The sequence below is a fragment of the Neolamprologus brichardi genome, chromosome 8, assembly GCF_056152115.1.
Source record: "Neolamprologus brichardi isolate AB-2024 chromosome 8, ASM5615211v1, whole genome shotgun sequence".
In the NCBI taxonomy this organism is placed as follows: domain Eukaryota; kingdom Metazoa; phylum Chordata; class Actinopteri; order Cichliformes; family Cichlidae; genus Neolamprologus; species Neolamprologus brichardi.
Window position 1 is genome coordinate 591,424 of NC_142111.1, and position 121,521 is coordinate 712,944.

The following is a 121,521-nucleotide window of genomic DNA, read 5'->3' on the forward strand; positions in this document are numbered from 1 at the left end:
AACATCCAGGAACACTAGGAAGACATAGCTATATACACAATGCAACAGAGGACAAGGGAAGAGTGACACAATATGAAGATAATGAGGGGAGAAGAAACAGGTGAGGAATGCAGTAGGAAAAGGAACAACGAGACAAAGCAAGTAAAACTACAAAGCAACAGAGAAAATGCTATCAAAATAGAAAAGCAAGTAACTAACAGAGAGAAAGAAGACTTGACAAAAAAATATAATGGAACACTAAAATAAACTGAAACACACTGAAACAGTAAAAGCGCAAGTGCAAACTAAAAAATTAAACCAAGTATACACAAAGGACACACAATGTTGTCACTGTCAACTTGGCACTCTGCCCTCTCTTACAAATAGTTATTTTCGCTCCAAAAAACAAAGATGGCTGCTGCACCAAAACTAACCTTGAGGCTTCAAGTCCACCTTTTATATGCAGTCTAAATTCTAAAAAACACACCTGTCACCACTCGGTAATGAGTCAAGGAAACACAGGGTATTACATATATTGTCATTTCTGTCCCTTGATAGACAAAAATGACAGTTATTACAAATTCTAACCAAGGCTGTAAATCATCTGGACTCTAGCTCATATTTAATATGGACATTAGGTTAAAACTATCTTTTCAACTCTTACTCAGAAAGAAATCAGCTGTACTTCTGGAGAACACTCATGTAACCCCACCTGGTTGTCTCAGGTACTGCCACCCATAGTTTGTGTTTTTTCATTTATTTAATTCATGGTCTTTATGCTCTCTCTCTCTCTCTTTTCTTTCCCCATTGCAGTGTCCAAATTGTTCATTCTTTTCCTTTCCCCCTCACTCCAAATCGGTCATGCAGATGACTAGTGCCCCACTCTGAATCTAGTTTCACCAAGTGTCACCAAGTGGACTTCCTGATTTCTGGAATGTTCTCGGTCATATTGTAGAATCATACCTCTTAATAAGGTATTTACACAGCAGCAGTGGTGAATTAGGGGTTAAAACTTATTTTGTCAGAACTGGACTGTTCTGGAGGGTTATTTTATCTGTTCTGTGAAACTCAAACGGAACCTGAATTACTGAAGAAGGCTTTGCTCAACTGCCAACACTACTTTATGAAACACCTCACTGGGGAATCATGTAGAAAGAAGTCTGTGTTCTGCTTTAAAGGATTGCTGATGAGCTTTTAAAACCTGAGTTGATATGGTGCTACAAACTATGTAATCAGTCTTTGAGAATGTGTTGTGTGTAGTTTATCATCACAGTGAAAATTGGCACATAATTCTGGCACAAAGTTTGTGCTTTGTAGCACATTGTACTTTTTGGAATCATTATCTCACAATGTGAGGGTCACACATTAGTGCAATACTTGTCAGGCCAGAGTCTGTTTGACTCTGTTTGGCAGTATAAATAAAGTGTCTCAATAAAAAACCCATAGACTTTATAAATGAATCTTCACCAAGATATTCACTAAACTCATTCTGCAAGGGTGGTCCTATAAACAGATGTAGCAAAAACACACTAAATTTCTATGTACCTACTCATGCACTGTTGCACACATGAAAACACACATGCTCACTCTGATTCATTGGGTTTCCACGTGTAAATATATTTTAAATGCAATAAGAAATATAACATTAACAAATATATAACTTTAAATTGTCCAGTGATCCAAGTATTTAAAGGTGCAATCACTGACCATTTACTGCCTTTTTGCATAATACTGTATATTGCACTTTGTTTGAAGATGTTGATGATAGCCTCTCCAAATTACAGAGTGATTCGCCTGTAAAGGATTTAGAATGGTAAGAATCTTAAAGAGCTTCTTTAATTTGGTTTTATAATAACATTTGCCCCCACAAACACGGAGGGCTTTGGCTTTCCTTATGAACTCCCCACACTGGGACTGTATTAGGCAAGCCAAGGGAAACAGCATGTTTTTTCGACTGTGGGAGAAACCCCATGCAGAATGCATGGAGATCCAGGGATTGTAACCCAGAATCTGTCTAACATTCATGCACACACTCGCACAGTTGTATAGGGGACAACTTGAAGTTCCTTATTTTGCCTATTTCAACATGCAGACAGGAGGAGCTGACGATTAAGGTACTGACCTTCTGATTGGTAGATGACCTACCCTACCTCGTGAGCCACAGCTGCTGAAGGATGTTTATAATATAAGGAATAACTTTTCTGATGGAAATTGCTGAGGACTGCGTGTGGTCCAATAGGTTAAGACTTGGGTGAATCCCAGGATTTATAAAACTGCAAACCATATTCCATCCTATAAACCTGAAATCTGTGCGTAAGAGCTGACCTGTATTAGAAGAACACTAATTCGAAGAACATTAGACAGTCTCAACAAAGTCTCAGTAACAGCTGTACTTAAAAAAACAACAACTTCTGTCTGGTATTGGATATATGAATTAGGGATGCACCGATACTGATACCGGTATCGGGTATCGGCCTCGATACCACATTTTCTAAAGTACTCGTACTCGTTAAAAGTCCCCCGATACTGAGGACCGATACCACGGTCTGAGACCTGTCTATGTTTGAGCGGCATGTAAGGGGTTAATCACAGGCGCCGAGTGCCCGTCCCCAGGCTCCAAGTGCCCGCCCCCAGGCCCCGGCTGCAGCTCAGAGCGGGGAGAAGGCGAGGCGAGACATATCAGCCGTGTGGAACTATTTCAAAGTGAACGAAGACGCGAAAACAAAGGCGGACTGCAAATTGTGCTCAGCGAAATTGTCCAGAGGAGGCTCAAAAGGTAGCGCATTTAACACAAGTAATTTAATCAAGCACCAAAATCCCAACACGACAACAAGTACAAAGAGTTTACCCACGCTTATTTACCCACGCTTATTTACCCACGCTTATTAGCACAGAGGAGCATAGCTGATGCTACAGCAGTGGGACGGACAACAGTTGGGCATTTTAAACACTCGCCTTAGCCTACTCCCGCCTCGAGGACATTCAGGGACAGCTCAACCAGCCAATAAAGAGACTGCAGCAGGACGTACAGACGCGCTGGAACAGCACGTATTACATGCTCCAGTCCCTCATTGAGCAGAAACGAGTGCTGGGCGTGTCCGAGCACGAACTCCCTGACTATCTCACCGCTCACCAACGGGCTCTTATGGAGACGACTGTCGCCATCCTCGCCCCCTTTGAGGAACTAACTAAAAAAGTGAGCAGCTACGACGCACTAGCCTCTGATGTCATCCCAGCTGTGACTGTGCTAGTGAGACTTCTAAACAGAGAAACAGACGAACAAATTTAAAATTAAATTTTGTTTTTTTATAATTATTTATTCTGTAATATGTTGCATACAACATGCTTTTCATTTTAAATAAATGTTTTTATTCCAAACTAGTCCCTTGTTTGTTTGTTTTTTGTTAAATTATAGGACTAAAGCTGTTACCTGCCAATTTAAATCATGTTTTTATTAAGTACTCGGTATCGGTATCGGCGAGTACTGAAATGCAAGTACTCGTACTCGTACTCGTTTTCAAAAAAGTGGTATCGGTGCATCCCTAATATGAATCCAAAATATCCTAATTGAAAATGAAAAAAGGGTTTTGTGCAAGCGCACTGCTGAGATTTCAGTGAAGTTATACTCTATTCCAAAGGAATGAACACTCACAGACACATTATTATTATTATTATTATTATTATTATTATTATTTCACCACATCAGTAGTGAAATACTATGTGCTGTTTTTTTATAATGAAATTAATTGAATTCTGCAAGTCAACCTTAATTCAAATAAATATTTTCTCACAACACTTTGCACTCTGAAAAACAAGCTCCTTCTAATACAATATGCACTAATATCTGTGTCCATGCAAAACTGCACATCTTTAGGCCCCAGTCACACACCACTAGTGAATGATTGGAAGCTGCCTTTCATCCCTTGGTTGTTAGACAAAATTTTCCAGTAGAGGTTATTCGCAGTCGTGTATTGCCCGACCACTTGGCAAATGCGGGAACTAACTTGCTCTCACAAGCTAAAATTGGTCAAAAAGAGGTATACAGTGCCGCACAAAAAAGCCTCCTTGCAAATGTTTATTCAGTAACAGATTGCCACAGTCGCCAAACAGCCAGACCTGTCTGACAACACTTGCTAAGTACTTGATATAAGTGGTAGTAAAACTGTGAAAAGTGCAACACACGTTGGAAATGGAGACAATTCACCTCTGATGCATGCAAACTACAGGCGACCACAGCAATCTGGTAGCAACCACAAGGAAAATATTAAAAATATTTATAAATATTTTAATAATATTAAAAACTGTAATCTGTATTGTAAGACACAACAATATAAAGTGACTTAAGCCAGCTGTTGTTGTGAATTGGCACTGTATAAATAAAGCTGAACTGTTCAAGAGCAATAGGAGGATTAGAGGCGCCTGGGAAGGGCAGGGCAACACGATAACAAGGTAACAAGATAACAAGATAACAAGATTGTTGAATTCTCAAACAGTAAAGTTACTGAGAGATGTACACCTTCCACAATTTGTTTTTTAAGAAAAGTATGTTTTTATGCTCTGAAACATTTCACAGTATCTGTTGAGTGGTAAGACTTCTAAGGATTTTCACCTTTTAAATTTTTGATTGTATCGGGTCTCTTAATCAATATCTGTGGTAAATGAACTGATCCAATAAATCGTACTATCACCGCTGTCTTGTATCAAAGTTTGGGTCTGTTTCATTCAAAAAATAACCCTTCAGTTCTTTTTTGATCACGTCTAGTCGATGCATGACTTTCACTCGCCTTTCTGAGGTTTTTTGCCTGTCTGCATATCCTTGGACTATAGGAGGAATTTGAACTTCTTTCAGTAACACTGATATGTTTTCAGGCTGCTCCTTAGGATCAATATATAATACTGATTTAAATTTCGTGGAGCAGAAAAAATATTTAACATTAACTGATTTGTTGTTTATTCAGATCTGATTTTTGAAACAATAAAATGTTAACTTTGACATAAAGAGATCTGAAATATTACTGGGATGTAAAAACTCAACCTGTGGTCTTAGGGCCTGGAAGGCAAAGGGACCCAAACAAAAAGTCATTTGCTGGACGGTTTGACTGCTCCAAGGATTTCAAGACTATACGGTGGTTTCATTCTTCCAGGGGCCTGTCCGTATGTTTCCTGTGGCATCTGAACCAAACAGGCTATCTTCCTGCAGACTCCTGTTTCGACCAATGGGTCCCCGTCGGTTCACAGTGCCATGCTGCCGAGGTAGGGTGTTCCTTGGGAAACCTTTCTGTTCCAGCTCTAGACAGATCTTTTCTTTGTCTGCCGTCTTTGACATCCAGCTCAAATGGCCAGGGTCTTGTTCATACTGCAAGGTGACGGGATCAGCTCTCTCACAACAGTTTGTGCTGGAAGAGTCATCGACTGAGCAGTACATGCGGCACTGGCTTGTGTCGACCCCATGAGAAGGCATAAGAAGGCTGTGGCAGGAAGAGATACTGTCATGCATGTTGTGGGCATGACTGTGACAGGAAGCAACCGAGTCTTGCACGCTGTGGCAGGAGGTCTGGCGTTCCAAGCTGTGACAGGACACTACAAGTTGGCTATCTAAATGAGGGCTGATGTACGGAAGCTGGAGATCTGGGTGTGGACTATTAGAAACCAGTGGTGAGGCTTCAATGTGGTGCACATTATGAGGACTGTCCAGGTGAGTACTGTGCACACTCCCATCCATACTGGTGGAAGTGATATGAGACCGGTAATCCTGGAAGCATTGGCGTGGACGGTTGAAAGAGCGTGTCTTTGTTCTATCAGCAATGCAACTCTGCAGGGGAAGAGCTGGATGAGGGAGCTCATCAGGAAGTGACTGTGGACGTGGTGAAGGCATTTGGTCAGCACGAGGTGAGATGGGGGAAGGGCTAACAGGAGTCATTACAGCCACACAGCATGGACCTGTGTGATTTAATGCTGGGCTTTGGGAAGGTGGTGTTGTTCTGTGGTGAGAACTCTGAATGGGGTAAGGAGAAAGCATCTGCTGCTTCACTGAGAGTGGAGAATTCAAATGGCAGTGTGGCTGATGGAGTTCCTGCCTCTGGCTCTGTCCTCCCCCAGGCCCATCCTCTGTCTTTGATCTGCATGGGCAACAAGCCCACCAACGGTGCCACACGTCATCACGCTTAGCACAGTGCTGGATGAGAAGGAAGAGTCCCAGAGTGACACAAAAAGCACCATAGAGACAACTGAATATCATGTCCAGGAAATGTCCCAGTGAAACAGCCAATGCTCCCAAAGTCCAGGTAGCCAGGAACAGGAAGAGGGTGAAGACTGTGGCCCGGAGTTGAGATTTAAAAGAGTGCTCATTGGCCAGAACTGACACGCCAGCAGCAAAGGGCTGGCAGTCCCCAGCAGACCCAGTGTCAGTGTGGCAGTGATGGTGCGACTCATTTGATGACAGCTGTTGCTGCTCTTCACTTAAAACCCGCAGCTCATACTTCCTTTCTGGGTGGCGCCTCAGCTGGACGTAAGTCCACAAGAAGTACACACACATGACTAAAACCAGAAGACTCATGGGAGCATAGAAACCACCCAGACTTGGTTCCCATGCCATCCAGCAACTAAAAAAATGAAAAAAGAAAGATCTTTTTTTTTTAATGTTCTATATTTAACAACAAATAATAATCTGAGTATACTTACTACAGTGCATCATCTCTGCTGCCATAGTTATCCATACCAAATGCTGCTGTAACTCCAACTATTATGATTGGGATCCCATCACTTACAAGATAAAATCTGAAAAACAAAATGTTATTACTGGAATGGTAATTTCACCATGAAGAATTAGAGCTTGTTTTAACATATGGCATAGAAACTGAACATTTCTCACTCACTATGTGTTAATAGACCTCTCTGCATTAAATCACACTTGTTATTAACCTCTGTCTCTCTTCCACAGCATGTCTTTCATCCTGTCTTCCTCTCTCACCCCAACCAATCACAGCAGATGGCCCCGCCCCTCCCTGAGCCTGGTATTGGTGGAGGTTTCTTCCTGTTAAAAGGGAGTTTTTCCTTCCCACTGTCGCCAAAGTGCTGCTCATAGGGGGTCATATGATTGTTGGGCTTTTCTCTGCATGTATTATTGTAGGATCAACAATATTTGCGCTTTGAGGCCAGTATTGTTGTGATTTAGCGCCGTATGAATAAAACTGAATGAATTGAATATGTATATGTATTCTATAAAGACAGAGCAAGAGAGAGAGATATTATATATGTTTATAATTAGGATCAGTGGGTGCACATGACTTTGAAGATAGGTCTGTTGTAAATGCCCCCTCCCCCATCTGACACATGACCAGTCACAATGCATAGGTTGCACTGCCAAGTGAGGCCCCACCCACCAAGGACCTGAAACACATGCTGAGGAACAGATTGAGAGTATAGGGCAGGGGTAATCACAAGTGGCTAAAATGGAGGTCCTGCAAAGTGTGGGTCACCCTCAGTGATAGTGAGAGGAGATCAGCCATGCAGTAGGGGCTCAAGGTAGAGCTAAAACTCCTACACAGCAAAGGGTAGTTTGGGATGAATCCTAGTCCAGGTGGCAAGGTGTTCCTCGGGAATGAGAGGAAACTCTGAGGCAGACCAAGGACACACCGGAGAGATTATGTCTCTCGGCTGGTTTGATCATTGGGATAAACATGTTCATATAAAATATGTTTGGAAACACCTGAGTGGTCCTCTGGAAGAGCTGAAGAATGTGGCTGAGAAGAGGAGGCCTGGGCATCTGTGCTTAGACTGCTGTCCACACCTGGACTAATAATAATAAACATCTTAGTTCAGAATGGCTAGCAAAGCATTTTGGGTGTTTTTGTGCTTTCCACAGGATACTGAACGTTGTAAAAATGGTAATGACTCCATCTGCTAATCACTTGCATGACAGTATTACCATGATAAGGACAGCCAAGCACTGTGTTTAGTTTAACATAGCAGTAATGTGTCTATGTACCATTGTAGAGCTGTCCCCGTAGCTTCAAAATTGCTTTAGGGTAATAAGCGGGATGTACAAACTAGGTCGCACTGAGTCAGGTTAACTGCTTCTTCTTGTTTTCCATCTCTGTGCTGAACTAGGTCAAACACATCATGACTCCAGATGTGTGTGTGTGCCAGGCCCAGGCACACACACACACACACACACACTCACTCATTCACTCACTCATACCCACCCACTAACAAAGACACAGATGCACACATATCGATCCCCTCTCCATAGTGCAGGCGAGCATGTCACATATGTGACACGAGCACCTAACTGCTGGACAAAACCCTCAGTGTCTGAGGTGCAGATAAAATTGAGGGGTAGAAAATATCATTTTCAAATATTCTGTGCTGCTGGTATGCTCAAATACTGTATGAAGCTAGATACCACTAACAACTAGAGCTTATTTAATTTTTTATTTTTTTTTTTATTTTAATCAGGTCAAAATTTCAAGAAAAATTTCAAGAAATTTTTTGAATAATGTATCATGTGAAAGAGAGCTTTTTTCAATACGACACCCTGTGATGTCACAGCGATGCCATAACAGGCAGCATGTTGTAATAAAAACATCATAAGACAGAAGTTTTAGTAAAGCCTTTGCCCTTTGGGGGGAGTTGCACTCTCTGAGTGCTCTTGCTGTCAACAGTATTCTCAAATATGCAAGAGCAGCTAAGAAGCAATTGTCTCAACACTGTAAAAATTAGTAATTCGCTATAATAAAAGTCAGAAAAATTTGAAAGTGAGAAAATGACCCAAGGACAGTCATGATTCATTCACATACTGATGACTGATGAACATTGCTCAGCCCTGCTTGTACCTGCAGGCGCCTGTTTACAGCTTACCTGAGGATGGCTGGTTTGGTACGAGTCTGGGAAGCCCTATTCCTCTCCTGTGCCTGAAGTGGGTCTTTGGAAACATCTTTACAGATGTTTCTAGCAGTGAAGGTCAGCCACAGCATGGTAGACAGAGAAGCATAGTGGAGCACAATGCCAACCTAACACAGGTTGAAATAGACATCATAAATATTGAGTGAACTGAAGTTTAAGAGTGTAGTTGGGAATCATCATAGAACAAAAATGCACTCTATTAGGTTCCAATGTCTAAGGACTGAATAAATTAAAAGCTCCAGAACCAGAATCACATTACTATGCGTGCACTGAGCTTCAGTCATATTGTGATTATAATTAATTCATGATTCACTTTGGTGATAAAACAGCAAAACGGTGCAGAAGAAGAACCGTTGAAGGTTCATGAAAACCTATGAACTAAAAATAACTTTATTTGTGTGTGCCGTTAAATGGGAGGCATTGTTATATCAGCTACAATCTTTTAAATTATGCTACTTAATCAAAAAAATTCATATTGAATGTAAAAAATATTCAGTACCAGAGGTGGAACTATAAGGCCGCCCTTTTATTGTATCTTTCAACCATAGACGTTTTGGAGAGATGATCGTAACACTTGGCAAGCTACAGCCAATGTGTCTATTTTTACATAAAACCATCCCTGAGGTTTATAGAACAGGTGTGCCTTCCTATCAGCTCCAAGTACAGTAACTTAAAACCATTACAATTATTTTCATTACAACCACGTTATACAGAAGAGCATGTCTGAACACAGGAGATTTACATTACGGTTGTGTAGCCAAGAAGTCTGCAGCAACTGTGTATTGCTGACATGTCTATGAGACCAATATTTCTGAGGAATAATTACAGTACTTTATGAAATCATGAAGAATTAAGGAAGTTCCCAGGGTAAAATGGGGATCCAAGCCAGGGCTAGCAATGTGTACCTAATAAAGTGAAGTGTTTACATTTAACCTGACTTTAACCGACTAGAGGGCTTTTCATGTTATACTCAGTCACACAATTTGGAAGCCAGTCTAATATAAAATAACCAATATTTTCAGATTAAAAAAAATAATAAAAGCCAACATTCTTTTAAGAATTAAGTGCCCTTAACAGAACTTTAAAACATCACCACAGTAAGAAACCAAGAACACAACACTTACAATCTGACACACAAAAGGTAAGTTGATTTGATTGATTCCACCAGCAAAAATACCAAATGTCAGTCCCGTGTGAAAGAGGAAGTTGAGGAGTGTGTGCCAGCCATTCCTGCTGATTCGGATCGCACTGTAAACAAGGAGAAAAGTTAAACATCAGAAAGATAGTGTTAATTCAGGCTTAGCTTAAATTAGGTAGAAGGTTGTGGGAATGAACACAGGAGTCACACTGTCACCTTTGGACTATAATTTGGAAGTATTAAAGTATTAAATCCACATATAAAAGAATATGTTACCCACCACCACATAACATCTGGTCAATAGGGGAAAATATATTTTCTTCTTTGCTGACTGTCATTAGGAGAAATAAATCACAAAACATTGTACTAAACAGCACCTTTTCATTGCTTTGGCTGCTTGCAGACTGCATCAAAGACCATTTGAGTTCTCAAGTTCTCCGTTTTATTAGTAAATCTGGTCCTTAAACATTCTGTACCAGCACAAAACCCTCTTTAGGTATTAAGAGGCTGTACTGTTGGGATTTATTGTGTTAAAGATGAACTGACTGGTGTCAGTTAGAGGGGTTTTTTTATGTATTTATTTTTTGACCTGGGACAAAATTTGGGGAGGAAAAAATAACATGTGCATAATATTAATATATAAGTAAACACATGAAACAACATAAAACGTTTTTTGATTTTTTGATATTGGTAACTGACCTGGGGACATGACATTTTAAGTAATTTAGCGCTTTAGTGCTAAAAAATAAAAATAAAAAATCAGTAATTATTGTAATGAATACATTTTTTTGACACATATAATTGCTTTCTATGGTAGAAAAATATTAATTGTGTAACACACGTTTTTAGAATTAGATAATGGCACATTTTTATATAAAATAAAGTCATTTCTGTCATGAGGACAGAATCAAATGCACCAAATACTAGTTTTATAAACCAAACGTGTTTGTAATAAATTTCTCCTTTGTAACAGGATGGGCTGTGCAGTTCCTTCATAAAATAACTCAATATCTCTAAAAGTCCACGCAGCCCCTATCAATTTCTAATGAAAAAATCCAGCCTTGTATCAGAGCAGATGGATCCTTCAGCTTCAGCTCCTTGATCTTAATTGATGTGCTGTTTTTGCAGAGCAACACAAAATTTTGGGAGGTTTAAATTGAAGTGAACTGGCCCACGATCACCACTCAGTTCTACTTTCTACTTGAAACCTGTCTGCTTCTGCACATTATTCTGGATGAAGGTGGGTGTTTTTAACAGACACAAGATGAAGATAAAGAAACATTATGAGATACACAGACACCTTTATGATATAAAGTCACAACATACATATAGGCATGTGAATAATTTTTGCAATGAAAAGTGTGAAATCATCTTGTAATAAGGTCTCACCTGTGGTGGACAATGTAAGTCATGATGGAGACAAGCAGACAGAGCAGCATAACTGCGGTGCAGGCATACACCACTGGATGCAGGTAATCCCCGGGGTATGGGGGGAAGGATAGCACTCTCTTTAGATCCTGAAAAAGAAGTAAACAATCTATGTTTTGTCAAAGATGGCAAAAAAAAGTTAAATTGCTTCTGTTTTGCACATACTAAGTGAGAGTGACGTTACATAAAAAGTATCCTTTGAATAGGAAGGCGCTGAATGTTTTATTCATATCACCCTATCAGCATATTAAAAGACCTTGAAGAAAAAGGATCTTCTACAACAGTCTTTCTCAAACGGTGGTGTCATGGTCCTGGGTCGTGTGACCCAGTGTTGAGTTTTATGTATCTTTTGTATTCATTTATGCTTTAGCTTAGTTTGTCTAGTTAATTTTAGGGTGCTGTTTAGCCCTTTGTTTCTTAGTTGTTTATGTCATCTCCCTGTACTCAGTCTCCCTGGTTCTTGCGTCATGTCTGCGTGGTTATGTTTAGTTCATGTCATGTCTAATCTCCATGTTTCCTGTTTTACTTTGAAAGTCTGTATTCAATGTCAGTGTATTTAGTTTCACTTCTCCTGTCTTTAGGTTCATGTGTGTCAGCTGTGCTCCCATGTGTGGCCACTTCCCCTGATCATCCCTCATGTGTATTTAGTCTCTGTGTTTCATGCAGTCTGTGTCGCGTCGTCTGTGTTTCCCATCCTCCATGTTTTCATGCCCGGTCTTTTGTATTCTTGGCCATAGCTTTCTGATTCTTCATAGTTTATCAGTATCCGTTCCCCAGTTTAGTTTAGTTCAGTTTTGTCACGGTATTTCTGCTTTGTTTGAGACCTGTCTTCAGCCATAATAAAGGCTCGCTTTCAGTTTTACTCTCTTGTGTTCGCACTTGGGTCCACCACACGCACCACCGCACGGTCTGTCTCCTCAGATCGTGACACGTGGTACGCATACTTGGGTCCTCTCTGGTGGTACGCAGGAAATCTCCAACTTTTTTTAAGATTAAATAATGTACCATTGTGGATATATGCAAAGACGATATAGAGTTCCCAAGGCTCGCCGGGAGCTGAAGTAAACCAGAAAACGTTTCCCTGAGTGTGAGTCCTCTATGAAGAGCAGCTTTTCCTTATCGCCAGACCACTACAGAGTGCTGGTGGTCTCGTTTCCCTGGGGCTTAAAACTGCAAAGGCACCACAGCGCTGTCAGGCTGATGGTAAAAACACAGCCCTTTTCTGCGGTGCCGCGATCCCAGCCACCATCGATGAGTCGGAGGCTCCCGGGAGAATCGGTTCGGGCGCGGGAGATACCATCGGTGAGTCTGGAACTATCGCCCGGATGCCGAAGCTCCTTGTAGCCAGGAGAATGTGATCTGCTTCTTCTGCGTGAGGGCCTTAATCCTTCACAGCCAACAGCGTGGAGTTGCCGAGGCCACCTCGCACCGGCATCTGTCGGAAGAATACGTGAGTGAAGAGGAATCCGCCGTCATCTGTTCCTAGCAAGGAAAGCGTGCTCCCCATGAGCTCGAGAGCGAGAGGAGTTTCACGGCCCGCTCTGCATCGGAGAGGGAGTAGCTCCGCAGCAGCGGTGTATTGAGAGCGGTGTATTTCCCTTGGCTGGGGGGATCCTGGAGGAGGCTCATCACTTGGCGGATGGACAAGGGTCATCACTTGGCGGATCCAGCAAGGCCACCACACTTCGTGTCGTCGGCTGAAATGCCACGAAGAGCTTCGACGTACATGAACTACGAAGGAGGGTCGTGAAGCGAAAAAATCCACAGTTTAACCACCAAAGCAAAAATTAAAACATACAGCTCTGGTATCACTTCCAACATTAATGAAGACAGAAAACTAAACAGCAGTGACGTTTGTAGAGTTACTGTCTGAAGTTGGGCTAGCTGGTATATAATGATGTTCTGTGTGGTGGCTACAAACACAGCTATGGTTAGCATAATATAAACACAGCGAAGCTGGAGAAGGAACACTAATCTTTTTCCACTTGATAAAAGTTAACGTGAGCGTTCCCGATGATTAGGGACAAATGCAATCGCATGGCAGGATGCTGTAAACGGACCAAACTTCAGTCAGGAGAACAACTGCAATATGAGCTTAGTCATGAGGCGACTTTTGTTGTGATTTGGCGCTATATAAATAAAATTGAATTGAATTAATATACTGCTGCATGCGCTGGGCTGTAGTTACATGTAAGGTTTTAAAAACTGAGCTTTAAAATGAATAGTGATGATAAAAACCGAGAGAGGTCGACAGTGATCACTGACTTTTTTTAGGGGCTTGTCCAGATACAATAGGACAAAATACAAAACATTAAAACATGGTAAAAACACAACAGCCTTATTAAATGCAGAATAGTTTGGACCCGGAAGCAGGGTTCATACATCATCTCCTTAAATTGCTGGCTGTCTGAGTGGTGTCCCAGAAACGATGTGGGCTTCATAGATAATTGGCAAACCTTCTGGAGGAAACCTGGTCTTGTTAGGAGAGATGGCATCCATCCCACTTTGGATGGAGCAGCTCTCATTTCTAGAAATATGGACAAATTTATTAAACCCCTCAAAACATGACTATCCAGAGTTGGGACCAGGAAGCAGAGTTGCAGTCTTACACGCCTCTCTGCAGCTTCTCTCCTCCTGCTACCCCCCCAAAAACCCATCTCCATAGAGACTGTGTCCGCTTCCAAAAAGACAAAAAACAAACTAAAAACCAGCAACAAACAACTTAAACATTTACAAAGAAAGAACAATACAGTATCCACATCTGAACCAAAGAGTAAAACAGTGAAATGTGGATTATTAAATATTAGGTCTCTCTCCTCCAAGTCTCTGTTAGTACATGACTTAATAATTGATCAACAAATTGATTTACTCTGCCTTACAGAAACCTGGTTGCAGCAGGATGATTATGTTAGTTTAAATGAATCAACACCCCCGAGTCATTCTAACTACCAGAAGTCTCGAAGCAAAGGTCGAGGGGGCGGTTTGGCAGCAATTTTTCACACCAGTCTATTAATTAATGAAAGACCAAGACAGACTTTTAATTCATTTGAAAGCCTGATGCTTAACATTATCCAGCCCAGCTGTGAAACTCAGAAACCAGTCTTACTTGTTATCATCTATCGTCCACCTGGGCCTTACACAGAGTTTCTGTCTGATTTCTCAGACTTTATATCTAATTTAGTTCTGAGCTCAGATAAAATAATTATTGTGGGTGATTTTAACATCCATGTTGATGCTAAAAATGACAGCCTCAACATGGCATTTAATCTGTTGTTAGACTCAATTGGTTTCTCTCAAAATGTAAAAGAACCCACCCACCACTTTAATCACACTCTAGATCTTGTTTTAACATATGGCATAGAAACTGAACATTTAACAGTGTTTCCTGAAAACCCTCTCCTGTCTGATCATTTCTTGATAACATTTACATTTACAATAATTGATTACGCAGCAGTGGAGAGTGGACTTTATCAAAGTAGATGTCTTTCTGAAAGCGCTGTAACTAAGTTTAAGAATATAATCCAGCCACTGTTATCATCGTCAATGCCCTGTACCAACACAGAGCAGAGCAGCTATCTGAACGCTACCCCAACAGAGGTCGATTATCTTGTTAATAATTTCACCTCCTCACTACGTACGACTCTGGATACTGTAGCTCCAGTGAAAACTAAGGTCTCTAATCAGAAGTACCTGACCCCGTGGTATAATTCTCAAACACGTACCCTAAAGCAGATGACTCGTAATCTGGAGAGGAAATGGCGTGTCACAAATTTAGAGGATCATCATCTAGCCTGGAGAAATAGTTTGTTGCTTTATAAGAAAGCCCTCCGCAAAGCCAGAACAGCTTACTACTCATCACTGATTGAAGAAAATAAGAACAACCCCAGGTTTCTCTTCAGCACTGTAGCCAGGCTGACAAAAAGTCAGAGCTCTTTTGAGCCAACCATCCCTTTAACGTTAACTAGTGATGACTTCATGAACTTCTTCACAAATAAAATTTTTATCATTAGAGAAAAAATTACCAATAATCATCCCACAGATGTAATATTATCTACAGCTACTCTTAGTTCCATTGATGTTAAGTTAGACTCTTTTTCTCCAATTGATCTTTCTGAGTTAACTTCAATAATTACTTCCTCCAAACCATCAACGTGTCTTTTAGACCCCATTCCTACAAAACTGCTCAAAGAAGTCCTGCCATTGATTAATTCTTCGATCTTATATATGATCAACCTATCTCTAATAATCGGCTATGTACCACAGGCCTTCAAGGTGGCTGCAGTTAAACCTTTACTCAAAAAGCCATCTCTAGACCCAGCAGTCTTAGCTAATTATAGGCCAATCTCCAACCTTCCTTTCATATCAAAAATCCTTGAAAGAGTAGTTGTCAAACAGCTAACAGATCATCTGCAGAGGAATGGTTTATTTGAAGAGTTTCAGTCAGGTTTCAGAGTTCATCACAGCACAGAAACAGCTTTAGTGAAGGTTACAAATGATCTTCTTATGGCCTCTGACAGTGGACTCATCTCTGTGCTTGTCCTTCTTGACCTTAGTGCAGCATTCGATACTGTTGACCATAATATCCTATTAGAGCGATTAGAACATGCTGTAGGTATTACAGGTATTGCACTGCAGTGGTTTGTATCATATCTATCTAATAGACTCCAATTTGTGCATGTAAATGGAGAGTCCTCTTCACACACTGAGGTTAATTATGGAGTTCCACAGGGTTCAGTGCTAGGACCAATTCTGTTTACATTATACATGCTTCCCCTAGGCAGCATCATTAGAAGACATAGCATACATTTACACTGCTATGCAGATGACACCCAGCTCTATCTGTCCATGAAGCCAGATAACACACACCAATTAGTTAAACTGCAGGAATGTCTTAAAGACATAAAGACTTGGATGGCCACTAACTTTCTGCTTCTTAACTCAGATAAAACTGAGGTCATTGTACTCGGCGCTGAAAAGCTTAGAAATATGGTATCTAACCAGATTCTTACTCTGGATGGCATTACCTTGGCCTCCAGTAACACTGTGAGGAACCTTGGAGTCATTTTTGACCAGGATATGTCCTTCAACGCACATATTAAACAAATATGTAAGACTGCGTTCTTCCATTTGCGCAACATCTCTAAAATTAGAAATATCCTGTCTCAGAGTGACGCTGAAAAACTAGTTCATGCATTTATTACTTCCAGGCTGGACTACTGCAATTCATTATTATCAGGATGTCCAAAAAACTCTCTGAAAAGCCTTCAGCTAATCCAAAATGCTGCAGCAAGAGTACTGACAGGGACTAGAAAGAGAGAGCATATTTCTCCTGTTTTGGCTTCCCTTCATTGGCTTCCTGTTAAATCCAGAATTGAATTCAAAATCCTGCTCCTCACATACAAGGTCTTAAATAATCAGGCCCCATCTTATCTTAATGACCTTGTAGTACCATATCACCCTATTAGAGCACTTCGCTCTCGCTCTGCAGGCCTACTTGTTGTTCCTAGAGTATTTAAAAGTAGAATGGGAGGGAGAGCCTTCAGTTTTCAGGCCCCTCTTCTGTGGAACCAGCTTCCAGTTTGGATTCGGGAGACAGACACTATCTCTACTTTTAAGATTAGGCTTAAAACTTTCCTTTTTGCTAAAGCATATAGTTAGGGCTGGACCAGGTGACCCTGAATCCTCCCTTAGTTATGCTGCAATAGATGTAGGCTGCCGGGGGATTCCCATGATGCATTGAGTTTTTCCTTTCCAGTCACCTTTCTCACTCACTATGTATTAACAGACCTCTCTGTGTTGAATCATATCTGTTATTAATCTCTGTCTCTCTTCCACAGCATGTCTTTTATCCTGTCTTCCTTCTCTCACCCCAACCGGTCGCAGCAGATGGCCGCCCCTCCCTGAGCCTGGTTCTGCCGGAGGTTTCTTCCTGTTAAAAGGGAGTTTTTCCTTCCCACTGTCGCCAAAGTGCTTGCTCATAGGGGGTCATATGATTGTTGGGTTTTTCTCTGTATCTATGAAGCGCCTTGAGGCGACTTTTGTTATGATTTGGCGCTATATAAATAAAATTGAATTGAATTGAATTGAATTAAGCATTGGATATCCCACCTGCTGTGAGTGTTTTAATGCAGTAAAGCTGTTATTATTATCCTTTGTCACATCCTGTTTATGACAGTTAAAATAAATAACATTCATATAAGAAATATGTATTGTGTAAACTTTATATGGTGTTAACTAGCCTTATACTACTGTACTTTAATGTTGGTAATGGTAAATGGTCTGTATTTGTATAGTGCTCTACTTGGTCCTAAGGACCCCAAAGTGCTTTTCACTATACACAATCATCCACACATTCACACGCTGGTGATGGCAGCTACATTGTAGCCACAGCCACCCTGGGGCGCACTGACAGAGGCGAGGCTGCCGGACACTGGCGCCACCGGGCCCTCTGACCACCACCAGTAGGCAACGGGTGAAGTGTCTTGCCCAAGGACACAACGACCGAGACTGTCGGAGGCGGGGCTCGAACCGGCAACCTTCCGATTACAAGACGAACGCCCAACTCTTGAGCCACGATCGCCCCATTTAATGTTGGTGATAAGGGTGGTACTTCAAGAGCCATATATTTTATGAGGTGGTACTCATTGTGAACAGTTTAAGAACCACTGTTCCAGAAGAAGGTCAGTGGATTAGATTCATCAACATAATTGAGAATTGGGGCAAAGCTAACTACAAAAATTAGCAGGCAGCAGTGTGACATTTAGGAAGCTAATTTCCAGTAATGAAGACTTGTGTCATCCTTCAGTACTATATGTAAATTGAGTAATATGTAATTTTATATCACGTTCACTCCCAGCTAATAAATGACAGTCACAAGTTAAGCTCAAGTGACCATTTTGTGACTTGTTTTCCGCCATCACCCCAATATTGAAAAAAACTGGTCTAGATCCCAATAATTTTGAGAATTTTCGGCCTATTTCCAATCTACCATTCCTTTCAAAAATTCTCGAGAAAATTGTTGCCACACAACTCCACTCACATTTAAGTAATAATAATCTGTATGAACAGTTCCAGTCTGGTTTTCGCCCCTCCCATAGCACTGAAACAGCACTTATAAAAATAACCAATGATCTTCTTATGGCAGCTGACTCCGGTTTACTTTCCATTCTTATTCTCCTTGATCTGAGTTCTGCCTTCACCACTATTTTTCGCTCTGTTCTCCTCAGTATGTTAGCCTCCATCGGTCTCTCCCATACTCCACTAGCCTGGTTTAAATCATACCTGTCTGATCGCACTCAGTTCATTCAACTCAAATCCTTTACTTCTCAGCCCTTTCCTCTGACCGCTGGCGTGCCCCAGGGATCTGTCCTCGGGCCCCCTTCTTTTCATTATCTACCTTCTACCGCTTGGACACATTTTCCGTAAATACAATATCCATTTTCACTGTTATGCCGATGACACCCAGCTTTATCTGTCCACTAAACCTGATTCTGCTCTTCCCCCCTCCTCCCTCACCCTCTGCTTAGCTGAACTAAATTCATGGTTCTCTTCTAATTTTCTCAAACTCAATAGTAATAAATCCGAGCTCCACTTGGTTGGCACTAAATCAACATTATCCAGAACCAACAGTTTCTCTATTGCTATTGATAACTCACCGGTCTTCGTTTCTTCCTTTGTGAAAAGTTTGAAACGAAGACGATGATGATGATGTCATCCTCGACAGTACTTTATCTTTCAATTCATACATTAATAATGTTACTCGGTCTACATATTTTCAATTACGCAACATTAATCGTCTCCGTCCTTTTCTCACCCCACATGCCGCTGCCATTCTTGTCCATAGCCTTGTTACTTCCCAGATTGATTATTGTAATTCACTTCTTTTTGGTCTTCATTTACATGGAATAGACTGTCTTACCCATAATTTATCTAACAGCTCAATTAACACATATCTGTGAAAAAGGACCATCTGCAGATCAAAGTTTTTTCTCTGTAGAGCTGGTTTCAATACTAAGTAAATCCAGAGTCAAGCTGTGAACATTAATTAGTCTTTAATTTAATGCTAATTCTTTTAGCCTGACCAAAACGAATTAAAAACGATTCTTTGAGTTCTAGTTTGTTTATTATTTTTTGATTCAATAAGATGTGAAACAACTATAAGTCTCTAAGTCACTGCACAGCTCCTTGCTGTAGCTGCAGTGCTGCCTGACTGCACTGACATCACTACCTTAAAATAACTCAGTGAACATCATGAAACATGTACAACATGGCAACAGTCTCTTTTGAAAAATGAAAACGCATTAACACAAAGACATCCTTTTTTCATTAATAGCAAACTGCACTTTTATTCATGTCACGTTCATGGTACATAACTATGTGCTGGTCTGTTAGGATGCAAGGCCACTCTGACTGCGTGCTTCACTGATGCAACATTGTGGTAAATATGCACATGCAGACACAAATAGACAGCAAATAGAGCAGAGTAAATATGAAGAACTTACTAGGAAGCAAGCTCTTTGCCTTGGCCATACTGTCAACCCTAAAAGCCCATTCACAGAAAACAGGTGTTACAATGATGCTTGGCAATAGGGATGGGTACCAGTATCCGGTGCCGTGATGGCACCGGTTCTGACATAAACGGTAGTAACCAGACCGAAAAGCAGCGCACATTTCGGTGCTTTTTTTTGCTGAGATGTCATACACTTTAGATTCTAGCCAATCATTTTACGTTTCTGAGGATAGTAGGCGGGTCCAGGTACGTACGTTCTTTTAGAGCAGAGCTACAGATTAAAAATGCCCAAGGCGAAGCGGTCAAAGTCTGGCTGTACTTCCCAGCAAAATATGCAAACTCAGCAGCCTGCAACAAGTGCTTTAAGCTGATACTGTGATACTGTCAAAGGAGGTAACACCTCAAATCTGATGAAACACCTGGCGACGCATAGCGTTTTTTTTTTAAAAGCCGAGAAATGCGCCGTATTTGATAGCTTGCTGCGAGACCTCACACCGAGCACATCTACTGCAGGTGTGGTGCCTGTTATCGGACCCGGAGTTAGCAACATCCCCCAAAAACCCAAAGAGGAGAGTCCTGGCCCCTAGCCCTGCCAGTGTAGCAGAAATGATGAGGATGATGATGCAGCAGCAGCCGTTCTTCTCTGCGTGAGTAGCTTAATGTTGTTCGTGTGTAATTTACGTTGAGTAGGCTAACCACGTTATTACATTAATGCATGTAAGGTGAACTAGCAAACACCATCATAGCTACATGCGGCTGTCTTCTTGTTTGATGGCAGATACTCCCTTCACCCTGGCCAAAAAGGCTAAAATGACCAAAGAAAAAGTGGAAAACAGTTAAACATGAGAGGTTTTTGGACAAAGTTTGTGTTTTTTCCATTGTTTAAGCTCTGCTTCCAGCCAAGAGTGATACCATATATGCCCCATAGCTGCAGAAAAGGCTAACATTGTTATCTTTTTACAAAAAAACAGCTGAACATGAGAGGTTTTTGGACCAATTTTTTGTTCTCCATTCTTTAAGCACCGGTTTGAGCACCGTTTAAGCACCGGCACGGTTTCAAAAGTACCGGTTTGGCACCGGTATCGGATAAAACCTAAACGATACCCATCCCTACTTGGCAATTTTCTTTGTTAACCCAGGCTCTCTGCTTCAGACTCTGTGCATGCTCACATAAATGTGTCATTTTGCACATCATTTGACTCCTTTTCCACATAAAATGGGAGCCACAGACATGAGAGGAACAGGTGACAGAGACATTTATAGAATATGATAAATAAAACAATAAAAAGCAACACTGGTGCTGCAAGTAAGACATAACTTGGTCTTGGTTATGTCTTTTCAGCATAACTTGATGATGTAGCCATCTTTAAAAAGGAAATCAACTTTGTGTCATTGAAAACTCTGACTTTAAACTGAGTGTAAATAAAAACAGAGTGCAATGATTTGATAAACTAATAAACTCATACTTTATTCACAATAGAAATAGAAATCATATCAAATGTTTAATGTTTGAATTTGAGGACAGCAACACATCTCTGAAAACAGTCGGGACAGAGCCATGTTTTCCAAGCAACATCCACCAAAAAAAGTTGGATCACAGGTTTGTCATAAAATATATATTTTATTCCAGTGTCTGCTATCATGAATTAGGCCTAGGCAAGTTGAGTTTATCATTAGATGATAAATTAGAATTTATCATTATCGTTAAATGAAGCTTGAATCCTAATTTTATTTTAAATTCATTATTTGATTTAAATAAGTATTAATTATTTAGCTGTAACCTGAAAGGGACAAAAAGTCAGTGACAGAAAGTGAAAAAATCTGGAGAAACAGTTTAGATGCAGTTACCAGTGTTGGGAAGGTTACTTTTAAAATGTATTCCATTACAGATTACAGAATACATGCCCCAAAATGTATTCTGTAATGTATTCCGTTACGTTACTCAATGAGAGTAACGTATTCTGAATACTTTGGATTACTTAATATATTATCATGCTGTTTACAACTACATGAATGTACTATTGCTGTGATTTATTACTGTTACTGAAGGTCTGCGGCTCCAAACCGTAGTAAAGGGACCTCTGGCTAATACGGTGGGTTCGTGTCGGCTCGTAGCCGAAAACTAGCTTTACTTTGTTGTCTGGGTCAACTTTGCTAGCAGAGACAGAGAGAGGCATTGAAAGGCTGCTCCAACAGAACTTATTGTTTTTGGAGGAAAACACGAACACGGTGTACAGTCGAGTCTTAATAGCTTACTTACAACTGGGCTCGTCAGGCTCTCTTCTTGGCTGCAGTGGTTATTATTATATTTACATGCTTCCAGCTCCCGTTTTTGCTTGATGACAGCTCGTACTTTTCCTTTTTCTCCCTCCCTCGCTCACAGACACATAACGTGTATGGCAGTCCATTCTCCCTGCAGCACGGACTACACTGCCTATGATGCTACATTCTTTAGAGCTATACCTGTAGCATTCTGCCTATTAGCTTAGCACAACAACAACAAAAAGGCCTCTCTCACCCAGGAAACACGCAGAGAGAGAGCGTCACCCTGTAACCATGGCAACCGTAACGCTGCCGCCTGGAACAACAGAACGTAGCTGTCAAACAAAACCCAAACAGTCCTGACCCGCCACAATATGAAACAGGGAAGTACCGCCGTGTAATCCATTTATTTCAACAAAGTAACTGTATTCTAAATACCACCTTTTTAAATGGTAACTGTAACGGAATACAGTTACTCATATTTTGTATTTTAAATACGTAACGGCGGTACATGTATTCCGTTACTCCCCAACACTGGCAGTTACAGATGGACCTCTGACATTAGTTACCCAGATAGCAACACTTTCCCTCAACTGTTTTTTATTAAATAAAAAAAACTGTTTCCTACTGCTCATTTCATTTTTTCTACAATTCCAGTAATCATAATAATAAAGAAATAAAAAATAATGAGAAAAAATGAAAAATTCCATAATTTCTGCCATTATTGGTTAAAAATGTTTAAATGTATAATGTTCCCATTGTACGCATTTATAATTATATTTAATATTAGCTTTCAGTGGTAGATAATGGCTTCCTAACAACCACAGGAAAAGGTGAATATATTACAAATGTCTCCACTTTCAGAGATTTTGGATACTTCAGTACAGTTTTGGATCTGGATATGATCCGGTCTGAATCTGTAATCTAAAATGTGATCATCTTTGGATCCATCTTGCTGTGCAAGTGGCCAACGACACAGTTTGCTGATACATTACAGAGCCTATAGATCAACCTTCACACTTTACACATCTTCAACCTACACAAAGCAAAGTAATGTAAATCGAGGATTTGAGTTTTTGCAAAAATGTAAGCTGCTGGGAATAAATATAATATAAATATAATATAATATATTTTATGTCATCCAGAGAGCACATATACATCCAGAGAGTTTAACAAACAAGGTCTATAATTCTCTGCTGTGTCTGTCTGTGTGTAGTGAGAGTGGAGTTTCTTGCACGTGACTGCATGCCTCAGGATGTTGATGGCTGCTTAGGGCCTGGACTGAATTGTTCACTGTGCCTCACACAGCCTGATGACAGATATGAGGAGCAGTGGTACCGTGTGAAAAAGATAAACTAACTGTGTAGTGTTTAATTCGGGGCACTGCATTTTCTATGATTGAGATTTAATTCCTGAAGGAACAAAAGAAGGTGCATTTCCCCTTGATAGGTCTAGTGACAGCAGGTGGAAAGACCGGGGCAGATTTGTGGACGATTGTAACAGAGCTCGCAATTGTAGAGTCACGGAGTGACACTTAAGTCTGAGTTCAGACCAAGAAAGTATCAGAAACGAATTAATAACTAATTAACTAATTAAAGCCAGGAGCAGTGAATGCAACTCTGCATGCTGCGGCACCTGAGGTTCTAATTCCCAAACAATATTGTTTCATGAGGAACTCCTGTGAGTTATCTGTTGATTTTTCTTAACAGTAGGTTGATTTTATCAGTGAGGTTTGGGTTGTTTTCTTCCTCTATGAGAGAGAGAGACGGTTTTATGCTTGGACATGTCTGGAACTGGCCCTAGTATTTGTTATTTTATTATTATTTTATGGTTTAATTTTGGTTTTGTTACAGTGCACTGAGATAAGAAATCTGAGAGGTGTGATCCACCGGTGTGCAAAGTGCTTTTCCACGATTATAATGGGCTTTGGAGAAATTCACTTATATGGGACACTGACCACATTAGATGGTAAGTCCTGAGTCTAAAAGGATTGCAGCGAGTCAATCCAGTCCAAAATGATAAAGAATTGTTTTCCTTTTAAAAATTATGACATTATCTTGCTGTTGATGGAGACTGGAATAGGGCCTGAGTCGCCCGTCCAGCTTCAAGCCAAGTCAGCTGGTGGGTCCGAGGAGCCCACCCAGCACCACGCCTCGTCTGCTGGGGTTCCTGGAGGACCCAGCAAGCACATCCTCACGTCTGCTGACGGTCCGGGGAAGTTTGTTCAGCCACCACCTGCTGAATCATCCCCTGTAACCGCGTGCAGCATCACCACTGTCTGGTTCCGCAGCCTCTGTGTCTTCATCCACGCCTGGTCTGGCTTCAGCTCCGCCTTCGCCTGGTCCGGCTTCAGCTCCGCCTTCGCCTGGCCCTGCCTCGTCTGGTCCTGCGGTTGTCACATCGTCAGGTTCCGCCTCACCTTGGCCGGAGAGAGTTTGTCGCCACTGCTGGCTTCGCGGCCGGCCTCCGGACCTGTTCAGTGGCCGCCACTGCCTTCCAAGTGGCCGGCCTCCTGATTGGTTTTGTCGGCACCGTTGCCGTGTGCACGGTCGACCCCCAGAACTGTTTGCCCGTCGCCGCCGTTGCCGTGTGCACGGTCTCTTGTTGAGCTCTAGTTTGGTTTTGGTTTTGATCTGTTTTCCTGTGTTCTTGAACTGTTCTTGTGTTTTTGGTTTAATCTGGACTCTTGTGCTCCTTGTTTTTTGTTTCGGCGCATTGTGTTCAATAAACCACCTTCACTCCTCCACTACTGCCTGCGATTGGATCCTCATTTATTATTTTTATACGGCTCATCTCACTCGCCGTGACACCAAGGTAAATGACTCAGAGTTGATGTTAATGCTCTTTATGGAACATAAAAACCTAATTTCCCCTCATCTCAAGGTTAACAAATCAGAGTTAGCTAAATCAGCATCCCAGGTTTACTGTATTATCTTGTTTTTAACTTGTTACAAGTCTCTATTTATCTATTTCTAACATTACAAAATCACAATTCAAAGAATGCAGTTTAACATATTTGTTTAAAAAAAAATAGAAAACAAAAAAGAGAGATACAATAAATCTTTTTCTGCATGTAATTCTCAATTATTATTTTTTTAATTTAAACAACCATAAAAAAGTAAAAACTTTATCCTGGTTATTGCATCCTGTGTCATCAGTATTCAAACAATTAAAATATATCACCTTACAATGAAGTTTCATTTATTTTAGCAGTACATTTTTTGTACTGCTAAAATAAATGTGTGTACTAAATGTGTGTAAATGGGTGAACATTAATTGGAGATAAAGTATCTGAATTTCAGGAGCGGGACCACGCCTCTAAGCAAGCGCCTTCTTGTTCTTATCTGTATATGTTCCCCCAGTTCTTCAGGCTGTTCGTTCTCGTTTACATGCCCCACTCTCCCTTCCATTTTCATTTTTTTTAATTCTTTCACTTCTTCATTTCTTTAGTACATGGGGATCTGCCAGGCCCGGGAGCCGCATCCAAGGCCTTCCCCAAACCGCAGCTCAATTCATGTCTAAGCCATTCACCTTTATCTACTAAAACGCTGTCAAACCTAAAATGAGGACGTGGGCCCAGCTGGTGAATCTAACGTTAATGTCACAACTAACCCTAGAACAACCAATGACCTGGAGGATGTTTAGAGATGAGTGTGTTAACACTGAGATTTTCTCACAATATCTACAGAAAGACATTCACAGAACTGACAAACAACATTACAGTTCCTGCATACGAGAAATCTAAAGTCCTCATAAAATCTGACACAAACACACATCTCCAGTGTTAAATTGACACTAGAAAGTGTCTATATGTGTCCACTCTTTTGAGTGCTAAATTAATACTTTTGACAGTGTTATATTTCTAACAGTAACCTAGTCAATGTTAAAGATTAACAATGACTAACACTGAGCAGTGCTGATTTTCTAACCCAACTGCAAATATGACCTGCAAAAAAATGCTAATCATGTCATAATCTCACTATGTGTACATGGAGGTCTTAGTTGAGCCATTAGCATGTTAGCATGCTGTTGGCAAGTTTAAACAATATTTTAGTCCAAAGAAGTTCTGTTTGATTGTTTTGTAATTGATGTGCAGTTTTCTGGGATCTGGACAGTGAATCTGGACAATAAGAAATGTGATGAGAGCACTCAGTCAAAATGATATCTGTATCATCATTTAATCTGATTGATTAAAAAACACATTTCGCGTTTAGATTACTTCAGACCAACAAATACACTGGTGTTATTTAAACCAAGCTAAGATCACTTAGTCCTGGAGGAGCAAGGAATGTGGAGGAGGCTTTGAAAAAGTGACTCACAGACAGTAAGCGATGTGCATGTCCTGGGCAGGCTTAGCACACGTCTCTGTTAGGAGGAAAAACATGGCTCCGAACATTTAAACATCTATGTTCTTTCACTGGAATACACTCCTGCATTTGTATAATTCAAACTGAAAAGTCCTTTAGAAACAGAAATCAAAAGCTAATTTGGCCCCATCTTCACGACAGTGTCAACTCGCTCTTTCTTTGCCTTCCAAACCTTTATATTTTTGAGACATTGTCATGATTCCTCTTCTCATCTCTCTTCCTCCGTCTCTCGCTCTCTCTCTCTCTCGGACAGCATGCTCTCTCATTACGCGCCACTGAACAACCCATCTATTAGACAGCGCATGACTGATAAAATCCTTTGCAGATCCCATGATATGAAAAAACGCACACACAGGCATGCTCTGCATAACACTCCACTTGTCTCGGATGACCAACTAGACACTGTGCCATTACATAAGATATTGCAATTTAGCTTTTTTTTTGCCTTTGTGCATATAAAAACAAAATTTTTCAGGGTGTCAGAGTCAAGTGTTTTTTTAGGAAAGATACAAAACATTCATCTCTTGCCAAAATGGATAAGATAATTAATGTTTTCTTATTACTTGGATTTTGCATACTGCTGTTCACATATGTAACATGTACAAGATAAATCCAGCATTCATGACAGTTTTTCATTTGAGTGTATTAGGCTATGTCCAAAACGCAGATTTTTCTATGCGTTTGCACCTTTCGTCCCCACGTAAACTGCGTTTTTGGTCACTGAAAACTGAGATTCCTAAAAACGCCTGCCAGGGTGGATATTTTCCAAAACTCAGTTTTTGCATTTACGTGTGGACGAGGAAAACGGAGAAAACGCAGCGTCAAAGGTGTGCGCCTTTTTTGATGTCACACTGTTACACACAATACTGTTACTGTTAATTGTTCTCTCTGCAGTGTTTAAATGCTTACATATACACACACAGTTACTGTCCCTCCACACATACGACTCGGTTCTGCTTCTATGCCCCAGCTTTGTTTACTTTTTCCCACCGAGGCTTCTAGACTTCTGATTGGCCAACATTTCTACACGGTTAGGAATATATCGCCACCTGCTGCTTTGGCATGTTCCTAGCAGCGTTTTCCTTCATTTCTGCCTTTACGTGTGGACGGGATTATTTTTTAAAACAAAAACGGAAAATCTCCGTTTTCAAAAATACCCGTGTACGTGTGGACGTAGCCTAAGTTAGTGTTGGGGATTAATCAAACTTTGAAGGCATTAGCTTTTGTTTCCTCTCTGTCTCGTTGTTTCTGATCAGCCCCAGCTGTGTTTCCCTCCTGTTTCCTGTCTGTGTGTGTATTTAGTTCTTCTCCTCCGTGTGTTGTTGGCGTATCTGTCTGTCTTCCCTTGTGTTTCCAAGTTTCAGGTTTTCCAGTCTTTGTGTTTTCATCGATATATCTAGTGTTTTGGTGTTTCTGCTTTTGTTTTGTTAGTTTAGTTTAGTTTATCTCCTTGCCTTTTGTTTATAGTTGTGTGTAGCCCTGAATAAAGGCTTGTTTTTTGTTAATATTCACATCCATCGCTCTCATCTCCACACACAGCTCATCTTTACCTCTAAGACTCTCTTCCCTGTCTAATATGTGTTTCTTAACTTAACCATGTTACTGACCTGCTCCCATTCATCTATTTAGTTGCAGAATTTTCCACAATATTTCTTTTTTAGTATAGCTTATTTTTTCAGCCTCTTTTTGCAACGATCTGTGAATAGACTTAAGTTCACACAGTCAGTTACAGAGTAACAGACTGGGTGAACCTAACAGACTCTGTGATACCAAAACCTAGAGTTTTTCTCTGACCTCCCTCCTGCTACACCTGAACCTTTGACTGACACTTGGATTCATTTCCTCATTCATAAAGTCCCCAATTTCAATTACTTTTATATTTTGCGTACTTGACGTGAACATTTTTACAGTCACCAGTGTAAAAGGACTGCAGACAGCAATAACATCACAGATTTATAGTCAGCTCTGAATTAAATTTATAGTCCACGCATTGACACTGTGGACAACAACACTGCCAGTGCAAACATTTACTGTATGTTACACACTGATCAATGATCAATCATTTGTCGAAAAAGGTGTGTCACAGTTGGAGCTGGGGGTGGATGTGAGTATTTGAGTGAAGATGAGGGTGAAATAACTTTAGAACTCTGATGTTGAACTAAATGTGTTTTAAATGATGTTTTAAATGCAGCCCGCAGACAGTCAGTTTCTGAACATTTTATATTAAAATGTGTTCATGTGTTCATAACATGTTGGAAATTCAGAGTGTGACCCTTGACATATTTTCCACTGAAAATCACCCAAATCAGTCTCAATGGGTCAACCCAGAAGATATGACAGGCCCTGTAACAGCTCAGTGTCCATACCCACTTGCATCCGGTTTCTGTTTCACGTTAGGGTAGGCAGGGTACCAAACTACTGTATGAGGCAGAGTCCCTTTTTGAAAACTTAAAAACATATTGTTTAGCCTTTTTAAAAAGTACAAGGCGATTCAGTGCATACTTACTTACATTCTTATTGTACTGTATAGTGTGTGATAGTGTGTTAGTGATATAAAATGGAAATATGCATGTTCAAGATGATATTACATTAGTAAAGTTACTTGGTTCATTTTTCAGTGTACTCATATTCAGTAAATAAAATAGCTTGTTTATTATTAATGCATTTAAAGGATTATTTTCTGCATCTGACATAAACACATGATCTTGCTTAGAGTATGTTTACACAATGATTAACCTATACAGTATACAGTGTACGTGTTGCACGTGTTTTATGGTAACCTGAAGCTGAAAAAAATACAAACAAAAAAACAAACTTACCATTGGCTACGTTGGTGCACCCTTAAATTGCGAAGATCTGGTCTCATCTTCCCGCTATCCTGCTCCCTCCATATCCATGTAGAAGATCGATGTGCAAACAGTGAGGTGAGTTTGCTATAATCCAGGTGTAGTTAAGGGTGTTACGATTACAGGAATTTCTCAAGCCGGCTCCTCCTTCAGCTTGGCGGACGCTCCGGGCACAGCGCTGCCCTGCAGCGGCATCGTTCACGTCAAGACTCCATCTGCGAGGCGGAGCAGATCAGAGACAAGATTCATCTGCCTTTACATCTTTTTGTAACCACGAATGTTGGCGGTGAGATATAAGACGATCATGAAAACAGTTGAGTTTTTTTTTTTTTAAATATGTAATGATTATTTAAATAAATAATGATGAATCTTAAAGCAGCAATGGCACTGGCGGCACATATTATACAGCGTCCTATTTTTTTCTTCTGCCTAAAAACGTGGCGATTACAATGACGGGACTGTACGTGTTTGCGTGCATGCGTGCTCATGCTGTGATTATTCATACACAATTTATTTGTTACCACAGCCGAAGCCTTCCATGCACATAAAAAAACAAAAACAAAAAACAGATAAGATGTAATATTTGAGGTGGTTATTTGATGAAAAGAAAATACCGGGTTTACCTGCAGTATTATCTTCTCCGCTGAGCTGGGCAGAATCGAGACCCTCCACAATCCAGGTCACTGAAGATAGCGGTTCGGCTCCATTCGCCTGCAACGATGCGCCGCATGTGACGTGGAGAGCCTAGGCGGGGAAGAGCCGGTGAAAAAACAAAAGTGCAGGCGGAGGAAGACGTTATGGTGTTATCATCCAAAAACTCATAATCAAAAGCTTCCGATACAGCTATGGTAACGGGATGGCGCATGCGGTGTCAGGTAGCCTTTATTGATATAGCAAGAAACTATTGTACACGTACAACAAAACGTGACACCACCCCCACAAATATTTAGAACAACGCACTGCCTCAGCTTCTGTTTTCTAGCGTTCCTCATAGTTTGCTTTGTTCTTTAGTCTTTCTCTCTGCACTGTCTGCTTGCTTTGGATGACTCCAAGTATTTGCATTCATCTACACTCGTAGAAAGGATGTGTTAAAATACTATATAGTGTGTTAAATTTTAACATGTGCTGCATCTGCTCAGGGACAATGCATGTTGTGTCAGTTTTTCATCTGTCTGCTCTTTTAACTTTCATCTCTTTTGTGGGATTAGATCAAATCAAATCAATTTATTTATATAGCACTTTTCACAGGATAAAAACCACAAAGTGCTTCACAGTAATATAAAACAGAAATACATAAAATACATTAATAATCAAACATACAGCACAAATCTAATTAAAAGCCAATCTAAATAAATGAGTCTTAAGTTGCTTTTTAAAAGAATAAATACAAACAAGGCAACGTAATGATGGAGGGAGAGCATTCCACAACCTGGGGGCCACCGCTCTAAAAGATCTATCACCTCTAGTCTTAAAACGAGTTCGTGGGACTACCAACAGCCTTTGATTAGATGATCTCAGGCTGCGAGAGGGAGCGTGGGGTTCTAAAAGATCAGAAATGTAGGCAAGGGCATCACAATTCAAAGCTTTAAAAGTCAGTACCAAGATTTTAAAATTAATTCTAAAATGTATTGGAATCCAGTGTAATGAACGTAACACTGGTGTAATGTGCTCTCTTTTTCGTGTCTTAGTTAAAAGCCTTGCAGCAGCATTCTGGACTAACTGGAGACGGTCAAGATTCCTTTTGCTCAAACAAAGAAAAAGGCTGTTACAGTAATCTAAGCAAGAAGAAAGAAAAGCATGAATAACCATTTCTAGGTCAGATTTAGACAGTAAAGTTCGCAGTTTGGAGATGTTTCTTAGCTGAAAAAGGCAGTTCCTAATCAACTGGCGAGAGTGTTGTTCTAGGGACATGGCAGAATCAAAGATCACACCAAGGTACCTGAGGCTCAGGTGAACAGATGAGCCAAGAGAACCAAGATGCTGTTTGATTAGAGATATCTGGTTGTCGGGGGCAATGATTAATGTTTCTGACTTCTCAGAGTTCAACTGTAAGTTGTTATCACCAAGCCACTGTTCAATGGAAGCTAAACATTTAATTAAAGAGGACAGTTTATGGACTTCCATCGGCTTAAAAGAGCAATATCATCCGCATAGAAGTGATAAGACACCTCAGGGAACTGAATAATTATAAGTTCTAGAGATAACATGTACAAAAGAAAAAGAACAGGACCCAGAACTGAACCCTGCGGTACCCCACATGTCAGATCCTTAGAATGTGACATGAACCGATTCGCAAAAACACTAAAAGATCTGTTCGAGAGGTACGACTGAAACCACTGCAGAGCCAGACCAGACACACCGACTATGTCCCGGAGCCTGTTAATCAGGATGGTATGATCAATGGTGTCAAAGGCAGATGTCAAGTCCAACAAAACCATGACTGAGGATGCTCCTGAGTCAGCTGACATCATAATGTCACTAGAGACTTTAAGTAATGTGGTTTCTGTTGAGTGACTTTTACGGAAACCTGACTGAAATTTGTCATAAATTTCATGTTTTTCTAAAAAAGTGGTAAGTTGATCTGCAACTACTTTTTCCATAATTTTCGATAATAATGGAAGCTTAGAGATAGGCCTATAATTCTTAAGCTGAGTTGGATTCAAACTGCTCTTTTTTAACACACAAAGATGTGTTATTTTGATGCAAAGATCTGATAAAATGTGTTTTAGTGTTGTTAAAACATGTAAATTTCAGTGTGTGAAAAAGCAGAAAACGTGTACATTTTTCAGTGTTAAAGTATTAAAATACATGTTATCAATTACTTAATAAACAACAGTTTTAATGATCTTCTGAAATTAATATGTATAGAATATTAATTTTCAATTTCATCCAAGTCTGAATCACTAAATTCAAGGTTAGGTGGGAAGTATAATTTTCAGGTATCTCTACTTTATTTAAGGAGTTTTTTCTGATCACTTTTTACTTTTACTCCCTCCTTTTATAAACAAACATCTGTACTTTCTACTCAACTTCAATTTTCAAAACAGGTTCATATTTTCATTTCATTTGTTTAAAATCGGTTTGATGTTTTCTATCCCTCCTTCCGCAAAGTGCAGAAGCAAGTTTGGCACTGGGATTCCAGGTTCTTCTCTATCCATCATTCGCAATATGCAGCATGCTTTTATTGGCACAGGGATGCCATGTTTTCTTCCCTATTCAATTCAATTTTATTTATATAGCACCAAATTGCAACAACAGTTGCCTCAAGGCGCTTCATATTGTAAGTTAGGCCCTACAATAATACATACAGAGGAAAAGAAAACCTGTGAGCAAGCACTTTGGCGACAGCGGGAAAGAAAAACTCCCTTTTAACAAGAAAAAACCTCCAGCAGAACCAGGCTCAGCGAGGGGCGGCCATCTGCTGTTGGGGAGAGCGAAGGAGGACAGGATAAAGACATGCTGTGGGAAGAGAGACAGAGATTAATAACAAGTATGATTCAGCAGAGAGGTATATTAAAACATGTTGAGTGAGAAAGGTGAATGAAAAGGAAATAATAAATGCATCATGGGAATCCCCGGCAGCCTACGTCTATTGCAGCATAACTAAGGGAGGATTCAGGGTCACCTGGTCCAGCCCTAACTATATGCTTTAGCAAAAAGGAAAGTTTGAAGCCTAATCTTAAAAGTAGAGATAGTGTCTGTCTCCTGAATCCAAACTGGAAGCTGGTTCCAGTGGCGGTCCTAGCCTGTTTGGCGCCCTGGGCGAATACTCCCCCTGGCGCCCCCCCCCCCCCCCCCCCCCCTCCCACACACACACACACACACACACACACACACATGAAGAGAGAGTATGCATTGTATGCAAACAGCTACTAAACAGACATCATAATTCGTCATACAATGAGAACAGGACAAATCAACAATTGACACTGACTAATTAATATTATATCATTGTATATATTGTTTGGAGTTTAGTCTGTTACTGTTACTATTTTTACCATTTCTTCTTGGAGGAACTGTAACTCACATAATTTCCTTAGGGATTAAGAAAGTATCCTGATTCTTAATGTTTTAGGATACATGACCTGCCATTATCCAATGACAAATCTGCTTACCTGTGTCTTTTGCTCGTTTCTCCTTGTAGGAGTCATAATTAAATGTATTGAATTTTAATGATCACTGGGTTTTATTTGTTTGGTTGCTATGGTGATGTGTAACGGGAGTCACGTGGGTGCTAGCGGCGACATTAAGAGGGCGTTGTCAGTCTGTCTTTCACTGGTTTGATTTTGACAGAGAGGAGGGCTGGGTAGCCGTAGTTTTTGTTGACCGCAGCACAACGAGTTTCCCCTTGTTGCATTAGAGCCTGTGATGTTTTAAGAGTTTGAATCGCGAGCCGATCACATTGCTCTGTAAACTTTTCAAGCACTTTAATAAACAAGCAAGCAATTCCACCTCTGGCATTACTGCGTAAAGTTGACAGGCAAATAGGCAGGCTCAGTCCCCGGCCTCTACTCCTCCTCTTCTTTTCTCCTTTTTTAGAGTTTAAAAACGGGTTGTGTGTGAGACTTTAAATCAACAAAACATAAAATATACATTTTAAATTGTTATTGATCCCTTTACCCCTGGTCCTAAAGTGTATATTTATTTTCTTACTCTTCTTATATATATTGTTTGTTTACTTGCACTGCTGTAACTGGAGCCTCGTCGCCTCGTCTCTCTATATACTGGACTGTATGTAGCGGAGATGACAAAGTTTACTTTGACTTCAGCAGCAAGCAGGCGCATCGAGGGCTCTCGCGCTCACTTTTCGCGTATAGAATTTTGAAAAAACATCGGTGCAAATTATAAGTCTGTATTATAATGTCTGATGTTTTCGTGTTTGTTGGTTTGTTTGTAATTTGTTTTATTTTGCGAGTTGGTAATTTTTGCTGCTCCAGCCAGCCAGAGCATCCCCCGCCGCCCCGCCCTCTCCTGCCTGTGCCGCAAGCAGCAGGCGCACCTCGCAAACGGAGGGCGCCCTTACTCCCAGCAAATGGGCGATAGAAAACCAATGCCATTCCCAATATGCGCTGGGATGATGTCGGGGTAGCATGAGAACAAGCCGTGATGCCGCCCCCACCACGATGCCGCCCCGGGCAACCGCCCATGTCGCCCGTATCTAAAACCGCTACTGGCTGGTTCCACAGAAGAGGGGCCTGAAAACTGAAGGCTCTGCCTCCCATTCTACTTTTAAATACTCTAGGAACAACAAGTAGGCCTGCAGAGCGGGAGCGAAGTGCTCTAATAGGGTGATATGGTACTACAAGGTCATTAAGATAAGATGGGGCCTGATTATTTACGACCTTGTATGTGAGGAGCAGGATTTTGAATTCAATTCTGGATTTAACAGGAAGCCAATGAAGGGAAGCCAAAACAGGAGAAATATGCTCTCTCTTTCTAGTCCCTGTCACGACTCTTGCTGCAGCATTTTGGATTAATTGAAAGCTTTTCAGGGCGTTTTTAGGACATCCTGATAATAATGAATTACAGTCGTCCAGCCTGGAAGTAATAAATGCATGAACTAGTTTTTCAGCGTCACTCTGAGACAGGATATTTCTAACTTTAGAGATGTTGCACAAATGGAAGAAAGCAGTCTTACATATTTGTTTAATATGTGCGTTGAAGGACATGTCCTGGTCAGAAATGACTCCAAGGTTCCTCACAGTGTTACTGGAGGCCAAGGTAATGCCATCCAGAGTAAGAATCTGGTTAGATACCATATTTCTAAGATTTTCAGGGCCGAGTACAATAACCTCAGTTTGATCTGAATTAAGAAGCAGAAAATTAGAGGTCATCCAGGTCTTTATGTCTTTAAGACATTCCTGCAGTTTAACTAATTGGTATGTGTTATCTGGCTTCATGGATAGAGTTGGGTGTCATCAGCATAGCAGTGAAAATGTATGCTATGCCTTCTGATGATACTGCCTAAGGGAAGCATGTATAATGTAAACAGAATTGGTCCTGTTGTTTCCGAGCTCATCCACTCCATGAGCTTGGAATCCTCAACCACCTTGTTGAGGCCATGGGCTACTTATCTTCACTAGCCTGCCTACCTAGGGCATGTCTTCCTTGGAGATCTGCCAGACCCGGGAGCTGCTGCCAGTCCCTTCCGATGCCTTTCCCAAACCGCAGCTCAATTCATGTTTAAGCTATTCACCTTTATCTACTAAAAAACGCTGTCAAACTTAAAATGAGGACGTGGGCCCAGCTAGGTTAGGGGAGATAAATGGATGGAGGGTAATGGACTCATTCTTATATAGCGCCCTTTCTACTCTCCCAGAGTACTCAAAGCGCTCTATACAACATGCCATATTCACCCAATCACACCCATTCCCGCCAGCACTGTCTTCTAAGTTTCTTAGTGCTTCCTAACTACCATTCATATGCCAATGAACGCATCGGAGAGCAATTTGGTGTTAGTATCTTGCCCAGGGATACTTGGCATGCAGACTGGAGGAGCCAGGGATCAAACCACCAACCTTCTGATCAGTACATGACCTACTCTACCTCCTGAGCTACAGCCACCCCAAGACTATCCTGTCTGTACATGTGCCATTATGTTTTTCATATGGTGACACATGCTGCAAAACAACCTGAGGTAGACTAACTGTGTGATTTAAATGTTGCATGAAAAGTTTGCTGTGCTGTGATGGATTTAAAGCAAACGTCTTGATGCATGCTCAATCATCCAGGTAAGTAAATCTCCAAACGTTGATTCTGTTTATCTCGACGTAGCGTTTTCAGTGGGAGAAACATTTCATCACTCATCCAAGTGACTTCTTCAGTCTCAGCTGACTGCAGGTTTCCCCAATCTTATAAACGGTGTATATATATATATATATATATATATATATATATATATATATAATGTCATCCAGATTAAGAATCTGGTTAGATACCATATTTCTAAGATTTTATATATATATACTATATATATATATATAGTCATTTGCATAATGACTGAAACCAGCCCACTGAAGGAACAAAGGGCTGAGAGGTCAGTTCCTTCCTCATAATTATGCAAATTCTCATGACCATTGATCAGCAACCACTGATCAAAGACCACTGATCAAGGCCCACTGATCAATGCCCACTGATCAATGGCCATGAGTACCATTCACAGAGAGTTGGGGAATGGCTGCAATCACAGCATTGTAAGATGGTGAAAGATGTACCCTTAGGCCCCCTCCTCGATTCAGAGATGGTCTTTCCTTTTTCACGTAAATGGCCTCCTTGACTCCACGCTCAAACCAGCGTTCCTCCCTGTCCAGGATGTTACATCCTCATCATTGAGTGTCCACTGGCCTGTAGGTGTAAATAGACTGCAGAGTCCTGGCCAGACGAGGTAGCTCTTCTGTGTTGTGCCATCCGCTTCGCCAGAGGTTGTTTGGTTTCCCCGATGTATAAATCCTGGCAATCCTCCTGCACTTAACAGCGTACACTATGTTACTCTGTTTGTGTCGGGGGACCCGATCCTTGGGGTGGACCAATTTTTGGCACAGCGTGTTTTGGGGTTTAAAAGCCACAGAGACACTGTGTTTTGAAAAAATGCGTCTCAACTGTTCCGATACTCCTGAAAATCTTAGAAATATGGTATCTAACCAGATTCTTAATCTGGATGGCATTACCTTGGCCTCCAGTAACACTGTGAGGAACCTTGGTGTGATTTTTGACCAGGATATGTCCTTCAACGCACATATTAAACAAATATGTAAGACTGCGTTCTTCCATTTGCGCAACATCTCTAAAATTAGAAATATCCTGTCTCAGAGTGACACTGAAAAACTAGTTCATGCATTTATTACTTCCAGGCTGGACGACTGTAATTCATTATTATCAGGATGTCCAAAAAAACTCGCTGAAAAGCCTTCAGCTAATCCAAAATGCTGCAGCAAGAGTCCTGACAGGGACTAGAAAGAGAGAGCATATTTCTTCTGTTTTGGCTTCCCTTCATTGGCTTCCTGTTAAATCCAGAATTGAATTCAAAATCCTGCTCCTCACATACAAGGTCTTAAATAATCAGGCCCCATCTTATCTTAATGACCTTGTAGTACCATATCACCCTATTAGAGCACTTCGCTCCCGCTCTGCAGGCCTACTTGTTGTTCCTAGAGTATTTAAAAGTAGAATGGGAGGGAGAGCCTTCAGTTTTCAGGCCCCTCTTCTGTGGAACCAGCTTCCAGTTTGGATTCGGGAGACAGACACTATCTCTACTTTTAAGATTAGGCTTCAAACTTTCCTTTTTGCTAAAGCATATAGTTAGGGCTGGACCAGGTGACCCTGAATCCTCCCTTAGTTATGCTGCAATAGACGTAGGCTGCCGGGGGATTCCCATGATGCATTGAGTTTTTCCTTTCCAGTCACCTTTCTCACTCACTATGTGTTAACAGACCTCTCTGTATTGAATCATATCTGTTATTAACCTCTGTCTCTCTTCCACAGCATGTCTTTTATCCTGTCTTCCTTCTCTCACCCCAACCAATCACAGCAGATTGCCCCGCCCCTCCCTGAGCCTGGTTCTGCCGGAGGTTTCTTCCTGTTAAAAGGGAGTTTTTCCTTCCCACTGTCGCCAAAGTGCTGCTCATAGGGGTCATATGATTGTTGGGTTTTTCTCTGTATCTATGAAGCGCCTTGAGGCGACTTTTGTTGTGATTTGGCGCTATATAAATAAAATTGAATTGAATTGAATTGAATACGGGATCACTACAGGTTTTCGCTTAGTCAGCGGTTGTCCTTCTCTCCTGGATCGGCTGGAGCTTTCTTTAGGTGCCTTCCCAGCATTGACAAAAGTCCAGCTGGGATAACCACATTTACTCAGGGCCTTTTTGATGTGATGTTCTTCTGCCTCCCTGGCTGCTGTGTCTGTGGGGATGGTGTTCGCTCTGTGTTGTAGCGTCCTGATGACGCCCAGTTTATGCTCCAGTGGATGATGAGAGTCAAACCTTAAATACTGATCCGTATGCGTAGGTTTTCGGTACACATCAGCTTTTAGATGTCCCCCATTACTGATGGAAATCTCACAGTCTAAGAAGGCTAACCTGCCACTTTTTATATCCTTCTTGGTAAATTTGATGTGTCGGTCCACCGAGTTAATGTGATGAGATTTGATTTTCACCCAGGTGTCATCCACATACCCGAACCAATGACTTGGTGGTGTTCCAGGGTAGGATAGCAAAGAGATATGGCAGCCTCGCTTCTGTCAGTCTGCTACAACCGTAGCTGCCTCCACCAGTGTGTGAATGTGAGAGTGAATGAATAGTGGCATTGTAAAGCGCTTTGGGTGCCTTGAAAAGCGCTATATAAATCCAATCCATTATTATTATTACGAACTACCTCCAACACTTCTGTGACTGGGATACAAGTAAAGAGAGATGTAACGTCGTACAAGACCATGAGACCATCTGCCTCCATCATGACATCTCTCACCTTCTCAACAAAATCCAGGGTGTTCTGGATGTGGTGTTCAGAGCTGCCTACCAGCGGGTTGAGGATCGAAGCCAGAAACTTAGAGATGTTATAGGTGACCGAGTTGATCATACAGACAATCTGTCTTAAAGGTGCACCCTGTTTATGTATCTTGGGTAAACCATTTAGACTTGGTGTAGATTCCCCTGGGTATAGCCTGTGGTATGAGGTCCGGTTGATAAGGAGGGGGCCTAAGGGTACATCTTTCACCATCTTACAATGCTGTGATTGCAGCCATTCCCCAACTCTCTGTGAACGGTACTCATGGCCATTGATCCGTGGTCTTTGATCAGTGGGCCTTGATCAGTGATTGTTGATCAATGGCTCTACATCGGAGAGACCAAACAGGCACTTCACAAGCGCATGGCACAACATAGAAGAGCCACCTCCACAGGACAAGACTCAGCAGTCCATCTGCATCTAAAGGTCAAAGGTCACTCTTTCGAGGATGCCAATGTTCACATTTTGGACAGAGAGGACAGATGGTTTGAAAGAGGAGTGAAAGAAGCCATCTATGTCCACTGTGAGCGACCATCTTTGAACAGAGGCGGTGGTTTACGACACCAACTGTCTGCCATCTATAATCCAGTTTTGAGATCCCTCCCCAGACGCCTTAACGCCCACTCACATCCTGGGCCATCTGACCTCAGGAATTCGCATGATAAGGTGGGGCCAGGTTTCACAATGAACTCACCTGAAACTCTGGCTGATTGGGACCCACACCCAGTTTCACACCTTGGCTCAGGTGATTAGAGGATCATCAGGGGTCCTTTTGTCCCTCTGTGGGGGGAAACTCCCACTAGGTTTATATCTGGGACTCCCCACCATTTGACCTTAGAACTGAAGAAGCTTCTCAGATGAGAGGTGAAACGTCTTCAAGCAACTTTAAGAAGTCCAGACGCTTTTCTTTGCAAGCTCCTTTGACTACGATGACCTGGATGACTGAGAACCTTCACAGACAATGGTCATGAGAATTTGCATAATTATGATGAAGGAACTGACCTCCCAGCCCTTACTGCCCGTACTGTTTATAAGATTGGGGAAACCTGCAGTCAGCTAAGGCTGAAGAAGTCACTTGGATGAGTGACAAAATGTTTCTCCCACTGAAAACGTTACGTCCAGATGAACAGAATCAACTTTTGGAGATTTAAAGCGAAGAACAGTGTGTTGGACTGATGCACAGTGGCTGTTCTGCTCATGGTCAGAGTTAGGTCACATAAGATAAGATAACTTTTTATTGTCTTTGCACAGTCATACCTAGTACAGTAGTACAATGAAATTGGAAACTGTTCTGCGGTGGCACTACACCCAACACAACACAGTAACTTACTTAAAGTGGATTTTTTAAGGTTCAAGAGAGGTATGAGCAAAGGAATGACTTAACAAATAAAAATAAAAAGAATGAGTGTATGTTTATTGCACATAGTTATTGTTATTGTTATTGCCCCCCAAAAAGTCCAGCGAGGTAGCCAATCAGGTCAGCTATTAGCACTGATTAGGGCTATTGCTCTGTTGTAAAAGCTGTCCTTGAGTCTGTTTGTCCGTGACCTCAGCAGCCTGAATTTTCTGTCAGATGGCAGCAGCTTAAACATCCGGTGTCGTGGGTGTGGTTTAAATATGTTAAACCAGAGGATTCTAAGGAGAGCTTTGAAGCTGCTGCACTGCTGTTCTATTATTTTGTTGTACAGTATTATATAACTTCTATGATTTAAACAAAACATCATACTGAGAAGCATGTACCAATCATATGGAAAGAGGTAAAATTGTTTCTTAGTCTATTGAGTAAACTTAATTTAATAAAATGTGAACAAATATAAAATGTAAAAAAAATAAAATTAAAGATTTTTTAAGTTTAATAGATTCTTTTAATCTCACACAGTGGGTGGCTGAACCTACACAAGCATGTGGACATACTGTGGACTATGTTTTATGCTATCACCTGCCTGCTTCAAACTTGATTATTTTAAATGCAGAGTCCGAAAACATTAGAGCACTTTTGCAAATATCTGATGTCTTGAAAAATCGAGCAGATATTTGAAGTTTACACAGCACCATTCTCGCATGAAAATATCTTAAAAGTTTATTTTGTGACCCAGAAAGAGTAATATTTCAAACTCCGCCACTCTGTGTTCCTCCGCCTCGTTTGCGTTTTGGACGAATTGGATTCTGAGATATTGCATTTCATCATTTTGAGCTGATTGGAGACCAAAACAGCCAATCAGATTTTTTTGCATCCAAGTCTGTGATTGGCTGGTTTTGTGGCACAAATATAACGGTGTACAGAAAGAGTTAAACGCGCACGGGCAGAAATGTTGAGAGCGCGAGCAACACATTGCGAGCAAGCGCAAATGCAAAAACTGAGCAAGAGGGGCTCCTGTTGTGTGTGTGTGGATAATAGCAAACACTGAAATACAGTTGTTTGCACGCAGCAATGAATTTAGTTCACTCAGATTTTGCTTTGCTTCGCTCAAAATAAATTTCTCCTCAAAATGCAACACTTGCACCTGCAAAATTGTTTTACGTTTGCCAAATGTTTTTTATGTGTGCTCAGAATAGTGGCACAAACATAACGCCATACCCTTTGGCTCTGCCGTCAAAGTGATCAGTGACAGCAAAATTTCGCAAGCAAATAAACTGCTGCAGCACGAGCAAAGAAGAAACTCTGTCTGGCTTATTTGTGCACGTGGCCGCTGAGTTCACTGGGATACGGATACACCTCTGCTCACTAATATTTCTGTCATGCGGTGTAGTAGGACTCAGGCGCAGAGCAGAGTTCAGGGGAAAGCAACGTTTATTTACACAACCACCAGGTGCAGATATATACAGTGAGGGGAACGGGGGTCCTAGGTCCAAAAGAGAGGTCCGGGATTGCAGTCACAAACACGCTGGCTCTTCTTCTTTACAGCAGTAGAAATAACAGGTTAGTCACGGGTCCGGGGAAAACTGTGCACAGGAGAAAATAAGGTTACACGGAGATCGCAGCAAGTCTACAAAGCTTAAGGATTCGAGGCAGAGGTTCACTAACGTGTCTAGCATAATCATCCTGCGGTGAGGCTGTCTGCATCCCGGCCTTAAGAGTCCAACCCGTAATCAGAGCCTGACGAGATGCAGGTGTGTGGCAAGGGCGGGAGCCTGCAGTGAGCTCCGCCCTGGCAGGGAGGAGAGAGGAGAATGTACACAAAACACATGTGGCCTTGTGGAGCTGGCCGGGCAGACACGGGGACCATGACAATTTCCTTGCTAAAAGTCAGTAGAGGCCTATCCCAATATAAACTTCTGATAAACTGACCTTCCCCCCCCCTTAGTCTCTGTCCACTACCCATTTTGAACAGAATATTTCTCTACATACTCTGTGCAACCGGATTCTGGGGATGGGATAGTAGTGCAACAGGCATGGACCTTCTGGCCCATGAATAAATGATAAATGATTGGTTCTTATCTAGTCTACAGGGGCACTCAAAGCGCTCAACGACAAGCTGCTTATAGATAAAAGTGACTGAGGTATTTTTCTGAGGGGTATATAAAGAAAATTCCACCTAGCCAGGATTACTTTGTGTGCTCAATGAGACTCAAATAAATACAAGTTGCTTTGCATGTACAGCTTGTGTATGTATTGTACAGCAGATGGAGCCATTCACCTTCCCTAGTTTCTGTACTCAATGTAACATAATGTTGAACACATTTTATTATTTGATCCACATAAATATTTACTGGTAAAATTACAAGTTAATAAAAGCAAGACTATTAAACACAAATTTTTTACATTTAGTGTTAAATCCTGATACCTGAGTTCAAGAAAAATACCCTGAAAAGATTCTAAAATGTAATAAATCTAATGGATGTTTTTCCAAGGCCAATTTCTGGATACTAAACTTTTCAAACAGTATTAATCAGTGATCTGTGAAGTTTGTGGGTTGCTGTGGCTGACCAGCCTACCCATTCCTGTTGTTGTGGGGTGGGAGTTTCCAGCTATACAGCTCAGGGGAAACGCCACAGGATGTCCTTTTCCTCATTCCTCAAGGACAGAACTCGGTTATGTACATGTTGAGCTGGTGTGTATGTTAAAAACATTTCCACTATGTCAGTCTTCTTTTATTCTTTTTTGTTAAAAGGAAAAAGGAATCTTATAAACCGCATTGTCGCTGTTTTTACAATACGATCTAGTCAATCACATAGTTATAATAAAACTGATCATTAAAGTACTGCTTGTCTAGAGATGCCTATACACAAAAATAATCTCTGTATACAGTGTCACATTTGTTTGTTGTTTTGTTTGTCTTAAGTTTAAAATAAAGTTAATTGTATTCAAACAGCCAACAATGTGTTGGAAGCAGATTCAACTGGGCTTGAGTGGTTGAATTTTGTTTGTTCACCCCTTGGATGGACCTATTTTAGTCTGCAACACTGAGATAATGTTGTGTTCATGGCTATAAACAGCTCCACAGTGCACTGGGAACATTTTCAAAGTAATTCTACATTTTGTCTTATTACAGCTTTGTTACAAAATGCATTAAATTCTTTTACCTCAAAATTCTGCACACTCCACAACAGCAAAAACATTTGCTTGAAATTCTTGCAACTGTATTAAAAATAAACAAAATTATAACATGTTTACAAGTATTTAGAGCCTTTGCCATTGCCCTCAAACTTGAGTTATGGTGCATCCTTCTTCTGTTAATCATCTGTCAGCTGCTTCTACAACTTTATTGCAGTCCGTCTTTGGTACATTGAGTTCAGCTGGTTTGGGAACAATTCAGTGTCCCTCTGGATGAGGTGAAAGAGGTGGTTCAAAGTGGTGTCCGTGCAACCCAAATCCAATTAAGTGGTAGAAAATTGAAGGATGGATGGACTTAGTGCTGTTTAGCTAACTTTGCCATTTAACTTTGATATTTAATTTGAAATAATGTCCAAATGCAACAGCATGAAACATTTTCTCTTAAATGAAAGAATTAATCTTTAAAAGTAAAGCTAATATTTTAATATTTAATGCATCAAATGAACATATTATGTTAAAATCCCAGCTAAACAGAAAAATTGTACTTGATATTATCTATAATTAACAGTATATTATAACTATAACTATGGGCACTTTTTAAAATAATGTAAGTCCATAATTTTGTATGAAGGGATACCAATTTTAACTTTAAAGATCTACTGAATACACAAGATATTTAGGCAAGAAAAACTGATATCACAGTTGATGTAATTGTTTCATTTTTCTCAACAGTTTTCTAAGGTAAAATATGTGTCAATATTTCTTTAAACATTGTAGACCTATCATCATCTATAAAAGATTATAGAAAAACTCAGTTCTTATTACCAAAAACTAAAAGTACGCCATTGCAATTATAAACACAGTTAGTAGTTACAACAGTATTTCAAGTTTTTTCAGTGAATACTATATAATTTAAATCGAGATTAAATTTACAAGCTGTTTCACATAAAATTACACCGATGAACATTAAAGTATAGAAAACTAAATAATCATGATACGATCCTTCTCTGTTCTTCACCTTACAGTAGGAGCGGAGCCTATTTGGTTGTCAGCATCTTGCATTTATCAATGGAAGCGCAAGATGCTAATAGTGAGGCACTGAAGGGATGAGTGCGACAGCTGCTGGGTGAATCCTACTACACTATTGGGTCATGTGGTACACACAATCACACTCTATCCCTCTGATCCTTCCAGCCCTCCCGTTTCCCTCCGTCTCTCACTAAGGCCGAGCACAGTGAGGGAGGGCAAAAATGCCTGAGCTCAGAGAGAGAGTGAAGAGCGACTAAGAGAAGGAGGAAAGGCGGTAAGCAATGTGAGTCCAGATTACCACCAAGGCAGGAGCAGAGCGGACAGAAATACAGGAATACAAGCTCTCCTATCATATTCTCTACTTGTGTCAATTTAAAAGGAGAAAAGAAGCGGATTAAAAACTCGAAAGGGTGAAAAGAGGAGGAGGGGGGAAACAAGAGCAGAGGAGCAGAAGTAATGTGCTACCAACAGCGAGCGTTTCAGAGGACAGTGTTGTCACAGATGAGGAGGTGATGCGTGTGAGCGTGTGGGTTTGCAACACAGCAGCGACAAGGGTGATGTGTGTGTAAAGTAAACCCCCCACACCTACAAATCCCCAACACCATCTACTGAGACTTGGCCTGAGGTTTTGCAAGCCATGGTGAGGACCAGGAGCTAGCTGACATCCCGCTGAACACTATGGCCCAGGTGAGGAGAGACTCCCTCATAAACACACACAAAGCTATTCATGCATTTTAAAGACATCTACTTTGTTGTATATTCACACACACAAAGTGAAGTTTTGTCCATTCTTTATTTCTCTATCACAGTAGGGTAGCGTTTTAAACACAGACAAGATCTGTACCTGTGTAAACCAAATGAAAGCTAAATTGCTCAGAGTAGAACCGTGCTGGTATATAATAACTGCAACTTTACCCTCCCTGGTAAAAGTCTATGTGTTTTTGAGTCTTTGATGTATAGATACCACTCCACAAAATTATAGAATATTTCTTGCCCACTGGGCAAAAAGGAAACTCAGGCATTCAACTCCAAAAGTGAAAAATTCTGGAAAAAATACATTGTATTTACATCTATTGGAGAGATATTTTGATTCGGTGTATTTTACATTTGGCACGCTCTGACAAAGGTGACTGACATGATGATCCCATGTGGGGTTTTTTTTTTCACATTACCTAATGTTTATTGTTGATGTTCCTACAACAGCATAATGTTCCTCCAGGATAATCATCTTTCTATTGAGGTCTAATGCTGTGACAGGGTTTATATAACCAAAATAATATTATCTCCTAAACTTACCAAACTGTGACTTTAAAGAAGAAAAAATACTTGTCGTTGACTTTCACACAGGATAGCAGCCTGAGTCTCCAGGGTGAAAGTCCTACTCCTTGTGCAATATGTTGCTCTCGTCACAGACTGAAGTGCTTTTCTGCAAACATATGTCACAACAGCATGACTGACCAGATGCAAAAATAGATCTTAACATTAGTGTTGATAATATTAAAAGAAACACTGGAAATATCAGATGAACCATTCCTTTAAAATTTAAATTCATGAATTTAATCTATCCTGTTTATTGAAAATCTTGTAACCCTGGGACTAACACAAAGTATCATGCCAGCTGCACTAACTGGCTATTAGCTATTGGTTATGTTAAGCTATTTTTTATACATGCAACATAAAAGACTGCTGGGTAAAGACTGTAGGATGTAAAGTTTTTTTGCTTTTTTGTCATTTAGACCTGGTGAACCTGTATGTTCAGTCTACATTTCTATGTGTTTTTTTCATACACATCGACTTACCTAAGGTCCGAATGCAAGACAAGATAGTACAAGACACAATTAGCAATGATGAGCCGACCATAGACAGTGAAATCTTAGCGAAATGCTAACGTTTTGTTTGTTTTTTTAAGAAAAAAAAGTGAGGATTATGTTTTTTTCCTCAATCAACTCAAGTGATTCCATTTATTCAGTGTATTCTATACATGTGTAGACATTTTTTGCCAGGGACAGAAAGCAAAGACATATAGTGCATGTGAGGACCTGACTGTCTGAAGATACAGAGACGATGTGTCCTTTAAGGTTCGAGACACATCAGCCATTTGAATCATGAGTGAGGGTGGAGCAGCTCACTCTACATGGCAACATAACGAAGAAATGATGTAGTTGGCCAAAGTGTAAGAGCTGCATTGTGGTTGTGGAGGTTGTGTGTAAACGTCAGGATATCCTGCTCTTGCTCAAACACATTTACTGGAACAAATAGGAAAAAGGTTTAAACCAATTTTCCAACACTATCATCCTCAATCATAAACAAGTTGGCTCCAACTTGTTTATGATTGATCTAACTACATTAGACTTTTATTCTAGTCCCTTTAGTTGAAAGTATATGGTTAATATATTCCCTGTCTAGGGTGAATTTATTGTTGCCTGTGGAAATGTTTAATTACACTTTTAATGGTATACAATATACTGTCCTCTGCAAGTAGAAAGTTCATTGAAGGCATAGTTCAGTTCACTTTGAGAAGTCAAAATGAACTAAACAAGTGTGAGATGAAAAAGAATAGGTACCTATTTGTCTCTGCGTAGCTCTGGTATTAAACAGTTAAATACAATACTGAATGTTAGCCAGTTCAATCCAGAATGTGAGTGCTGGTGAGACCTGCCTATTTTAATTGTTAATTTAGCTAAATTTAATTCTTATTTTAATTCATAGTGATATATACTGCTTTGTGGTGTCTGTTTTGCTTATTTGCATGCTGTGCAATTTTGTCCTGTTGGTGTTCGGCTTGTGGATGCTGCAGATGCTATAGCTATATGGTGCATAAATAGTCATAGTTTACAACTATCCAAAATTTAGTATACTAAATAATACAGATGGGAAATGCTCAGTAGAGTACACCTTTACTCGATTTCCCCAATATAATCAAGGTTCAAAAATATGTATCCTGTATTTAGCGTGAAAGATTGGAAAAAATGTCAAACTCTGGTCAACATACATGAGGTTTACTGTGTGACTCACTGTAGTCAAGCTGCTTGGCTGAAGGCCAGCTTTGGGCTTTCTGTGTGGAGTTTGTCTGTTCTCCTCATGCTTGTGTGGGGTCTCACCAGGTACTCTGGTTTCCTTTCACAGTCGAAAGACTGGGGCTAGGTTAACTGATGACTCTAAAATAACTATGGCTGTGAATGTGAGCAGGGCTGTCTGTCTGTTTGTTGACCTGTTCAGCAGAGAAGAAGCAGAGTGGTTGCAGTGGAGAGGGGGAAATGATTGGACATGGGGGAGACAAAAAAGAGAAAAGAAGAAAGTGGGAGCAACAAATTAGAATTGCAGTTCCCAGTCATGCTTAGTTCAGGCCCTGTTTGAACTCGTCTGCTCTTTATAGTCTTCATGGGGTGGTGTGATAGGACACAGTAAGTTGTGTGATTAACAGCTTTTTATGTATTATGTATGATGACCTGTGGCTTTTTATCTATGCCACTCTGAAACCATACTTCAAGAAAGGAATGCTGTGGATTCCAGGCTTTAATATTTCATCAAATAACTGAAATGTAGAATAAACATTCATCGTGTGGTTAATTATCTGGGTTTGAGAAAATACTGAGAATGTGAGGGGTTGAATGTGGCTTGTGGAGTGGTTTGTACAAACTGGTCCATTTCCAAATTCTTTATCCATCATTGTCATACTGGCAAATATTTTCCTGATCTTTATAGAAGTATTTTTAAATAGTTTTCCCCTCTGTTGCATATTTTAAATGTTTGCTGTTAGTTGAAATAAAACAAACCAAAAAAGCAGAGTGCAGTTAGATGCAGGAGAGAGACTTGCAGCACATACAGACAGGTAGCAAAATATCTGGAAATGGGATGTTTTAGTCTTGTCTATTTGTCTTGTTGGCAAATAGAACAGCTGACTGATCTGATTTTTAAAATATCTAGTTTATATACTTAGTTACTGCAGTGTATGTGGTTGTGAATGGTTCAGATTTCTCTTGAACTCTTGACTCAGATTTTTTAGTAAGTTAGTTCAGTCAGCTTGCTGGGCTTACACATGACATCATTAGCATGTTGCAGCCTGCATGTTCAGTGCTACTCTGAGCCATTACATTTGCACACCGACAGCTACGTTAAGATGGACTGTGTTATATATAGATATATAAATAAATATTATATAATATGTTGAAAGCCTATTTTTGTGGTGGCTCTGTGTGTGTGTGCCTCCATGTTTACTGCTGACCTGATAATAAGTTTCCTCTAGAGTGCTTCTCCCTGAGGTTTCTCCAGCAAGAACACAGTCAGGGAAATGTGTGATCCCCTGCTGAATATATCAGTTTGCTCACCCACAAAGAAATAAACATATCCGTTTATGATTCTTTTTATGGTTGTTTCATTTTATTGGGAGAGGTAGAACATTAACCAAAATATTATCCTCTTCTATAATTTTGGCTCTCATAGATTGGCTGTGTGTCCATGGAGTAAACAGTTTACAATCAGTCAATCAATTACAGATACTCCTGATCTCAACTCATTGTGTGTATAAGGCACAATAATCGCAGTGGAAGAGGTTAGATAAAGAGTATTTCAATTCATTTTTTTTAAACAGCATCAAATCACAACAACAGTCACCTCAAGGTGCTTTATATTGTAAGGTAGACCCTACAATAATACATACAGAGAAAAACCCAACAATCATATGACCCCCTATGAGCAGCACTTTGGCAACAGTGGGAAGGAAAAACTCCCTTTTAACAGGAAGAAACCTCCGGCAGAACCAGGCTCAGGGAGGGGCGGGGCCATCTGCTGCGGCCGGTTGGGGTGAGAGAAGGAAGACAGGATAAAAGACAAAGGATAAAAAAATATGTGGGATCTATGGATTCTTTGACACCCAACATCTACACAAACAGTGAAACAACTAGTACCTCAGTGTTTCAACATCCGGAAGAAGCAACGGCTATCACAACTAGAGATTGACAAGGTACAACACAAATACTATATCAAGGGGGAGCCAGAATATTAGGTCAGAGGGGAATTATGATCATCCTCACCCACTGAGATCCTGTACCAAACCCCAGGAACTGATGTGTTGTAGGCAATGAGTGCGAAAGCAGCTGACCTGATAGATGGGATCATGGCTCAGTTGGAAACTAGGAGCCTCCATGACTGATTACCAAGACTATGTTAAGTATCCTCTGAAGGTTTACTAGAAGATGTGAATGCAGCATTATGGCAATCCCTACTGCAAACATCAGCACAGCAGCAGTAATCACGGAGATGCGAGGCTACAAGATAAACAGCCACAAGGAGCAATTACCTCCACGGAGAAGGAGACTAAAAGCGCCTTGAGGCGATTGTTGTTGTAAAAATGAATTGAACTGAATTAAAAGAACGAACCAGCGGTAGTAGCCTGCCAACCCCAGGAACCGTCTCACCTCCCTTTTGGTCTTGGGGCATGAGCAGGACGCGATGGCCGTCGTCTTCTCCACTTGCGGGCGCACCTGCCTCCCCCCCGAGTGGTACCCCAAATACTGTACCTCCCTCCGTCCAACAGCACACTTCTTCGGGTTGGCCGTGAGCCCCGCCTGCCTCGGTGACACCAGGACTGCGGCCACCCACTGCACATGCTCCGCCCAGGTGTGACTGTAGATGATCACGTCATCCAAATAGGCAGCAGCATACACAGCGTGCGGACACAGCACCCGGTCCATGAGGCATTGAAAGGTGGCTGGGGCACCGAACAAGCCGAACGGAAGTGTGACAAATTGGTACAACCCGTACGGAGTGGAGAAGGCCGTTTTTTCCTTAGACTCTGCAGACAAGGAAATCTGCCAGTAGCTCTTGGTCAAATCCAGTGTCGTAAAGAAACGAGCAGTGCCCAACCGGTCCAGGAGTTCGCCGACCTGGGGCATCGGGTACGCATCAAACCGTGACACCTCATTCACCTTGTAGTAGTCCACACAGAACCGTATAGACCAGGGGTGGGCAACTCCAGGCCTCGAGGGCCGGTGTCCCTGCAGGTTTTAGATGTGTCCTTGAACCAACGCAGCTGATTTAAATGGCTAAATTAGCTCCTCAACGTGTCCTGAAGTTCTCCAGAGGCCTGGTAACGAACTAATCATGTGATTCAGGTGTGATGACCCAAGGTGAGATCTAAAACCTGCAAGACACCGGCCCTCGAGGCCTGGAATTGCCCACCCCTGGTATAGACCCATCTTTCTTCACTACAAGAACTATGGGGCTACACCAAGCACTGTGCAACTCTTCTATTACACCCAGCCTCAGCATCTCATTTGTCTTTTATGTCTTTTATGTTCCGGCAGCCTGTGGGGCCGTGAACACACCGTCACGCCAGGCTGCGTTTTAACATGGTGCTCTATGAGAGCTGTACAGCCGGGCAAGGGGGGAGAACACATCAGCAAAGCGCTGTTGCAAGGCAGCAACATCCGTTCTCTGGGCCTGTGTGAGATGGTCATCACAACGGAGGGAGGCGGGAATGGTAGAATTTGGCACCTCCAGCCCCAACTCATCTCACTCCTTAACCAGGCTTACCAGAGCGGCGGTTTCCACCTCCCACCATGCTTTGAGGAGGTTGAGGTGGTAAATCTGTGTTGCCCCTCCTCTGTCCAACCGGGCAACTTCATAGTCAACGTCCCTCACCCGCCGTGTGACCACGAAGGTAAAAATTGCCAGACCCTAGCCCCTCTGTTGTACAGGCTCTGCTGACGTTGCTGGGCCTGGAGCAAATTCTCCCGTGATAACCTCCCCAGCCTGTGCAGCTTTGCTCTCAGGTCCAGAACGTGTTGAATTTCCTTCTTGGCAGGGCTCAACCCTTCCTCCCAGTTTTCTTTAATCAGGTCGAGCAGCCCCCGCGGCTGTCTACCGTACAGTAATTCAAAGGGAGAAAATCCCATGGAGGCCTGGAGTACCTCCCACACTGCAAACAACAGAGGGACTAGCCAGCGATCCCAATTTGGTTCATCCTCGCAAATAAACTTACGAATCATGGATTTTAAAGTCTTATTCAGCCTCTCTACCAGCCCATCAGTCTGAGGGTGGTAGACGCTGGTCCAAATAGATTTAATGCTCAATAATCCGTACAGTTTCCACAACGTGCGCGACATGAACGACATGCCCTGGTCAGTCAGTATTTCTTTTGGAATACCGACCCAGGAGTTGACATCTGGCTTGCTCGAAACCGCCACCGGTAGTCCTCCGGGGTGAGTCTGGGCCGATCCAGCACCGCCCTGCAGACATCCACATAGACAGTCCGGGGCACCAGGGGCACACTGAGGACCACCGTCTTCGCCTCCCCTGACAGCAGCGGTAGCAGCCTGGGAGCCCACTCCTCTTCAGGCCACCGGCAGGCAAGCGCCGTGGCCTGGAATGTCTCAACAAATGTCAGGGGATCCTCCCCATCACCCATCCGGTGCAGCGTCACAGACAGTGGGGGAGGTGGAGGCGGCGCAGCCGGACCCCCTACTAACTGTTGCAGCACCACCGTCTGCTGTGCCGCTTGTGTCACGCTGGACGGAGGCCAGCAACTTGAACAAAACCCAAGCGCAGACACACAGGGCGGAGGCAAGAGAGTGTTTTAACACAATTTATTGGTGAATATATAATATGGGTGAAAACACAATAACGTGGCAAACTGCGGTGTGGAAACGTAGCCGTGGAACTATTAGCGTGGCATGAATGTGAGGACAACTGGATCTAGGCAGGTAAGTATTGGTCACACTGGGGAGAGAGGAGAGCGGAGTTAGAGCTGGGTTGAAGTGGATTACCAGAGAGGGTAATTATGAGAGTCTCTTCAGCTTACTTGCAGGAGGTGGAGGTGTGGTATCGAGGGGGAGGTGAAACGGCTGACCTGGGGTTCATTGGATCCAAAGTGGTGAGTGAGCAGGAGGGCGGGCAGGTGAGGTTTGGAGATATTTCCCAGTGAGGTGGAAAGGAGCTGAGATCCAAGCGGTGAGCAGCAGTCGACACTGGAGAATAGGTCCTGAAGCACAAGAAACAGCGTGAGTCAAACAACTTGAGATTAGCAACATGAACGTGGGAGCCGGTTACCAACATCAGGTAGTTGACGAACTGGCAGGGAGGAGATGACAGCGCAGAGCTTAAATCCCTCTTTGGCCTGATTGCCCCAATTAGCTCCAGATGCGTGAAGCTGAGGAAGTCCTGCCCATGGGCGGAGCCAATGGTGCTCTGGCACTGATGGAAAATCCCAGCTGCTCACCCAGACCATGACAGCTTGCTGGCAAAGCAAAGCCAGCTGCTGGTCCTGGGCCACCGCCTGGCGCACGGACATAGCAGCCAGATCCTGCATCATCTGCCCCAGAATCTGCAACGGCTGGACAGGTGGCTGGGCGGCGGGCTGGGCGGCGGGCTGGGCGGCGGGCTGGGCGGCGGGCTGAACGGCAGGCTGATCCGGTGGGGGGCCCGACATGACAGCGCACAACTGGGTTTCAGCACCACTTGCAACACAGGACCCACACACACACGACAGGTTTATGCTTAGACTGTCTTTTATTGAGAAATAATCTGTGGTTTTTGGCACCCGCCTCGGACGCAGCCACTCCGACTCTCTCCCAGCATCATCTGCTGCTTCTCACTGCGGATATACATAAGACATATCTCCCTCATTAAAACAGTCCTGTACACCTGTTCCCTCCCCGCCTCCGTGCCGCCCAGAGAGTTCACTGTGTCACCCCTCCTATGCAGCAGGCCAGCAAACCACGCCCCCGCCACAGGACCCTAAGCGCCTCCATCAGGAATTCAGTGGGAATGCAGTGAAAAACACTAGAGGCCAACTTCAAGCCAACAGCACAAGTTATCATCAAGTGTTGCTGTGTGATTTCTTACTATTACTGAAGGCTACTCACCACCAAGCTAACACTGTTAGCTGGCGTTAGCTGAGGTTAGTTTATAGACTGCAGACTGGTAGACTTGATATCCAGTGTTGGGGAGTAACAGAATACATGTACCGGTGTTATGTATTTAAAATACAAAATATGAGTAACTGTATTCCGTTACAGTTACCGTTTAAAAAGGTGGTATTTAGAATACAGTTACTTTGTTGAAATAAAGGGACTACACAGCAGTCTTTTCCTTTTTCATATATTAGGCTGTCCCCTCTCTATTTTTGGTAATTCCACGCCGGTGAAAACCCAAACAAAACACACATTAAGAGGCTCTAATGACTGTGTCTCAATCTCACGGCCCATGTCACCTATCTGCGGCCTGCATAAATGGCGTGAAGAAATATTTAAAAAAATTATAATTCAAAAAATGATTTACTATGAAGGCAATAGGCAGAGTGTTACAGGCATAGCCCTAAAGAATGTAGCCTCATGGGTAGTGTAGTCCATGCTGCAGGGAGAATATGGACTGCCATACCCGTTATGTGTCTGTGAGCGTGACGGGGGGAGAAGAAGGAGAGTGGAAAAGTACGAGTTGTCCCCGAACAGAAACGAGAGCTGGAGTTTTTTTATTTATTGTCTATTTAGAGAAAAAGGGGGCATAAGTCCTATTACCCTGCAACAATTGTGATACTTGCTTCCAATAAAAGATATATGAAACAGGAACGAGAGATGGAAGCATGTAAATATAATAATAACCACTGCAGCCAAAAAGAGTGCCTGACGAGCCCAGTTGTAAGTAAGCTATCAAGACTCGACTGTACACAATGTATTGCATGGAATAGTTTTCTGTATGAGATCACTGCAAAAAGTGCAGCCTTACCTAATGTCCACCCTACTGTTACTCATTTTATATTAAGATTTACAAATCTAATTGGTATTGGTATGGCGAGTAGCCTTCAGTAATAATAATAAATCACACAGCAATAGTACATTCATGTAGTTGTAAAAAGCATGACAATATATCATGTAATCCAAAGTATTCAGAATACATTACTCTAATTGAGTAACTTAACGGAATACGTTACAAAATGCATTTTGGGGCATGTAATCTGTATTCTGTAATCTGTAGTGGAATACATTTTAAAAGTAACCTTCCCAACACTGTTTATATATTAATACTAACATACATGCATTGAATGAGAATACAAAACTCATCATTGGAGTGGAGTAATGCATACCAAACTACAGGTCTGGTAAGTCAGACTCTTTACAGTTTGAGAGGCTTTCAATATTTTACCAAGTATTTATAGATTAGATGTTACCATATTAAATTATCATTACATGCATACTTAAACATGGGATTTCATGTCACTTAAAATTTGGAACCCTTGGTCTACTACTGTATTTAATTAAATCATTAACTGACATGATCTCTGACACGTCTTTTCTCTCCTAAGTGCACATTTGTTATTTTGTTTTTCATCAAAGCAACATGTCAGGTGATGTTATTTTCTGTCATCAGCAGAAGCCATTGTTGTTGACGGTAGCTTTGCACCCCACTAACCCTGTATAACACAAGGACAAAGTGCATAATTGACTTTTTAAAACCCTGGATGCTGAAACATGTATGTATACAAAAACACTTAAAATAGCATACAAGAAAAAGTAATTAAAAGATTAGTGCACAGGCAAAATCTATTTTATGCATTTAATCTCTGGGCAGAACATTGTTTGTTTTGAATAAGTTCAATTCAGATGTGATTTGCATTGTTCAGATTGAATTGCTCAACTTGAACAGATAGTTTTAAAAACTGAATTTGAAATCCAATGCATTGGTTTGAAAATGATTGGCACTAAACTGAAACTGAATTTAATATTTTAAAAAATGAATTTATTTGCTTTGAAACTGTATCATCAAATCCTTTTTTATTAGTGATTCGGCTGCTACACTAAAGCAAACCACTGATGATATGTTTGCCCAGTTGGAGCTTTGAAACCTTTGATAAATGTAGTCTCAATAGTGGAGCCGAGTCTAAGTAAATAACTGTATAATATATCATAATGTATTAAAATAATATTGTTGCACTGTGATCAGTGTAAGATGTTTATTATTAATGACACCTGAGTATATTTGTTGTTGTTTTTAGACGTCTCTGGTTGAAAATGTTTTTCCTCTGCAGTAATACAAGGAATGTATTTGAAACTGAGTGTGTGACAGGATGCAGCACAGGCAAGATAAGACTTTTTTGTATGTATGAGCTGGCAGCCTGTTGAGGGGTGGGGGATTTAAATCCAGTAGATTAAGGCTGTTGTGTAATGGTTAGATGGTCTGTGCTTTGTGAGACTGACACATACCCTTTTGAAAATACATTCAAATGATCTTATATAAGTACAGGAGTACATGAATGAATATCCTGTTGAAATTCATTATGGTTAAATCACTATGATTACGATGTCCTACTCAGCAGTAATGTGCGTTCATGTGTTGCACCTACGCAGTTTATGTGAGCAGCTTGCTAAGATTAGATGCTGGCTTATGACCATATTTATCCAAAACTAGTGAGTGACTTTTGATTTATGGCAGTATGCTTCACTGCATGGCTGAAGACCTGAGGGGAAATGGGTATGTTGACAAAATGCTTATCTTCAGTGATCTTCATTGGCTGTCCACTTTGTAGAATACATATAATTCAAGTAATGCAAGTGCATGGCCTTTCTACAGCTGCAGGGCAATGACACTGATGACACTGATAGGAGGGGATTGTCCTATGAAGCAGAGTTTTTCTCTGAAGGTAGTAGTTCTAATTTATTCAGACTGCATGAGATTACACAGGGACCACCAATGAACCTGGATAGAGATATGTGTTTTTAAATTGAAAACTCCTATATGGTATGGTGACTGTTCATATGGCATTTGTAAACATGGGAGAAATAGTTCACTCATTTGCCCAACCTAACTTCTAATTTGTCTTCAGCTTACAGTCAGCTTGCTCTCTAGTGGTCAGCCTGCCCCACTGCACAGACAATCCTCAGCTTCACTGGAGATAAGATGGATTAGGTATTTAGCGAAATCTCTTCATGCTGCTGTAAATAGACAGATGGGTTTGAGCCCCCCCCCACCACCACCTAACCAACCAACCTACCAACCTCCACACTCACCGCCTGTCTGTTGCCGTGCCAGGCCACAACATGACTGAACACAGGCAGATAAATGTCTGTTTAATTTCAAAGGATTACTTCTACTCCCCTTTTCATCTTTCTCATTTTACTTTTTTTCAAAAACACTTCTTTAGTTTCATTGAAGCTTTATGGTTTTACAGTGTTTTACTGAAGTGACGGACAACACTAAAACTAAGAAAGACTGTGCCACACTTATTATGCAACATGAGCAGTTTTTCCTTTTTCTTCATATTAATTTGAAAATACAACACTGCTCAAAAAAATAAATACTTTTACCAGAGTATAGCATCAAGTCAATTACACATTTTGGAATATTGATCTGGTCAGTTAAGTAGTGGGGGTAGTTAGGCAGTTTAACAGGTGCTATATAAAAGATCAACAGTTGTGATGGTTCCAGTTTCCACAGACAAGGAATTCCTCAGATCCACAGTGTCCACAGATTCAGATGCCAAGCCACAAACACAGCTCTCACTCACCAACACAGGCTTCTCTGGGAGAATCTGTTCATAGCAAAACAACAGGTTGGATTCTTACGCGTAAGTAGCAAAATTCACACGAGGAGGTAGAGCAGGGCAATATGGCCAAAAATATTTATAATGATATATATTTGAAATTTGTAATAACGATATAACTGACGATATAATTAACGTGAGACAAAATACTTTATAACTCCACAACTTTATTAGTGCAAAAAAACAAACAAACATCAAAGTATTTTCACTTAAACAAGCAGCTGTTTTTATGTGCATTAAAGTTATATAAAAATGTAACAGTGCAAATGCAAATTCCTGTCTGACAGTTTAACCAAAAGGCATTTCCAGTGGAAACTGGCCAACATATCCTCAGCATAACCATGTAGAATATCCACAAAACGTAAAAAAAAAAAAAGGTTATACACACACACAATACAGTAATATTATGTTGAAGCACAGTACGTATCACTCCGCGAGGCTCCGACTATGGTAGTCGTAATGCTCCAACAATCCGGTGTAGCTTCGTAGCTTAGCAAAGTCGTACTAAATCATTTTTGACAGATTTTTGAGCGCCGTGTACCACACAAAATTGGTTCGAGGTCAGTAAGCACAACCAGAATTCATATATAAGAATTATAAGGGGCACTGTCGATTTTTCAGAAAATCAAAAGATTTTAAGAGCGACTTATTTTCCGAAAAACGCGGTAATAACGACGGCCCACTAGCATGCTTTACTAAAAAATGTGCTTTGTTGTGTATCTGACGGACAAAAGCCAAACCAGTTACACACCATTGAAGTTGCATTTTTACAAACCAGTTCTGGTTCATCTGTTTCATTCTCTGTCGCCGCCATGCTTTTTCTGCCATGTGCGTATGAAAACAAAGGCACTGCGCATGCGCGTTCTACCCATATTCTAAAGCAGTGGTTCCCAAACTTTTTTTGCTGGGCCCCCCTTTGTTTACAAGAAAAATGTTCGCGCCCCCCCTCCCCGCACGCGCGCACGCACACACACGCGCGCACAAATCCTCCAACCACACACACCCATATTTTGCTCCATTGCAGTTTATTTCACACCTCAAACATTTAGTAAAAGATTAAGCAAATACACGTAATCTGCAACAAATTACAGGTAGTATGTCCACACCTACACGGGTATTTTTGGAAACGCAGCTGTTTCGTCCACACTTAAACGGCGTCTCGAATTACCGAAAACTGAGATTTTTTTAAAACTCTTTTGCATTTATGGACGAGGAATACAGAGTTCGTCACACAAAGTCAAAGGTATGTGCCACGTCACGCTGTGCGCCACGTCATTGTTTACATGAGATGAATTGCAGAATGGCAGATAGAGACAAAATACTGTTAATCTGACTATCTGCAGGTTTTACACGCTTACATACACAGGCAGTTACTGTCCCTCCATTTACAAAGGCAGAGGCATCACGGTGTGATTATTTTACGTGTAGTTGTTTTTTTCATGTGTAATAATATTCAACATTGCTATGAATAAATTTTTCAAAATGGGTTCAAAAACATAAACAGCTGTGGGATCCTGTTTGTCAGTGATTTGAACAGCCCAGCACTGCTCCAGTCACAGGGAAAACCAATCCTGCAGGGAGACCTACCTCGGCACTTGTGCAGGTGAAACCAAAGGGAAGATATGCTTCACCATATTTTCTAGTCTTTGGCTTAGAAGTTGGTTTGGAAACATATTCAGCGATGCTTCATCTCCTGCTTTGCGTTTCTGTGGCCGCCCCGTGCTAGCAGTGTCCAAGCGTTTTGTTTCTCCCCCCTCTTTCATGCCGCGCCCCCCCTGCAATGGCTCTGCGCCCCCCCTAGGGGGCGGGCCCCACACTTTGGGAAGGTCTGTTCTAAAGCAATATTTCATTTTCTTATCGTTGCCCAACATTATACCGGTATTACCGTGAACAGTATGATATGGCCAAGCCCTACGAGGAGGAGCCAAACTTGAAGTGATTCAACCATCCAGCAAAGACTGAAGGTCTGCCACCGCCTTTAGAAGCGGCAACAAACGAGGACATCAGAATTAGGAGCATTTCTTCATTTTGTAGGGAGAAGATGGGAAGCCAGGCAGGGTCCCATTTCTGCACTACAACCAAACCGCACACACACACACAGAGAGGAGGTAGAACACTATAGAGAGAGTGGTGAGTCAAGCAGTGAGGACAAAGAGACTGTGACAACCAAACGTTCCTCAGCTTTGTACTTTGTCTCTACTGAGCTGTCAAAATGTTTTTTATTCTGAGAATGATATTAATAGTATTCGTTCTTTGCTCTAATCTGTCTTTGTTCTTTCTTTTCAGTTTAAGCTTACACATTTGCATTTTCTGTGTTGTCCTGTAGAGCCAGAAGTGATCAAATTTGGATAAAAGGGTGAAGCTCACACAGCTGTGAGCTGTATCTGCTAATTAGTGCCAAGTAAAAGATTAATAAAATAATAAAGTTTTAGTCACTAAAGCTGAAGCACAAGCTTCTTGGACAGTCCATACTAGAACATACCGTGATAGACAATTCCATAACAGTGCTCCAAAAAGCACCAGTCCCACAAACACTATTAAATTAGTATACATGAGGCTAACTGTGAGCCGTTAGCTTTGAACCTTAAGGGGAAATGTAATTTAATTAGAGGGGAACTCTCCACAGAGGTCAAAGCTGGTTTTTGTACCCATAGACTCATAGATATATAAATATATGAGATGGAAGTTGGCACTGTGATATCATGTGTTTGTTTCTGAAGCACCAATATGAAGCCTCAAAGCATTTCCATTGCTCCCGTCTTGGCTGCAAAAACGGGTGTAAAAAGAGGGACGGGTGTGATACTGCACACTTTTAAAAGCAAATTAGCATGTCATTTCCATTTTGAAACATCCCACATGGAAAATATATATATAAATATATCTTATAAAGTTTGTATCTGTCTTGTGTGAAACTTGTATGAAAAGCATACAAGAGTGAAAACAGATATAAGATCCCTTGAAAAATTATATAAATGAAACTTGTATGTCTTGGATACTTACTAAAACAATATATGAAAGTAATGAGAAAGTGGCCACTTTCATGAGTAAATCATATAAGCCAAATATGATTCACTATATGAAGTTGGCCACATCTTATGCAAGTCTTTTGTAAGTTTTTCATATTTCTTTTCCATATGGGATAGTATGACCAAGATTTGCAAAATAGAAAAAAATATTTATTAAGTATGATTCAGAACGGAGAGCGAGCCCATAAACTAAAAGTAAAGTGTTTACATTGATCATTGTTCATACCAGTTTTTTTAACACTGTAAAGTTTGACTTGCTGGCCCTGATAGGGAACTGTGTTGTTTTTTTGTTTTTTTTTAACTTCAGCGTTGGATCAATTTTTTATCCAGAGAGATTGTTGTGTTACGGAGCCCCGCAGGGGACATGGGAGAAAAAAAAATTAAGACGGACTTTTGCGAGATCTCGCAAAAGTTTTGCGAGATCTCGCAAAACAAACTCGGGATCTCGCAAAACGTTTGCGAGATCTCGCAAAAGTTTTAGCCGCATTCTTCCCATTAGCTTCAAGCTAACGGGAGGTCGACGGGAGGTTGAGACCCACTACAGCCGGGAGGAACACCGCTTTCCCGGCACATCGTGCCTCGACCTCCCGGTCGGCTTCGAGCCAGCGTCCGAAGAATGCGGCTAAAAGTTTTGCGAGATCCCGAGTTTGTTTTGCGAGATCCCGAGTTTGTTTTGCGAGATCCCGAGTTTGTTTTGCGAGATCCCGAGTTTGTTTTGCGAGATCCCGAGTTTGTTTTGCGAGATCCCGAGTTTGTTTTGCGAGATCCCGAGTTTGTTTTGCGAGATCCCGAGTTTGTTTTGCGAGATCCCGAGTTTGTTTTGCGAGATCCCGAGTTTGTTTTGCGAGATCCCGAGTTTGTTTTGCGAGATCCCGAGTTTGTTTTGCGAGATCCCGAGTTTGTTTTGCGAGATCCCGAGTTTGTTTTGCGAGATCCCGAGTTTGTTTTGCGAGATCCCGAGTTAGTTAAAAGTCCGTCTTAATTTTTTTTTCTCCCATGTCCCCTGCGGGGCTCCGTATTGTGTGAATAAAATCAGCCTTGGGACATTTTTTTTGCACATTTCACTGGAGGTATGGATGTGTTTACTTTAAACAAATAGATTCCTGGAAGGTTAGAACAACATTGTAACATATCAACTTCTATATCAACTGATTTGATCAAGCATCCATGTTGGGTTTATTGAAAGGTTTAAAAAGAAAATTCCATAGGCCACATTTTTTCCAGTCTTTAGAGTGCATGTGTCATTTTTAATGTATTCAGTAGTTCTCCTACAAGTTTGTGCTTCAGTTTTTGTGAACTTAATTGTATTGTTACTTTGCTCTAAACAAACTTTAGTGTCAGTGCATTCTACACACCCATTTTTAGAATTAACTTTCTAACTAGCCTTGCCTTAGATGATAAATTAGCACTTCAGGATTCATGCATACAATCTTTATTTTGATACCAAGATTGTTTATACAAAGTTTGCAATTGCAGAGAAATACTCTATTCATCTCATTCTGGAGCAGGAACCACAGGAAGATCTTTGGCACTCAAGAGGTTAACCTCTAGCTCCAAAACCCGAACATGGTAACAGCCAAAATGCTAATGGGTGACACTGCAGTGGCTACATCCATCTTTTATACTATCAGTTCAGTTCATGATGGGCTAAAGTTGCAGGTTGGGAGGGTCACAAAATGCATAAGCTGAGAGACTGGGGGATGATGGGATGGTGGGATACTGGTTCTATGCAGGGCCCCCCATTGTGAGGATGAAACCCTTTTCAGAGCAAAAGCAGATTAGCACTGCAGCCTGACCCCATATGTGCATGAACACACAGACTGTTGGAAAGGAAATTTAGGGCCTTTGTTTTGGAACAACAAAGCTGTTAATCTCTTGTTATGGAAGATGTGATACAGGAATTTCAATAAATCTGTGTCATGGTCTTTGGTAATATTTCAATATGCCAACAACAAGAGAGCCACAAACAAAAGGAATATATGGCGACAAAAGCTCGTGTGTAAATTTACTGTTTTTGTTACGTAACATCTTTTAGTTTCTTAGACTATGCTTGTTTAGCACGTACTCTAAATGCAACCTATAGTGCTTGATGGGACTGTTAATACTTTTCTCCTGACCTTTGTGTGCTACATGCTAAAGCTTGTGAATTGTCAGCAACGTGTACCAAAGTGAAACAAAGATCTATACAAATATGTCCAAGAACAATTTGAATGTATCATTTTTCCTTTGACTCAGAGCATTTGTATTTACGCTTGTGAAACATTTTAGTAAGATTACCCGTGAAATCATTGAAATCATTATTTCAGTTGACTCAAGACTCGATACTCCATTTTCATTAGTTGAGCTTCTTATCTGAAAAGATGTTCTCTTTGAAAAGTTATGTGATTACAGTGTTACAACCATTAACCTAAATAAACAAATTCACAAAAGCATAAGCTCAATTAAGTAGAAACAAGGAATTCAATAGTTTAAAAAAATAAAGAAAAACAATACAATCAAGAGCTTAAGTAAAATCTGAAAAGAATAGTCAATGCAAAAAACATTTCTGCATCCATCCTTGAACAGCTGAAACAGATATTAACAGATGTGGTTATATTCATCTGGATCTGTGTCAGCTGATAGAGAAACTGTACCGAGTCAAACTGAATTCAAACAGCAGCATCAAATGACAGGAGGGTAATTAACTAAGAAAGTATGAACTTGTCATATCCATGACTTTCTGATTGGACTCAGATTGGGAACTTCCACTTGTTAGTGATAAACTCCAAACAGTCTGATCCACAACTTCGCAGTACAAAAGGGTGCTAGTCAGACAGATCCACAATCCTCTATCTTGCTAGATCTCTTACTCTCAGGTAACTCACATCTCAGGTCCAGTTATCCTGCACTGAAGGAAGCAGAAAGCAAGTTGCCGTCTCTCCACATGCAAAAACAGAAAAACATTTGCATGCAGTGGCACTAATCCCACTGACAGCTCTTTGTTAACAATCCAGCAATGAATGGATGGCTGTATCCCAATTCAGGGTCTGCAGCCTTAAAGTACGCAGCCTCAACAATCCTCAAGGGCCGCGTACTTAAAGACCGCTAAGGCCGGAAGTGCGAGGCTTGTGAAATGGGACGGTGTAGCCTCCATTGCGCTGCCCAGGTTGCATAGCAACCATGATACTAACAGCTGGAAACGTTTCATACAGCTTTGTTTGACAGAAATGAAGGAGAAAATCTTTTGTTTATTTGTTTGTTTGTTTCTACATGAGCTTTGATCATTCTCTGATTAAGCTCAGCTATTGAACGGCGTATATTTTAAAGTAAAGGCTTTAAAACCAAGTTAGTACAAACGTCACTAATGTCACATGACTTTGCTGACATGTGGCCAACAGGAATGTTTTAATGTTCTTCATTATTAAACATTTGCACATAAATAAGTGACATAATATTCAGTACTTACTTTTCACAGTTTACTCTTCGGCCGCTCCGCTTCAGCCATCTGCGGCAAAATTATCCACACCGACTGCCGCGCTATGAATTGTGGGATATGTTGGGCCACGAAGTCTACACCACCACAGCCTTAAAATTCAGGGAAATTAAGGACGCATTTGAGGGCTGCATTTCGAGCAGCCTTTGAATTGGGACAGCCTTCGGCGCGCCACTGTGACGTAATTGGCCTTAAAATGCGACCTTTAAGGCTGCAGACCCTGAATTGGGATACAGCCGATGTCTTCCTCCAGCCTAAGTAGGGAGCAACTGATCACGAGATCACAAACAGGTGAGATAATCAGCTCAGGTGCCCAGGTGTTGGCAGGCGTAGAGCAGGAGGAAGGCCGGTCTCTAAGACAGGGGTGTGGCTAGTGCAAAAGCAAACACACAGCACAGACAGTCAGAGAGAGAAAGAAAAAAACAGAATGAGAGAGAGACAGAACAAGTGAGAGCGAGACGACCATGACAGCAGTACTAGCAGTACTAACGTTATTCAGAGTTTCACAGTTTATCAGGACAAGCAAGACAAGTAGCGGCTGCCTTTTAAAATCTAAAAGTAGATATTAATTAAATATAAAGTGATCCCTCTTATTTCTTTGCATGCACCCTTGACATTGCTGCCATCCTGTGGTCACAATTGACTACTATAAAAAGCAGGGTTGCCTTTTTTCTATACAAATCCACAGTGCATCTCATGTCCGTATCCCAGCTTAAAGTTGTCTTTTTTGAAGGGGGTGGTTAATGCGCATGTTCTGGTCTTTGACAAGAGACCAATGAGAGTTTAGCATGCTAGACTACCTGTTACTGGTTCTGCTTCTGCTCCTCTTACATCAGTTAACATCAAACATAAAGCCTGAGGGCCAGAATCAGTCTGGCAAAGACTCCAATGTGGCCCACTGGTAGACTTCAGAAAATGTGTAAGAGTGCATAGATTTTAAACTTTTAATTGTATGTCCAAAGTTTTGCAGCTTTTCCTATTAATAAATTCTCCACCTGCACTGCCATTCATACACAAAAGTAGTTAAGTAAAAAATAAACAATTAAATGACAGAAAAACTTCTGGTTTTCCACTATAAAGATTTCTCTTTTATTATAGTGGTTCCATAGTTTAAAAACTCTTGTTTTATAAATACAGTCAGGGCAATAAGAAGCACCAATGCCACATGATAAGAACTTTTTTCTCAAATACAGTGGGGCAAAAAAGTATTTAGTCAGCCACCGATTGTGCAAGTTCCCCCACTTAAAATGATGACAGAGGTCAGTAATTTGCACCAGAGGTACACTTCAACTGTGAGAGACAGAATGTGAAAAAAAAAAATCCATGAATTCACATGGTAGGATTTGTAAAGAATTTATTCGTAAATCAGGGTGGAAAATAAGTATTTGGTCAATAACAAAAATACAACTCAATACTTTGTAACATAACCTTTGTTGGCAATAACAGAGGTCAAACGTTTACTATAGGTCTTTACCAGGTTTGCACACACAGTAGCTGGTATTTTGGCCCATTCCTCCATGCAGATCTTCTCAAGAGCAGTGATGTTTTGGGGCTGTCGCCGAGCAACACGGACTTCCAACTCCCGCCACAGATTTTCTATGGGGTTGAGGTCTGGAGACTGGCTAGGCCACTCCAGGACTTTCAAATGCTTCTTACGGAGCCACTCCTTTGTTGCCCGGGCGGTGTGTTTTGGATCATTGTCATGTTGGAAGACCCAGCCTCGTTTCATCTTCAAAGTTCTCACTGATGGAAGGAGGTTTTGGCTCAAAATCTCACGATACTTGGCCCCATTCATTCTGTCCTTAACACGGATCAGTCGTCCTGTCCCCTTGGCAGAAAAACAGCCCCATAGCATGATGTTTCCACCCCCATGCTTCACAGTAGGTATGGTGTTCTTGGGATGCAACTCAGTATTCTTCTTCCTCCAAACACGACGAGTTGAGTTTATACCAAAAAGTTCTACTTTGGTTTCATCTGACCACATGACATTCTCCCAATCCTCTGCTGTATCATCCATGTGCTCTCTGGCAAACTTCAGACGGGCCTGGACATGCACTGGCTTCAGCAGCGGAACACGTCTGGCACTGCGGGATTTGATTCCCTGCCGTTGTAGTGAGTTACTGATGGTGACCTTTGTTACTTTGGTCCCAGCTCTCTGCAGGTCATTCACCAGGTCCCCCCGTGTGGTTCTGGGATCTTTGCTCACCGTTCTCATGATCATTTTGACCCCACGGGATGAGATCTTGGAGCCCCAGATCGAGGGAGATTATCAGTGGTCTTGTATGTCTTCCATTTTCTGATGATTGCTCCCACAGTTGATTTTTTCACACCAAGCTGCTTGCCTATTGTAGATTCACTCTTCCCAGTCTGGTGCAGGTCTACAATTCTTTTCCTGGTGTCCTTCGAAAGCTCTTTGGTCTTGGCCATGGCGGAGTTTGGAGTCTGACTGGTTGAGGCTGTGGACAGGTGTCTTTTATACAGATGATGAGGTTAAACAGGTGCCATTCATACAGGTAACGAGTGGGGGACAGAAAAGCTTCTTACAGAAGACGTTACAGGTCTGTGAGAGCCAGGGATTTTCCTTGTTTGAGGTGACCAAATACTTATTTTCCACCCTGATTTACAAATAAATTCTTTACAAATCCTACCATGTGAATTCATGGATTTTTTTTTCACATTCTGTCTCTCACAGTTGAAGTGTACCTCTGGTGCAAATTACTGACCTCTGTCATCATTTTAAGTGGGGGAACTTGCACAATCGGTGGCTGACTAAATACTTTTTTGCCCCACTGTATCTTATGCACAGAAACTGAGATGTATTGTTAAAATTACACTTCTTTTACTTATATTAAAATATCTCCATGATTAAATGTTTAGTTAGATGTCTATTGTGCATTTTGCTATTTATCGTACTGTTTATTTTAATCTCTGTGTGCAGCGCTTTGTGACTACCTGTCTATGAAAAGCGCTTAATAAATAAACTTTACTTACTTACTTACACTGACAGAAAGGGCAGTTTCTGTCCAGCCCTCTTAAGATCAAAGTTGGCTGTATGTGGGCGACAGAATAAAATGAGTCCGACATCCCTGATGGTAAATGGAGCAGCTCTATTGCTTTACGCTTGATTCATCAAAGAGCAACTTGGGGTTAGTATCTTGCCTGAGGATATTTGGCATGCAGACTGGAGCAGCCAGGGATCGAACCACCAACCTTTTCAATTAGCAGAGGACCAGCTCTACCTGACTTCCTGTGTTTACTCCTGTTTGTGGAAAAAGAGGTAACATTAGTAAGGTGCCAATTTTGTGTTATCCATCATCATAACAGATATCTTTTCTCTTTGCTTGTTAATAAATAAACAAGCAAATATCCAATTTCCCAGTGTGACACCATGTTATCATCTCATGTATGCTGGAGCAGTGTTATTAACACTTTAATTGTAACTCTGTCACATATGGAGCTTTAATTTAAAAGCTTTAATTGAAACTAAAATTTAAAATGCGACTGAACAAAGCACTACCTTCATTAAATCATTAAAACCAACTCATTATCACTGGACTCACATGTTGGTAACTCGAGCATAGGCTGGCAGCCACTTCGTATGATAGGCTCCCTGTGGAAGCATTTTTCTTTAGCGTTCTTTTAAATACTGTGTCTGACTTTGTGCGAGAGCAATGTAACACCGATAGAGGGTGTAGAAGTGTCTATCTACACTCTCACCCTCCCTCAGGGCTCCATGTCCTGCTCTTATATAATGACTCATTGAGAGCATGTTAGTGCACAAGTAGTGCATGCTCTTCTCTCTGTCCCAAGGGGACTGTTGGCACAGCATCACAACTGGGGCTGTATGTTGTTACACTGTCTATGATTTTTGGACACTACACAGATATATACTTTTCACTTCAGACGCCATTATCTTGACATATGTACCTACCCTAACTGTAGTTACAGACACTTCTTCAGTGCTTACAGTTCTAAAACTAGAGTCCACAACACAGCATAGTGTAAGAAAGGTGTCTGATACAATTCAATGAAACGAAATTGCACATTAAATTAAAAATGACTGACTTCCTGTTGGGTTTAGGACTTTTGTACATCTTAGATCAGGCTGCCTAATTTCAGACTCATAGATGAAACTTAATGTAGGGGCTGCTTTTTAAAAAATGTTGTAGGTGGTGCTGTGGAGCTATTTTGCAATATCCAATGATCAGAGCCATAAAAAATGAAAGTCTTCATCAAACTGGAGGTGCAACAAGTTTCAAGACTTTTTGAGCTTAGCCTGCCCCTGGGTTCAGGGTGGAACTCCCATCATGGCTGTAAAGTTTGGGAGAGATTCAACAAGGTGTCTGTGAGTTATAGCAATTTCGTGCTTGATAAGATAAGATAAGATAAGATAAGATAAGATAAGATAAGATAAGATACAATAAGATAAGATACAATAAGATAACCTTTATTAGTCCCACACGTGGGAAATTTGTTTTGTTACAGCAGGAAGTGGACAGTGCAAAAGTTACATAGCAAAAATTAGAAAAACACTGGAATGGGATAAGATTAAGATACTGTACACAACTGTACACAATAGAATAGAATAAAATAGAATAAAATAAAATAAAATAAAATAAAATAAAATACTATATACAATAGAATGGTAGAATTGAATTGATGAATTGATGGGAAAATGTTGCAATTAATTTGATGACAACTCACAGTTTTCCATGCATCCTAAGCACAACTCATCAACGCTTTCCTGGACAAATTTGAGGTTGCTGTGGTTGACCACCTTGAAACTGTGGTCTACGAGTAAAACATGAAATTTCCTGCTCCCACTAAGTGGCGTTGTGACCACTGGCAAATATTGCATTTGAAATATGTTCAGGGGTGGAGCCTTATCAGTTTGGTCCTGATTGGACAATGTATTTGTGAATAAGAACCAATTAAACTTTCATGGTGAATGATCAAAATGCAGTGTGGACACACAAAGGCACCACAATTTTGAATATGGCCCACATCTGTAGTTTAGACTGACCAAATATGAAGTTGATTGGATAAAATCCCTCAGAAGAGTTCAAAAAAGAATAATTCCTGGAAATGGTCAAGTTAGCGCCACAATTTCATCTTCAATTTACTATGGCTGACTTCCTGTTGGGTTTGAGTCATGTACCCAGTGGACTTTTAGTCCTGTCTTGGCATGTACCAGATTTCATACATGTGCATGACACCCAGTTGGGTCAGTTTTTTCACTTTTGTAGAGGGCGCTACTGAGCCATTATGTCCAAAACCAATCAAATACATAAATAAATAGTAAAATACGAGACTGTGTGCACAATTTCATGAGTTTGTGAGCATTTTAAGGCCCTCAAAAAAGCAATTAAATTACCAAAATAATAAAAATAAAAATAATAAATGGAGCGGCTCTGAAAGTAGCATTTAATTAAGACACATTGCTTTACAATAAATCCTTACCTTTCTTTAAGAAATTAAGCTATTCACGAACTCCACGCAGTTCTTGGAGGATGACGGAACTGATACTTTTTTGACTCACATAAATCCAGTAGAATGCAGTTTGAACTGTCATCTGTGATTGCCGACTAAGGTTTATGTTGAGCAATAATGTTGAGCAATATTAAACATGTTAGTGGTTCTAATAGATTTTAAATAAAAATGTTTTATTTAAGTAAAGCGTATTATTTCGGATAAGAATCGTCTTCCTATATGAAATGCCTGAAACGCAAAAATAAATTTGAAGAAAATGCGTAAACATATACCTATATTTATTTTGAAGTTCCAACTTCCGGTTGTGCTGTGCCACATGCTTTTAGCTGAACTGTTTACGTTGTGGGGACTGCTGGAGAGAAGCACAGCCAGTCTGCACTACACCCCAGCACGATTTAAGACAAAATGTTGACAGCAGAGTCTTTTTGTCGGTTTACGCACGCCAGACGCTGACACGCCAATGAATGGAGTTACTTTTTGCGTTGTTGGAATTCCGCCTCGCTCAGACGCTGAAGTAAGTCAGATATAATAACTGTTTTTCTGGTGACTGGAACAATTTTATTATTATAATATTGATCAGTTATTCCCGTCGGGGGGGAACCATCTTTTTCTTTATGGGTTTATTTATTAAACCCATAAATACTCAAGACGGTAAATCTACCCAAAAATGGATGCTACTTAGTATAATCGTATACTAGACGAATCAGAGCTTTTTTGCCGTAAAAAGTCTAAACCAAGGATGTTAAACTCATTTTCCTGCTTGAGCCCAATTTAATCTCAAGAGCATGTAAACAAGTACATGCTCTGCATATGATGAAGAATCTGAGGCGTTTAAAAAAAAGATATGAATGATATTCGTTATTTTCATTATTTTTTTCATTTAATTATTTATCATTGTACGTGCACTACAATTTAGCGAATCTAAAAGTGGACAGACCGTTCACATATTTTAGGAACTTAAGCCTTACTTGCTAAAATTTGTGCATTCTTCTGTAAAGCTGAAAAGTTAAATGATTTCACATCAATTATTTGACTTTAAAAAGCCCCCACGCCTGCCCAGTGGGCCACACATTTGACAGTCTTGGGTTAAACACTCAAATTAATAAATGTTGTCGTTTCATTAGCAGAGGTGTGGGATAGTTTCCACAATAGCTACATCACAGCATTGACAGACAAACTGCAGACATGACTTTTTGTGCACTTTTGACGTTGTTCTTGTGCTCTTGACCATGTCTTACGCAACTTGTCAAATTCCCAAACTTAAAAACAAAACTGCAAACCACATAATGTTAACTCATAAAAACCTTATGACTGTAAGTGCATGGTTTTGTAAGAAACTCAAAATTGTCTACACCACAGTTTATTCACTCATCATTGACACCGTTCTACACATAATACTTCACATATCTTGCAACATGGAGGTATGGGGTGTGGGCACATAGCAATGGAATTGGAATGCATGTATTTCCATGTGCCAGCCCACATATGCATATTTGGCAACAAAAGGCACATTGTAAGCTTTGGTCTTCTGTTAGTGCAGAAACATTTACTCAGAAACATTTCATGAGCCTTTTTAGAAACTCATTTACTAATCATGTTGTGTCCCTTCACTCAGCACATTATTCTTTGCTCAGATTGTGTGAGTTGTTTTCTCCCCTAACTTTTAATATTTTCAGAGCTTATTATTGTGGGTGTGTTTTCCTATTATTGTCACGGCCCAGTTAGCATCAGGGTCATACACAAGAGATAATTATAACAGTGGTGGTCGAACTTTCAGCATTTTCTTTTTAAGTTTAAAGGAAGTGACTCGACTGTTTTCATCAGAAGTTACATCTGTTGAGTAGCAGTATCTTTTAATACAATATCATTTATTAGTGGATAAATTTATTAATTATTTTACTAACTTATTTTAAGGGAGTTGAGTACATGCTAGGTCTGCTGCATCTGTAACAAAACAGATTATATGACAAAACAAAGGGAGGTACACAAATGAACATACAAGTTTGCTGTGTGCGTGAGGGAGAGAGAGAGAGAGAAAGCAAGACAAGAACATAAGTGTGTGTGTGGGCGTTTGTCATGACATACTTGAAAATGAGGGTGAGAGACTGCAAGAAGCCCCCCTCCCCCGAAAGCAAGAGGTGGACAGGGAAAGACAGTCCATGGTCCACAGCCCCCAAGAATAGAATAGAATAGAAAAGAATAAACACTTTTTTGTCAGTCAACTCATACACCAGTTAGTACACACCAGAACAAAATTTCAGTGAATTTTTTCACCATCAGACTTTACAACATACATGATAAATAAATCTAAATAAGAATCACAGACATGTACACGTAAGAATATAAGAGAAATCTTTATGGTAGATAGCGGAAAAACTGAAGTTTTTCTGTCATTTAATTGTTTACATCATATAGATATATATGTATTAGTGCTGTCAGCATTAATCTCGTTAAAATGACATTAACGCCATTAACGCAGCAAATCTCCGTTAGCAAGTTAGCATAGATTGCCCCATGCGTGGGGCTGCACTGCGCTAACACGTTAACGAGCTAACCGTGCTAACGCATTGACACCGTGAATAGTGTATTAACACAATTCATCTAAAATTACAAAAAAATAATAAAATCAGAGTATGAAGAAGTTATGTTTGGTACCGTAAAGACCACAAACATGTTGAACGAATCATTTTCATAACTTGAAATGCAAATATAAATTGTAAATTTCAAAAACCTATGTACAAATTTTGCAAACAGCAAAGTTATATGCAACTAATTACCTAAAAACGCAGCCAATGCAGCATTGTAGCAGATAACAGGGCATTGCAGAGGATGGTGAAGTCTGTGCAGAGGACTATCTGGTGCAAATTACCTCCCACTGGGGACATCTACAGCTTCAGATGTAGAGAAAGAGCCGTCTGTATCCTACGCAACCCAACCCACCCTGCACATGAACTGTTTACTCTCCTCCCCTTTGGATGGAGGCTTCAGAAACCGCTTCTAACCGAATGCAGTCAGACTGCTAAGCTGCACTATGCTCAAAGTGAACACCTTACACCTTAAAAACATGCCACTCTGGAATTGTTGTTACTGATGTTTTAGTTAACTCTGTGCACTGCTGTTCCCTGCTGGTGGAATTTTGTACATTCATTGGATCTGTTACTAAGATTTTAGTATATTTAAGTATTTATTGTAGTTATTTCTACTTTTTTACATATTGTTAAGTAGCTCACTGCTTATACTGTGACCTAAGAAACTGTGTTTTGTTCATGTTGTTTCCTGTTATCTCCCTCTTCAAATGTGGTGTTGGATTCTCTCTTTGCATTTGTTTCACATTATGTTTAACATACATCGCCTGTACATAATTTGATGATCAACAAAATTTGTCTCTGTAAAAGAATTTTGTTTGAGTCATAATTAAATACAGAATCAAGATTTGAAAAGCTGCTACAGGCCTGGCAAAAACTGCTTGTAGGATGGTTTTTGCTAGAGATGGACCGATCCGATATTACGTATCGGTATCGGTCCGATACTGACCCAAATTACTGGATCGGATATCGGAGAGAAATAAAAAATATAATCTGATCCATTAAATATCAAAAAAGCACCTCACAAAACTTGCGACACGGCGTAACTCGGCTCATAACCGTAGCACGTTGGAGCAGTGTGCATCACGTGATAGAGCAGCTGTTTGTATTTGTAGACTCGCTACCAAACCAGCATTTCATCTCTGAGGAAGTTATCCCAGAGAGAAGTAAAGCAAGTGTGTAAGTTCATCTCTGAATGTTTGTAAAGCATTCAACCGATATATGGAGCGACTGCCTCTTCTTGCTGCTACTTCAATCGTGAAACTGCTTAATGATCAGCTGATCGGCTTTTCTCTCTTCTTTGTTTTTGGCCCACTTTGCACCAGAAAGAGGAAACCAGCGGCTGAACAACAGCAGCACGTTTAACCTTGATAAGCTGCTGTTAGAATTTATTTAATATTACTTTCTACAGCAGGATCTTTTTCTACAGCTGACGTAACTGTGCAGGGGCGGATCTAGCAAAGTTTAGCCAGGGGGGCCGATAGGGCATGAACAGGGAAAAGGGGACACAAAGACATACTTTTCTTTCTTATTCTCATTTAAAATGTCGAGCTTTTAATAAATAATTATCTGAATATTACACCCAAAGTTTTAATCTGGTGTAAAATGTATAGAAGTCCATTACTATATATAGTAACTGTTAAGTCTAATATACCCTAGTAAGCTATACTACTATACCCTATTAGTTAGGTTGCTTAATATTTCTGCTAAGTACTCTTTAAAATACCAGAATAGGGAGGATGGAGCAGGTTTAAGTTTATTAGATTGATCAGTTTTGCTGAACTATGAAATATTTTGGGTGCAGTGTGTTTTTTACATACAGGTATAACAGAATAGCTTTAGTGTTGTTGTTTATTTAAACTTGAGTATGAACTTATACAAAATGCAGCAAGATATTAAAAAACAGTTTCATTGATTAAAAAACACTATATTGGATTCATATCGGTATCGGCAGATATCCAAATTTATTATATCGGTATCGGTATCGGACATAAAAAAGTGGTATCGTGCCATCTCTAGTTTTTGCTATTAATGGCTAATGTTTTTCATATACTGTAAAGAATGACCTAAGAGTGGAGATCAGAAAGCATCTTTGTCTGTTTGTTTGTCTTCTTTGTCTCACAACAGAGGTTTGAAACTAAAGATAACATCAAGCTTTACTTAGGGTCAGCCTTTAGTATCTATGGATGTCAGCTATTTAAGCAGTAACGGCATTTAGTGCATGTCTGAAGAGCCCAGGCTACAGTCTTCTGTTGCACTGATGCAGTTAGTGTGTGAATATTATTAAATGTGCTTTGGTGGTATGCGCTGTGAATTCACATCATCTGATGAAACAGAAGAGAAAGTCACACAGCCTCGAGGGAGCATCCTCTCCTCACAGCCACTCCTCGACTGGGTCATAAAAAAACAAGCAGAGCACATGCATATTCTTGTATGACTCACACATTACTATGACTCACACGTAATATTGTGTTATTTTTGTTCTGCCCAGACTCATGATTGTGAGTTCCTAGCATCAGTAAAAACTATAAATAAAAAAGAAAGAAATCATTATGAGTGCATTGGAAGGGGAAGTGAAGGCCAGAAGAGGAGAGGAGATGAAGATGCAGAGTCTGCTGTATGATGTTTGCATGGCTGTCACCCTCCTTTAGTGTCTCTACATCACACTTTTGTTTCCTTATCTTCATCCTCCCTTTCTCTTGCTTTCAGTCTTAACTGTATTCAGGTGTTAATAAAACGAGGACTGTGGGTCTGACAGCACCGTTAGAGCTGTTTGGTAAAGCCTAGAGGAGGATGGACACGTGCAGACACACACACACACACACATGCACACACACAAGCTGGCATTCACATTTAGTTTTTCTAGAGGCACTAACATTGATGCAAGTTGGCGGTTCAGTTGTAATCATTTATTCCTTCTCTCAGAATCCCACATTTACTCAACATCGTGTTATCAAAATCACTGATGCACAATACACGTGTTGTTTTACACTTACTTACAGATTTCTCTTTAAACTTATTACACTTATGTGTTTGTGTCAAATCTCGTATTGCACTCTTCAAGACCAATTCATGGCTTTGTGTACATGGGCAGTTCAAAGGAGGAGACTTTCAGTATTTAAAACAATAATTAACATGTGAGCATAGAAGTTATGGCCTGCCTTACAGTATAAAGCACCTTGAGGCGACTGTTGTTGTGATTTGGTGCTGTATAAATAAAACTGAATTGAATTAAACTAGAAGGGAAGCAATCTAGGCAACAATGACATGTCATGAATTTGCACACTATCTTTGCATTATTTAACAACAATCCAAGCAGGTTTGTCTTTTTCCCCCGTTAAAGCAGCAGGCAACATCGATGAAAATTGTGAAAGGATCCTTTAAGGTTTCAGGAGAATTGATGAGCGATTCGATTAGTGAAAAAACAAATATATGATAAACCAATTTCTAAAATTAAACCACAATAGTGAAACAAGCTTAATACAGCTACCTCTAGTAAAAATTAAACACAATGTCACTTTACTCGCTAATACAACACTGACCTTACATGTTTAGCATACAGTTGTTCCGTAGTGTAGTAAATAAAAATACCTACTAGTTATATTATACGTTCAAAGGACACTGTGTGCGGAGCACTGTATATGTAATACCCTAGAAAAAAGCAACCAATCCTAACTAATCATCTTTGCTTGACCTTTTTTTGATGATTTTTCTATCCCATATAAATAATAATAATTGTAATGTAAAATAGACCCAGATTTTATAATATGTGTTCTGAAGAGCAATATCAGCTAGCCAGTTGTGAGTTTAAGAGAAGCTGACAGGCAGAGAGAGAGAGAATAGCATTTCTCTTTTCTCTACCAGTGGCCTGGACTGTTAAGCTAAAGAATGAGATGAATGTGACTGAAAGAGAAAAAGAAGGAGAAGAGAGAGAGAGAGAGAGAGAGCTGGCATGTCAGCAAATAGTCCCAAGGCAGAGAGAGAATGAAAAGAGACGCACAGTGGAGAGGGGGGAAGACTATACTTAGACACCAATACTGCTCTAGTGCCAGAATAGAGGAGAATATCTTATAAGCATCGTGGGATTTTTGCATTACTTATTTGAGATGGACTTGTTTCTGAAATCCAGAGATGAGTGATGAATATAAGCCAACCTACACACAGCAAACCACCACATCACTGAACTGAGTGTGTTGCATTTGGACAGTTGCTTTGAAAGCTTTCAAGAGGACGAGCTGAGATTGAAGAGAAGTGCCAGCTTATTTTACAACTACAATTAACCTGGAACTGATGTTCTTTTATACAAAGAACGTTATATCTAAATGAGAGGATATAGAGGGCGAGAAGAAGTGATATTTCCTGTTTTGATCACCAAAAAAAAAGAACACTGTGGACTTGCTCAAGAGAAAATTGAAGAAAAGTGAAACCATATTATACTTGAAGTTTGGACTGCGTCTGCATAGCTTGAACATCGATCTGTAAGACCTTTGAAACATGATCAGATGAGTAGACTTACAGACTTTGTGCTTCTGTTCTGATGGTGCCGCTTCAGTAGTTAACACTGTGTAGAACTGTTTTGTTTGTTTTTTTACCACCAATTTAGCTTACTACTGGTCACAATGCAGCAAGTAGAGACTGTGCACAGATGAACGCAAATCTCAGTCTCACATTCTGAAGCTTTGGTGTGTTTTTATGTGTTTGCTACAAAGACAATACATGTTTGTTTGAATGTGGGAGTTCTAATGTTGAGGGTGTCGAGTGTAGCACCAGCTCCAGCAGGCCACAAGTGGCGATTCCAGTGCTCTGTCGGGGTTGACTGTAGCGACGCCGAACCTCGCTGTATCTGGCTGGCTGTTTTAAGGGATGTTTTACCTCATGCCTCCCCTTGTCAAACACCCATCACATCAACAAGAAGAAGTGCATACCGGAGGGTCATACGTCGCCGTTGCTTGTCTTGGGTAATTAGTTGTGATAAAGCAGTATTAACAAATTTGATTTATTGGTTAAAGGACTAGTTTTGTGCATGAAAATCTTAAACTTGACACATTATGTGGGGTGCTATCTGCTGGATTTCATTTGCTATCTGTACAAAATTGTTTAAGAACAATGTTTTTGAAGAAAAAGTGTCCCATATCTACTAATACTCTTAAATAAGTTCTAAAATAACAGTTTAAAATCAAACATCAAACATCTCATGTTATTTAGCACCCAAAACATTTAATCTAAAATTAGGTTTCAAGACAAGGTTTGGGGTGATGAGCAATGATCATGTAGACATCATTCCAATACCATCAATACCATCAATACCATCACGTAGATATCAACTCACCAACAAGAGGGTTTTGGCCTTTCAATATTACATCATTAGACAGTAGAGTCAGCATGTTTCGCCCATGTACCTCACATAGTAGCCGTTCTGACTATTATGGCTTTCCTACCTGAATCAAGCAAATATTATAACAGAACACTTAATATTTGACCTGTTCCAGCTCATATTTGTCCCAAAATGTCTAGTAAATGTGGAATTGTGTTGAGTTATTATCTTTTATTATCATTTTAATTTTTTGGTCATTTTTGAGTGACATTAACCTAAATTTGATGCTCTGTCACTGGTATGGGATCTAAATTGGGAAACACTGGTAGACACTAGACACTCCCTAGTGTCTATCTCTTAAAAACTACTACGGAATACCTCACCTGTTAAATGCATTAAAAATTACCCTATTAGCACATCAACAGCCCTGACCTATTGCAATAAGGAGAGATCATTTGGAAGAATTTGACATACCGTATTTCCCAGACTACAAAGCGCACCTGAATATTAGCCGCACAAGCTAAAATCAGGGGAAAATCCTGTTTTGTACATACATTAGCTGCACCTGACTAAAAGCCGCAGGTGTTTCAATGTTGACTTATCATATGTAAGAGAATATGCACAAAGCAAATTGTCAGGAAAGAGATGGCTGTTTGGAGACACACCCCTTTTATTAATATTTTGAAAAACAAGTTGCAGGTACATATTTGCATAACTTTTTAGGTATATGCACAAGTGTCGGTAATTACAAGTACGAAACATGTACTGTGCTTCATAAATGAGTAACAAATGTAGTACATAACAATAACCTACAGCACACCAGAAAAATAGATTCGGACTACCTTTTAGGCTCAGGTGCAGTGACACGGCTTTAACAAGAAGAGAAGTCAGTCATTCACCACCATCTTTCTCTTCTTCCTGCGCACTAAAACCACCAAAGTCCTCTTCTCCAGTGTCGGATACGAACAGGCTCAGGATGGCTACGTCCTCCACTCTCCGCTTCTCTCCTTCGTTGTCACTTTCAAAACCAAACAAATCCTCGTTGTCAGTGTCAGAGTCGAACACCCTCTGAAGGGCCGTGGCGGTGTCCTCCTCTCCATCATGCAGCAGTCCAGCCCTTCGAAATCCGTTGGTGATCGTGGATGTTTTCACACTTTTCCACGCTGTCAGAATCCACCGGTGGAGTTGGGCATAACTTGCTTTTCGCAAGTTTATTGCCGCTCGTCATCCACGCCTCCCGCTGAACGCGTAGCACTACTTTGAAGTTTGTTTTTCGCGCTACTTCGTACGGCACTATGATGCCTGGCGGATGGACATGTGACCAACATACCACTCCTGAACCCCGATACTGTGTGTCTGATCACATGCCCTTCCGCCAGGCAACGTAGTGCCGTACAACAGCGGATCAAACAAAACAAATTGTCTTACGATATGACAAAAATCATGGACAATCCATAGAAAAGCCGCACCTGACTAAAAGCCGCAGGGTTCAAAGCTTGTGCAAAAAGTAGCGGCTTATAGCCCGACAATTACGGTAAATAATTGAGATATAGAAATTTACTTATTTGGCAATTAGACTCCAATGATCCATCATGGCAGAACGGAATGCCATATTTATAATTTGCAAAGCGGCGCCCAGGTGTCACTGTTGATGATGACGTCATCTAAATAGACAGCAGTACATGCAGCGTTTGGCTGCAGCAGCCAGTCCATGAGGCGCTAGAAACTGACTGGGGCTCCAAACAAGCCAAACGGAAGTGTGACAAGTGGAGAAGGCCATTTTTTCCTTGGATTTTGCAGACAAGGGAATCTGCCAGTGGCCCTTGGTTAAATCCAGTGTTGTGAAAAAGCGAGCAGTGTCTAACCGGTTTGTCGACCCACGGCATGGGATAAGCAGCAAATTGCGTTCATCCTCGTGAATGAACTTACGAATCATGGATTTTAAAGTCTTTTTCAGCCGCCCCACCAGCCCGTCAGTTTGAGGGTGGTAGACGCCGGTCCAAACAGATTTAATGCCCAGTAATTCATACAGCTCTTTAGTGTCCAAGACATGAACAACGTGCCCTGGTCAGTCAGTTTCGCTTTCGGGATACTGACTTAGGAGATGACGTGAAACAGTGCCTGCGCCACACACTTTGCAGAAATGGTGCACAGCAGCACTGCCTCAGAATATTGCGTTGCATAATCCACCAGAACTAATACAAAGCTATATCTGTGTGACCCGATGAGGTCCATGCCAATGCATTCAAACGGAACCTCCATTAATAGTAGTAGGCGCAAAGGCACTTTTGGAAAGGCCTGCTGGTTAACCACTCTGAGCAGGAAGTGCACATCCGCTCGGATGCCCAGCCTGTAAAATCAGGCGCCAAGCAGATCACGCAGATGCAGCCTGTCTTTAATCAACACAAAATGCGGGTAGGTCCACGCTGCATCAGGGCGCACCAAGTGACCATCAGTTTTTATCACTCGGTCCCTAACCCCTAACCCTGAGCAAAGGGTGTCGTCACAAGACAGCTGTAGCGGAAAATCTTTAGTGGAATGAATCACTGTAGTCAGCGGGGCCTCACAAGGCCATCTCCTGCTCCCCAAAGTCACCATCAGATGCCCCCGTGTCACCGCTGAGCACAGCGCAGACACCACACCCCGCTAAAGGTCATGAACACATCCCGACACACACAGCCCCAACAGGTTACTAAACCCCAGTCAATCTGTCCCCAGAATTAAGGAATGCGTCAGGCACAGGCTAACTGCAGCCTTTACTCTATGCATTTTGCCCTTGTATTTAATTTGCAGGAGCACTATGGGATATTCATAGATGTCCCCATGTACACACCTGACCTCTACCCACTATGCCTGCAACAATGCCCCGGCTCGAATAATCAGGCTCCTTTTTATCTTAAAGGCCTCATAGTACCGTGTCACCCTAATAGAGTACTTCACTCTCAGACCCCAGGTCAGTGGTATTTAAAAGCCTTCAGCCTCCCATTCAGCCCATCTTCTGTGAAACCAGCTACCAGTTTGGATTCAGCAGACAGACACCCTCTCTCCTTTTGAGATTAGACTTAAGACTTTCCTTTTTGGCAAAGCACATAGTTAGGGCTGGATCAGGTGACCCTTAGTGACCCTATGATGCAGCGAGTGTTTCTTCATTCACCTTTTTCACTCACTATGTGTTTATACATCACTCTAAGTTTATCCTTAGTTATTATTAATCTCTGGCTCTCTTCGACCACCTGTCTTTGTCTTGTATTCCTACCCTAACCCCCAACTGGTTTCAGCAGATGGCCATTCCTCCCTGAGCTTGGTTCTGCTGGAAGTTGCTTCCTGTTAGAAGGGAGTTTTTCCTTTCCACTGTCAACAAAGCAATTGATCATAAGGGTTCATATGATTGTTGGGTAGGTTCTACCTTACAATGTAAAGAATCTCGAGGTGACTGTTCAAATTGTTATATCTGCTCATTCACAGCTGTCCATTATCAGTTCCTGTCCCCTTCAAGGTCTTAGGCATGATTAGACAATGGCCACCAGCCACATTGGCCAGCCTCCCTTAAGCACTTCTCCCTGAACCCACTGCGGTAGAGCCACAACAGCAGGGCAAGAGCCGAACAGAGGGTGAATCGGCATCCCAGGAGGTAATAGCAAAGAGAGTTGACCGCCCACCTGATTGCCAGACAGTCTTTTTCTACTGGTGTTGGCCAGAAGGGCGGATGACTGGGTGTGTAAACACAGTAACTCATACAGCTCCTTTATAGTACAAGACATGAACAATGTGCCCTGGTCAGTCAGTATTTCTTTGGGGATGCTGAATGACCTGAAACAGCACCTGCATGACACTCTTTGCAAAAATATTGTTCAGCAGCACTGGTTCGAGATAGCACATTGCATAATCCACCAGAACTAATACAAAGTGATATCCTTGTGCACTCTGGTGAAATGGCCCAATGAGGTTCATGCCAAACAGGACCTCCATCAGCAGGTTATAACGAGCCGATGGCACCGGCCACAACAGACTCAGCATTAGAAAGAAAGAAAGTGTACTTTATTGATCCCCGTGGGGAAATTCCTCTCTGCATTTAACCCATTCACTCAGTGAAGCAGTGGGCAGCCATTGGGCGCCCGGGGAGCAGTGTGTAGGGACGGTACCTTGCTCAGGGGTACCTCATGGTAGCTGTTCAGGGGAATCGAACCCCCGACCTTCCGATCATGGGGCCACCACTCTACCTACTGAGCCAGTATAGTTTATTAGTCAGTATGTACTGTGAGGTATTTATAGCCCTCCACAATGTCCACATTGAGCCCCTAGATTGAAAGTCACTGGTTGTCTGGTCCAAAAATCAAAGTGCACAATCAATTCCTTGGTCTTTGTCACGTTGAGTTGCAGATGATTCTGCTTGCACCACTTGACAAAGGAGTCCACCACAGCCCAGTACCCTATCTGATAACCCTTACTGATGCATCCAACCACCACACAGTCATAAGAAAATTTCTGAAGATGACAGGTCTCTGTAGCTGAGTGGCTGAAGTCCATGATGTAGAGCAGGGGTCTCGAACTCCAGGCCTTTAGGGCCGGTGTCCTGTTGGCTTTAGATCTCACCCTGGGTCAACACACCTGAATCAAATGATTAGTTCATTACCGGGCCTCTGGAGAACTTCAAGACATGTTGAGGAGGTAATTTAGCCATTTAGATCAGCTGTGTTGGATCAAGGACACATCTAAAACCTGAAGGACACTGGCCCTCGAGGCCTGGAGTTCGAGGCCCATGGTGTAGAGGGTGAATAAGAAAGGGGAAAAGATGTCCTTTGTGGTCCCTTGGTATTTCTGATCACCTTGTCAGACACACAATGCTGAAGACGCATATATCGTGGTGTTCCTTGTCAGGTAATCAACAATCCAGGACACTAGACAGGCATCCATCTCCATCGCTGTCAGCTTATCACCCAGGAGGGTCCGCCTTATGGTATTAAATGCACTGGAAGTTGAAAAACATTACCCTTACAGTGCTCACTGGCCTATCCAGAATGGCATAGAAATGACTGAGCAGGTAGATGATGGCGTTCTCAACTCCGAGGTGGCACTGGTAAGCGAACTGATGATCCTGATGTGAGGATAAGAGCTGATTGAGGATAAGGCTTTCCAGGGTCTTCATGACGTGGGAAGTCAGCGCCAGAGGTCTGTAATCCTGGTGGCCACTGGGATGGGTGTCTTTAGTACAGGAATGAGGGCATGATGTGTTCACAGCACTGGGACCCTCTGAAATCACAGGCTCATCGTGAAGAGTAGGATGCGGGGATTCATCAGGTCTGGTCCAGCAGACTTGCCTGAGTGGAGTCTTCTCAGTTTTCTCTGAACCTGGTTGTGAGTGAAAGTGACAGGTGGGGCGTGGGGCGTCAAGGACTTTCACAGGAGGCTATGGTGTAAAGTGGAGAGAAAGTGAGAGAGAGTGGTGTGGCTGTGGATTTCAGGATGACTGCAAGTATGTCAGAAGGGGGGTGAACATTAACTGCAGTGTCTAATTTGTTTAACAAATGTAACTCATTGGCTCTGTCTTCACCACACTCTGCCCCTCTGCTATTGAATGGCCTGAATCCAGTGACTTCCACCCATTCCACTTCCAACCATGCCCCCGGATGAACCAGGGTTTGGTGGACCTGGATCGGCATACATTTTGAGTCCAGCATAGCCTAAAATTTACCCCACTGGCACCTTGCCAGAGTACTGTGCTTCTCTACTGGACCAGGGGAACGTGTCGGAGGGCCAGCGTCACAGAACACCTGTCACAGCTCCATGAGAGGGCATTCTCGGCCAATGTGTCCCGCCTGCTCGCACCTCCAGCACTGCTGATGGGCAGGGCCCAGTGACTGTAACCACTGGGACCTGCGGAGAGACAGCATATGAAAAAGGATTAGACAAGAAGCATGATGAGACATGATCAATCCTCCGTAGCAGCCAACCAAGTTGGGGATGTCCCTGCCACACTGCCAGGGTCAGCCAGACTTGGCCAGGATCATGACAACTTCGAGGCTCGTCAGTCAGTGACTTTTGAGCCCCTCCACAAACTGTTCGAGGACAGTTATATTTAGCAGCCAAGCCTTTCCTGGCGTGGGACCATACAGTAGCCATCTGGCTACAACATCGTACAACCACCTGGCGTAGGTGAAGGGCTGACTTCATAGTCAACATTCCCTGCTTGCCGTGTGACGACAAAGGTCCTTGCCACTTGAAAAGTCATTTTGAGCTGGATGAAAGGAGAAATGCTAGTACTTTATCTCGGATAAAATTGTCTGAGCCTTGTCCCTGTGTTGTACAGGCGCTGCTGACATTCTTCCTTAATAACCTCCCCAACATGTGTAGCTTTTCACTCAGGTCCAGAATGTATAAAATGTTATTCTTGCCTGGGCTTGGACCGTCCTCTCAGTTTTCTTGAATTAGGTTCAACACCTCCAACATCTTCTCTTAGGGAGAAAAGCCCAAAATTGCCATGACATTCATGGCCATGATGAGTGTATGGAAACTTCTGACCACAACTGTAGGTCACCAATGACCTGGTGGGTGGAACACAAGCTGCACAACACAAGTAAGATCAGTCTTTATCACTGTTTCAGTGATAGGCACTAGTATTCACTCATCTGCCTTCACACATATGAACTTGAGTGATCCCATTCTTAATGTGGGAGGGGCGACCGTGGCTCAGGGGGTTGGGAAGCGTATCTGCAACCGGAAGGTCGCCGGCTCGATCCCCGGGCTCTCTGTCCTGGTCGTTGTGTCCTTGGGCAAGACACTTTACCCTACCGCCTACTGGTGTTGGCCAGAGGGGTCGATGGTGTGTGAATGCGAGAGTGAATGAATAGTGGCATTGTAAAGCACCTTGGGTGCCTTGAAAAGCGCTATATAAATCCCATCCATTATGTGTAGAGTTTAGTGTGATGTTGGACCACCCTTTGCAGCTATGTTTATGGTACTTTTTTACTATTTTTCAAGAAGTGTATTTGTGAGGTCAAACATTGATCTTGTATAAGAAGTCCTGGGTCACAGTCTCTGTTGGTTTGCAGACTGGACTCCATGTCTTTATGGACTTGCACTGGTGTGCAGTCATGTTGAAACAGGAAGGGACCATCACCAAACTGTTCCCACAAAGTTGAGAGCTTGAAATTGTCGAAAATGTTTTGCTATGCTGAAGCGCTAAGAGTTCCTTTCACTGAAACTAAGGGACAAACCTAACTTGTGAAAATAAATTATTATATGTATTAATTGGATAGCCAGATGGGGAAGTGTGATTCGCCAATCCAGAGAATATGTGGCAACAAAACTGTATCTGACGCTTTGCATTGCGTTTGGTGATGTAAGGCTTTGACGCAGCTGTTCAGCCATGGAAACCCACCACCCACCTCTTAATTTTTCCTTCCCACTGTCGGAAAACTGCTTGCTAATAGGGGGTCATATGATTGTTGGGTTTTTCTCTGTATCTGTTATTGTACGATCTGCTGTACAATATAAAGCACCTTGAGGCGACTGTTGTTGTGATTTGGCGCTATATAAATACAATTGAATTGAATTAAATTAAATTGAATTGAATTGAATTAATGGGTGAGTTGCTGTCATTCCCAACTTGACTGTGAAATATTTATTATCAAGGGAATTTCACAATTAGACTTAGACTAGCACAGGTGGCAGATCCTGAGAGCTCAGTGAATTCCACAAATGTTTGTAGAAGCAGTTTACACAGGTGCTTTGTTTTATACACCTGTGGCCAATGTTCCCTCTAATTTTTAATGTGTCTGAGCGAACACACAAACTCCCTGAGCGGACACTTGGACCACTGTGAGCGACAGCAGACGTGGTCACTGTGGTCACGCCAGCATCGAATCCATCCAAGTCACATGGTTTATTAAAATAATCAAATTACAGCATTTACATTTATGTTAGACTACTTTTAATTAACTGCTTTATCCCACTTACAATGAAAAAAAAATCTTGTTCATGACCTGTGTAGTATGTTAACACTACTGGAAGTAAAAATAACTTGAACTCCAATTTTGAAAAAACAACTTTAAAAAAAAAAAAAAAAGCTCTAACTTGTATTATGAGTCTGTGGTCTGGGAGAGAGTCTGTAACTCTCTGTCTGCAAAATACAGTATATAATGACCAAGTTACTGAGTTATGCAAACAACAAAGTTTTTTGCAGCTGTTTACCTAAAAATGTAGCCAAGGCGGTTTTTAAAATAAACATTTCAAACTATTTACAGAACAATCAGCTGTTCTGCATCAACACAAATTATTTGTGCCACTCCAAAAAATTATTTCTGTCCAGTATGAGATAAAGGAGTGAACAGCCTGATACCTGCAGGCCTGACAACAGCAGATGTATCACTCCTGTAACACCTGTAACATTCAGCAGTCGCCTCATTGTTCTGACACACACAACAAAACTATTGACTACACTACACACTAACTACACAAGATTTGTGCTCACATCTCAAAACATCGCCGTCACTCCTAAAACTTCCCCCTTCCTAAACAACTAAATGCCATGTTGCCATATCATGTTTTGATTGGTCGACATGGTACATTTTTCGACCAATAGGAAAGGCTGGGGGAGGGAGGCTGTTTTTGCGCTTTCCTTTCCTTTGCTGTTTCTTCTTCCAGTAAATATAATCAACGATAGTATTCAGGAAGAAAACCAAACATTGCAGATATTTTTATCATAACTCTGGTTTTACGTGGCCGATCAACACAATTTAAAAACTGGTATAAAGTCCACACTTCTTCTATCAGTTGTTCCGTCTGTCCTGCTCACATCTCCAATGGTTGTACACGTTGTCATTAACGTGGCTTCACTCCACACCAGCCACACTGCTTTGCTAGCTAAAACTCCGGTGTCGGCACATAAGGACGCTGTCATAGCCTGTCAACCACGTTGATTAGCTGCGTATATACGAATGTGAATCGCATGATTGGCTGGACTATGGGATCAGGTGGCATCGTTCTAATCCGATACAGGAGCAGCCAGTCACTGACTGACTAACACTGCAAAACAGAATTGTTAAAGTATTAATTTTAATTTCAATTCAGGTTAGATTTTTTTTTCTGTGTGCAGAGACCGTGCCAGCAGTGCTCAGCTTAGAGGGAACATTGCCTGTGGCCAATGGAAGTGATTGGAATTACTTAAATTCAGTCTTTTAGATGGGTGATTTTTTTTTTGTCCATCTGTGAACAAGTTCCATTGCAATTGCTTTGCTTAGATCACTCAAAGACTTTTGACCATTTGTACTCCTCTGCAGGTTCACTATGGACCGAAAACTTGTGCAGAAAACAAACTTCAGCTTCTGCATCAAACTGAGCCATTGAATATTCATGTTGATAATAATGGTCACCAACAAGAGCTGTGTTTCCACTACAACCCAGTAATAATCAGGAGTTTTAGTGTTAAAGTTTACAGGTTCATAGCATAACTTACACCTATTCTCGGTCCCTGCTTAAGCAGCAGAACTTCTGAGACCTTCACTGCAGCCAGCCTCTCTGATCCTCTAACCAGGGCTTTTCTTACTGTCCCTCACTCTAATTTTACAATCAGAGGAGAACAGCCAGCTTGGCTGACTCTGATATTTGTTTAAAATGACTGCTGAAACCCAATTTTCAGCAGTCCTTAATCTTTCCCTAATCTTTTCCTTTTTATTTTTGGTCATAGTTTGCAACTGTATGCGTGTATGTTGGAAGAATGTTTGACTGTATGTTTGAACATGTTTACTTAACTTCTGTATGTGGCTTTTTTTAAAACTGTGAAGTGCTTTTGTGTTTAAAAGTGCTACACAAATAAAGTTATTGTTATTGTTGTTGTTCTGTCATGGCGGAGTTCTGAAAGGCTGTGAACAATGGAAAGCCCTGAGCAGAAACTACCTGCTCAGTGCTGTAGAGTGTGCTAGTGTTGCATTGCTTTTAAAATATGCATATAAAAGTTATTACATTCCAGTTCTTATATGAAACTAAATAAAATCGCCATCTAATAGCCATCACCATCACTGTCTTCTGTGAAAAATTTCCATGTGACCTTTCCATTGTGTTTAGCAGTAAATGGAAATCATTGGTAATCACCTAAACTTATCTCTATATTCAGTTACACTTTCTGCCAAATAGACGTTGCATCATCTGCTATGCTCTCACTCATTTCCCCAAACCTAACAATCAAATGATGATGTGTATTTTACCTTTAGTGGCCAGGCATGTTTACATACAGGATATCCTTATGAACCTTAAACATCATGTAGTACACAGTGCATCGCCTGCTTGAACTGATTTGATGTTGGGCTACAGTCCTGGAGAAATGTAGAATGTAAAACGTTTCACCTTCTGAACCCTTTACCTCCTTTGTCGGTTGTTTATCTTATTTTCCAGATGTGTGTTTACAAGCCCTGATATGTTCCTGTTGTTTCAAGACTTATTTATAGGTATATATTTTTAACTCTTCCATTGTTGGCTGGAAGTAAAAAGTGGAATCATATGTGAGGTCACTGGTAAAGTTTCTTTGTTAAAACTATGATGCATCCTGCAGTTGGTTGGATTTTATAATGGTCAGATCAGGGAGTGTCCTCAGTTACTGAACCACCCGCATCCACCAACTCACACTTCCTTAAATGTGTTCAGCTCTGTGGCCTGAAAATGATACTTGTGATAAACATCACTTCCAAGTTCACACAGTAACATTTCAACCGTCTTGATTTCCTTTTAAGAGAAAAGAGAAGCTAATGATTACTGATCTAAACATTTATTCCATCTCCTCTATAGGCTAAAGAGAAGAGAGATGTCATATTGTCATCCAATGAGAACAGGTGTCGGCCACTATCGTCAAGCGAGGTGGAGGGCGTATTGTGGCACGGCCCACGGACAATTTTTCTGCAGAAGAACTCACAGGGATTTGGCTTTACTCTGCGCCATTTTATTGTCTACCCACCAAAGTCCTTCCTCAATAACCTTAAGGTAAAATACTGCTTTCATTAGATGCACTTGAACTTTGAACTTTTCTTGTATTTGAAATCTGCATTACATTAACTCTCTGAGGTCTAAGCCATATTTTTAAAAAATGGCAAAACTGACTTGTTATTAATAAAATGTGAATATATTTTGATGTATGTTAGAATTGAAACCAACACTCCATATTCTGATTGCCTAGGCTTATTTAGGATTGGGGTTTCCTGACAATAATTTGAGCTCACAGGGTCAATCGAATTTTGGTAAATAAAGCTTTGTTAACTTATGAGGCGTGGAACAACTATTGAACATTCTGGTAAGACTACCTATGTTATTCTAGCACATTTAGCAACTTCTCTTGCACTGATTGTTTTCTGGAATCCAAAAAATCTGAATCTGAATAACTCAACCTCATATACCTATATCATATACCTTGTTTGTTTTGGGTTTTTTTTTTAGCTTATTAGGACTAGTGACATTCTCTTAGCTACTAACAGACATTAATATCATGTTAATGATGTCATTTGGTAAGTGGCAAAAGGGGAGTGAGGAGTTTTCCTAAAATACTAAATCAGTGTTTATTATTATTATCATTATTATTATTATTAGTAGTAATTTATTTAGAACATTTTTTATTGTTTAGCCATTTTTGTGTGGTGTAGCAGCAGGGCTCAGTGTATTTACAGAGGGCTTTAGGTGCCAAGGTCAAGAATCAAATAATTCAGCATAGTATCAAAAGCCCGACGTGGACCAATTAGACCATCAATCCAACTGACAGAAAGCAGCATGTTAATGTGTGAGTGTGTTTATGGGAAACTCAGGCAGAATGCCATGGAGGCAGAAAAGCAGCAGCCAGATGTGAAGCAGTGCCCTGTGGTCTTTCTTATCTTAACACCTGCCCTGTTTCCTTCACAGGATGAAGAGAATGGAAATGGAAAAGGTAGGTGTTTGCTGTTTCTGCTAACTTAATCAACCCCCCATTTTTTTCCAAATGTTTACACATTTACAGGGGGTCGGATTTATATAATGAATCACATCAATATTACTTCTAAGTGTCTCAACATGTCCTTGGGCCCCTATTGTGTTATGTTTTGTAATGTGGTAAATGTACTGGATCTTATATAGCGCTTTACTACTCTCCCAGAGCACTCAAAGCACTTTATACAGCATGCCTCATTCACCCATTCGTAGACGTTTAAGTGCAACATTGTATTTCTCTGCTTAAGTGCAACATTCACACACATGTGATCCATTAGAGAGCAACTAGGGGTTAATGTCTTGCCCAAGGATACTTGACATGCAGACTGGGGCAGCCAAGGATCAAATCACCGACCTTCCAATTATTAGGAGACCAGCTCCCCAAACAACAAACAATGAGGACACGGGTTTACTTAGATCTGATATAACACTGTGGGCTTTAATGGTACTTTAACCAGGTTGCCAGAGGTCTTGGTTGGAGCCAATGGACACGATCTTCGTGAAGAGTGTGAAAGAAAATGGTCCTGCCCAACAAGCTGGACTGTGTACAGGTAGGATACATGCATCTTCACAACATGAATTACACACTTCATTCTGTGGTTAAAAATGTGAAATTTCCAGCTACCTAACAACAGACGGTAACAGCTTTGGTTAGAGGCATTATGTTTTTGGATTGTCTGTTCCAATCTAATATAAATGTATTTTGCCAGAAATGCCGGAATAGGTCACAAAACTATTTCAACAACCACCAAGCAGCTAAAACAGCAAACGATTAAAGAGCAGGTAATGGATTCGGCAAAAACATGTAAACACAAAGCGCAACCCAACAGCACATACGCAGACATGCCGCTGGGACATCTCGCAGATTCTGAAGCTGTAGGTTTCGTCACTCACTGAACCAGCAGCAGAAGAACATCGTCATCAGTCCATCACACTTCCTGTACAGCTCTCTCTCAGTTTATTTCAAGACTAGTTTACCATCAAAAATCTCTGTTTCCTCCATTATGTGCTTGGTTATTACCCTCAAACTTCTGCTGTTCAAAGAATACTTGCTGTACGGAAGAAATTTGAGCTTTTACAAATTATACCTAATTATAAAACTCTTAGCTGTGTCTCTAATAAAACCTTTGTACCTTAGTTCTGCTTCATTTCAGCAGCATCAGGTAATGTTCATATGCACAATATACTGCAGAATATTTTTAAGGTTATTTGCTATAAAAAGACAGGGCAGGAAAATCTCCTTCATGTTTTTCTGTGTTTTATCGTCAGTTACTTTGAGACAAAGACCTCTGATGAAGTCTCATGAGCATCAGCTTTGTTTTTTGCATAGATATAAAATTATGGATATGTACTGATAAATAATCATAATTATAATATTTCTAACTGTTTGAGTCAAAATTGAAGTGAATTGAATCAAATCGGGACACTGTGAATCAGAATTTAATCAGTCAATCAAATCAGTGACGATACCCAGCCCTAATTACAACATCTTAATACAGCCAGCCAAAATATGCGATAATAGCCCACCACTAACTTTGACAATAGAATGAAGTACACGATCATTAGCCTATAAAACTATTCAGATCTATTCTCAGTAACGATCTGAATAGTTGTTTAGTCTTGGACCTACCTGTCTGGGGTCATACATGTCAACATGGATAAAATCTACTGGCATAGTCATAAATCTTATTAAAAGATTATGGTTTAATCTAAAACTGAATTATTATAATAACATATAACAATGTAATTTTATGACAGATTCACACCTATATGTGTATGTTATCATATCATGTATATGTTAATTTTGTATTTGGAACAATGTCAAGAACTACAGTGTCCAAAGATGTGCAGTCAGTGATATTAGGTCAATTCCTCTAAATTACAAATAGGTGTGAATGTGAATGGTTGTCATTCTTTCTATGTTAGCTCTGCAAATACTTGCAACCTGTCCAGGGTATACCCGCCTCTCACACTATGGCAGCTGGAATAGCCTGCAGTCCACTCATCAAACTGAATTGGATAAGTGGAAGAAAATGGATGAATGGACAGATTGAAATTTCTTGTCTTTACCTGTCTTCGTAATATAGAGTAGTAAGACTGAAAAAGTTCAGAGACTAATAACACACTATCAAGGAATAAATGGGTTCAAAAGTTACCAAATTTGGGTGGCTGTAGCTCAGGAGGCAGAGCAGGTCATCTACTGAGTGGAAGGCTGGTGTTTCAGTCCCTGCCTGCTCCAGTCTGCATGCATTTAAGTTGCTTTTTGATATATCCATCTCTGTCACGGTCGATAGCAAAGACTCAAGCGCAGAGCAGGTTGACGTTTCCAAACACAGTTTATTTATGACACCAGTGCAGAATATATACAGTGAGCGGGGAAATCCAGGGTTCCAAAGGTCCAAGGGGAAGCTCTCTCACACTCGTTCTCGTCTTCACGCCCAAACTCACACACGTTCGCACAGCAGGAAGGTCACAAGTCCGGGGAGGGAAACTATCACACAGGAGAGGGAAATTACTCACAAGTCACAAAACACTTAAGCAAAGATTCACAGGAGCTGAGAAGTTCACTAACGTGTCTCGCACAATCATCCAGCGACGAGAGGACGCAGATCCCTATTTGAGGCTGGGACGCAGATTCCAGCCTCAAATAGTGGACAGGTAATGACAGCTAATCACGAACAGGTGTGTGGGCCAAGGCCCAGGCAGAGAGGAAAGAGAGGGAGAGAAAGAATACAAAACACATGTAGACATGCGGCTGGGCAGACACGGGGACCATGACAATCTCTGTGTGAAATATAGATAGAAAGCACTTAATCATAGAAATATAGTTCTTGTATGAATGGGTGAGTGAGGCATCTTGGATAGAGTGCTTTGAGTAATCAGGTAGAAGGCAGTAAAGCGCTATATATAAGAACCAGTAGATTTACCTATTTGATGCAAATAAATGTCGTCTAAAGCCCTTTGAGTGGTTAGTAAGACTAGAGGAGTGCTATATACACACTACTAAGACATTTGCCAAGTGCCACAGTTCAACTGATTGCTAACGTAAAAACAACAACAGTATGTGGATACGGTCAAGACCATTAGCTGAAATTTGAACGGCTGACAATCAGAAACTGTTCCCACACAACAACTAGAGAGTTTAATGCCAATGTTTGAAAAAGTGGTGAATGGTAGACTGGGTTGAGATCTTAGGACTGCGGTAACTCAAATAAACACTCGTTAAAACAAGGTATGCAAAAGAGCATCTCGAAATGCGCAAAACCTAGAAGCAGATGTACTACAGCAGCAGAAGACCACACTGTGCACCATTCCTGTCAGCTACAAACAGGGAGTTGATGCTTTGGCATGAGCTCACCATAACTGGATGACAGAAGATTGCAACAATGTTGCCTGATCTGAGAATTTTGCTTAAACAACATGAAAGCAATGATCTATCCTGCCTCGTGTTAATGGTTCAGCCTGCTGGTGGTCTAATAGTGTGGGAGATATTTTCTGGGAACACTTTAGGTCCTTTAGTAACCTAACCACACACCCTTTGCATGCAACCTTTATTTTCCTTTCCTCTCTTAGTGTGTGTGCCTTTGTGTCTTCCAGGGGACAGACTGGTGAAGGTGAATGGGCAGAGCGTTCTGGGGAAAACCTACTCTCAGGTTATAGCACTCATCCAAAACAGGTTGGAGATTTTTTTTTTTTTTACATCTCATTGATTACATCTAAATTCTTTATCAAGGATTAGACTCATTTTTATGGTATTTTTTATTATTTTTTTGTAGTGAAAACATTCTGGAGCTCTCTATTATGCCAAAAGATGAGGATGTGTTGCAGTTGGTAAGTGTGAGTATAGTCTTTCTTTAATATTCTCTTCTTCTCTTCTTTTCCCTTGTGACTTGTGTAACCATCAGTGAGCTAGCCATCAGTGTAACAACAGGGGTTTAAATTTCTGCTTCAGTTCATTCAGAAACTGTTCAAATGTTTGTGCATGGACAGAAAGGACTTCATTATCAGCTGGCATGCACAGGTAACTGTGTAATTAATTAATTATGTTAAAAGAGAAGGGGATGAGATAAAAATTAGATCACCCAACAAAGAACCTGTTGAAAATGTTTTACAAGCTTGGTTCCAATGTTGGTTGTACGGTAAAGATTTACAGACAAAAAGCCAGAAAAAGTGCTGCATAGTGCATCCTGACTGACTCTGCCCTCTTGCTATCCCTGCTGTTCATCCTGTATTTCGATTTTACATTGTCTCCTCCCCCCTGCTGTCCTCAGGCATACTCCAAGGATGCCTACATGAAAGGCAATGAGCCATACTCAGGTAAAGCCCGAAACCTCCCAGAGCCACCACCTCCTTACTATCCGTCAAACAAGCCCAGCTCTACTTCCTCACAGACTAGCCGCAACATTTACAGCTCCCTTGACAACTGGCAGTGTCGGACCAGCCCTGTCACCCCACCATTAGACAACCGCCGCCCTGCTGCTTCTACTCCCCCCGAGTGTTGGTTTAGGAGTCCTGAGGATCCAAGCGTTCGATTTGCCCCATTGGGGGGACACCGCGGACGGTCCTCATCTGCCGTTACCGCACTGGACTTTCACTTTGTTAACCACAATGCAGCCATCGCTTCTGCAACTCTACCTCCACCTCGGAAAGCTCCTGCCCATTGTCATGTTGGCACCCTCTACCACCAGGCACTGTCAGACTATAGCCACACTCATGGCACAGAATGCATCTCACCCCAGTATCGCAGTATATCTCAGGATCATTTAGCTGAGCTGGGGTTGGGCTTAACAGTTACTCCCAAACCATCAGCTACTGCTGTGGCTTCTTTAGAGCAACGGAGAAGAGAAACCTTCCTGCATCACCAGGCAGCTGCTGCTGCCCACTACTCCTGTTGGTTCAGCAGCTGTGGTAGTTCATCAGGACCAGCAAAGAAGTCCTGTTCAGAGACCCTGCTGGCAGCCTATGCCGAATATGAGCACAACTACGGACGTTCTATGGAAACACTGGCCCAAGCCTCCGCTCTGGTCAGTGCACATTCTGAACAGACTTCACAAAGCTCCAACATGATAAAATTCAACATACAGAAAGACCCGAGAACCTCAGAACCTCAGCACCAAAGCACAGGAAAATCATCTATCACAACTTCTTCTACAGGGCCTCCCAGTGAGAGACAGTCAGGTCAGCAAGTAGCAGAGCCCCAGAAAAGGAGAGGAAGAGAGGAAGAGCAAGTGGGCTACAAAAGCTACAGCCCTACTTTTTCCCACAAAGCTGGTCATGTCTTTCAGCAAGCCCACTCCTTTAGAGAGCCTGGCTACAGCAGCCCTCACCTTGACTGGAGGCCTGCCACCAGAGACAGCCCTGCTGATACTGATGTAGGGTCCAAGTTCATTACCCCTCAGTCTGCATCAGAGGAGGAGATAATGGAGTTTGGGGAGCACCGAGAAGTCATCTCCCCTGTATCCGTGACTCAAGAGGTGGTCCTAAGGCAGAAGCTGCCTCCAGGTCGTCATACAGCCATTCAGACTCTGCAACATTCGAACTACAACACACCTGTGGAGTCCACAGAGCTGCCTGGTTTGACACTCTGCACCTCTCCTGTTCCTGCAGAGACTATTCCCAACCGCAGGTCCAGCGGCAACCTGGCACAGAATGTATTTGATTCCTTATCCTCTATTCCCTTCATAGGTTAGTAACCTTTCCTCAAACTTGCATAGTTATACGGTGTCAGATTGTAACAAATTTAAAGGTTATAATGAATGCTTTTAAATTGGATAGTTACAACAATGTTAAAAGTGCTATTTTATGTCATTATTCATTATTCTCAACATTTCTTGTCTAGTCTGCTGACAGATGGAGAGAAATAAAATATATCAAAGAGATCTTTAATATTTGATCCAAAACTAAAACTTGAGGGTTAGTTCACAAAACTGCAACTGAAGGCACAAATAATCTTTAAGATCCTGTCAGCTAGGCAAATAGCTCAGCAGCATTGTCTCAAAAGCACTGTGAGTCTTTTTACCATTTATCAAAATTGCTGACACAATATTTATTATCACAATATTTCAAGAAAAGTTGCAGTAAAAGTATTTTTGTCAATATAGTAAAAAAAACCAAAAAAACCAACAACGTTTCACTGACGTTTGCAGCATGGAGCACCAGGTCACATTTATATGTGTGAGTAAATGGTAAAATGGTAAATGGCCTGTATTTGTATAGCGCTTTTCTAGTGCCTAAGGACCCCAAAGCACTTTACACTACATCCAGTCCACCCATTCACACACACATTCACACACTGGTGATGGCAGCTACATTGTAGCCACAGCCACCCTGGGGCGCACTGACAGAGGCGAGGCTGCCGGACACTGGCGCCACCGGCCCCTCTGACCACCACCAGTACGACTGAGACTGTCCAAGCCGGGGCTCAAACCGGCAACCTTCCGATTACAAGGTGAACTCGCAACTCTTGAGCCACAATAAATAAATACAGGGCATTTATTTTCACCCTTTTTTAATGAGTTACACACTGCCTAATCTATTTAACCATGGTGTCAGCAGCAGCAGTATTACACCTAGTAGCAAGGCATGAATCAAATGTAGGCCTAAAAATGACTTAGGTAGGTTTTTGTTTGTTTGGTTGGTTGGTTGTTCCCCCTGAAAAATGAAGTAAAAATCTAAAATAACTGCTTTACAGTTAAATTCAATAGTAAGTGAAGTAACTTAACCTCTTACTTTTCAGGCTTTACAGGAGCCACAATATTGTCACATAATTGTCACAAAATTGAAACTGAAAAATGGTTTTTGTGATGTCGAATCATGGTCGAGCTTTTACCCAGCTGCCTAAAGCCCATCAGCATCAGTAGCTTTCATCCATCATCTGCTCTTCCTATCATAACTAGCAAACACAAGAGTCACATTTAGGTTGCACATCACCAGCTGCTAGTATCTCCTCTTTCAGGGTCTAGTTTTACTCAACACTGTTTTTGTTTTACAACAATCCTCGATTCCACAGGTATCGTGCGACAACAGCAATGATATCACAATATCACATTTTTAAATGTGATATTTAAATAAATAATTTAAATTGTGTGAAGTCATTCTTCCGTGGATCTTGCCACGCTCCTGTGCATTATACCTGGCTCTGAAGATCACGTAGCCCTCCGGTGCTGTTGGCTCGTCTGGTTTCACAAGTTTGAAAAAACGAAGCGCTGACCAGTCCGGCATGCACTGCTGCATAGATGCACTGTATCAGAGGTGCCGAATCATAACAGATGGTAACTTTTGCTGAAACAAAAAGACACAAAAAACAACAGCTAAAAAGTAGGTCTGACTCTGAGCAATCTATGACGTTTGCAACAGACCACCATGTTAATTCAAAAAGGCCTCGCTTGCCTCAGTTAAGGTCGTGTTCATGACTCAACAATAAGAATGAAAAAAAAAAGCTTCCATGGGTGATTTTCCAGTTTTCCTGCCTTTCAGCCTACACAAAAATTTCCTGACAATAAACCATCTTAAACTGAACATACCTAACAATGAGGCTGAATTAAAACATTGTTTGCTGCTTAACTCAAAGATTTTTTTTTTACCAACAAATACTGTTTTAAGATCCTCCTGGCAGCAAACAAAAAAAGCCCAAACAAAATGTTGGAATCAGGAAAGTCTCCCTAACACTATTGTCAATATTGTCATGCAGATAGATTCACTGGAACAAATAACATTTTATTATTAGCCATAGCAACTAGCTGCTACTTTGATGAAATTTAAAAGACAGCTAACATGGCAAGTGAATAATTGATCATTGTTAAAAACCCATGTTTGCTGTGTGTGCCGACCAGGCTGACATTTAGTGATTCTATTTATGACTCACTGTTGTTACAACAGGAGCTTTACTGACCCCATTAAGTGTTAGTCAGTGATGCGAACATCAACTCCTGTTCATGGGTTCAGCTGCTACTCAGGGGAGGAGAGTGCCTGTCTGTCTGCTGCAGTGGTGTGTGATGAAGTGTGTCAGCTGGAAGAGGTGAAGACAGTTTGTATCCATATTGTTGCAAATAATTATCTAATCCAGTAGTAATGGTCACTTTATTATTGTGTCACAAGTGTTTGACACAATGTGTAACAAGTGTAGCTTCTTGTGAAAAAATGTTTCTAGATTAGACTCTTAAGTAATGTTAAGAATGAGATAAATATCACAAAGTGCTTCACATCAGAAATGTTTAAAGAAACAAATCAAAACAAAAATTACACAAAAGCGAGCCTAAAAAGAGTTCTCGATGAGTTTTAGGTACATTTCACAAGACATCACTGAGTCCAGATCTCAGGCTCAGTAGGAGAGCAAGAAAAAAAAAGTTACTGAACAGATCATCTACTGCTTTCCAAAAGTGACCATACGTGACTATAATAGTAATTTCCAGTTTTTTGTATCAAACTTCATGCTTCTTTATAGAAGAACATACTTTCTGTCTAATAAGATTGCACATCTAAAGCAGTGTTTTAGCATACGACCTTGTTAGCATGGCAGGCTAAAATACCATGCTATGTGAAAGTATAAAAAGTATTTTTTTACTCCACACTATATATTTTGTGTTTACTCATTAACTCATCGACCAGTGTCTCAGTCAATTGTTGGCTTTTTTGTTGTAACCTCGGCTTCTGTCTCGTTCTCCTCTTTTTCTCTCTGACTTACCTTACGTATTTACAGGTAGTATTAAAAATCGACGCTCCTCTTACCTACTCGCCATCACCACTGAGAGATCCAGGTCCTGTGATGAGGGTCTCAACACCTTCAGGGAAGAAAGCCCTGTCTTCTCGTAAGTCAAGAATCCTGGAAATGAAATTTGATGGCTTTGTGTCGTTCCAGATATGAGGCCATTTTCCACCTCAGAGACTCAGTTGAACTTTTTTTGTGATTTGTGTGTCCACTACATAGGACATAAATGAATGTCCAGGTCAGGAGGTTAAAGTGGTTTTTACAGAGTAAAAGTCAAGTTGTACAATTAAAACACAGCTGATGTCATAGAGAAATAAATAATAACATAAATAACAAAAGTACGTCAACAGAAGTTAACTTTTTAACAGAGCTGGAATGAGCCTTGGTGCCACAGACTGGCTTAAGTCTTGTACAAGAGACAACTAATAGATTTTGAGCTTATGAGCTAAGTCAGCGAACAGCAGTGTACTTAACAATTAGTTCAGACATGTAGTCTGGACTCAGTGCTCCCTAAGTATTAAAAGAAATTCTAAAATCAACTGTGAGCCGCTGTAAAGCGACAACAGTGCTCACTGCAGGCCAATGGGCTGTCCCTGAAGTGGAGCGGACAGCAAACACACTTTCTCTCCTTGACCATAAAATGAACTTTAGTGGCATTATATCAAAGTAGGAGCAACTGAGCCACAAAGTGGTAGGCCACGGAAAATCACAGAGAAAAGTCAGTGGGTGGTAAGGTGCATAGTGAGGAGAGGTCACCAGCTTTCTGCAGATACTCGTCTGTCTGCATGTGGCAAGTCTAAAGTTTGATGGAGGGGGGACTATTTTGTAAGGGTTGGGCTTGTTCTCTTAGTTCCAGTAAAAGGAATACCAAGACATTTTGTGCTCCGAACTCTGTGGGAACAATTTGGGGATGATCCCTTCCTGTTCCAACATGACTGTGCACCAGTGGACAATGCAAGGTTGATAAAGACGTGTATGAGCAAGTTTGGTGTGGAAGAACTTGAGTAGCTTGCATAGAGTCCTGACCTCAGTCCAATAGAACACTATTGGGATCAATTAGAGCAGAGACTGTGAGCCAAGCTTTCTTGTCCATCATCACATCACAAATGCACTTCTGGAGGAATGGTCACAGATTCCCATTAATGCACTCCTAAAATTTGTGGAAAGCTTTCCCTGAAAAGTTCAAGCTGTCATAGCTACAAATGGTGCTGACATCATATTAAACGTTATGGCTTAAGAATGGGATGTCAGTCAGTTTCATATGCATGTAAGGATCTGAACAACTTTTTCTGTGCAGGTAATTTTGCTCATTGGTCTGAGCTGATTCAAATTTTTTACGGAACATCACGAATCCAGTGATTCTGACACAATAGTGAAATCAGAAAGGAATGAGTAATGAAGTGTTCATGCAAACATTCATGCCAAGTCTGACGTACTGTGAAAAAAAGGACAAGTTAATCTTCTAGTTCAACCAAATAATACAGAGTAATCAGTAAAACTTTAAAAACTTGAATTTTATTGCAATATACAGTCTATATCTGTAACTCGTTTGCTGTCTGCTCCACAGTAAACTACCAAAAAGGGTCAAGAGCTTTTTCACGGATGGGGTGAGTCACTCTCATTTCTAAATTCATGACCTGGATATTGTCATATGTGTTTTCTATATTTAGTTCATTGATGTTTACAGGAACCCAGTAACCACTGTCTTTGTAAGTTCCATAAGAATAGAATAGAATAGAATAGCTCTTTATTTTTTATTGTACATGTACAACAAAATTGTGGGTGCTCCACACCAACTGTGCCGGAGTAAAATATAAATAGCAACAGGAGAAATATATACAATCAAGAGGGATATGTACAAAAATAAGAAAAAGGCACACGAAGAACAAGTTGCAAAGTGCTTGGAAATAGTGCAAAGAAAATTAAATACTTGGTCTGAGTAGAGTCTGTGGTGGGAGTTACTCAGACCATGGCTCAGATTAGTGAGGTGAGTGGGCAGAGTGGGGTGTGGGGGTTTGTCAACAGTCCAAATGGCCCAGGGGAAGAAGCTGTTTGTTAGACTGAAGGTGTTGGACCTGATTGACCTGTGGTGCCAACCAGAGGGAAGCGGGTCAAACAGGTGTTGAGCGGGGTGCAATGGCTCTGGTTTTCCTGAGACAGGAGGATCTGGCAATGGCCGAGGGTAAGCAACCCCTGCATGCCAAACACCCAGGCAGTAGGAAAGCACACTCTCCACTGACGAGCAGTAGAAGGCCAACAGCAGCTTCTGGTCCAGATTATTCTTCCTCAAGACACAGAGGAAGTGCAGCCACTGCTGGGCCTTCTTTACCGGGGTGTTGGTGTTGTGAGTCCAGGTGAGATCAGCAGAGATGTGGGTTCCCAGAAATGGAGTTATTGAGGCTGGTTGGTGAGGAAGTCTTTGATCCAGGAGCAGGTGGCAGGGGGGGATCTGAAGATGGTTCAGTTTGGTGGTGAGGATGTCTAGGATTATGGTGTTGAATGCTGAGCTATCCGGTTGTTAAGTCTGACGTCACTAGCCGTGTCTGGGCCTAAACTCCGCTGCAGGTCCATATATCAAACGATCACTATGGCATTACTGAGAGTTGAAAAACTGTCTAAAGTCTTTCATCTTTAATAAAATGATCAGCGTTCTGCTCTACCAGGTGTAACAATTGAGTTTAACATCCAGGCATCCATGAAAACGGAATTTATGACATTTAACGGAGTTAGAAGTTAGCAGGAAGTTAGCTCGTTAGCTTCTATCTAAATACAATATAGCATGTCCTGACTGCGGGGTTTTGGAAACAAATTAAAACGTACAGCTCTGTTATCACTTCCAACATAAATGAAGACAGAAAACTAAACAGCAGTGACGTTTGTAGGGTTACTGAAGTTTGGCTAGCTGGTATATAATGATGTGCTATGTGACCGCTAGCGACACACCTATGTTAGCATAATATAAACAAGCTAACTTTTCTTCCACTCGATAAAAGTTAACGTGAGTGTTCTCGGTGGTCAGGAACAAATGTAATCGCATGGCAGGATGCTGTAAAAGGACCAAACTTCAGCCAGGAGAAAAACTGAGATAATCCATCCACAATACGAGGTTAGTTATTCATATACTGCTGCATGGGCTGGGCTGTAGTTACATCCTAAGGTTTTAAAAACTGAGCTTAAATAAATGATTAGCGGTAATAAAAGCCGAGGGAGGTCAACAGTGATCACTGACTGTTTTAGGAGCTTTTTGAGATTAAATAGAAGAAAATACAAAACATTAAACATGTTAACAACACAAAAGCCATATTAAACGCAGACTACTTTAGGCCCGGAAGTAGGATTCGTCACGTCATCACTTAACAACCGGATAGCCCATGAAGAGCATGCACACATAGCTCTTCATGTTCTCCAGATGGCTCAGTGCTCTGTGAAGGGTGATGTGATGTCATCCTCTGTGGACTGATTTGCTCTGTAAGTAAACTGTTGGGGGCTGAGGGAGGGGAGTAGAGAGTTTTTGATGTGCTGTGACACTATCCACTCAACACACTTCATGAATACAGACATGAGGGCTACAGGTCTGTAGTCAATAAGGCTGTCTATACCAGTCTTTGGATGTGAGTGATGATGGGGGCTCTCAGACAGGTGGGAACAGTGGCATGAGCCGCGAGGTGGCGGGGGGGGCAAGAAACCGAGTGAAGAAGGTGTTGAGCTCCTTTGAGAGTTTGTGGCCGCTGTTACGGGTTGGGGGGCTCTGGCCTTTGTAGTTGGTGAGGGCTTGGATACTAGAGGTTATTATAAGTGAGGAGGTCCTGTATCCTCCTCCTGTAGGCATCCTTGGCTTGTTTGATGTCTCTACTCAGTTTGGCTCTGGCAGTGCTGCACAGAGAACTGTCCCTAAGCTTGAAGGCAAAGTTAAGAGTTCTTATCAGAGCCTGCACTTCACTCATCATCAGGTTTTTGGTTTGGAAAAACCCAGATAGTTTTTCTGTCACTGTCAGATTCTCCACACAGCGCTTAATGTAGAAAAGGCCAGACTGAGTGAAAGTCTCCACGTCCTGCTTTTTGAAGATGGACCAGTCAGATCGAAACATAATACTTCCACAATGTGTTTCAGTCTTTGGAAAGTCTGCAAGCCCAAGAGGACGCCCGATCCAAGCGCCACTCCACCTCTGAGCTGGGTATCATCACCTTCAGTGATGTTCACAAGGAGGGCTGGCTGCACTACAAACAGATTCTGACAGAGAAGGGAAAGGTAAAAATCAAAGAAGAAGAAAAAACCCCACTGTCTGCATTTATGCAGGATGTCTTTTCTAATGCTTGTCCATGTCCAGGTGTTAGCAAACTAAAAAGAGATGGCCAGCTCTTGTGTAAGGACACTTATTCCGACTTTCCACTTAGTGTTTGCTAAAAAGGAGAGAGGGGTTTCTGAGATCACCAAAGAAAACACCTGTCTCCTGGCTACACCTAGAAAGTCTTTCCACAAAAGACATAAACGTTATCGGCCCTGGAAAAGACCAACAACACCCACCAGGAATGAGTTTTCAATTATTGAAAACAACGCAAACTAAATTTTCATTGCAGTTGTTACACCAAATGGACCAACACACACACACACACACCTCCTTCAAGTCGGTTGGGAAAATTTCCATATACCCTCAAGTAAGCATAATTGTATTGTGAGATTTGCTGTTGAACGGTGCATCCTGATTTGGTATTTGCCTGTGATAATAAATATATTAATACACCTATCAGACACAGCATCAAAACAAAACTCTGTACAATACTGTATAGGTCATCTTTATGTTGCCAAACCAGCATCAGGCAAAGAACTCTGGCTAAATGTTTAAGTTCTTTAAAATATGACACACACCTTCCAGTGTCATGTGAAGAAATGAGTTTCAGCGAGCCAATCAGGTAGTTTCAGTTGCTAAACGGTACATTTTTTTTAAGGTTATGCCTTCTCTTCATCTTTCTTCATGACAGAAAGTTGGTGGGAGCATGCGACCGTGGAGACGCGCCTTCTCCGTTCTCCGCTCCCAATCACTCTTCCTTTACAAAGACAAGCGAGATGCAGTGATTCACGGGGCAGGAGCAGGACCCGGTCAGGTTGAACATTGTCCAATCAGCATCCGCTGCTGCTTGATTGACATTGCCTACAGTGAAACCAAGCGGAAACACACCTTGAGGTTGACCACGCAGGATTTCTGCGAGTACCTGCTTCAGGCCGAGGATAACGATGACATGCTGGCATGGATCAAGGTTATTAGGGAGAATAGCAAAACAGATAACGAGGTATGAATAATATTTTGTTAGTTTGCACTGGCTGCACAAACACATACACCAAACTAATTTGTGGCTTTCATTCTTTATAGGAGATTGGTTTCTCAAGACAGGCTCTCATCAACAAGAAGCTGAATGACTACAAGAAACACAGGTCAGGATGAATAATTATATTAAGTAAAAAGTCTGCGCCTTACAGTAATTAGAAGTCACTGTAATTCTGGGCTTGAAGATTGCCACAAATCATACTTTAAACTGCAATTTCCCAAAATTACAAATAAAAAGGTGCAACATAAAACTGTAGTCATCATGAAAAGAATTTGGAATATACAGAGCATTTCCCAAAATATTGCCAAAAGTATTCACTCATCCATCCAAATCATTGAATTCAGGTGTTCCAATCACTTCCATGGCCACAGGTGTATAAAATCAAGTACACAGGCATGTCGACTGCTTCTACAAAGAATGAAAGAATGGGTCTGTGAGGTTCAGGCCAAGAACGGGACCCAAATGCAGGACTTTCCAAAAGAGAGAGTGAGTTTATTTATAGTGAAGATAGTTGAATAGTGATAGTAATGTGACAATTTTCAAAACGCGTGGCTTCCGTTGTGGCGCTCCTGACTCCCACACAGTGCTCGTGGACCGTTGTGTGAATGGTGAAAACTCCAGCTCTTCATATATATAACCTTCCGGCCTGATGATGCGCGTAAACCACCACTCTGGAAACACACGCACACACTCAAAAACACATACACATAAAGGAGGCAGCCGGGGACCGGGAGGGGAGCCTTGACAATGAAGATAGAAAAAACATAACTGCCAGACCATGACAGGGTCACTCTCAGGGGCACAGTGAATTCCTGCATGGCTGCCATGATAGGATGCCATTTGTGCAACAGTTAACTGTTACTGGTTTCATAACAAAGACGTCAACTCTGCCACAGAGGGGTAGGCCAGAGCAGGGTCAGCAGATGGCACATATTGCATAGAGGGTGCCAACTTTCTCTAAACTTCATTTGGCCTTCCTGATTTGATCACGAGTAGTGTGTAGAGAGCTTCATAGAATGGGTTTCCATGGCTGAGCAGCTGCATCCAAGAATTCGATCACTGTGCAATCCAAAGCATCACATGCAGTAGTGTAAAGCACGCCGGCACTGGACATTAGAGCAATGGAGACGTGTTCTCTGGAGTGAAGAATCATACTTGTCTGTTTGGCAATCTGATGAAGGAGTCTGGTGGTTGCCAGGGGAATGGTACTCTCAGTGCCACATGACTATCCCTCCATTCTCTTACACTTTGCAGAGGACTGGAGCCTATCCAAGCTACCACAGGGTGAGAGGCAAGGTACACCCTGTACAGACTGCCAGTCTGATGCAGGGTTAACACAGAGAGACAGACAACCATTCGCACTCACATTCACACCTGTGGGCAATTTAGAATAACCAATTAATGCAACCCCACTAATTGTATGCCTTTGGACTGTGGGAGGAAGCTGGAGTACCTGGAGAGAACCCATGGAGACATGGGGAGAACACGCAAACTCCACATAGAAAGGCCCTTGCCAGAGGGTGGAGTCAAACTGAGGTTTCTGTGAGGCAACAGTCCGAACCACCACGCCACCATGCCACCCAGATACCATTTGGACAACTTCATGTGAAGGTGTAATTGGTCCACTTGGATTTTTTTCCATTTTTTCTGTTTCCTGTTTTTTATTTAAACGTTGACATTTGACATGACCCTGATTCAATTCAATTCAATTTTATTTATATAGCGCCAAATCACAACAAAAGTCGCCTCAAGGCGCTTCATAGATACAGAGAAAAACCCAACAATCATATGACCCCCTATGAGCAAGCACTTTGGCAACAGTGGGAAGGAAAAACTCCCTTTTAACAGGAAGAAACCTCCGGCAGAACCAGGCTCAGGGAGGGGCGGCCATCTGCTGTGACCGGTTGGGGTGAGAGAAGGAAGACAGGATAAAGACATGCTGTGGAAGAGAGACAGAGATTAATAACAGATATGATTCAATACAGAGAGGTCTGTTAATACATAGTGAGTGAGAAAGGTGACTGGAAAGGAAAAACTCAATGCATCATGGGAATCCCCCGGCAGCCTACATCTATTGCAGCATAACTAAGGGAGGATTCAGGGTCACCTGGTCCAGCCCTAACTATATGCTTTAGCAAAAAGGAAAGTTTGAAGCCTAATCTTAAAAGTAGAGATAGTGTCTGTCTCCCGAATCCAAACTGGAAGCTGGTTCCACAGAAGAGGGGCCTGAAAACTGAAGGCTCTCCCTCCCATTCTACTTTTAAATACTCTAGGAACAACAAGTAGGCCTGCAGAGTGGGAGCGAAGTGCTCTAATAGGGTGATATGGTACTACAAGGTCATTAAGATAAGATGGGGCCTGATTATTTAAGACCTTGTATGTGAGGAGCAGGATTTTGAATTCAATTCTGGATTTAACAGGAAGCCAATGAAGGGAAGCCAAAACAGGAGAAATATGCTCTCTCTTTCTAGTCCCTGTCAGTACTCTTGCTGCAGCATTTTGGATTAGCTGAAGGCTTTTCAGTGAGTTTTTTGGACATCCTGATAATAATGAATTGCAGTAGTCCAGCCTGGAAGTAATAAATGCATGAACTAGTTTTTCAGCGTCACTCTGAGACAGGATATTTCTAATTTTAGAGATGTTGCGCAAATGGAAGAACGCAGTCTTACATATTTGTTTAATATGTGCGTTGAAGGACATATCCTGGTCAAAAATGACTCCAAGGTTCCTCACAGTGTTACTGGAGGCCAAGGTAATGCCATCCAGAGTAAGAATCTGGTTAGATACCATATTTCTAAGCTTTTCAGCGCCGAGTACAATGACCTCAGTTTTATCTGAATTAAGAAGCAGAAAGTTAGCGGCCATCCAAGTCTTTATGTCTTTAAGACATTCCTGCAGTTTAACTAATTGGTGTGTGTTATCTGGCTTCATGGACAGATAGAGCTGGGTGTCATCTGCATAGCAGTGAAAATGTATGCTATGTCTTCTAATGATGCTGCCTAGGGGAAGCATGTATAATGTAAACAGAATTGGTCCTAGCACTGAACCCTGTGGAACTCCATAATTAACCTCAGTGTGTGAAGAGGACTCTCCATTTACATGCACAAACTGGAGTCTATTAGATAGATATGATACAAACCACTGCAGTGCAGTACCTGTAATACCTACAGCATGTTCTAATCGCTCTAATAGGATATTATGGTCAACAGTATCGAATGCTGCACTAAGGTCAAGAAGGACAAGCACAGAGATGAGTCCACTGTCAGAGGCCATAAGAAGATCATTTGTAACCTTCACTAAAGCTGTTTCTGTGCTGTGATGAACTCTGAAACCTGACTGAAACTCTTCAAATAAACCATTCCTCTGCAGATGATCTGTTAGCTGTTTGACAACTACTCTCTCAAGGATTTTTGATGTGAAAGGAAGGTTGGAGATTGGCCTATAATTAGCTAAGACTGCTGGGTCTAGAGATGGCTTTTTGAGTAAAGGTTTAACTGCAGCCACCTTGAAGGCCTGTGGTACATAGCCGATTATTAGAGATAGGTTGATCATATATAAGATCGAAGAATTAATCAATGGCAGGACTTCTTTGAGCAGTTTTGTAGGAATGGGGTCTAAAAGACACGTTGATGGTTTGGAGGAAGTAATTATTGAAGTTAACTCAGAAAGATCGATTGGAGAAAAAGAGTCTAACTTAACATCAATGGAACTAAGAGTAGCTGTTGATAATATTACATCTGTGGGATGATTATTTGTAATTTTTTCTCTAATGATAAAAAAAATTTTTATGATGAAGGCCACAAGCCAAAATGCGTTGGTCACTTAATAAAGTTGTTTCCTATTACTTTAAGTGTCACTGGAGTGTCCAGGTCATGACAATCCCAATTTTGTGGGAACTGGACCAGTCCAAAAAGCAAGGTTCATAAAGACATAAATGAGCAAGTGGGATGTGGACAAGGGCGTAGATTTGGCATGGACGGAAGGGACGTGTCCCCACCAATATCCAGCGATTATTGAATTGTCACCGCCAATAATTTGATCTCTTCGAGTAAAGAAAAACAAAACTGATAGAAGGAAAAGAAAAACGATCTGTCAACGTCTCATTTACCCAGCGGTGCAGAAGGAGTTAAACTACGTTCTCTACTGGAGTCCTACGTCATGTGACAAATATGGCCAATGTGATTGGCTGTGCCTTTCAGGGAGCTCTGTTTAGTTTTAGCAGCGGCAAACCTGCTGCGAGGAGGAGAGGAAGCAGCAAAAAGGAAGAACCTGGATATAAGAAAGTGTTTCAAAGAAACCTGTAAGTCACTTAAAGTCAAGTTCACTCATAAAATGTGTCACAATAACGTTACAGGCTATGCTAGGCTTTGGCCCACATCAGTCTAAAACTGTAACCATGAATAACGTGTTTTGGAAACTAACTGCACAACAGCAGCACTATTAGTTCTCTCAGTCTCAGAGCAGCATTTCTAATTTTGAATGAAACTGTCAGAGAAAACGGCAGCCTCGAGCAGCCAGGATATTAGTTTACAGAGGCTGTTAGAATTATATGTCTAATGTTAAAATGTTGGTGACACAATCATTTCATCCTAATGGCACTGACATATTCATAGGGTTAATTTCTGAGACAATATATCGTGAGGTAGTCAGGATTTTGCAAATATTCCACCTTGTAGTGCAGTTTGCACTTTTTTTTTTTAAATACACTCACCCTGCAAACATTACTGAGTGACTCATCAGTAATGTTTGTATAGTGTGCCTGAAATGTTGCATAATTTTGCCGAGAGGTCTTTTACTTTGTGGTAATCTTAGATGAGTAGTTTTATGGACAAAACCCACCAGGTCATTCAGTGTTCCCTTAGTGCTGATGTGTCAGAGATGTTGGTGTACTGTAACTGAAGTAATGTTGTTAAGTCGTTAAAGTCATATTCTTTTATTGTCATGACTGTACTTGAAGCTATTTTTTTTTTTTGTATGATACCTGATTTATAAGGAATATGGCTGAAGTAAACTAAAGTCTAAAATACTTAGTCAGTCATTTGTTTAATAGTAATTTAACATTATATATTTCACATGTAAAACTATGAATTGTAATTTTAAATGGTTTAAAAGCAGGTAGAATAGCATGTGTAGGCAAGTATATTTCTCCTTTTTTTTATCAAGAAGCAAAGACAAAAAGGAAAAAAAAAAAAAGAAACAGGGCAGGGTTCAGTGGTTGAATCATCCGTCCAATGCCAAAACCAAATCTACGCCCTTGGATGTGGAAGACGTTGACTGGCCTGCACAGAGTACTGACCTTGACAGAACACCTTTGGGAGGAATTAGAAAGAGAAGCCAAGTCTCCGTGTCCGTTATCAGTGTATGACCTTACAAATCCGCTTCTGCAAGAAGGGTCACAAATATCTCTAATAAATCACACTCCTAAACTTTGTGGAAAACGTTCTGAGAAGAGGTGAAGCTGTTATAGCTGCAAAGAGGGCTGACATAATAGAAACATGCAGACTAGGGGCAGCCAGGGATCAAACCACCAACCTTCCAGTTAGTAGATGGCCTGCTCTACTGCCCGAGCTACAGCTATCCTGGCAATCAATGTCATTCAAGTGCATATACTTGTAAATATGGATATATACTTTTGGCAATATAGTGTATCAAACCCACTGCACCTTTTTATTTATTAATATCAAAACTAACAACTTCTGTTAACCTTGTTACATCCACTTAAACTAACATCCACACCTAAACCAACTCGATGAGGTTAAAAATTGCCTAACTTTGTCTTTTGTGTAGTCTGACAGGTAGTAAGCTGGACTCCTCTCCCAGAGCCCACCGTATGATGCCGCCCTTCTTTCTGGCAAAAACTGACAACACTTCAGTGAACAGAGCTTCCAGATCTGGAGGGTCTAAACATGACTCTGGTTTGTGTTCTTCAGCATATATGACAAATCAAAGCAGCAAAAATGCTTAACTTAATTATGTATCCATTTATCCGCATCTGTGTGACTCAGATGATAACAAGGCACTGTGGAGCATCAACATCATGAAGAAGGCCAAGAAGACAGGTGCTCCAAAGGCTTTTGGTGTACGTCTCGAGGACTGTCAGCCTGCTGTCAACCATAAGGTAAGTCAAGATTTGTAGTAAAAAAAACTGCTTGGCTACCAGCAGAATCATTAAATAATCCCAAAATCAAACTGTCAAGTTAAAGTGGAGCAGACCTATAAATGTATTTTTTTGCCTCGGGTCTATTGTAAATCAGTTTTTTCATTGGTGAACTTTATTGTTTCTGTAAGTGGTTAAAACAAGTTAGCAGGAAAAAAAAGTTTGTTTTAAAATAATGTACAATAAAATAGTTTGTAAATGAGATTTTAAGTAAAACAAAGACGTGTAGCTCATTGGGAAGGATGATAGGTGTTTTACTGAAACTGATGTATTCACGTTTTCTGAAACTCTTACGAATGCGATAACTCGAGAAAGCATTCACCTAGGATTTCAAACTGATACCACAGGTATATCTACTAAAAATCTCAGACAAGTTTTAATCTCAGTGACATGGGACTGGAGGTCAGAGGTCAAGTTTTCTGAAAAAAGCCAAGAGGGTCCAAATACCAGCAGTGTGTTAGGTGCATCAGAGATGTAGACTTGGATGTACTCTAAGATTTCTAGCGTCCAGAGCAATGGTGGTGCAGGCAAGATGGTGACCGGACAGAGGTGCCAATGGAGTATTTAGTTGTTTGGCTATGAAGTGCCTTTGTAGACACTTCATTCTTACTCACGGGCTGAGTAGAGGTAAAAACCCTACTCAGCCCGTGAGTCTGTTAACACTTCAAAAGAGTCATCATCGAGGAGCTTAGCAGAAATCAAAAGACTGTATAAGGAGAAAGAACACTCCTTAAAAATGCCCTGCTTTCAAGTGCTGCTGTGCTGTTGAAGTAATGTTTTCAGCTCAGCAGTTTGACTTCTAGAGATCATCGTGTTAGTAAAAAATCTCAGCCTTTTTCCAGTCGACTGGAGAAGGATTCCAGCGGAGACGAGGCTCTCTCTGTGGACTGAGAGGAACGGACTAAGATGGCGGTGTGATAGTGACTCTCTGATGCTTCTGAGAGATGTAAACTGTGAAAGGCAATTAATTTTGAGAGCAAATAATCTGCGCCATACTGTTACTTGTTAAAGCACTCATTCTTATTTGGTAGCAAGATGGTGGAGGATCTATCTGTGCTCCACCACCTGGGCTCTCTGAGGGGAAAAAGCCTTCTAAAGATGACACAAGGAATCAAAGTTAGCAGAGTTTGTTAACAAGTAGAAATCTAAGTTAGAGTGAACTGACCGAAGGGCCGCAGAGCAGGGTGAAAGCTGGGACAAAGGTAAGTCTACTGGTATATAAGCACATATTAAATCCACACTGACTTTGAAGGGGTCCTTTCCAGAGACAGCCTTCACATAGAGAAGCAAACAAGAGACATTACCATGTGATGACCCATGTGTTATTGTATTGTCTTCTACTGAGAGTATTTCTGATGAGGTGTCTGTGAGTAATAGTGTCAGGTGCTTTTACCAAGTACGTATGTTTTTTTGGTCATTTAAGTTCTCTTTATTCATTTTCAGTTTGTTTCTTAGTTTACTTCTGGTTTAGATTTTCACCTTTTTGGTGTGTCTTCTATTTAGATTTATTGGCTTTATTTTCTGCTCCATTTTTTGGATTTCTGCTATGCTTGAAAACGTTTGCCTTTTGTTTAATAATTCCAGTTAAATAAAATAATCAAAAGGGCAGCTCGGTTGTTGAGCTGAAACTGGACCCTGTGAAGGCACTGTTAGAGCAGAGAACATTATTTTGTCATTCTCTTAATTTGATCACTAATCTTGTCCATCTTATTGTCCAAGGTCCCCACTTTTCCCAAAAAGATCAATGGAACAGACCGAGACAAGCCACTAAAGCAACTGTTCCAGAAATAACTTATTTCAAATAAAGTATATGTTCAGACGGAGTGTGATTGTCACGTGATTCTGAGGTTGTAGGTGAAAATCTGTTTGTTGAAATCGTTTTTTTATTGTCTATTTTTCCCTCTTTTGTCTCCCTTGCTTTCTCTTATCAGTTTGTTCCTCTAATAGTGGAGATGTGTTGTGGTGTTGTAGAGGCAACTGGTCTGGAGTACACTGGTATATACCGTGTACCGGGCAACAACGCCATGGTGTCTAACTTGCAGGAGCATCTCAACAAGGGCATGGACTTGAACACTGCTGAAGAGGTATGGAAACGAGCCCTGCTTTGCTTAGACTACAGAAACTAATGTTACATCATGATGAGTTTTTTAAATGTTCAAAATTTTACATCTGAAACAGATTAAATTATTAGAAAACTATAGAGGAAATTTTTAACACAATAAAGATAAAGTCTGACTGTGGCAGGTCAGACTGAAAGTGCATACCAGTAAAGACTATAATCTAAGGAGCTGAAGTTATTTCTTTTGTCTTCCCTTAGAGTAACTTCAGCACCTTTATTTCTTACTCTTAATTATTTCAAATCATCAAATTAATTTTAATATTAGACAAAGATAACCCAAGGACATTTATTTTAATTTATTAGGGGAAAAGTTATCCAAACCTATCAAGTCCTAAATGAAAAATTGTTAAATTCTGATCAATGATCATGCTACCTGTCATTTTTCATATCCTCCCTGGTGAATTTGATGTGTTGGTCCACTGAGTTAATGTGATCAGCACCGTGAACAAACTCTGTGGACCAACACATCAAGTTCACCAGGGAGGAAAGACCATCTCTGAATTGAGGAGGTGATCTAAAGGGTAAACCTTTGCCTTCTTACAATGCTGTGATTGCAGCCATTCCCCAACTTTTTGTGAATTGTACTCATGGCCACTGATCAATAACCATTGATCAATGGTCTTTGATCAGTGGTTGTTCATCAATGACCATGACAATTTGCATATTAAATGGTAAAATGGCCTGTATTTGTATAGCGCTTTTCTAGTCCCTAAGGACCCTAAAGCGCTTTACACATTCAGTCATCCACCCATTCACACACACAATCACACACTGGTGATGGCAGCTACATTGTAGCCACAGCCACCCTGGCACACTGACAAAGGCGAGGCTGCCGAACACTGGCGCCACCGGGCCCTCTGACCACCACCAGTAGGCAATGGGTGAAGTGTCTTGCCCAAGGACACAGCGACCGAGCCTGTCGAAGCCGGAGCTCGAACTGGCAACCTTCCGATTACAAGACAAACTCCCAACTCTTGAGCCACGATCGCCCCATATTAATGATCAAGGAACTGGCCTCACAGCCCATTGTTCGCCAGTGGTGCTAGTTTCAGTCACTGTGCAAATGTACTGCTTAAAGGTTAGGGAAAGCTGTGGTCAGCTGAGACTGAAGAAGTCAGCTGGATGAGTGACCAAACATTTCGTCCCCTGAAAACGCTACGTCCCGATGAAACGAATACCTTTTTGGGATGACCTAAAGAACAGATTGCCGCCAATAGAATAGAATAGAAGTTTTTCTATGCCATATTTGAAACAGATTTTTATTACGGTAAACCCATGTGTAATTTTGATAGATTAGGTAATTCCCACATAGCGAAATTGGTATGGCCCAGATCTGGCCCACACAGTGTGCTTACACATGGCCCACATACCGCAAAGAATGGCGGCGCTTTGCTGGCCCAGATCTGTTTTGCCAGAGGTGGCCCACACATGGGCCAGCACAAGGCCAGTTGCAGACACACTCGTCCAGAACAGTTTCAGCTCTGACCCCAGATGTCAGCCTAATGTGTACCTTAATCAAGCCATGTAATAACAACATGTGCTGGAACATAATAGTGCAAAAGCAACATGACGAAACTCTGTTCAGGCAGTGAATTCTTAAATAGTGCTTCTCTAGTCTCTATACAACATGCCACATTAACACATTTTCTCCTAACTACATTCATACATATTCACACTCAGCATGCAGACTGGAGGAACCAGGGATTGAACCACTAACCTTCCAATCAGCAGGTGACCTGCTCTACCTCCTGAGCTACAGCCGGCCGGTGGTAAACATGAGTAAACCCTCACTAGGTTTTGGATAAAGTGTACACTCACAAACCTGTCAAACGTGCATTTGAAACGTTGGCTACCATAGCAGTATAGTATTGCAACATGGCATTTGGGTCTTCTAACTAAAATGGGAAAATAGGAACATAAATAGTGCCATGATTGCCAGACCTGGCCCACATCTGGTTGACATACACTCTGTCATGACACCAGTCAGTCAGAAGTACCAGCTTGATGCTGGATCCGGGCCAGACCTGTTTTCTATAAGCCTGGGCCACATACACCAAACCACAATCGAGCCAGATATGGCATGCCATCACATAAACAGTGCCATCTATGCCAGGCCTGGCCCATATCTGGATGAGATATGTCTTATCATGCCTCCATATCATGCCAGAAGTCAGCCAGCAGTGCCGGCTTGATACCAGATCCGGGCCAGACCTGTCTGCTATGTGGGCTACTATAATCCTAAAGCCTCCTCTTCATGTCCTCACAGAGATGGCAGGACCTGAATGTTATCAGCAGCCTACTTAAAACATTCTTCCGAAAACTGCCTGAGCCTCTGTTTACTGATGGTGAGTCCAGACATTTGTTTACAGTGAAATGTCAAAGAATCTTTAATGAGTGTGTATTGTATAATGTTCTGTTGCTTGGATAAAAAATAAAAAAGATTGCATTTTTTCTTCAGTGGCTACAAAGCCACTGAATTTGTTGGCACATGATTTTCAGAATTTTAAAATATCACTTGTAGTTAGTTAGTCATCCATTATCTCTGCCTACAGATAAATACAATCACTTCATTGATGCCAACCGGATTGAAGATGGAGAAGAGAGATTAAAGACAATGAACAAACTGGTAAAAGAGGGCAGACAACAGAGAAGTGAACATGCTTCTGTCTTCTTCATAGTAAAACTCTCTCTATATGTACCCATCGCTTCTTTCTAGATCCATGACCTGCCAGATCATTATTATCACACCCTTAAGTTTCTGTTGGGTCACCTTAAGAAGGTAGCAGATCACTCTGAAAAGAATAAGGTAACCTTTACCTTCAGTCCCATCAACTGAATCGTGTTTTTTTTTTGTGGGCTAAAATGAAGTTTTAATATTATTTCCAGATGGAGCCAAGAAATCTAGCCCTGGTGTTTGGACCCACTCTGGTGAGGACATCAGAGGACAACATGACAGACATGGTCACCCACATGCCTGATCGCTACAAAATAGTAGAGACCCTTATCCTGCATGTAAGAACCACCAGCTGCTTGCTCCAGTTGCACCTCTGTGAATAACCAGTTGTGTTTTATGCATTAACACCATGCAGTAGTGCTGCATTCAGTTCTGCCTCCAGTGGTGTAGTGGATAACACTGTACATTCAATTAGCAAGTAAAAGGTTGTTGGTTCAATTGTAGCCAGAGATGCAAATTTTCTTTGTCAAGAAAGGTTTGTGAAAGTTGCTTTAGTGGTTCAGTTCTACTTATATAGTGCAAGTTCTGTTTGAAGATGCTTTATATTGTAAGACAAACACCCTGCAATATTAGAGAAAAAATAATCAAGCAATCCTTAATAAGCAAACGCTTGGGAACTGTGGAAAGGAATATGTCTGTGAAGGTTCTCAGTCATCCAGGTCATCGTAGTCTAAGGAGCTTGGAAAGAAAAGCGTCTGGACTTTCCTTACCTCATTTCCTGAGGTCAAATGGCCCAGGATGTGAGTGGGCGTTAAGGCGTCTATCACATGATAGGGTCGGGCTAGGTTTCACAATGAGCTCACCTGAAACTTTGGCTGATTTTGACCTGAACCCGTTTTCACTCCTTGGCTCGTGTGATTAGTTGGAGGATCATTACGGGGTCCATTGTCCCTCTTGGGGAGGACACTCCCACAAGGCTTAAATCTGGGACTCTCCACCATTTGACCCTAAAACTGAGAGGTGAAATGTGTTCAAGCAACTTAAAGAAGTGCAGACACTTTTCTTTCCAAGCTCCCTAGACTGTGGAAAGGAAGAATTCCCTTTAACAGAGAACTCCATCAAAACCAGGCTTAGGGAGGGGCAACCATCTACTGCAGCTGGATGGATGGTGAACACAAGCAGACTGCAAAAAGCAAACAGGACATAACACAAATTACAACAATAGAAGACAAAAGTTATTAACAATATGTAACCGAGGACAAAGGTACAAGTAAAAGGGGCAAGGAAATAAATTGATAATTTCTTTATTACATTAATTAAACATACATTTTCCCAGTTATTTCCAGACAGGACTTACAACATCCTGCTGATATCCCAGCTGCACATGAGACTTACCACACAAACGGTGCGAAAAATAACACAACACTGCAAACCGTCACACCCCGTTTAGCGGCACTGCAATCGATTACCTGTGGCATGCACTGCAAACAATTCAGGTCTCAGCACAGCTGGAAATCAGCGCTATGCATGACCTGCAATCTGAGATATAAAGGGAAGTGGTACAAACAAATAAACACGGCTGGGCGGACTAAAACCACTCAAAATCACAAAACTAAAACAAACACTCAATATACCAACATTATTGATCAGTTTCCCTGTGCGCAGTTGATCTAGGACTTGATCAATTCTTCTATTAAAACTCGTGGTCACACTAAAAATGTCCAACGGCACACATTAAAAATGGGCACCCACAATAACAAATGATCAAAACAAAATGGCAAAAGTCTCTTATCGACAATATACCCACTCGCACCCGAGTGAGTTAATCGCCTCTGTTTTTGTCCACAGAAGAGCGCTGACCTCACCCCACACACCAACTACCTTTTCAGAGCTCTTCAGCCAATCACCTGGCAGAGAGCAACAAACTGCCATGTGACACTTGTTACAAATAGTTTGATAGTGGCACATAAGCAAACACAGAAGATCTCAGTGCATCATGGGAAACATCCAGCAATCTGAGCGTATAGCAGCATAACTAAGGGTAAACCGATCCAGCCCTAACCTGCTTTTGGTAAAAAGGAAAGAAACAAAGAAAGGAAATGTTAAGTTTAATCCTAAAAGCAGAAAGTGTCTGTCTCCTGAATCCAAACTGGGAACAGGTTCCACAGGAGAGATGGGAGACTCCTATTCTGCTTTTAAATATTCTAGGAACCGCAAGTAAGCCTGCCGTCTGAGAGAAAAGTGCTCTACCAGAATAATATGCAACTATAAAATCTATATAGGACTATAACGGACTCCTTGTTTACATAAGCAACTAGAATCTATTTGATAAATATGATTCAAAGTAGTGCAGCAGAATTTCCTTGATACCAGCTGTTTCCTTTCTCCAACAGTATGACTGGTTCTTCAGTAACGAAGAGCTCGATAAAGAAGAGAAGGTACGAGCTCTTATCACCCAAATGAACAGAAAACACCATGAATGACTGTTTGCATTCAGATGTCGTCACTTCTTTTATGTCTGCTGGATATGTGTGTGTGTGCGTGTGCGTGTGTGTGTGTGTGTGTGTGTGCGTGTGTGTGTGTGTGTGTGTGTGTGTGTGACTGTAGGCTCCAGATGATAATTGGGACATGCAGCCTTTGCCCAACATTGACCATCTGCTGACCAACATTGGCAAGCCGGGCATGCCAAGAGAGGCATCAGGTGAGGAGTGGGGGCTGCTGCAAGAGTCCTTTAATGCTTCACCTACAGACAGATTCAATTGTACGCACATTGTGAAGCAGCTAGATTCTTGAGTAGCTCAAGAACAGTGGGTAGAGAGCTTGATGGGATGTGTTGTCATGGCCTAGCAGCTGCTTCCAAACCTTGCATGACCGAGCACAATGCAAAGTAATGGATGTACTCTAGAGCAGTAGAGACGGAGTAAAAAATCATGCTTCTATGTCTGGCAGCCCACTGGAAGAGTCTGGGTTTGGAGGTTGCCAGGAGAATGGTACTTGTCTGACTGCACTGTGCCAAATGTAAAGTTTGGTGGAGGAGGGATTATGGTGTGTGGTTTTTCAGCAGTTGGGCCGGGTCCCTTAGATCCAGTGAAAAAAGTCTTAATGCTTCAGCATTTTGCTCACTGCCTGGGACCCAACTGGCATTTGCTATAGAATACTAGAATTGATAGGTCGACCTGTACATTTCACAGAGGGCAGCATCTTCACCTGGTCACTATTGACAGGCATAAAATAGCCTGGAGACGACGTGGCCAACGTTATGCTGTCAGGGGAGGCATATTCATGAAAGAACGCACAGACCTCTAGGCAAAGACTGGATAAAGGCACCCTGACTGCCATTAGGTATTCGGATAAATTCCTTAAACCTACTGTCAGACCCTTTTTGGTGCAATGGGTCCTGGTTTCTCCTGGTGCACAAAAATACCCAGCAAGAGTATGCAGGGGTTCAGACACTGACAACCTAATGCCACTGCATTCAACACTAGCAACACAGAAATGTTGAAACATTAGACGGGCTTTAGTAGAAATCACTGAGTAGTTCTGCTTACATACAACTTGAAGAAAAGAGCCTCACTGCTTCAGTCGGAAAGTCTTAACTTTCCCTCATTCATAATTCTGTAGCCTCATCAATTGACAGCATTTTTCTTTCTCAGCAGACGTCTGTTCTGTTTGTGCTTGTAGATACTGACAATGTTTCCTGCTTTTTCCTCTGTTCTCTTCTTCTGGGCCTTTCTGTGCTTTTTTCTAGCTGAGACAGTGGATCAACCTCTTCGGTAGGACCAGGTCTTCCTTCCTGTGTGTTTGCTTTCTTTGGATTCATTTAACCATTTGTGCTCTTTCCACAACTATTGTTTTTTCCAACATCTCCACTTTGCCTTTTTGAATGCAGCTTGTGCTGTGATTTCTCTTTATTTACATGTTTTAATATTTTGTGACCATCCTAACATTACTACCATCCAGTGATGACATTAACTAACTTACTTTTTCCTTTCTATCAGGTTCCACCACCAGCGATTCTGTTAAGTTAAAGGTAGGTGCTAATTCTTGGAATAGGCTATCACATTTTGCAATAGAAAAAACATAATTACAAATACTTACAAGTGGTAACCTTTCAGCTTCCCTCTGCATCCAAAAAAGACCCGAACACCAAGTCCATCATCGCTGCCGTCTCCCACAAACATAAAAAAAGTCCAAGTATCCACACGGTGAGCAGAAACACTGATGAGATTTCTGCGCACGAACCAGCCAAAGCCAGCAAATATGGTGAAGAAGGAGGGGTAGGGGAAAAAGAAGAAAGAGGAGAGCTAGATGAAGTCGAGGGAGAACAAACCATCCTTAAAACTGAAAAAAGGATAGAGGGAAAGATCTCACTTGTAGGAGGAGAAGAAGCTAAAGCAAAAGGAGCAGGCAGTGATGCAAAGATGTCAAAAAGGAGGAACAGCCAAAGAACCAACTTACCACCATCACAGCTTTATCCAAATAGAGGGTCTGACTCAACCCGTCAGATCCACACCGCATGCTCAAAATCACCACCTCTCAGGAACCCTCCTTCCCATTTTAATCACAGTCTGGCCAGAAGATATCAGACCATTCCTTTCTGGGTATTACCCACCAGGTCACGCAACATCAGCAGCCAGAGTGGAACTGCTCAGCACCAGTCAGCACCAATCTGCTATCGGAAAACTAGAGGTGGGAGGACAAGGGCTGTGTCCATGAATCTTGACCTCGAGCTGGGCAGGAATGAGGATAGTGTAAGAGGATGTAGAGATGATAGGGTGAAGGTAGTCAGAATGACTGAGGGAGAGCCAGGTCCCAGGTCGCTACCTCACTGTGCACAGAAGGTTCCCTCTCTCATCTCCTCTTCATCAGGATGGATAGATCAGAGTTCCTCAGGACATCCCACTGTCATCCTAAGGAGATCAGGCCTAGACCTGCAGGACAAGTCGAGAGCATGGCGTCACCACACAGTGGTAGTTTAACCAGTCTGTTTCATCCACACTAATGAATACCAAGCACTTGGCCTTTACTCACTAACACTGTGTCGCAGTTGTCCACAAGCAGGAAAACTGTCTCCAGAACATTCTATTGGAGATGTAATGTGTCATTGGAAAAAATGTCATTGTGTGCAACTGCAATGTCATTGCAAAGTGACAAAAATAATGCACGGTACTAGGATCTTTATCTTATTTTCACATACTGCACTTCCTCTCATCTGCTGCGGATTTTTCTCTCCTACAAACATGTTCAGAAATAAAACAACTTAAAATAAAATCAAATATACACTTCTTCAAAAATGAGGAAAGAAATAGCACTCCTGACAACAACTGATGTCATAGACACTTCATATATACCATATAAAAGATGGAGGCTAGCTACATTAGTGAGAAAGCTGCATTCATAATCTTGTGAACCAAAAAAAGTCCACGCACATCTTCCTCTGTCAATGGAGCAGGTGCAGAGCTGAAGAAATGAGATGAAGAAATGAGATAATGGTTTGCACACTACAGAACTCGAGATTCATTATTTATTGCATGCAATAAATAAAGAGGCTGTAACCTTTTGGAATAAAAACCTGCAACAGTATAAACGTAAAAGTGCTATGTGGTCATATACATTTGAGAGAAAACCACAGCAGACATTTGAAATTTAGCTGAAGAGCTGTTGCTGCTCTAGTTAGAGCAAGTCACAGTGAAGGATTCATCTTTGTTTTCTCTGCAGACTCTGAAATACTTTAACTGGTTTTCCTTTTGCCTTCTGGTTTTGACTAATCACCACTCTCAGTCTCTCGCTATATGATTGGACTTTTTAGACTAAAAAATACTTGCATGGTCAAAACAAATACAAATATGCAAACCTTAAGTGTACAGTAAGACTATTGTGTTTCCCAGTGTGTGTGTGTGTGTGTGTGTGTTGCATGAGGAGGGCCAGAGCTATAATAAAACCTGTTTCGTCATACGTTTTCAGGGCAGCTATGTGAAGTCATGCCAATTTTTTTGTGTTTTTTCTCTGTTTGTGTAATCATACAGTGTCAGCAGTGTGCAAACATGATAAATATTTGTTGTTTATCATATTGTGAACTCATACTTAATGTCAGTGTTACAGAGACAAGAAAGCAGCTAAAAGCAGCTAAAAGCAGCAAGCGAACCACGTCCTTAAATCCAAAACCACAGTCTCATCTGAGTGATGTTACCTTTTGTTCTTTTTCACAGCTTCAGTATTTTTTTGATTCCTTCCCAGAACTTGATTTTTGTAAAAACAAGTTTCAAGAATGAAAAATTGGAATGGTTAAAAAAACGTGTGTGACCTAAACTGACATTAGCTGTGGTCAAACCAGACTCCATGTTTGTATATCTAGACTCCGTCTGTCTTCTCTGTCCGTGCCCTGGTGCATGTAACTCTGTACAACTGTTGCAAAATTGGTCCACGCAAAGTCTTGTTAACCTGTGTATATAAATATTATACATATTAAATTATTTGTATTGAAACTGGATTAGTAATATTTGTGCTTCAATAACTAAAAATAATTTCCATCCATTCACTTCCGCTTATACTTTCAGGGTCGTGGGGGGTGCTGGAGCCTATCCCAGCTGTCATAGGGCGAGAGGCGGGGTACACCCTGGACAGGTCGCCAGTCTGTCGCAGGGCCAACACACAGGGACAGACAACCATTCACACTCACATTCATTCGCACATTCACACCTAGTGGCAATTTGGATTATCCAATTAACCTATCCCCACAAGCTGCATGTCTTTGGACGGTGGGAGGAAGCCGGAGTACCCGGAGGGAACCCACGCAAACACGGGGAGAACATGCAAACTCCACACAGAAAGACCTGATGGTGGAATTGAACTCAGGACCTTCTTGCTGTGCAGCAACAGTGCTAACCACCGTGCTAAAAATAATTGACCTTTAATAAAAAGGGCAGCTCTACTTATTTCATAATTCGGGACAGTTTTCTCATCATGCTGGGAACTAAGAAGCACTGCATTTTTTCTGTCTCAGAAAAGTAAAGAGGGGAAGTGAAAGGTTACAGTAGCAGTTTGAGAAATTCCAAAAAGATACCGCCCAGTTGCAATGTGGGAGATGTAGGATTGGGAACTCTTCCAGCTTACAACACATCGGCCATTGAAGACCAAATGTAATGAAGGAAAAAGAGAAAGCTCATACTTAATCATGTTTGTCTAGAAAGGAAACAGACTGAGGCACCAAATATACAGTCAATCGAAAATAAATGCTTCTCAGCTTAAATGCAGAATCCATAGATTCACGGTAAAATGAATGAAAGAAGAACTCGCCCCAAAAAGCCCGGTGTATCTTACTCCATACACCAGGGGTCCCCAATCCTAGTCCGCGAGGGCCGGTGTCCCTGCAGGTTTTAGAGCTCACCCTGGGTCAACACACCTGAATCACATGATTAGTTCATTACCAGGCCTCTGGAGAACTTCAAGACATGTTGAGGAGGTAATTTATCCATTTAAATCAGCTGTGATGGATCAAGGACATCTAAAACCTGCAGGGACACCGGCCCTCGTGGACTGGGATTGGGCACCCCTGCCATACACCATCCAACATGTTTATTGTTCATCTGGATGTAGCATCAGTGGGAGAAATGTTTTCATCACTCTTGCAAAGCTGTGATTGCAGCCATTTGGGGATTTTCTTACCTGAATTACCTCCATCCAAAATCCATTTTCTTTCACTTTTGTGGAGCCAGG

The 121,521-nt window shown here is 41.3% G+C and overlaps 3 protein-coding genes across 5 annotated transcripts; 1 reads left to right on the forward strand and 2 right to left on the reverse strand.

Annotated features, from left to right (window-relative positions):
• Positions 1 to 5,017: 5,017 nt before the first annotated feature.
• On the reverse strand, positions 5,018 to 30,148 carry adgra1a (adhesion G protein-coupled receptor A1a). The gene is made up of 7 exons (XM_087845057.1): positions 30,057 to 30,148; positions 29,407 to 29,648; positions 11,411 to 11,538; positions 10,008 to 10,131; positions 8,839 to 8,990; positions 6,661 to 6,756; positions 5,018 to 6,581 (listed from the first exon to the last, which is right to left on the reverse strand). Exons 2-7 carry the CDS (start codon positions 29,407 to 29,409, stop codon positions 5,099 to 5,101), a joined length of 1,986 nt encoding a protein of 661 aa, XP_087701183.1. The 5' UTR covers positions 29,410 to 29,648; positions 30,057 to 30,148; the 3' UTR covers positions 5,018 to 5,098.
• A 14,547-nt stretch (positions 30,149 to 44,695) lies between these two features.
• Positions 44,696 to 120,331, forward strand: LOC102775806 (rho GTPase-activating protein 23-like). 3 transcript variants are annotated; one of them, XM_087845215.1, is made up of 23 exons: positions 44,696 to 45,148; positions 87,663 to 87,854; positions 88,761 to 88,785; positions 89,282 to 89,374; positions 92,421 to 92,499; positions 92,600 to 92,660; positions 93,095 to 94,508; positions 97,522 to 97,630; positions 99,098 to 99,137; positions 101,642 to 101,779; positions 102,511 to 102,819; positions 102,900 to 102,961; positions 108,643 to 108,770; positions 108,861 to 108,973; positions 110,944 to 111,096; positions 113,398 to 113,476; positions 113,684 to 113,757; positions 113,848 to 113,937; positions 114,018 to 114,143; positions 116,199 to 116,243; positions 116,413 to 116,506; positions 117,804 to 117,835; positions 117,921 to 120,331. In XM_087845215.1, the coding sequence occupies exons 1-23, from the start codon at positions 45,140 to 45,142 to the stop codon at positions 118,782 to 118,784; spliced, it is 4,329 nt and encodes a 1,442-aa protein (XP_087701341.1). In that variant the 5' UTR covers positions 44,696 to 45,139; the 3' UTR covers positions 118,785 to 120,331. The 3 variants fall into 3 exon arrangements, with proteins under 3 accessions (XP_087701341.1, XP_087701339.1, XP_087701342.1); XM_087845213.1 differs by lacking the exon at positions 44,696 to 45,148 and adding an exon at positions 69,445 to 69,498; XM_087845216.1 differs by lacking the exon at positions 44,696 to 45,148 and adding an exon at positions 76,312 to 76,527.
• LOC148101698 (uncharacterized) lies at positions 52,060 to 52,688 on the reverse strand. Its single transcript, XM_087845058.1, has 3 exons — positions 52,515 to 52,688; positions 52,263 to 52,442; positions 52,060 to 52,180 (listed from the first exon to the last, which is right to left on the reverse strand). The coding sequence occupies exons 1-3, from the start codon at positions 52,686 to 52,688 to the stop codon at positions 52,157 to 52,159; spliced, it is 378 nt and encodes a 125-aa protein (XP_087701184.1). The 3' UTR covers positions 52,060 to 52,156.
• Positions 120,332 to 121,521: the final 1,190 nt, after the last annotated feature.

What these genes read in the sequence shown, in the direction of transcription:
- LOC148101698 (XM_087845058.1), bottom strand. Translation starts at nt 52,688, where the DNA reads ATGGTCTGGGTGAGCAGCTGGGATTTTCCATCAGTGCCAGAGCACCAT. An exon ending in CAGTTCGTCAACTACCTGAT is followed by an intron (nt 52,443 to 52,514) that starts GTTGGTAACCGG and finishes CTTGTGCTTCAG; the next exon opens with GACCTATTCTCCAGTGTCGA. An exon ending in CACACCTCCACCTCCTGCAA is followed by an intron (nt 52,181 to 52,262) that starts GTAAGCTGAAGA and finishes CTCTCTCCCCAG; the next exon opens with TGTGACCAATACTTACCTGC.
- adgra1a (XM_087845057.1), bottom strand. An exon ending in ACCAAACCAGCCATCCTCAG is followed by an intron (nt 6,757 to 8,838) that starts GTAAGCTGTAAA and finishes TTTGTTTTTCAG; the next exon opens with ATTTTATCTTGTAAGTGATG. An exon ending in AGCAGAGATGATGCACTGTA is followed by an intron (nt 6,582 to 6,660) that starts GTAAGTATACTC and finishes TCATTTTTTTAG; the next exon opens with TTGCTGGATGGCATGGGAAC.
- LOC102775806 (XM_087845216.1), top strand. Translation starts at nt 76,312, where the DNA reads ATGTTGAGGGTGTCGAGTGTAGCACCAGCTCCAGCAGGCCACAAGTGG. An exon ending in AGAGCTTTTTCACGGATGGG is followed by an intron (nt 99,138 to 101,641) that starts GTGAGTCACTCT and finishes AATGTGTTTCAG; the next exon opens with TCTTTGGAAAGTCTGCAAGC. An exon ending in TTCTGACAGAGAAGGGAAAG is followed by an intron (nt 101,780 to 102,510) that starts GTAAAAATCAAA and finishes TCTTCATGACAG; the next exon opens with AAAGTTGGTGGGAGCATGCG.